At 37.3% G+C, this 121896-nt stretch overlaps 17 protein-coding genes and 1 non-coding gene across 29 annotated transcripts; 7 read left to right on the top strand and 11 right to left on the bottom strand.

Moving 5' to 3' along the window:
- Nucleotides 1–13718: 13718 nt before the first annotated feature.
- RasGAP1 (Ras GTPase activating protein 1) lies at nucleotides 13719–26618 on the top strand. The gene is made up of 18 exons (XM_090168583.1): nucleotides 13719–14036; nucleotides 14373–14695; nucleotides 14761–14843; nucleotides 14910–15063; nucleotides 16430–16626; nucleotides 16704–16857; nucleotides 16912–17060; nucleotides 17122–17236; nucleotides 17306–17380; nucleotides 17442–17750; nucleotides 17841–17924; nucleotides 17986–18056; nucleotides 18359–18548; nucleotides 18618–18778; nucleotides 19972–20017; nucleotides 20104–20209; nucleotides 24713–24941; nucleotides 25381–26618. The coding sequence occupies exons 1-18, from the start codon at nucleotides 13982–13984 to the stop codon at nucleotides 25436–25438; spliced, it is 2559 nt and encodes an 852-aa protein (XP_090024709.1). The 5' UTR covers nucleotides 13719–13981; the 3' UTR covers nucleotides 25439–26618.
- Nucleotides 26560–27959, bottom strand: LOC149952464 (GPALPP motifs-containing protein 1). Its single transcript, XM_090168584.1, has 5 exons — nucleotides 27368–27959; nucleotides 27139–27312; nucleotides 26976–27071; nucleotides 26806–26865; nucleotides 26560–26751 (listed from the first exon to the last, which is right to left on the bottom strand). Exons 1-5 carry the CDS (start codon nucleotides 27836–27838, stop codon nucleotides 26599–26601), a joined length of 954 nt encoding a protein of 317 aa, XP_090024710.1. The 5' UTR covers nucleotides 27839–27959; the 3' UTR covers nucleotides 26560–26598.
- A 183-nt stretch (nucleotides 27960–28142) lies between these two features.
- Nucleotides 28143–34303, top strand: Rab6 (RAS oncogene family member Rab6). Of its 2 annotated transcripts, none has more exons than XM_090168586.1 (7): nucleotides 28143–28352; nucleotides 29099–29157; nucleotides 29231–29390; nucleotides 29468–29579; nucleotides 29885–29978; nucleotides 30073–30136; nucleotides 32920–34303. In XM_090168586.1, the coding sequence occupies exons 1-7, from the start codon at nucleotides 28283–28285 to the stop codon at nucleotides 32985–32987; spliced, it is 627 nt and encodes a 208-aa protein (XP_090024712.1). In that variant the 5' UTR covers nucleotides 28143–28282; the 3' UTR covers nucleotides 32988–34303. The 2 variants fall into 2 exon arrangements, with proteins under 2 accessions (XP_090024712.1, XP_090024711.1); XM_090168585.1 differs by lacking the exon at nucleotides 32920–34303 and adding an exon at nucleotides 30764–32666.
- A 495-nt stretch (nucleotides 34304–34798) lies between these two features.
- LOC149952466 (pleckstrin homology domain-containing family B member 2-like) lies at nucleotides 34799–36152 on the bottom strand. Its single transcript, XM_090170171.1, has 6 exons — nucleotides 35977–36152; nucleotides 35640–35895; nucleotides 35535–35574; nucleotides 35411–35480; nucleotides 35268–35348; nucleotides 34799–35103 (listed from the first exon to the last, which is right to left on the bottom strand). Exons 1-6 carry the CDS (start codon nucleotides 36020–36022, stop codon nucleotides 34976–34978), a joined length of 621 nt encoding a protein of 206 aa, XP_090026297.1. The 5' UTR covers nucleotides 36023–36152; the 3' UTR covers nucleotides 34799–34975.
- A 448-nt stretch (nucleotides 36153–36600) lies between these two features.
- Nucleotides 36601–42069, top strand: sky (GTPase-activating protein skywalker). Of its 2 annotated transcripts, none has more exons than XM_090168588.1 (10): nucleotides 36601–36727; nucleotides 37263–37553; nucleotides 37652–37965; nucleotides 38028–38259; nucleotides 38325–38494; nucleotides 38571–38762; nucleotides 38839–38934; nucleotides 39570–39728; nucleotides 39784–40004; nucleotides 40828–42069. In XM_090168588.1, exons 2-10 carry the CDS (start codon nucleotides 37271–37273, stop codon nucleotides 40961–40963), a joined length of 1803 nt encoding a protein of 600 aa, XP_090024714.1. In that variant the 5' UTR covers nucleotides 36601–36727; nucleotides 37263–37270; the 3' UTR covers nucleotides 40964–42069. The 2 variants fall into 2 exon arrangements, with proteins under 2 accessions (XP_090024714.1, XP_090024715.1); XM_090168589.1 differs by having other exon boundaries at nucleotides 36690–36738.
- A 36-nt stretch (nucleotides 42070–42105) lies between these two features.
- Nucleotides 42106–42920, bottom strand: LOC149952468 (peptidyl-prolyl cis-trans isomerase NIMA-interacting 4). Of its 2 annotated transcripts, XM_090168591.1 has the most exons (5): nucleotides 42844–42920; nucleotides 42632–42767; nucleotides 42456–42575; nucleotides 42340–42388; nucleotides 42106–42276 (listed from the first exon to the last, which is right to left on the bottom strand). In XM_090168591.1, exons 2-5 carry the CDS (start codon nucleotides 42740–42742, stop codon nucleotides 42167–42169), a joined length of 390 nt encoding a protein of 129 aa, XP_090024717.1. In that variant the 5' UTR covers nucleotides 42743–42767; nucleotides 42844–42920; the 3' UTR covers nucleotides 42106–42166. The 2 variants fall into 2 exon arrangements, with proteins under 2 accessions (XP_090024717.1, XP_090024716.1); XM_090168590.1 differs by lacking the exon at nucleotides 42844–42920 and having other exon boundaries at nucleotides 42632–42828.
- Nucleotides 42921–43422: 502 nt separating this feature from the next.
- On the top strand, nucleotides 43423–47161 carry LOC149952469 (uncharacterized). The gene is made up of 15 exons (XM_090168587.1): nucleotides 43423–43556; nucleotides 43673–43712; nucleotides 43772–44000; nucleotides 44077–44349; nucleotides 44416–44657; nucleotides 44721–45203; nucleotides 45269–45374; nucleotides 45492–45661; nucleotides 45717–45917; nucleotides 45978–46261; nucleotides 46321–46435; nucleotides 46496–46534; nucleotides 46616–46696; nucleotides 46766–46910; nucleotides 46969–47161. The coding sequence occupies exons 2-15, from the start codon at nucleotides 43691–43693 to the stop codon at nucleotides 46970–46972; spliced, it is 2394 nt and encodes a 797-aa protein (XP_090024713.1). The 5' UTR covers nucleotides 43423–43556; nucleotides 43673–43690; the 3' UTR covers nucleotides 46973–47161.
- A 1173-nt stretch (nucleotides 47162–48334) lies between these two features.
- LOC149952470 (uncharacterized) lies at nucleotides 48335–60175 on the top strand. Of its 3 annotated transcripts, none has more exons than XM_090168593.1 (11): nucleotides 48335–51544; nucleotides 57320–57565; nucleotides 57632–57744; nucleotides 57801–57903; nucleotides 57977–58138; nucleotides 58245–58401; nucleotides 58460–58508; nucleotides 58592–58823; nucleotides 58889–59038; nucleotides 59109–59206; nucleotides 59330–59498. In XM_090168593.1, the coding sequence occupies exons 1-11, from the start codon at nucleotides 49868–49870 to the stop codon at nucleotides 59343–59345; spliced, it is 3003 nt and encodes a 1000-aa protein (XP_090024719.1). In that variant the 5' UTR covers nucleotides 48335–49867; the 3' UTR covers nucleotides 59346–59498. The 3 variants fall into 3 exon arrangements, with proteins under 3 accessions (XP_090024719.1, XP_090024720.1, XP_090024718.1); XM_090168594.1 differs by having other exon boundaries at nucleotides 59109–59216; nucleotides 59357–59494; XM_090168592.1 differs by having other exon boundaries at nucleotides 48336–51544; nucleotides 59357–60175.
- An 861-nt stretch (nucleotides 60176–61036) lies between these two features.
- Nucleotides 61037–73659, top strand: ctrip (E3 ubiquitin-protein ligase ctrip). 7 transcript variants are annotated; one of them, XM_090168601.1, is made up of 31 exons: nucleotides 61163–61415; nucleotides 63167–63298; nucleotides 63404–63606; nucleotides 63668–64021; nucleotides 64094–64222; nucleotides 64319–64484; nucleotides 64839–65180; nucleotides 65252–65559; nucleotides 65625–65777; nucleotides 65967–66250; nucleotides 66318–66695; nucleotides 66756–66867; nucleotides 66941–67005; nucleotides 67062–67111; nucleotides 67173–67483; nucleotides 67558–67905; nucleotides 67959–68186; nucleotides 68276–68684; nucleotides 68749–69448; nucleotides 69662–69853; nucleotides 69914–70294; nucleotides 70361–70748; nucleotides 70813–70964; nucleotides 71030–71172; nucleotides 71239–71392; nucleotides 71460–71667; nucleotides 71726–71883; nucleotides 71948–72277; nucleotides 72348–72461; nucleotides 72526–72724; nucleotides 72788–73659. In XM_090168601.1, exons 2-31 carry the CDS (start codon nucleotides 63207–63209, stop codon nucleotides 72982–72984), a joined length of 7248 nt encoding a protein of 2415 aa, XP_090024727.1. In that variant the 5' UTR covers nucleotides 61163–61415; nucleotides 63167–63206; the 3' UTR covers nucleotides 72985–73659. The 7 variants fall into 7 exon arrangements, with proteins under 7 accessions (XP_090024723.1, XP_090024721.1, XP_090024725.1 ...); XM_090168597.1 differs by lacking the exon at nucleotides 61163–61415 and adding an exon at nucleotides 61037–61055 and having other exon boundaries at nucleotides 64094–64484; XM_090168595.1 differs by having other exon boundaries at nucleotides 61162–61415; nucleotides 64094–64484.
- A 473-nt stretch (nucleotides 73660–74132) lies between these two features.
- Nucleotides 74133–75497, bottom strand: LOC149952472 (putative palmitoyltransferase ZDHHC24). The gene is made up of 3 exons (XM_090168602.1): nucleotides 74958–75497; nucleotides 74750–74896; nucleotides 74133–74685 (listed from the first exon to the last, which is right to left on the bottom strand). The coding sequence occupies exons 1-3, from the start codon at nucleotides 75253–75255 to the stop codon at nucleotides 74276–74278; spliced, it is 855 nt and encodes a 284-aa protein (XP_090024728.1). The 5' UTR covers nucleotides 75256–75497; the 3' UTR covers nucleotides 74133–74275.
- An 852-nt stretch (nucleotides 75498–76349) lies between these two features.
- On the bottom strand, nucleotides 76350–78908 carry LOC149952473 (uncharacterized). The gene has a single exon (XM_090169716.1). The coding sequence runs from the start codon at nucleotides 78906–78908 to the stop codon at nucleotides 76350–76352; it is 2559 nt and encodes an 852-aa protein (XP_090025842.1).
- A 288-nt stretch (nucleotides 78909–79196) lies between these two features.
- On the bottom strand, nucleotides 79197–81419 carry LOC149952474 (uncharacterized). The gene has a single exon (XM_090169717.1). The coding sequence runs from the start codon at nucleotides 81417–81419 to the stop codon at nucleotides 79197–79199; it is 2223 nt and encodes a 740-aa protein (XP_090025843.1).
- A 3957-nt stretch (nucleotides 81420–85376) lies between these two features.
- LOC149952475 (uncharacterized) lies at nucleotides 85377–87254 on the bottom strand. The gene is made up of 3 exons (XM_090169718.1): nucleotides 87239–87254; nucleotides 85595–86348; nucleotides 85377–85527 (listed from the first exon to the last, which is right to left on the bottom strand). The coding sequence occupies exons 1-3, from the start codon at nucleotides 87252–87254 to the stop codon at nucleotides 85425–85427; spliced, it is 873 nt and encodes a 290-aa protein (XP_090025844.1). The 3' UTR covers nucleotides 85377–85424.
- A 517-nt stretch (nucleotides 87255–87771) lies between these two features.
- Nucleotides 87772–100085, bottom strand: LOC149952476 (uncharacterized). Its single transcript, XM_090169719.1, has 3 exons — nucleotides 99920–100085; nucleotides 89460–90075; nucleotides 87772–88101 (listed from the first exon to the last, which is right to left on the bottom strand). The coding sequence occupies exons 1-3, from the start codon at nucleotides 100083–100085 to the stop codon at nucleotides 87987–87989; spliced, it is 897 nt and encodes a 298-aa protein (XP_090025845.1). The 3' UTR covers nucleotides 87772–87986.
- An 8598-nt stretch (nucleotides 100086–108683) lies between these two features.
- LOC149952477 (uncharacterized) lies at nucleotides 108684–110201 on the bottom strand. Its single transcript, XM_090170172.1, has 4 exons — nucleotides 109921–110201; nucleotides 109680–109849; nucleotides 108981–109175; nucleotides 108684–108922 (listed from the first exon to the last, which is right to left on the bottom strand). Exons 1-2 carry the CDS (start codon nucleotides 110113–110115, stop codon nucleotides 109700–109702), a joined length of 345 nt encoding a protein of 114 aa, XP_090026298.1. The 5' UTR covers nucleotides 110116–110201; the 3' UTR covers nucleotides 108684–108922; nucleotides 108981–109175; nucleotides 109680–109699.
- Nucleotides 110202–110452: 251 nt separating this feature from the next.
- On the top strand, nucleotides 110453–113197 carry LOC149952478 (uncharacterized). Its single transcript, XM_090170174.1, has 3 exons — nucleotides 110453–111039; nucleotides 111825–112019; nucleotides 112922–113197. The coding sequence occupies exons 1-3, from the start codon at nucleotides 110531–110533 to the stop codon at nucleotides 113094–113096; spliced, it is 879 nt and encodes a 292-aa protein (XP_090026300.1). The 5' UTR covers nucleotides 110453–110530; the 3' UTR covers nucleotides 113097–113197.
- A 1878-nt stretch (nucleotides 113198–115075) lies between these two features.
- On the bottom strand, nucleotides 115076–116036 carry LOC149952479 (uncharacterized). The gene is made up of 3 exons (XM_090170175.1): nucleotides 115876–116036; nucleotides 115384–115810; nucleotides 115076–115316 (listed from the first exon to the last, which is right to left on the bottom strand). Exons 1-3 carry the CDS (start codon nucleotides 115961–115963, stop codon nucleotides 115211–115213), a joined length of 621 nt encoding a protein of 206 aa, XP_090026301.1. The 5' UTR covers nucleotides 115964–116036; the 3' UTR covers nucleotides 115076–115210.
- Nucleotides 116037–120599: 4563 nt separating this feature from the next.
- TRNAF-GAA (transfer RNA phenylalanine (anticodon GAA)) lies at nucleotides 120600–120672 on the bottom strand. The gene has a single exon. It is a non-coding gene; the product is annotated as a tRNA-Phe (tRNA).
- Nucleotides 120673–121896: the final 1224 nt, after the last annotated feature.

A 121896-nucleotide genomic window follows, 5' to 3' on the forward strand; every position in this document is an offset into this window, starting at 1 on the left:
ATTAAAAATAATTAATAATTTCCAAAAGATCTGGCACCACTGCACCGCGCGCACCAAGATTTTCTGCAGCAGATAGCTGGGATAGGAGAGATAGAAACGAAAACGGCTTTGAAGTTGCCTCGCCTCGTATTTTGTAATAAGTACAGAAACGTATCAGCTGCATTGGCTGCATTCAGCAATAACTATTCTATTACATTTTAAAAATTCCTTTGATACAAAGATAAAATAATTTGTGATAATGGACTTAAATGCGCGTAGAAAAACCGGATTTGGGGGGGGGGATGAAATTTATGCGGTAGAGGGCTGGCTCGTTGGTTGTCTGTACGATAATGGCGGCGCCCAGCAAAAGTTTCTAAAAAGAGTGTATAGATAATAATACTAGTGAAATGGTAGTGAATTAGTACAGTATTGTTATTACTAGCGTAAATGTTTTAGTTTAATAGTATCATATGTGACATAGTTACTCATAAGTGTGCCTCTGTTTAACATATCTGTATTAAAAATTTATATGAGACCTTGTCTCACAGCCACCAAAGGCTATATAAAGCTACGCGTAACTTTATATAGTCTTTGACAGCCACCAAAGAAAATACAGCACTAACGTCGCGTAAAACTGGTTTTAACTTCCTTCCCCCCTACGTGAGAACTAGTTTTGATGACGATAAAACCGTCATCGACTGAGAAGTGACGACAATAACGTCATATCCTTGCAACAAGGTATCATTATGAAAAAATTCTTTCAGGCACACTTATGATTAAATAAGTTACATCTGATAGTATCTAACCAAAGTTACCTCTTCTTTGTTTTGGAAACAAGTTGTTCCTATTTTATTAAAATACATTCTCTTAAACATGTATTTTTTAAATGTGTTTAACAATTTAAGTTCTAGCGGTCTATTAAAAGGCTGGCGCTATTTCTGAGGGGGGGGGCAGTTTTTCCCCTTAGGCGCCGCCGCCGCCGATTTTTTTCAACGCCGCCGATTATTTTCTGAAAATCAGCGCGCCACGCCGCCGCCGAACTAATTATCGTTCCCGCCGCCGCCGTTGAAAATTGGTTCGGCGCTATGCTCTACCCCCAGGTGGGAGAATTAGAGGGGAGAAAAAAGGGGGTATCGTGGTAAAATATTTGTGAAGTAGCATAGAAAAAGAACTGTTTGGCGCCCTCTTTCTATAGGAAAAAATATATTTTCAAAATTACGGTGATATTGCTGATTGCGTTATAATTAACCAAATATTCGAATTTTTTACTCAAAATTGTTTACTTATAAAATCAGTAATATAAAAAAATTTACCTTCCCATTTTATAAACTTTATAGCTAAATTAAATTTAAAATCATCAGCAAAAACAGTTATCACCTTGCCATTGTGGAGATTTTGTGGCCGAATTTTCCCCTTCCGACGGCAGCAGGCGCTAAAGCGTCTAGCCAATGAAAAACGTACACAAGAAAATCCACGACTTTTGACGGGTTGCGTTCTCCTTGTGTGGGGTGTTGTGTTTATTGCTCCTAGGTAGAACTTCGATACTCAATTCTATTCCTTAGCTTTCTTCTTCCATGGTCGGAAGTTGCGGGGGTCCGTATACGCTGTCCAAAAAACCTCACTTAGAATTAAAATTAAGCAACGTAATTGCAAATCTAGGTTATATGGAAACCACAGCTATTCAAAAATATAACTCTTATGAAAATCGGACTTAAATTAAGGAACGTTATGTAGACTTTTAGGCGAAAATATAAAACCGCGGAAATTGGGGTCCCGTAAATTGCCCTGGAAACTATACTTAAATTTAATATTTACTGATATAACTGAAGGTGTAGATCCGCTGAATCCTAACCTAACCAAAAATATTTTTTATCGTTATCGGACTTAATTTTAAATAAAATATCTACCACACAAAGCGAAACCACCAAAAATAGTAAATTGGGCATTTTCCCAACTTCTCGGGCTCCGATCCCAAAATTTACGAAAATCCTGTTGAGGCTATAATAGTGCCTACCGATTGAGATATCAATCGCCTTTGTACCACTAACGTACCGTGAGCAATCGTGTGTACGGCGGCGGCGGCGGCTACACAGTAGGTGATCGTAATACACACAAATCCCTAAGGATTGTATGTAAAAACCGGTGATGCTAACGTCTCACCTTTAAATTTTGACCAAGGATCATTTCGTGTAGGTTTTATTATGTTATTATAATTTGAGCGAGATCTCCTTGGTTTTTAGCCAACTTTGTTAAGTTGTTATGAAGAGATATTCCTCTCTCTATAAAAGAAATGTAGTCTAAGAAATAGAACTTGCTGTATTACGTAATATTGTTGTCATGGACATCTTCCCAGATCTCCACGAACATATGTTTGATGCTGAAGTTGGAATCAAACATCATCGCATCAGTTTGATTAAGAAAGTTATTAATTTATATTGCTATAGCTCAGACTCCACTTAATTTGACAAAGCTCATTTTATTTCAAGTACAATAGCTATATACCTTTAGTAGAATCATCCATTTCATCAAAATTTCATTTACTTTTGTTTACAAAATTTAGAATATTCCCATAACAAACCATAACCACAACACCTGTAGTCCTGTGCCTGTATAGTACACGAGTTAGTTAAGCCTTTGACAAAATATCATTTCGTCAAATAGAATTTTTTTATTTTTAATTAAAAGATCATCTGCTTCTTTTTATTTGGGTTTCGAAAGAATTAATTGACTTGTTTACAAATTATAATTAATATTAACCTTATTTGAAATTCTCACAGCCGAAATATTCCCGAAACACGTCAGAGTACCTAAAAGATTACATCATTACAAACACGAACACGTGATGATTTTTTTATTTTCTCACCTAATCGACAGGCGTCGCTTAAACGTAGTACCAGAGGAATACGGAACTTTTTGAAATTTTGTCGCGGGTTCCGATTCATAGTTTGCACCGAAGGGAGGGGCCTATGGTCTCCAAGGAAACTGGGAGGGCGATCAAAAATTCAAACCATTTCGCGCGTAGCTACTAAATAGGTAGCCATTTGGTTGGTAATCTCGTCAAAGCTACAAAACGTATTAGATTTATGCTTTAAAATTTTAAATGGGCCCTAAACAAAGCCAGATAAGATTCTAAGGCCGGGTTATTTAAATAAAATATCAAATTACGACAGAAATATCTACGAAAAGAAGTTAACAAAGCTTATCAAAGTTAGGCCTTTGCGGTCATCCTTTTTACAATTACCTTCGCTATCGAATAAAATAAACAATTTTCGCTCTCCCTTGGTAATTGAACTACTCGAACAATTTTTAACCAGGCAGATAACCATTTTTAACGTGAAAATAAATCCTTAATCATTTGAAAATAATTAAAATCCGCAAACAGACGATTGAAACTGTTAACCCTCCCGTTTTACTAAGAAATCTACACCTTCAAAATGGCGGCAAAGAACCGTTCATTCTTGCTCAAATTAAATATTTATTCTTGGTTCTTATATCTATACTTGGAACTGCGTCATTGATGACGTAGGGATGCAAACTATGTATTAGAACTTTTAAAAAACCCTGCTTTTGTCCCATGCTTTTCGTTTGGCCAAAGATAATCAGGGACCCTATTCTGTAAGCTCTTCTCGATCGAGATCTCTCTCGATCTCGAATCGCTCTCACGAGATGTCGAAAAACGCTATTCTAAAAAATATTTGTCGAAAAATGCTACTCGAATTCGATGGACTTCTCGAAGTCGATCTCGTCGTGTCCGAAGCTTACGAGATCGCTTTCGACAGAGGTTTCAACCAATCATCGAGCTAGTAGTTCTTTTTAACCACCTCCCCCCCCCCCTTCTCCCGTGTTGCCAAAAAGCTACCACTACCCAAACCGTCTTTCTTAGGGGAAAAAAAGCAGTGGCGCTTGCTATAGCTCGGCTTGTATTGTTAAATATAGCCTTAGAAATCGATAATAGGCGTAATTTTCAAAGATAAAGAGTTATAAGAGACCAAACAATAAATCCTTTGGACTTAGAGCTCGGCGTTTGGATAAGAAATAATAACTTTATTCATTTTTATCCACAAACGAAAATTATCCGAAAAAAAACCCGATTATTTTACATGATAAATTGCTATATAGCCGTGGATAATATCCATGGATAAACAGTTAATCGTAATTTTAATGGTTAATCAAAACTTTAGCTGTTTTTGTGATGGTGTATTCTTATTGGTCGGAAAATAGAGAGCCTATGCGCGATTACAACCGGAAATATGTAGAACCCACGTGGTCTACTCGCTTGTCGAGAGTCGAGATGTATCACTTCGAAGTCGATTTCGATGAAGATCATGAAGTATAGAATAGCGTTTATCGAGAAATGACTTCTCGGTCGAAGTGATCGCCTTCGAGATCGACTTCGAGTCGACATCGAGAGTGAGATCGAGATAAATTAGAGAATAGCCTCCCAGTTTCTAGACTACGTTTGGCTGGCAACGAAAGTTACGCTATCGGTGCCAACTGTTGAACTAACACCCTATTTCGCCTAAAATTAAATGGCCGACTTTAGCTCGACGCTAACGCGGTTTTTTTTACATCTTTAAAGTAACTTATGTTTAATTAAAGTAATAAAATCGTGTAAGAGTACATACTCAAAAGAAAACATATCTTTTCACAGGTTAGTGTTAGAAATAGTTTTCTTTTTACCATAATTTCCAATCGCTAAGAACGCACTAGAAAACGCGTTTCTTTCAAATCATAGAAAGATAGTTTTTTAAATAAAAAATGAAGAATGGTTCAAAATTCCGTAATTAAATATTTAAGGAGTAATTACGCAAACAAAAACATATCTTTTCACAGGTTACTGTTCGAAATAGTTGTTTTACGAGCTATAGAGAGCTGCAGAGTAGCGAAAATACCACACCGTTTCCGCTCCGTTTTGTTTCCCGTTATGGTACATATATCCGTTTCCGGTCCGCTTTGTTTCTCGTCCGTTGTTTCCGTCCGTTTCCGGTCCGTTTAGTTTCTAGCCCAATATCTCCGTCGTTTTCCGCTCCGGTTTATTTCTAACCCATCTCCGTCCGTTTCCGCTACGGTTTATTTCTAGCCCATTTTTTCCGTCCGTTTCCGCACCGTTTTGTTTGTCGCCTATCATTTCGGTCCGTTCCCTCTCCGTTTCATTTATCTTCAATATTTTCCGTCCGTTTCCGCTCCGTTTGTTTCTCCGATATTATTTCTGTTCGTGTTCCGCTCCGTTTCATTAATCATCTATAAAGCCCCTTTTTCATGCTCGCTGGTAGCGGGTAAAAATCGACAAAATCCGCTTCAGCTATACACTTTATCACTTTCCGCGTCGATCTGTTTCAAACAGATATTTTAGCTTTATTTTCACGCTTGCGAGTGGCGGAAGCAAATTTTGACGAGTTTTATCCACTACCAGCGAGCATGAAAATGGGGCTTATTACTTTATGCTCAGTTTCCGCTCCCGTTTAATATTTTGCTTTCCCTCAGTATACACTCTTTTTAGAAACGTTTACTGGGCGCCGCCATTATCGTACAGACAACCAACGAGCCAGCCCTCTACCGCAGAAATTTCATCCCCCAAAACCGGTTTTCTCATCACTCTCCCCGTAGACTGTAAGGTAATGGCGGTCGATTGGGAAGGCGCGTTTAAGAGTCTATAGTCTTGAAAAATGAGGAAAAATTATTTTATTTACCTGAATACAGAAATTTACAGAAACAATTATTATTTATATTGAATTGAATGTAAAACTAAAACTTTACCGCAAGCTGGGTCACCTCGCCAATTTATTCCCCCTTTTCGCTAAACGGCCTTTGTACCTTTTGAGATTCTTCGCATTGATGTACGCAACGTTGTCGTAGAGAAAAAGGCTTCAGTTGCAGTTATGTTTCCCACGAGCCGGTGAAGAAGGGGGATTATGATCTCACTGTCTGGAAAAGTGGGAGACCCAATCAGCAGCCAAGAGAGAAATGAAAACAGTGTCCATGCTTCAATATATGACGTTTTTTTCGGGATTTTGCTCCGATCCCGTTCTATTACAAAGGTTTTGGAAAATTTTACTCCGATCCCGTTCCGCTAAAATGATTTTTCGGAAATTTGCTCCGATCCCGTTCCGTTACAACGATTTTTCGGAATTTTGCTCCGATTCCGTTCCGATACAACAAATTTTCGGAAATTTGCACCGATTACATTCCGTTCCTCTACTTTCTTATAAACGGAATAATTTCCGCTCCGTTGCAGCTCTCTATTACGAGCAATGGTTATGGGGAAACAGGGCCGTCTTTAGATGATTGGGGGCCCCAGGGCAAAGTGATAAGCGGGGCCCCTAATAATTCCAGACAATTTCTTAACCTCCAATGCGAAGCTCATCGTTGCCCTAATTTACAAATATTGGTTCAAATAAAAAATATCACGAAAAGACATGTTTTAGATAGTTAAATAATTTTAATAATTTGCCTTACAAAAGTTGAAAATGGGGCCCTCCAGAATCTTGGGGCCCTAGGGCAGTGCCCTATTTGCCCAATGGGAAAGACGGCACTGTGGGGAAAACCGGTGCACAGTAATGGTTTATCGCGAATATCTACGTTAGTATTGTATGTACGGCTATAAACCCAAGTATGAACATTAGGGTCCGGCTATTTCCTACAAAAAATGTTCTATGAACATTTTACATACGAGCAATCGTTGTGTCGTAATCGCATCCGCCGTTCTTCATGTAACCGCGTTTAAAATTTACCACCCAGCTAACTCTTGTTATTTTTGCAATAAATCGCTTGAAAATGAAGCTATTGTGAAGGGTGTGTGAGACATAATGATGGGAAAGTCGGAATAATGGGTCACTTCAATTTAAGTTCATACTTACTGCCGTAAGGATTAAATTCACAAGATCAGTATCAATGCTTTGAAAAGAAAACACGACACCGATGAGACTGTTCGACATGTAGAACGCGAGCGAATCAACCTACCAAATGATATAAGAAATATTCAACACACAAATTTTCCCGTTTATATGAACTTAAATGTAATATAAAATCGTCTTGAAAAATCGTTTATTGCTTTATAACATTCAAAAATAATATTAAAATTATTAACATTAATAATATAATAAGTTTGCGTTGTCAACGCGCGTATTTTGAAACGGAAAAACCCGATTACTATAGAGTGCTAGCAGTTGATGCGCTTTTAAAAGTTAGTGACGTCACAGCCGTAGCTTCCGTAGTGGTTGTCATGAAAACTTCGCGATTTTTCTCAATAGACGTTTAACATTGGTGACGTCGTAGGGTTTTAAGCTGCTGGCACTCTATTGTTAAATCTTGGATTAATAATATGATATTTTTAATACGAAACAAATAACGAAATACGTGGAATTTTTGGCGTTAAATAAGCTTAGAACGTATTTCGTTATTTGTTTCTTATTAACAGGAGCGTTCGCCATCATTTAACCAAGATTTAACGATAGTAATCGGGTTTTTCCGTTTCAAAATACGCAATAGATTAAGCCGAGGTTTAAGACGAATGTCGGTACAAAAATCCAGGGTAAAAAAATCCCGACGTAAAAAACCCACGGAAAAAAAAAGTCAAAAATAAAATCCAAACGTGAAAATAAGTCAATGGCAAAAAAATCCACAAAGTTTATTTTTCCTGGAAAAGGAGTATTTACATTATCATCAGATGGTTTAATTCTAGATAATTTGGCTTTCTCCTTTAGTTTGACTAGGCATTTTGTGACTTCAACTTATTTCCTATCTGCGGGATGATTGTGGTTATGAAATAATTTTGGGTCCGAGACGCGCAACGTGGTTTTTAAAATTGCTCTACATTTAAAAGAGTTCGCTTTTACACAACGCCAACGTATCTGTTCACGACCACGAACATGTATAATAGTCCATGAGCCAGGCGCCAAAACGTAGCTTGTCGGGCTCATTAGGTGGTACCAAACGAAATTTTTAGGGTTGATAGATGACACCATGAAAAAGACAAATTTCAATTATGCACTCTGAAATCCGTAGCTTTTCAAGATGGCGGCCACCCAACATCTTAAATGCGCAATATCTACGGTTTATCTTGTCCGAATTTGACGTTCTACACGTCACGTAAAAGCTCAGGTCGATAGTATGAATTCGTTAGGTGAAGTAGTTTTAAAGACATACCCAGTTTACGGTGACACCACCCGTTTCAATATGAACATTTCCGGTCGCTATTCAAAACCGAATTGAACAATAAAATTGCGAATTTTCTTATTAATACTAAACCAATTGGCTTTCTTTCAACGCATTATTCATAGAAATCAAAAAATAGAACCGGAGATATAATAAATATCATGGGATTTTTAATTAAAACAAGTTGGTTAAGACCCACATAAAAGTAATCAAATTTAAAAGAAATAATACTTTCAAAGAATCTTTTTTAGAAACCCAATTAAGTAAATCGATTTACCTAACTATACTGGCATATTAGCTTTCTTTGCGCTATCGCCGCCATTTTGAAAAATGGCTTCCGATTCCTAAGACATTTTTTAAACTATTCTCAAAGCTGAACATCACTTACTCGGTCGTATGATACTGGTAGCTTCGAGCAGAAAACTTAACACGGGGTGGGTGTTCCAACACTTTCTTGGACCATTAAAATGGTCCTTGGCCAATTATGACGGAACTATGAAGAAATCAAATAAGTCCGCGAAACACATTGAATCTGGAATCTGTCCTTCTGAAAACGATTCACGGACAAAAGCAACTATAATTGATGGAATGGCGCTAGTACAAAAATTGAAACGCGACAACTACACCTTGCTAGAGCTATTTCAATATCTTCTAAGGCAAGTGCTTTAATTAGGCTCCAAAAGTGGAAGAATCGACATTGTATTCGATGTCTACAGGGAAATCTCAATTTAAAATAGCGAAAGGCTAAAACGAGGAGCCGATTCTGGCGTTTCATTTTCAAGAATCGTAGCTGGTCACAAAATCAAAAACTGGAGGCGTCTCCTTCAAAGTTCCTCCAGTATGAATAACTTAATTACGTTCCTTGCCAAGGATTGGAGTTTAAAATTGGACACTATAGGCACAACCGTGCTGTACGTTGCCTACGGTGAAAAATGTCTTCCGATATCAAGAAGAAATACTAAAGAAGTTGAGAAACAAAACTCCACCCAGGAAGAGGCTAAGCACGCTGCTGAGCATGGCTTTGAGTCCATTACCATTAATTGTCACGGAAGACACTGACGTCTTATTTTTATGCTTAACGTTTTCATACAACATAACCGCTGAAATGAATATCAGATGTGGAACCAAAAATAGGACTCGCTTAGTAAGTGTAAGTAAAATAGCAGCGTCACTAGGATTTGAATTGTGCCAAGCTTTACCAGGACTGCGTGCCTTAACCGGATGTGACACTGTTAGCGCATTATCAGGTCAGGGCAAAATGAAAGGGCTCAAACTCCTTCGACGAAGTTACAAAAAGCGCGAGTTTCGACTTATATGAAGAATGATTCAGTGATTTACAGGAGTTTACTTGCCGATTGTATGCACCAAGAACCAACGTAATTTCGGTAAACGAGCTACGGTACCAATTGTGGCGCGCCAAAAAGTGAACCGTGGAATAAGGCTCTCCACCTTCACGCACTCAGAGCAAATTATCAAGCGGGGATATGGAGACGTCCTCTAATCGCATGTCTGGAAATACCCCAAGGACATGGATGGGAAACATAAAACGATGGTCTATTACACATCAAATGGATGTTAGGGCCCCCCGCCCCTCAAGCTATACTATAATTTATTGCTTGTAACTGCGCAAAGTCGTGTAAAAATTCTAAATGTCAATGCGTATCAAATGGCTTAAAATGTACAGACGTCTGCAAACTACAGGACGGTTCAAATATGGCCGCCCCAGTGGAAACGGTTCAAATGGACCTAAATGACGCGGATAGCGAAGACGAAATATAAATAATTAGTATTAAGTTTTGTACAAATTTTGGTTTATAACTTGAAAAAGAACATAAAATAATTTTAGCTTAAATTAGTTTTTTTCATTTATAATTAATCGTTAAGGGGCTTATTATTATTATGTTATGGTAAAAGTTAATATTGGCCTAACGTTTTTGTACCAATTCCAATAGTCTAGCGACTGAACATTCCTACTTCAAAATCCTATTTAAAAAAATTAACTCAAGTTTTAAGTTTCAAGTTGGTTTATTATTAATCATGTGGTTTTACAAAATATAATATCTTAGGAACCAGCGGCCATTTTTCAAAATGGCGGCGATAGCACAAAGAAAGTTAATATGCCAGTATAGTTAGGTAAATCGATTTTACCTAACTTGGTTTCTAAAAAATATTCTTTGAAAGTATTATTTCTTTTAAATTTGATTACTTTTATGTGGGTCTTAACCAACTTGTTTTAATTAAAAATCCCATGATATTTATTTATATCTCCGGTTCTATTGGTTTGATTTCTATGAATTATGCGTTGAAAGAAAGCCAATTTGTTTTAGTATTAACAAGAAAATTCGCAATTTTATTGTTCAATTCGGTTTTGAATAGCGACCGGAAATGTTCATATTGAAACGGGTGGTGTCACCGTAAACTGGGCGTGTCTTCCAAACTACTTCACCTAGCGAATTTATACGTTCGACCTGAAATGTAGCTCTCTCAAAGAGCTTTTACGTGACGTATAGAACGTGAAATTCGGATAATATTAACCTTAGATATTGCGCATTTAAGATGTTGCGTGGCCGCCATCTTGAAACAGCCGCCATCTTGAAAAGCTACGGATTTCAGAGTGCATAATTGAAATTTGTCTTTTTCATGACATCATCTATCAACCCTAAAAGTTTCGTTTGGTACCACCTAATGAGCCTGAAAAAGTGTCTGGCTCATGGACTATAACGTACATATGTCCTTCCCGACATAATTTGTCGTTTCCTTGGTTTGATTTAATTATTTCCATTAGCAATGAAGACCCAAAACGCTCACTAAAAGAAATCAACCGGACTAAAAGTTAAAACTGTTTAATTTTTTCCTGTGGTGTTTCTTGATTTAAAAAAAGATAACTTTGGGGTTCTTTTAGTTAGCTTTTTTTTCCGTAGATTTTTCCATAGAAATCTCATAGGTAACTAGAATGCTGCCGCCTACGGCCGAGCTTGACGCCAGTTCGCCTTGAACCTTCAGCCAATGAGAGGCCGTAGAGTGGTTCCGCTACTATAGCAGGAGATAGGTGACGTCATTCTCTCTGGTGACATTAAATTCTTGGCAGAACCACTCTTTGAGCTCTGATTGGCTGAGATCTGGCTATCGTCTGCCACGGCGTTTGGCCCATTTGCCAGTTACACGGCAGCATTCTAGTTACCTATGAAATTTCTATGGATTTTTCAACTTCTGGGTTTTAATGAAATGGATTTTTTTATTTGGATTTTTTTTCCGTGTATTTATTTAATTTGGATGCTCGGTTATCTACATGGTGCGGGAAAAATATTATTTTTGAATGTTATAAAGCGATAAACGATTTTTCAAGACGATTTTATATTACATTTAAGTTCATATAAACGGGAAAAATTTTCAGTGGAATATTTCTTATATCATTTGGTAGGTTAATTAACGTTTAATTATCGCCAACTTTACATTAATTTCAATGGGGTGGGGGAAAACCTTTAACCAAGTTACGCGCGAGCGCGCCTCTTTAGGCAGCGCAGATGGCGTTACTGTCGTTTTAGCCAAGAATCTAATCTGTGCCTTGTCAGCCATTCGATTAAGCGTTCTAGTTTGTTATCCGATTTCTATGATAAAACCATAGATATAAGAAATGTATATAAAGGTCTAGATAAATTTCGGGGCGTCTAAGCCTAACATAAAATACGGAATTGACACCTAGCAGACACCGAGGAAGGCACGTGACCAAGAGCGCGAGCTCTCTTAGCATTTTAGTACTAACGTCGCATGGACTAATTAATGTTAATTAGTCCATGAACGTCGTAAGTGCTTGACCTTTCCGCAAGCCGTAGTCTTTAGACACCATCTGTTGGTGACTTTTAGTATAATTTTTAAGCAGGAGACAATGGTTCTCGCGACGATAGCACGAGCTTTCTTACCGATAGATAGCGCCTTATAAGGATAGCCTGCAGAAATTACGCGTTTCTGCTAGCTGTCAACTCCGTATTCACTCCCTTTGAAATATTTTATCTAGACCTTTATATACGTTTCCTATTATCTATGGATAAAACCTATTAACCTATTAACCAATAGTTCGTTACCATGGTAACAATGGATCTAATTTTTTCGGAATTCCGGTAGGAAGTGGGTAAGCGCTATTGGGTAAGCGCAGTTCATGTATTTCTGGTAAGCGCTATTGACTACGCGCGAGGCTGTTTTCGAAATTATAGACAGAGAGGGTAAAGTCGCCGCTTCGCTATGAGAGGCGCCTCTTCCTATTCCCGTAATGTTAAAATTTGTAAGAGATTTTTGAAGCGCGCGCTTCATGGGGGATAGTTCAGGTCCCCAAAACGCGATGGCGCTAGTGAACGAGTTTCATACTTTCATTACAATATGTAAGGATCCGGAAAGTGTTTCTCTAAATTTTCCGATGGTCAATTTTATTATTAAAAAGACATTTCATGAAAAATATCATTAGTGAGGACAAGAAATTTTACTATTTTATTATGTTTTTTACTATGACAACCACTAACTTTTAATAAATTAAAGAAATTCATGGAAAACTGTACAAAATGACCAAGGCCTAAATTGATAACATGGAAATAATAATTGTTTACGCTTATGTATGAATGAGGATGAAATTATTTGAAAAATGGTTTTCCTGGAAATTCCTGGGTATGTATTTAGTGTTGAATTTTCATCAATTTTCTGTCTAATCTTTTCTGAGATTTCGCATATTCATGGTCGATATCTTGCTTTTTCAGTGCGCTGTGAATACAAAACTCAATGAAAAAACCTATCATGGTTTGAAATGTAGCTGCGCATGATGAATTGTCTGGAGCAACAAACCACTTTTTTTCAATACGTCGTGTTATAAATCTTTCTAAGCGGCCTCTTACATTTGTCATATGAGACAGTAATTGAAAACTGGTGTCAAAAACTTCATTGGTCTGCGTTACAAATTTCAAGAATGCTTCTGTTGGTACAATAAGGTTACCAAAAGCATAGTTTTTCTCTGTTTTATTTGCTTTGTAATAACTGAGAATGTTGGTAGGATCAATCATTGGATTTTCAATTTTAAGCTGACCAAGACAAGATAAACATTGGTGATGTGAAAAGCATCGGTGGATTAAATACCATGAAATGTAACTTAAAACCGTTTGCTTTAGTAGGTTTATGCTTTCAATTGATTTACAAATTTCCAAGTCTACTTCAGAGCAATGTCCTTGGCTTTGCAGAACTTCGCTTATTTACCGGTCTTTTTCTTTCGGAAATTTGAAAAATGATAAACGAGAGTTTTTTGTTTTCGCTGACAAACAATTCTTCGCTGAACAAACTGGCCCTGGAATATTGAAAACTTTAATAAAGTCGTCAAAATATTTTTGCGTCGTCAAAAACGCGTCTTCAAAACGCGCGCGAGCACACTGGCAATGCAAGTGGCGCCCTCTGTCAATGGGGACCTATGGACGCTATTGCGGCAAAAATATTATTACGTGTTTTTTCGAAAGAGGCGCCTCTCATAGCGACTTTACCCTCTCTGTTATAGAGTACGAGCACGGCCCACAGGCACGAGGTTTATATTATTATCTTTGATTCTTTGATGAGAGGGTTAAAGACGAATTTTGCCCGGTTTACTAATGTTCCTCATCTCCGCTGTTAGTAGACCAATTGTGTTATGATCGTTAATCTTACCAAGATATTACATTATTCTTCGACGCCGAGCCTCAATACGCCACGGTTATTTCGAGCATTATGCACAGATTTTGAGGATTATTTGCAGTATGACATTTAATAACAATGTGGTAATGTTAGTGACAGAAGCAACAGTACTGTTGGCAGTGAGGGAAAAGACTAATTTGTTTTGAGGATGGCGCTCAGCGAATGCGGGGTTCGAGTGGAAGAAAAATTACGAATCAAGATAGGTGATAATGCTTTGATTCTTTTATTTTATGAACCAATATTAGTTAATGATCAATATTTTCGTATATTATGTAACCCTACTTGTGTTGTAAGTTGTGTAGCCTTTAAATTAGTAAGACAAGATCTAAGCCTTTGCAGTATTTTTTATGTAAAATCGGGGAAAACGAAAAATGGCTTCCTGGAATCCTGTGTATGTTTGGGTTTGGCCATTTAAATGGGTAATGGTAGTCTAAAACAGGAAAGGCGTGAGAGGAAGTGAAATAATATGGAAATTCAAGTAGAAATCTACATTGAAGGTCAAATTGTTCATCGCTGAAGCCAGTGTCTTTATCCTCTAGGTGAAGCCAAGAATTTAACTCCCAGAAGTCACGGATCAGTGGGGCAGCGAGACACGTATTGCACAATCAGTCTGGATCAAGAAGAAATATTTAGAACAAGCACAGTTGAAAAGACTTTGAGCCCATTGTATTGCCAAGAGTTTCAATTTGAAGTTCCTCGAAAATTTCGCTTCCTATCCATATACCTTTATGATCGGGAACGTACTGTTAATAAGGATAAAGTTTTGGGAAAAGTCGCCATAAAGAGGGAAAATCTTCACAAGTATAATGGAAAAGACCATTGGTTTCCTATTCTTAATGTTGATGCAGATTCTGAAGTTCAAGTACCTTTTTTTTTCTGTCATAATTGTAATTGTCACTTGCTTTCTAACAAGTAACTTTCTTTAAGGGTAAAGTTCATATGGAAATCAAGCAAGATCAGTACATTAAGGCTTCCAGTAATGGGTCATATTCTCATAGATTAATAGTTAGGTAAGATTGTATGAATCCTACAGTTTAAAAAAAAATTTGATACGAGAAATAGAATCTGATTTTCAGGGTGTTAGAATGCAGTGATTTAACAATAATAAACAATGCGTGCGATCCCTATGTTGTTATTTCATTTTGTCACAATAACAAACACGAGTCGAAAAGAACAAAAATCAAGAAAAAAACTGTAGCACCTCAATTTGATGAAAGTTTTTGTTTCGAGGTAACTGATATTTTTAGTTTAATCTAGTGATGGGCTGAAACTGATATGATATTGATATGGGATACTAATTAGGGTGGTTCAAAAAAATGCAAATATCGAAATGTTTTGGTGCACATGGATTTTCCTGTTCATTTTGATGAGAACATGACCCACGAAAAATTTTAAGTAAATTCATTAATATTTAGGACTGCCTCAACGAGGTAAAGTTTTACCTCTATGAACTAGCCCATTTATAAGCAAAAATCAGTTTTGTCACTCATTTATTTTACTTGAACGAAAAATTTAATATTTATTACTTATTTAAGTTTTTACAAGGGTTATTATAGAAATAAGTACCGGTACACCATAAAATATTTGGCAGAAAGCCCCACTAAACCAGGTCATAACTGCTGAAAATCACAAGTTAGGACCTGGTTTTGTGGGGATTTCTGCCAATTATTTTATTGTGTACCGGTACTTATTACTATAATAAACCCTGTGTAAACTTAAGTAAGTAATATTATTATTATTGTTCCAAAATAAAAAAAGTATTATTATTATTATTATTATAAATAGTAAATATTTCGTTCAGTTAAAGTATTTGAGTGACATAATTATTTTTTGCTTATAAATGGGTTTGTTTATAATGGTAAAACTTTAGCTCGTTGAGGCAGTCCTAAATATTAATGAATTTACGTAAAATTTTTCCTGGGTCATTTTCCGACCAAAATGAACAAGAAAATCAATGTGCACCAAAACATTTCGATATTTGCATTTTTTTTGAAACACCCTAATACTAATACTGCGATTTTTACGATTAATTGGTTCACGTCAAGTGATAAATACCCAATAAAAGTAATAAAAAAAATTAGTTTTCACTTCTTCACTTCTAGTTTTCAAGAATTTTGTAATTTTTTAATACCAGTTGGAAATTTCAAATTAGTCATATAAATTTTATAATTAGTTAAATACATAATGAATAATTAGTTAAGATATTGTTTTCTGATTTTAAATGGTTAGGATAAAATTTAGGGCTCGAATATGACTATTACAAAATTTGGACTCTAATTGACCTTGAAAAAGTTAAAATCCATTTCCTATAGACTCCAAGACTCGAATGAGTATTGCAAAATTGAACTCTAAGGCTTGCAAGTCCAATTTTCCAAGACTAAACCTAAGAAACAGGACTCTTACACCCCTAGTAATAATCGGTTAGATAATCAGTATCGGTAATAATCAGTTTGGCATTGGTGATGATTTCCTGAATCTCCTATATCGTTCAAATAATCATTCTTAGTAAATTCTCAAAATCTGTATCAGAATCAGTTAAATAACGATATCGGCCTATATTAGTTTAATCTTATTTAAATTTTTTCATTTTTAATAGCTTCCTGTGAGGAATAGTGGTAGTGCTGTGAAAGAAGGGTTGCGCTATTCTAAATCTCCTGAAGAAGAGATAAATTCTTCGACTGAAATAAAGATCTCTGTTATGCACGACTCTAGTGGGGTTTTTGGAAATGTATTTATGGGTGAAGTCAGAATCCCTCTACAGGGTCTGGACCTATTGAAAGGTCACGATGCCTGGTGAGAGCAAATATGCGCTAAATATTTATGCTTTTAAAATCTTAAGTTAAACATTTATATTCTCTAATTTTGCTTAGGTATTTCCTTAAACCAAGGGATTTATCAATGAAAATACCAAAGACTGAGCTTGGTTCCTTGCGTCTCAAAATATTTTACACATCCGACCATGTTTTTTCTAGTCAATTTTACGATCCCTTAAGGAGGTTAATCCTTAAATCTGTAGAGTGCAAGGTAAACAGTGCTGTATTTGTATAATGTCAGTTTGATTAAATTATGAATTTACAGCCAATTACGTCAAGCGCTGCGTATATTCTCGGTGAAGTAGTTCAGAACAAAGTAGATGCTGCCCAACCATTAGTGAAAGTGTTTATGCATGAAGGGAAAATACTAGATCTGATTAAAGCTCTCGCCGAACAAGAAATTTCTAAAGTCACGTAAGTGTTTTTAGTTATTGAAATGATTTAATTAAGTTAAAAATATTTTTGTCACTTTTAGAGATCCAAACACAATTTTTCGGGGTAATACTTTGGTATCAAAATGTATGGATGAGTTTATGAAATTAGCTGGGATGCATTACTTGCATCAAACTCTCAGGTCAACCATTGAACTTGTAAGGGTGTTTTTTGGGAATTTTTTATACATTTCCTCGTTTTAATAAACTTAACTGTTCTTTATCTAGATTTTAACTGAAAGGAAACCTTGTGAAATAGATCCCTCTAAACTTAAGGAAAATGAATCTTTAGAAAACAATATGGTAAGTATAATTCATTTAATAATGCAAAGTTATATTTTAAAACTAACTCTGAAAATTCCAGAGTAATTTGAGGCTTTACGTTGACCGTCTATTCCGTGCCATAACAAATTCAGCTCTCTCCTGCCCTCCGGTCATGATGGAAGTATTTGCCGCCTTAAAACAATTAGCAATTACGTATTTTCCTCAACACATGGAAGTCAGATATTCCGTAGTCTCGGGATTTGTGTTTTTAAGGTTTTTTGCCCCTGCCATTTTGGGACCTAAATTGTTTGAGCTTAGCTCTGAACCTGTGGATGGTCAAATAAATCGTACTTTGACGCTGATCTCAAAAACCATTCAGAGTTTAGGGAATGTAGTCTGCTCAAAATCTGTAATTATCGTTTTATTATCGTAATTATTTTTATTAATGACCACAAAATGCTAGTTATCTTTTTCATTTATATTGTCTTTATTTCTTTAGCCAACACAAATTTTTAAAGAGGACTACATGGCGGCCTTATACAAAGACTTTATTACTGACAAAACAGTTGACACTGTGAGAGTTGTAAGTATCCCTGTGCAATTTTCATTTATTTTAGTATAATGTGCTATTTTATTGTTTTCAGTTCCTGGAATTAGTGTCATCAGGTTCTATGTACATGACGTCCTCCACAGTACCAATTCTTTTAAAAGAAGGGTAAATATTTTTAAATTTATTTTCAAACTCTGTTCTCTCTTCTTTCTATTGTGTGTGAATTTTAAATCATTACTAACTCTTATCGCTGCGTGAAGGTTTTTGTTATAGTAATTGGTAAGTTGTTCTTTCTGTCAGTGTGTTAATTGTTGAAAAGGCTGTTAACCTGTACACTGCAAGATTTAGTTTCATAAATCCATTTTCACTTAATAAACCTGTCCAGTAAAATTGGTTTGGCTTTAACAGACTTTTATTTTATTCTATATATTATTGCAATTTCGTTGATTTTTAAAACTTTTTTTTAGGGTAATGATCAAAAGAGCCCAAGGTCGCAAACGATTTGGCATTAAGAACTTCAAGCGTCGTTACTTTTGTTTAACAACCCAAGAGTTTTATTATTCCAAGACGAAAGAAGATTCTGCACTTTGTCGAATTCCAATCGATCAAATATTAGCTGTTGAGAAACTCCAAGAAGAGTCCTTCAAAATGAAAAATGTATTTGGCTAAACAATTTTATGCAAAGCTCGTTTCCCTTTGTGTGTTTAGGATTTTATTTTATGTTAGATGTTCCAAGTCATCCAGCCATCCCGAGCTCTCTATATTCAGGCGAATAACTGTGTGGAAGAAAAGGAATGGATTGACATCCTGACCAAAGTTTGTCAGAGCAACAACAAAAGACTGAAGGAATATCATCCCGCTGCCTATATAAATGGACATTGGCTATGGTGATTTGTTCTATTTTTATGATCTGCTTTAACAGCCTTTGGCCTGTTCCATTTTAACTATTAGTAACAAAATATATAAGTTTGACCATGAGTGGATAATAAAGATAAGTATGACACTTCCTATTCACCCAATGCAAATTTTTTAATGATAGTCTGTTTCGCCAATGACAACGTAAACCATTACGTACCAACGGACTGACAACTCTCTGCGAACTGTTCCTAGCATTTGGAGGAAGCCCAAAAAATCGCCGATGGTCCGCTGGCAGATTTTTCAATGGACCAGCCAAATTGAAATACTTTCAAAAGTGTTATTAACGCTTACTTTTTTAAAATAATTATGAATTATTGAATGGGAAGATAAAAATAACTATTTTAAACACTGACTCCATTTCAGAAGTTAGTTTTTTTTTCAAATTTCAAACCTAAACGCGTTAACTCTCGTATTTCTCGCCATCAAACTAACCAACTATTTTGCCAAAGGGATGAGTTTCCTGTTTGTAAACTTCGTATTTCGCAATCACTCCATGACAGACTATCATTAACCGAATTCATTCTGTGCCATACTTATGTTTATTATCCCCTTATGGTTTGATTTATATTCTTCCAATGCTAATTTTAAACTATTAGCCTCTTTCCACATTGACCACATATTTTGAAATGCTCTGAGAACCCTCTGTGTGTTGTTATTTGTGTCAAGAACTTCAGGTGCCCTTTTTTTTATTTTAGCAAAGGCTTTATCTATAGCCAAACTTGTTTTGGCTGAATTTCATGTTATGTTAAGTTTATAATATATCTTACGAGATAAGTACCTATCTAGGCCATTGAAATTAAACATGTACGTTTACATGCTCAATGAAGTTTCTGTTGGGCACGAATTTCCTGCCAAATTGCAAATGTGTACGCAGCATCACTGCTCAAATATACTGAGTCTTATAACACTTAAAGATGTAAAATGTAAAAATTGCACTGCATACATGTTGATAAACTATATTTAGCTGAGGCAATATTATTAAAAAATTAATATGTCTTCGTCCTACACTATTTTTTTCTTCCCCAACATTTTTTTTTAAATCAATAAGAGCCTGTACATGTTTCAAGCGAATAACATTAGCAAGATAGGTAGAGGAATAAGTCTCGCGGAAGAGGTATATTAAATACTACTGGTATCACTAAATGTTGATATTTCTCAATAGTTGTAAAAAACAGCAAGAAATTACACCTGGTTGCTGCCCTGTCACGGTAATTATAAGTATATTTTTTTTTATGTTTTAAAAAAAAAATCTTCCCCGTTTATTTATTGTTAAATTAATAACCTTCCATGATAGGCTTCTGTGCCTGCTGATATTAGAGTTTGTATTGACTCCGATAGGGAGATAGAAAGAATGCACACCATTTTTTTGTCTCACATGGATACGTTGGATAAACTTAGGGGTAAGAAGACTCTTACAATTTATATTTACCATTTTAGTTTTTCTGCATTAACTTCATTTTTATTAATAATAACTAGGGGTGTGCATAGGGATGCACCGATATCGGTACAGCCGATATATCGGGCTTATCAGCTATTCGTGGCCGATAATATTGGTGGTAATATCGGCCTATATTAACAAAGTTATCTATCATAACAGTAGTGTATAATGTTAAAATCATTGTAAAAGATGTTTCAGTACACTGTCATATAATTTTATTATAATTTTTCATGAAATTAAGTTTGCAAGAGCATATCTGAATGTTTCTTTTCATTTTACGTGATACATATTCTCTATCACAAATTGAATATCGTTGTATCGTTGTTTTTTATTTGTTTACACTCGTAAACCCCTGTCTAAAAAAAGTTTGATCTAGCTTCTGAATTCTGCCGTACGTGGCGCGGCCAATTAAATAAAATTTATCATTAGTTAGTTAATCGAGAATCTTCTTATTTTTAAATGTTTTTCTTAAAATATTTTTCCAATACTGGTATCAGCCAATATTGGCTTCACTTGAGCCCTTATTGTTCGATACTGACTTAGTCCAAAGTGAGAAGGAACGTCATACCTTTATTAGTGCATTTATAGCGTCTGCCTCCCCCACCCCCCTGCGGGTGCCCATGGGCCAATATATCGGTGCATCCCTTGGTGTGCGAATTATTTTGACCAAATATCAAATCAAAGACTCGGTCAAATCGAATACAGCTTCAAAATGTTCAGTATTTGAGAATGAGTGTAGAAAGTATTTGACAATTTGCCAAATATCAAATAGTTTGGCCAAATATCTACCAAGCATTTCTCTAAAATGGTAGCTTTCCCGCCTAAATAAGAAAAATAGATCGCATTATCCTTTAAATAAGTGACGGCACTGTATTTAGAAGCCTGACTGTGACATCTCCTTTTGACTTTATTACGGAAATGATCTGTAACTTCCAGAATTTTTTAGGGATACACTGATATATTGGCCTATTTTTCTAATATCGTTATCGGCCAATATCACCTAAAACAAAGCCAATTAAATTAAATACGTTAAATATTTTCAGGAAAAACCTTTACTTATAAGAAAATTCTCGATGAACTAACTAATGGTAATATTTTATTTGATTTGCTCCGCCACGTACGCCAGACTTCAGAAGCTAGATCGTACCTTATTTAGAAAGGGGGTTACAAGTGTAAACAAATAAAAAACAATGATATTCGATTTGTGATAGAAAATATCATATGTATCAAGTAAAATTAAAAGAAACATTCAGATATGCTCTTGAAAACTTTTTTTCATGGAAAATTAGAATAAAATGGTATTACAGTGCACTGAACTGTCTTTTACAATGATTTTATTATATGCACTACTGTTATGAGAGATAAATGAAAGTAACACCAAAATCTTAGACTACTTTTATAGCACTTTTTTTCATTTTCCAGTAGGGGTGTGCGAGCACTCGTTTTAATCGAGTGCTCGAATCGAGTTCTAGTTCGAGTACTCGGCTCGAAACTCGATAAGCCTTGCCGCGAAACTCGTGGAGCTTTGAGTTCAAAGTTTTCCAAGGTCAAACTCGGTAAAACTCGTTAGGTAATTTTAAGAGTTTTTTGTTATCGAGTTTAAGTGTTATCGAGTGTTTTTTGTTATTGAGTTTAAGTGTTATCGGGTGTTTTTTGTTATCGAGTTTAAATGACATCACAATTCCTATTGTCAATTGGCTCCTCTAAAAATGACGTCATTTTTTCTGCCCAAGCTATTGGTCCATGTGACGCATGTTTCACGTGTAGCTTTTAAACAGGTTTTAGTTTTAGTTTCAGCAAACTACAAAGACTTTTTCGACATTAACAGTCATGCATAGAGCAGCTTACAAGTGTAGTTATTAGTTAGTCAATAGTCATGGAGGAATCTGGCGATGATAAAAGTGTTAATTTCAACTCTGAAAATGAAGAAGAAACTCAATTAAATGCTAGTTCAAGTGAGCCAAAATTAAAACGAAGGAAAACCAGTCTAATATGGAAGTACTTTGAAGATCTTGAGAATGGATTTTCCCAGTGTCAATTATGCAATATCAATATTAATTACAAAAGTCAAAATACATCTAGTATGCGAACTCATTTGAAAAGCAAACACCATGACAAGTATCTAGAGCATTGTAATGAACAATCTAAAGCAAAACCTACATTGCAGCAATTTCCACTGGAAAATTTTATCCCAGCTAAAGAGAAATTTGGTAGCGATCACCCCAAGGCCCAAACAACTACAAGATTGATTGCAGAGATGATAGCACTCGACTTTCAACCGTACTCTATTGTAGAATATACTGGATTTAAAAGACTGATAGATAATCTAGAACCAAGATACCAAATACCAAGTTGTACATCATTTAGTAGGACTCACATTCCAAATCTGTATAACGAACTAGTTACGAAGATAAAAGCTCAGCTAAAAGAAGATGCCACTGCAGGGATATACGGAATTGCGTTCACTACTGATTTCTGAAAAGCCAAGACTGGAGTGTCCTACATGAGCTTGACTTGTCACTTTATTGGGAAAGAATTTAAGGCGTATTGCTTAACTCTTGCTGTAATGCCATTTCATGAAAAGCACACTGCAGTGAACATTCGTAATGCCATAAGTGGTCTAATGGATTCATTCGAAATTGACCAGCTGCAAGAAATAACACGCATTTTTGTAGTGACGGATAATGGTGCTAATGTTGTAACAGCAATAAGAAACACGAACTGGATACATGTTCCGTGTTTTTGTCATTCCCTTCAGTTGGCCATTAAAGGTTGTTGGGAAGGCTTCAAGGAACAAACTGGAACAGCACTACCAATTAATGCAGTTTTAACGAAATGTAGGAAAATCGTTGGGTACTTCCACAGAAGTTCAGTAGCATCTACGAAGTTTAATAATAAACAAATCAATTGCGGTATTGTGAGGCCCAAACAACTCATACAAGACGTGGAAACTCGCTGGAACAGCACTTATTTTATGATAGAAAGGCTATTGGAACTAAAGAAACCAGTAACACTAGCATTATCTGAACTTGATACGGATCACGATGTTTTAACAAGTATGGAGTGAAAGATTTTAAGAAATCTTATTAGAGTTCTTAAACCTTTTCAAGAGGCCACGACACATTTAAGCGCAGAAGACTACCCAACCTCATCAATGGTTTTTCCGGTTCTCCACTGTTTGCAAGCCGAACTAGAAAGACAGTCTTCATTGCCACAGGAACTTGCTCAAAATATCCCTGACATATTTCTCAAATCCCTAAAATTAAGGTTTAAAGACTTTAGAAATGACAAAAATTATATATTAAGCATGCTCGTTGATCCAAGATATAAAGCAATTCTTTTGCCAATCCACGTTAAAAAGAAAGCCATCATGCTGCTCACGAATGAAATTGAAAGACTGACACTTTTAAATGATGCAGAGGATAATGATACAGATAGTCAAGATGACTTAGACAAAGATGAAAGTCAAAGTTTGTGGAATGTTTTAGATACCAAAACGAAAAGTTCTAAAAAGAACTTGGTCTGCGATGAAATTGCTGGGTATATTGAACAAAAGCCAATTCGCAAAGAGTCAAGTGTGTATGAATGGTGGAAGGTGCATCAACATGTTGATTATCCTAATATAGCCAAGGTAGCTCGATTATTTTTAGCAGTGCCAGCTTCATCCACACCTAGCGAGAGAATCTTTTCAGCAAGTGGCTACACAGTATCCAATAGGAGAGAATCATTGTTGCCTGACCATGTTCAACAACTATGTCTAATCCATCAAAACCTTCTAAAAAATGAAAACTTAAGGAAATAAAATTCTCATGAAAGTTAAGGTTCTGTAATTAAGAAAACAAATAAATTTGTTTAATTTTTGAAGTTCCTTTAATTAGAAAATGTTTAAGACTCGTTATTATTTCAAAACTCGTTAAGAACTCGAAGCACTCGAAGCTTTGAAAAAGAGTAATTTTAAAACTCGTTAACTCGCTAGGTTTTTCAAGCTCGAACTCGAACTCGGTAAGAAAATTTTTAGAAACTCGAACTCGACTCGGTGCGAAAAAAACGAGACTCGCACACCACTATTTTCCAGCTGATATATTCTTATTTCTTAAATTAATGGCAAGTAGTGTACTAAAACTGTCTAAGAGAGTAAAAAGTATATTTAATAATAAATATACGGAATATGTTGGTTAATAAGTGCTTTTGTTTTTACCTTTATGAAACATATTAGGTATATTATAAAATCAAATAATTAATTGTAAGTTTAATAATTGGAAAAACTAATTGGTATTTTATCGAATAACCGGTCCAGATTTTAGGCCCCCAAAGAATTTGATCAAATTATTTGATGTTTGAGATACTCTATTTGGTATTCAATGAGCTTACTGAGATATATTTGATATTCGACTTGGTACCCTAAAAAATGGTATTCGCATACCGCTAATAAAAACATTGTCTTTACTTTCTTTAAAATTTGTAGAAGCTTGTGAACATCACTCGTTCTATAATGGAGAAACTCTGCAGTTGTCCCCTCATGGTTGGACTTGTCCTAGAATTATCAATGGGGGAACAACATCTGGATTTGTGATTGAAGATAGCAATTCAGTCTTTGAGACGTTGGTGGCTTTAAGGGTGTGTGTTCACGAACTCCAGCATGATCACCAACAACATTTGAGGAATATTTGTAGACAAACGAAATACGGATCTGAGTAAGTTTAGCTGATTTAAACATTTTTATGGACTTAAATGTTTCCTAAATTAATTGTAAGGGAAAAGTCATAGAATTATATATAGTTGGAAAATTCCAATTATATTTTAGAAATATACTGATTTGGGGATATCTGGCTTAGTATTGGTTTGGTTCCTGTTCCGAAAAATCCAAAAACAATCGCTTTGCAAAAAACTAATTTGTTACTTATGGACATATTCAAAAGTTAGCCTTAATAATATAGTAGCTTATTACAAAGTTACATCAAGCTGTAAGGAGTGGTTGGCTCTCATGGCTTGCCACCACCCTCCTACGCAATTTAACCCGGCCACCATTAATGGGCTTCACAAGTCACTAGTTGACTTAGGTCTGTGTGGTTCCTTGGGTATTAGCTTAGCTGATTATTATTATTATTATTACATCTACCAACTTCATTACAGGCAAGCTCCTATTGGTGATGATAACTACCTCATGATGCTTGCGCAAAATTGCAAGTGACTCCTTTTTTGTTGTGGGTTTTTTTAATTGTTGTTTTCTTTTGTCACTGGTGATTCATGGTGAAATGCCGTTAAAGAAGACCCAAATGTACTTTTTTCAACCAGTATGCAAATTTGTGTTAGATCGTAAAGAATTGTTATATACGTGTTTTGTACATATCTTGTAGATGTTTATAATAGCTAAAATAGTATATTAAGCTTCGAAAGCTATAGATAGTTTATACATTTACTTTTAACAAAAGAATAGCCTTATTTAGAGTTTAGTTGATATTCCCGCATGTTACCTATTTTCTTCACAAGTGATTTGTACAGAAATTTTAAACTTTTTATCATAATATGGGAATTATTTATATTCATTTTTTGTTGAATTATCCTTAACATTCCATTATCGTAATGTTTTCTTTCCTGAATGAAAGAATCACATAGTCTCAATTCAATGCTCGAACCGTATTGTTGCTGGGATTATTTCATTATTTAAGAGCCATGTAAAATTTCAAGTTTTATCTGTTACACATTAACCCTCTTCTTAGAGAAGAATTTAGCTAATAGTTAAAGTGCAGTAGAGTATTTTGTGTACAAAATCTTTTAGCAAGCATTCTGTCTCTTAACAAATAACATTGATTTAAATGTTTTAGAAAATCGCAGGCTCTAATGCTTACTTTTCTCTGGCATTTTGCAAAGCTTTTTATTTTTATATCCAGAGATAGAAAACATTGTTACTAGATGACAAGAAACGCTCATTGTAAGATTGCCGTACTAAATGCTGCTTCTGATTTTAACTAGTGTCACAAATCTGACCTAAATATACTTGAAAAATTTTACATTTTTCCTTTTAACATGTTTTTCTCTAAAGCTCGAGGTTATTATAACCCCAGTTTTAGTATGTTCATTTCATAGCCCTAACCATAACAATATATAATAATTACAACTAATTGAACCCTTTATATCAATGGCATTATAATTATTAACAATTGAGGAATCTTTTAATGAATATTTTACACTTGAAAGTTTTTTGTATGAAATAATTAACCTGGGTGTGTCCCTTGTTTTTAACATTGAAGGAAAAAAAGCAAAATAGTCATATAAAATTATAAAGCAATACTAATTAAAATGCATTTATTATAAAAAAAAAAGTATGATTACAGTCTAAATTATTTGATGCTATAAGAAATGATTTGACCCATGGGAAAATTTGCTGTTAAACACTTTAGACCTTGCAATGATATTATTGGCCCCATCTTTATCAATTTTCTGGATATTTAAATCTTTGTCCCGATCAAATTCTCGTCTTTTTTCTTTTTCTTTATCGTGATTCTACAAAAATTAAATAAATACACTAAAACTTGTATAGCTTCAAGTCATACTTACTGCTTTGCGTTTTAGATTTTTCTTATGAATATCCAACAAGGATTCTTTCCGTTTAGCTTCCTGTTTAAAATAAAATATCCAATTATATCAAAATGTGTTTCATTACATAGTTCTGATTTTGAGAAATTTTGAAAAAGTTCACATATGCAAGTGACAAAAATATTGCTTACATTAAATTTTTCAATCTTATTTGTTAAATTTAAATTTCTGGAGTGAGTTGCCAATTCTTCTAGTGTTGGTTTACGATAGACTTCTTCCAGTTCCTCCTTAATTGGAAGGTAATTTTATAATTTAAATACACAATTTATTTTATCTAGACCTATTAAAACTAACAGGTTGCTCTTTTTTTTCTTTTTCTTTCGGTGTTTCAGTCCATCCGGAACGATCCATCTCATTAGCAGATGGACCAGATCTTTTGCTAAATGTTCTAGCTCCAAGTCCAATTTTATTTCCCAAGACATCAGGCAACTGTGTCATCCATTCTTCACGCTTTTGTACTTCTTCTTCCTGAAAGTTTTTATTGGTAATTTATTGTACCCAAAAAAAAACAAGCAATGGTTACTTTGTAGAGTAACTTATCCTTCATTTTTTTGGCTCTATCTTCAAATGTTTTAGCAACACTAATATCAACTGATTTATCCAAATTATGAAATTCAGTTAAAGAAGGTCCAATACATTCATCATCTGTAGAATCTTCTTCAAAGTCATTTACAGGCAAACTGAAACCAGGTGGAAGGGCTGGTCCAATTACTTTTGAATGTGTTTTTTTGGTTAAATCCGGTGGTAATTGAGGTCCATATAAGCCTGGAACAGTTTCGTTAAAGTTAGGGGGTAATTGGGGTCCATATTCAGTTTTTTCCAAATTGCTAGATAGGCTTGGACTTGTTGCCACAGTATCAGATAAACTGGTTTTCAATAATGGACCAGGTGTTGGTGCAATGCCAAATTTGTCTTGGTCATCATTATTATCTGAATCTTTCTCTTTTGATTTACCCCAGCCTGGTGGAAGGGTTGGACCAATATTCCGTGACATTATTTGACCGTAATGAATAGCAAAACAAAATTAAATATCAATTACACCAGGCCCGAAGTCCGTTAACAATAACATTTAGAGCTTGAGGAAGCTACCCATCGACGCTACCTAACCTTTTACCTTTAATCCTAAAATTACTTTATTACTGTAGAAGTGGTATTTAGCGCCACGTTGTGACACTATTATACAATGAACTTTTTGAACCAATAGGATTTCAGTGATATTAAGAATGAACCAATCAAAGTGTTAAAAAAAATTCCGGAATTCCATCGTTTCAATTGGCACAGTTTCCGGAATCAGTACGTTGTTTTCGACGGAGTCGACGTTAGTAGTTTCTCTTCGTTTGCGCTGTCAAATTTTTATGGTTAAATCATTGCGGACGAAGAAAATAAGTCGCTGGATTCTTCAACAAGTCCTAGTATTTATTTAATTACTCAAACAAGAATGTCTTCTTCTGGAGATTTCGGCAATCCTTTACGGAAATTTAAATTGGTTTTCCTTGGAGAGCAGAGTGGTGAGTTAGAATTTTGTTAGACCAAGGCCTAGGTAGTCCGAATGGCTATCGCACGCCAGTCCGTAGCCCCCGGTACGCCACTCCCAATTTCCCAAGCCGAAAATATTTAAGGGGCCTTGGTCAGTTAGATCTAATCGATGGGAAAATTCGTTTACGTTTTCAAATTGAATAGGATAATTGATTAACCTTTTAGGAATTTTTTTTAAACAAGCGTATTCTTCTCAATTCTAATTTTTTTTGGGCAGGTGATAGGCTTTGGGGTCTAGCTGCTGAATCTTAGTAACTGACTGTACAGCTAAGAAATTAATAATAATTAACCAATAAATTAATGGTATTAAAAAGATTAATTCCCCAAAGCCCCATGTACCAAAATAACTTTTCTGAAAAATGTTTACACCCTACTTTGCAAATTTAAGACCAGGCATCAAAAATTAATATAAAAAATGTACCTTCAAAACAGACACTCAAAGAGTGGAATTTTGGGTATTAATTTTTGATGCGTGGTCTTAAATTTTCAAAGTAGGGTGTAAACATTATTTAGAAAAGTTATTTGGTGCATTGGGCTTTAGGGAAAATTATTATTAATTTCTTAGCTTTAGGCACATGTAGGGATCAATAATTTAAGAAGGTACATGTCAGTTTGTACTACTAAATTTAATGCCTCATTACAATTTACTTGAGTAACTTTTATTACTAAATATACAGATCACATTTGCTAAATCGAATATAATTTACATAAATTTCAGTTGGTAAAACATCTTTAATTACAAGATTTATGTATGATAGTTTTGATAACACTTATCAAGTAAGTTATTATAGATATTACCCCATATAATAAGGATCGGACCAATTTGAGTTTAAATGAAATATAAATTTAGGCAACTATTGGCATTGATTTCCTATCAAAAACAATGTACCTTGAGGATCGCACAGTTAGATTGCAATTGTGGGATACAGCGGGTCAGGAAAGGTTTCGCAGTCTCATTCCCAGTTATATCAGGGACTCAACTGTGGCTGTTGTTGTATACGATATCACGAGTAAGTTTCAGGACCTTGGAACTTTGGGTGGAATTGGCTTGTACAATGAACCTAAATACATTTACTGAATTAAATAGACGCAAACTCATTTCATCAAACCTCTAAATGGATTGATGATGTCAGAACAGAAAGGGGTAACGATGTTATAATCATGCTTGTTGGAAACAAGACAGATCTTGCTGATAAGAGGTTAGGGAAAAATTTGTATAAGTATAATGTATTTTCTTGGATCATTTAAAAAGAATAAATATAGGAACAATGAAATACCTTCAACAAGTTATTCTTTGCTTAATGAATGTCATAAAAAATACTCTATTGACCCATTTTTCTTTTTACTAGTATTGCGCTGTTAAAACAGTTGAAGAAAATGGGGAATAACTGTAATTGTTCCTAATTTTAATGGGGAAAAATGAAATTAAAAAATAATGATTCAAGAAATATGTTAGCTTTGGTTCTTTTTGAACTAAGATAAAAAATGTATTGAAATGATTTAGGCAAGTATCCGCTGAAGAAGGGGAAAGAAAAGCGAAAGAGTTAAATGTCATGTTTATAGAAACTAGCGCGAAGTCTGGATACAATGTTAAGCAGGTATAGCTTGAGTTTTGTTAGCTGTTACATTTTAATAAAAAGCCATACTTGTGCAACATACTGTATAGGCCTAATTTTACATGAAACATTATAGTTGTTCCGAAGGGTAGCTGCAGCGTTACCTGGAATGGAAAGCACAGAGCGAGCTAAAGAAGACAGTATCCTTTTCTTCATCATTCTCTATATTAATAAGTTAGGCAAATATCATATACTCCGCCACTACCATCTGGTACAGACCATTTAGGTTTTTAAATAATTGGTATGGTTAAAGGGTGTCATTGTATAGAAATGCACTTACAGAATGATTTTCATAGAAGGCATGTTTATTCCAATTTTATTTTTGCATGCTTTATAAATATTACGTAATTTTGGGTTCTTTATGATAAAAATATTTTGTTGGGTATAAAATACTGGTTATTGACTTAGGAAATATGAATCTAACAACTTTTTGAAAACCTTTTGTTAAAACTACTTTCACAGGAAAACCTATAAATTAAGTTAAAAAAAAAGTATCATTTTAAAAATTAAGTCTTATGTACTAAATTTTTAATTATTCCGTATACACTAAAAAATATGGAAATTTTTCTCTATTATAATTATTACCAGTGTACCACTAGTTTTTTGACCAACACTTTATGCCCTGCAATGTATTTTTATTGTACTTTTTATTTGGTTTTTCCCTTGAGTTATGATCCCTTTCCTTGACATTATGCCTCTCTTTGTCTTTTCTGCTGCCGCTACTTTTTGTACCTTCTCAATAAAAAATTATTCTTTGGCAACTGCAGTTGTGGATGTGGATCTCAAAGATGTTCCCAGCGAACCACCCAAACAAGAGGGGGGATGTTCGTGCTAGATCCTCACTCCTGCTCAGTTTTTACTACACCCCCGACCTTAAAATCCCTTGTGTTAAGAGAACTGCGACCTTTTGCCTCCCTGTAAATTATTTGATTATCCTTTATGATAAAAAACGTCCCATAAAATGCATTTCCATCCATTTTGGGCTTAAGAATTTTAAATTAAATTTAGTTAAAAAGAAAAATTTATTTAGTCTCCCTCGAATACCAGTACCATCAGATTTTGTAATTTCACAGGCATATAATCATTTGCAAAATTACTTCAAAAGCATTATAAATCTACGCCTGTAACTCTAATCTCGGTTCACCTTAAGTTCTTAACAAGTAAAATTGATCTATGCGAAACGTTTTGATATTGTAATATTGGTGTGGTGCCTTTCTCACAACTTCACAAAAAATCTGATTGTACTGGATTATAGTTTGATATTTTTAAATTTTCTAAATTGGAACCCGAGTTTTGTATATTTTATTATCTTCTAAAAAGTCACAATAATTTCAGAACTCGTACAGAAGTGGATGATAATATTTATCGATTTGTGTTTGAGATAAGAATCTCCGTGGTGGTGTCGAGAATTTTTGAAATTATAAGTAATATGGAGACCTAGTGATATGTTTTTCAAATTCATATTGAAAATTATCTATTCTTTATAATATTTACAAAATCTATTTAATTTTTATTTCGTTGATGAGTGAAAGTGGTGTAGTTGGGTAGCTTTTTTTCCTAAATATAAATTATGTTTTAATAGGTATTTTTATAATTTCTTAGAATTAAATAGAGGCAATACAAAAATCTATATGTGTTTTAAATAAGCACTATTCAGATCTCCACTTGATCACAGAATTTTAGTATAAACATTTTAAGCTTACGGGATATAATAAACGCTTGAAAAAACCATCATGCCGCGCTTGAATTTGCCTACATTTCTGGCTGCCTCAACTTTTAGTCAAATTTATTTTAAAATTATCACTACCTCAAAGCTGTAATTTGTGTAAAAGGTTTTTGGGGGAAAATCAATATTATGTTGAGGTATAATTCACATTTTTGTTGATTCCTTGTTAGACACTTGGAAATATTGATTTGCAAAATATCTGCCTACCTGATGTTTCTGATAAATACCAGCTTTGATGATAGCATTTTGATAAGAAAGGAAGCAAATATAGTAATGGTAAATGGCGTCAACAAATTATTGATGTACCAGTACGAATTTAAGAAACTTAAAAAATACCCTCCAATATAATAAGCAAAAAGAGTTTATCAATGTACGTTCCGCCCATTTTTTATTGAGATTCGCTTAAAGATGGAGACATCTCTTTTTTAAGTCTATGGTTGTTTACATTGGAGGTTGTACAATTATGGAGGGAAGAAAATGCCGCATTTATAAATCTAAATTTGTTGTATAGGTCCTATTGCTAAAGAAAATGGTTCTTACGATCTTCTAGCTCTGTTTATATGAAAAGTTTTAAATTTAAAAAAAAAACTGAAATCAGAAAAATACGTTCAAATGGCTCAATACTTAAAACTTAAAAAAAATGTTACTTTTTGTAACATATAAATCTTGTAGTTGATGCTTGTATAGTAACTTGTTACAACTTTTTCGGGGAATTTTTGACTACATTTAATATGGCTTAATTCTAACTATCTGTATTACAGCCATTGGGACCATTTTTTTTGCATGACAAATATTTTTCCGCTGCCTTTTGCGTTTTCTAATGTTATATTGTTATTGTAACAAAGGCATTTGGAATTCTGTGTTTATGATGATAAAGACAAATTAAGTTTCGTGTGCCATGTACAGAAAATAATACAATAAAATGTGTTTTTGTCTCTTTATAATACGAATCAACTTTGATATGTAATTTTCAGCGTGTTTTTCTTTATCTGGGCTTTCAAATCCCTTCCTTTAGTTTTTTCTTTATAGTTTTGGCTTGGTATTCTATCTTGTAAGTTCTTGATTTGTGAATTTTCATTTTCTTCCTTCCTCTGTTGCATGTTGATTTTGGGTGTCTATGTGGGTACATTGCTTTAGGCATACATATTTCTTATTCCGAGTTCTGGATTGTTTTGCAACCCTTAACTCTGATATTAGCCATTCCTTTGAAGCCTCAAGAACCACCAACAGAAATGAAAGATGAAGATGGGAGTTGCATGTGTTAAGAAGAATGACATTACGCAAGCTGCTATTGGTTGATAATGAGAGAAAAGACTAATAGAATTTGAAAAAAAAATATTCAAAATGTTGAGAACTTGAGACAACTTTAAAACGAAATGGGGGGTATGGTTTTTCTTAAGCAATTTATGGCTATTTATACAACTGCCCTTTATTAAGAATTGACTAAAAGAATACGTAAAAAATTCACGAAAATGCAGTGTTATTGTGATAATATAGGGAACTTTTTGCACAAAAGGTAAAACCCCTGTGTTTTGTAAAGCTTATGATTGTCAGAAGCCCATTTTCCATATATGACCAATAAGAAACCCATTCCCGCTTGAAATATCTTTCATTTAGAACAAACACTTTTTGTTGGAGAATGGTACTAAATATCATTTAAGTTTGTGGCAGGACATGAATTTTAGAACACACCAAATATTATCAAACGTAAACAATTTAAGCTATACCATTTTTTTGTGGTTCAAAGTAGCATTTGTAACATAATCATTGTTATTTAGTGGAAGCTTAAGTTGTAAATATGTCTGGGATTGCATTGTTTAATGATTAAGGCATTTTTGGTTCAATACATCAAACTCCTAACTATGGTTGTTATTTTAATTTTCAACTAATTGGCCATTTTTGAGGTGCTAATTATCATTGCAAAAGCCTTCTTACGTTTTTATTTAATTGTGTTTAATACGAAAAGTGAATTAATAATCCCAGTCACTGTATAGAATAATGGCTTTAGCATAAATTTTTACAATATAGTCACTAAAAGTACGCTACTTTTGGGTTTTTGTAAGATTTTCGCTCAAAGTGTTTTTGCAAGCAGACAAAAATTGTCGTTGATATAAACAACTTAAGATCTCCCTCCTATTGGTATATTATCGTTGGCTTATTTAAGGGTGTTAAATCAAACCATTTAAAATACCCTTGCATAAATTTAAATTAAATGTTATAGTATTCTAAAAAAACGCCTGTCAACTTTGACTATTATAATATGAACAAAATGTTTTAGTATTTTTATAATAATTTAAAAAAAGCCAAAGATTTTTTTAAAGTGCAATATTTCTTATTGCTTCAATAATCCGAACCTAGCTAGCAAACATGTTTTTTTTGGTCTAAATGTAGTCATTAGGCGAAAAATGTTTTCACCAAGCTAGATTTTTTAATTTTTTTAATGATTAATAATTTATTTCTGACTTTTGATATGTGCGAGTTTAATCATTCCATTAATTTATTATTTGCAGTGTTATTTGCTAGCATACAAAAACCTTTAATTTATTTTCTAGATGAAAACTAATTGAAATCAGCGAAATAAACCAAAAATATTACAAAATTTGACTTGTTTAAAATCATACTTTTATTAACACAATACAAATGACTAGAACAACTTCAGACTGGCAAAAAAGTTATAAATTGGTACTAAGAAGATTCTTTTAAATATTTACTATTTACAATTAGTGGTTGATACTTTCGTATACAGTGTGGAAGGTATAACTATACACTAACTTCAATGAAAAACAAATTTATTTGAATTGTTTTGAGTAGCGTTAACCTATATCGTAAACTATTTTGATAATTTACCATAAGATTATTTAACCAATATTTGAGATTCAGAAAATGTAATCATTACATAGCTTACTGAATTTGTGAAATAATCGGAGCTGTGGTAGCCGAATTAGAAAAGTGAAAGGGCAAGATATGCAGCACCATCTGCCTTGTTTTGGAGAAAATTATTTTTTAAAATATAGATATCATTAATTTATACATTCGATTAATCGGGAAAATTGCAATATCAGTTAGGGCCCATCACTAGTTTCTCACCATGAATAGCTTAGGACCATACTTTATTATAATTAATAATTTTTCTCTAAATCAAAACAAATCGAGATATAAAAAATAACTGCTTTTTTTTTTAAACAAATTTTTCAATTTGGCATCATGAGATTTTTTCTATAAAACCAATTTCAGCACGCTTTGACCAATTTGTTTACCACCATAGAAGTGGTGCCCACATCATGGAACCCAACGCAGCTCCTGCCAACATTCCAACTCCAAAGTCTGCACCTTCATGGCGATAATAACGATTTGGATTTTGATTATATATGATGGTTTGGCCTATAAAAAAAATGTTCAAGTGTTCTTTTTTCGTTATTTGTGTTTCTATTTTTGGAGTTTTAGCGAGCGACTTTGGAGACCGACAAAGGATAGTCAATGGTTTGTGAAAGACTAGGTACAAAGGGTTGAAGAGTCCTAATCACTCGCCATTATATTTTTTTTACCATAAGGAGTTTGTGGATAACCATAATAGCCAAGTTGAGGGTTGTACGGAAAACCTGGAGCTGCGTATGTTACACTAGTATCTGAACACCAATAGTATTAGTTTATTTTTTAGCTTAGTATATAATAGTAAAAATTTAAATACCTTGATAAGTCGGAGGTGGACCATATTGCATGTAAGTGTGTGGAACTTGCCCAGTAATATTCTGTTCATACTATCGAAAAATAGTTTTAATTCAACATTTTTATTCCTTAGTATATTAATTTACCCCAAGTAAACGAGCTTGCTCTAAAGCCAACTGCCAAGCCCTATAAATAACCTTGTATCAGTTAAAAACTATTTCCTAATATCTTTAAAAATTTGTAAGTGTAACCTCATATCATCTAATGATTCACCACAAAAAATCCACATTTTTCCATTTGTGGAAGAAACTGAAAAAAGAGATTGGGCACTTTGGTGCTGTGGTGGTTGAACACCATTTACTTGAGCACCAGTTTTAATGGAAAGACATTCTGAAGGCATCATAATCACATCCTCTGCGTTTGGGCTTTGATCATTTTCGTAATATTTCAAGTGCCCATCTCTGTATAGTTCAACCCAATTTTTCTTCCATTTCTTCATTATGGTAGCTGTCAATGTAAATGCGTCATTTCAATTACGTATGAGGCTATAATATTCTCTAAACATTTTAACCTAGAATAAATTATTACTTTGACGAGAAAGCCAACCACTCTTTGCAATAACCGAATTATCCATTTTTAATAAAGTTTAGAACTACCTCTATATATTTAAATCGAAATTTCTTTCCACGGAAACAAGGCCTTTATTTCGTAAGATAAGTGTGCCTTCTAGCAGCTTGTTTGCCAGGCCAGACCATAGTGTCTATGGGCCGGACAGTAAAATAATCATCACCTAACAAGTCCCATAATTTAAAAAAAAATGTGGAAAATTAAAAGGATAATTATGTTCCCTAAAATAGTGGTTGCGAAGAGTGGAGGAATCATATTTGTTATCAAAAAGACACCAGCTATTCCTCTACGAAAAATAACCATACTGTAAAGTCGGTAGCTGAGCAGCCTGCCTCCAAAAATAGAATCAAGGAGAGTTTAATAGTCAATACCAAGCCCTTCTTACAAAATCTTTTACTCTTTTGTGTTTCTTTTTCTATATTATCATTTATATTTTTTCCCCTATCGGATTTCTCCCCGTCTCATACAGAGATATTTCACGTCGTCTGCTTTCCCTAGCTTTGGCAGTGTAATGGTCGCCATTTTGAGCGGATTTCTCAATACGAAAAAGCATTGGTGAGTGACGTAGACCCCTATACAAGTCCCGTTGCAGTGGAACTTTTTTAACGCGTTCCCGTGGTCACGTGCCCTCTCTTAAGCCTTCTTTTGACAGTTCTTCGTGACCTTTGGAAGTATACAACTATACATAAAGGGAGTGGATGAAAGAATTTGGGTAAAAAGCTTTTGTCTTATTTTCAAATTCGTTACCATCGGCGATTAATGCACTTCAATTTTAAGATAGATATATGTTTAAGTTACAACACTTAGAAGTTATAATTAACTTAAGTACACCAGTTTTATCGCGCTGATTTCGTTTTGGAATGCTAGCCTTGGTCTTTCATTTTTAAATGTTCGTCACTGTGCCGGGCCCCCTCGTTTAGGTTTTCTTTGGTATGAAACTCAAAAGTTTTCAGAATCATAAATATTTCAAGTACCCCTTTCAATTGGCAATTAGGTGTGAGCTATAGTGCCATAATAATTTATGACTGATGCGTTTTTAATTAGAAACCCAAGGACATTTCCTCACAGGGTGGGAAAACAACCCCCATTTCTTATATAGTAAAGTACCTTTTTATCTTATGTATCATACTGAAAAACCACTTATCAATATAGTTTTATCTGTCCCCAAAACACAATATTTCTAATCTCAACTTGAAATTTTAATATAATTCTTATTAGTTTAATAATAAGTAACTTTTATTTCACAGGTTTGATAATGAGTCGGCTGTTGGAAGATAGTTTTTTCAAGGAACATGTTGATTTGGCAAATTTTGCTGATTTTTCATCACCGCCTTCCAGTCCTCAGACAAACACATTTGAAGTTATAGAACGCCTTTTACTTGGTGGACAAACTAGTCAAGTAAAGGAATTGCTTAGGAATGAAAATTGGCCTGTAGACCATCCAATCCGGAAAAATCTTTGGATTGGGCTCTGTCGTTTTATTGGAAAAGATAAACATGTACCTGGTTACTACGAAACTACTGTAAAAGATTTACTGGGTATATTAGAGTTTTTATAGAATTTATTTTAATCTGGAATTTCTTTAGTATAATAATAGAGCGCTTTAGGTTTTACCCTTTTTCTTTGTATGTTTTAGGTAGTCGTGCCATATCTCCAGGTTTACCAATCTTCTGCGATCCTATTTATATCACTCAGTACTTCCTCAATACAAAAGGTCAACAAGCTGTCATCCGTGTTTTGTGCGTTGTGGCGTATTCCCATCCCAGTATCACCTATTGTCCCATACTCTACCCGTTGGCAGCTATTTTACTGCATTATTTATCTGAAGAAGAGTGCTACTCGTGCTTATGCGACATTTTGTCGGCTAGTAAAGATGATTATGTTGCTCAAACGAAGGGTGCGCATGAGGCCAGGGCCTTGGTAGCAATGAAAATGTCAAAAAAATATGCTGTATGTTGCCTTAAAGTTAAAACATCCAATACATTTATAAATATAAATCCGCTTTGTTACAGAAACAAGGTTTTTTAATGTTACAAGATCTTAAGATGAAACATGGAAATCATCTTAACCTTACCCCGGATGATGCCATGCAAAAAGCATTTGACCGTTGGTTGTGTTGGCTGTTCCTGGGGCTACCTTTCAATTACCTAGTTCGTATTGTTGACTGCTTTCTTCTTGAAGGGAGCAAGGTTTTGATTCGTACCATTATCAGTTTGTTGATTGGTTATGCGAAACATACCTATGGTAAGATGATTATGTTTTGGTGGCTTTTTTTGTTAAAGATTTGTAACATTTAGTTCAAAACCTAGGTAGTGGTCGTAGTGGTTCTGTAGCAACGAGCTATAGAAGAGCTTCTCTTCCTGCTATTCTTATCAAGTCAAATATCAGCGTAACTAGAGATAGGCCATTTGTTGGCATTTCTGAAGAAGTTGTTTACTTTTGCCAAAATAATTTGATTCCAGTGGATAGATTTTTAAAGGTTGGAATTTTTCTTATCTCAATTAATTTAATCTCATTACTATTTTAAGTGCACTTATAAAAATTCCTTTTTACAGCTGGCATTTGGAATTCGAGCTTTGAGTAGAAAAGAAGTCCGCAAGCGCCTTGTTCAGGCTGATATGTTGATCAAAAGCCACACTCTTAATCAACATAGAAGGGTTTCTGACATGGGCACTATGAGCATTCCAACTACCGATTCGCTTTATGAAATTCACATGACAGCTTCTGGATCATTGGCTGTTAAAGAGGTTAGTTTTTATCTTAGCTAGTAATGTTTAGAAATGTTTACGGTTATAAGACAACTAATTTTGTTTATCTCCATAGATGAAACACAATAAAAGTGATTTACATTTAAGAACGCATTCCTTGGGAATGATTCCACTGAAGGATTTTCACACTGGGATTTTGACAGCTGAACAGGTTAATTTAGCTTTGAATAACTCACTTATTTAACAGTAAATTAGGCACGAAATCGAGTACTTGGCTTGAAGCTCGTAAAGCCTTAGTTAAAAAGTTCAAATGGTTGGAGCTCCAAATCGAGGCTTAACTTTCGATTAGTCATAACTATTATTAATTCCAAGGCACTAGTTGCGAGAGTTTAAAAATGGAGGGGAAAAGCTACTAAACAATTCCCTTTGGTCCCGCCTTAAGATCTCTTATTGGTTGAGGTAAAAGTCTTAGTTGTTTCTGATGGGTCACTGATTTTAAATGTAGGAAACCAAAACCATCAGTTACATAACATGGGGTGCCCTAACTGTTTATTGTCAGTTGTTTGGCGGTTTAGCAGTCCACAATTTTTTTGTTGTAATTTCTCATATGGCCAGTTGAAATTTAGACTTCACAAATATGGCTACAAATAAACGTAAAAGCTCTGGCTTTAAATATTCTTTTATTAATAAAAAAAGTAGAACAAAGCCTGAAAGCTTGATCAAATTTTAAAGCTCATTTGGATACTCGAAAAGTGAAATTTTTCATACTCGAAGCTCTGCTCGAAACCCAAAAATCAAGGCTTGCACATGCCTACTGGAAAATTAATTTTTTCAATTCTTTCACAGATTGCTCTGCTTTTCAATTGGATTCCTACCAGGATAACTATGTTACAACCTCATTTAGTTTATTCTACCAATGAACATGGAAGTAGTCAAACAGCTTTCTTTATGCGTGTAGATGAATGGGAACCGACGGTTATTGTTGTTAAAGCCTCCAACGATCAGGTATTTGCCCTTTTAAAGCTTTCCCTTATACTTGTATTGATTCTTTATTACGCAGGTGTTTGGTGCTTACTGTTCCGCATCGTGGCAAGAACGAAATACACTTGATGAAACTGGAAATCATCGAATATATTTTGGTACTGGGGAGACTTTCTTGTTCAAGATGTCACCAAAGGTCAAGAAATATCCTTGGGTTGGAATGGAAGCTACCAAGAGTGTGCTACATAGTCAAGAATTGTTTATGGCAGCGGATCGTCATTGGATTTGCGTTGGTTCTGGGTGAGTGATGTTTTTTAAATTGCGTGTGTAGTTCTAAAGTTTAGGGATGCACCGGTATGGGTACAGTCGATATATCGGCCAATATTAACGGTAGTGTATATGATAAAATCATTGTAAACGACGGTTCAGTACACTGTCATACCATTTCATTCTAACTTTTCATAAAGAACAGTTTGCAAGAGCATATCTGAATGTTTCTTTTCATTTTACGTGGTACATATTTTCTATCACAAATTGAATAACGTTTTTTTATTTGTTTACACTAATAACCCCCTGTCAAAAAAAAGGTATGATGTAGCTTCTGAAGTCTGGTGTACGTGGCGTGGCCAATCAAATCAAATATTATCATTAGTTAATTAATCGAGAATTTTCTTATTTTTAAAGGTTTTTTTTAAATATTTCTCTAATACTAGTATTGGCCAATATCGGTCTTAACTTTTTAAGCCAAACTGATATTGGCCGATACCAGTATTAGAAAATTAAGCCAATATATCGGTGCATCTCTAATAAAGTTGCTCTGGGGCAGCTCAGTTGGTATTAATTGTAATAAGTTTCAAATGGTTTTACTCTGAAAAAGTTTACCACTTTGCTCAAATCAGTGGCGTAGCCAGGGGGGTCACATGCCCCCCCAAACATATGGTCGTAGGTACAAATATTTTTATTTTATTTTTCCTTTTTTTCAATGGTGTGCCCCCCCCCCGAAACTAAATCCTGGCTACGCCACTGGCTCAAATGTTTCGTATTTGGTGTTAGTTTGTATTCATTTTTTTTTAGCTTTTGCATATAGAGAGTAGTTTTAAGATGTAGGGAATTTAATTTTTAGGAATGGCAATGGGCTGTGGTTGGACGAATCATTTTCATTTGGGAAAACTGAACATTGCGACACTTTTAACAATGATCCACTTTGTAGTGACAGTGATTTTAGTGTCAAAGTTGTTGAAGTCATTGCATTTCAGTGACTAAATTTATACTGCAACTATTTTTTACATTCTATATACTCGTAAATATCCTATATAGGATTGTGTTATATATATATATATATATATATATATATATATGTTGAAAGTTGTATATAGTACGCAAATAAGTGTTTACTCAATCGTGTATACCAGCTAATAAGACTGCTGAAAACCCCGTCACTATTACATTATCTGGTCACAATATATAAATAGGGGAAGTGGTAGTTGGGTATGGCCATGTTTTGGGTTTGTATCTAGTTCCTATGGAAATCCCTAGCTCTGTGAAATGATAAAGGAGTAGGTGATATATGCTCGAAAACCCTCATTTCTACCATTTGAGCCACCCTATTAAAAAAAAACTTTTGATACGATATATTTTTAAGGTATTTGTTTATATTTTTCTCCAAATGTTTTATAATATTTTTAAAGCTTTTGATGCCATATGAGTCACTTTAATATACTTTAAAACCCGTTTCTTGTGGAAGCTAAGATCTGTCTGTGTATAATTTAGGCCTTCGTTTGTTAGCTTATTTCTGAATTATTCTGCCATTTAAAAATGACCTAATCAAAGTTTTATAATTAAGACAGTCTTTTTTAATTCTGGTCTTTTATTTATTTAATAGTTGTTATTATTATATAAATGTATAATTCCACAAATTTGTAAAGGTATTTTGGGGGTTTGTAGTGAGAGACCTTAGAAGTGCTGTTGTGTAGCTAGCTAAAATACACGTACCTTTATGGCTTGTCCATAACAAAATCAAAAACCCGAGTGAACGAAATTGCATACATGCGATGATCTGTTTAGTTTAAACAGTATTAAAAAGCTTTAAAAGACGAGTAAGCCATATTGAGGTTTTGCTGTGTGAATATCAGTACATTCCATAGTGTAAAAGTTTCCAATTACCCTTTAATTTAAGCCCTGGTATTTGATTATTGGTAATGGAAATTTTTCCCACAAATTTATTAGGTAGCTGGTCTATCTATAAAATTTAAAAAAAAGTGCAATGTAGTTGAAAGGGGTCAGCAATTAGATTAAAACGTTAATTTGTACAATTTTTTTTAATTTTTGTGAAGTTTACTTATATTAAAAGCAAAAGTATAAAATTAATCTGTAGTAGTGTCTTTAAATTCACAGATTTAACTAAAGTTTATATAATTTAATCAAAAATTAAAGAAATGTACATAATTGTGTAAAGAAAAAGCTTATTTCTTTCCTTCAACCATTATAATATGATAACCAAATTTAGTTTTTACGGGAGGATCTGTATATACAGGATTCGCCAAGTTGCTGATGGGCAAAGCAAAAGCAGCATCTATTTAGTTGTAAAAAAAAGTTTTCAGTCTCCATCAAGTAATGGTCTTTTATCTATTTATACCTTGGAATGGTCCCACCATTGATCCTCTTGTCATCCAACCCAAGTCTCCCTAAATTTAAAAATTTAGCTGATTGATCAGAATTACAAACCTAGTTGTAAATGTGCTCCAAACATACTCCTTGGCGAGCTTTATCTTCACTGTATTGTGCTGCAACTTCATTGAATTTCATGCCCCCTTTTATTTTCTCCATAGCTTCAAGTACCTTAGATTGTTTTTCACAAAGAATATGTCGAACCTAATGTAAACATTCAAAATGGTACTAATATCCTTGAAAAACTTGAATTTTGTTACTTTAACTGTAGTGCCTCCTTTACTTTGTTTTCCGCCACTCTTCTCCTCAGAATCGCTCTTTTTACCCGCTTTGGCTCCTTTAGAATCTCCTCCTTTTGATTTAGGTGGCATGTTTGGAAGAAGAAGCTTCAAGCTTCTATAGTTAAAATTGACAGAGGATTCTTTTTATAAGCCTTTCTTTTTGACCTTTTTCTATTTTAAAAAATACCAACCGAAAGGGGGCGCCAAATGATAGTGTATGAATTTTGGCGCAATATTTAAACTACTTATAACAATGCATTTTTATTTAGCATTTAACTGCTGAAAAAATGTTCCACCAATCAAAAATAATTTAATATTTAAATATTTTGTGGTACGATCTCAAGCGTTGCATAGTTTTAAGATAATATTTTTGATTCCGGTGTTTCATGTATGACAATTAACTGATATATTTATATCTGTAAATTACTTATTGCATTACATTGTATGCTTGGATATTTGTAAGATGATTTAATATTTCCGTTCTCAGGCCTTTTTGCAATCATAAATTCTTATAGTCATAAGTGGCTTATAGGTTGGGTAGATGTTACATTTTTGTAAAGCTGTTAATATTTTTGATAAAAATCATATCTAACGTTTTTCGGAACAAGAAGAAAAGAATAAACCTTAGCTTTTTCAAAGCTTATCTAATCAAATTGCGCATTCTGGGTGGAGATAAACCAAAGTTCACCTTGCAGACCCGGTACTTTTTCTACTAACGGCTGAAGATAACCAAAAGGCTCTTAGCGGGCAGGGTTTCTGTGGCTTTGACGTACTTTTTAGTCCGAAACTTAATTTTGTTCAGTAAATTTTAACTGTATTGTAAAATACGGTTTAAAATCAATTTAACTTTGTTTTCTTTTATATTTCACCTAAGTTATTGTCAAACAATTTTTTTACAATAAAGGTAAGTTATTAAATATCTTTATCTTTTTTCTCTGACGCCATTTTAAATTTTTGGGCGTTGGTTGATTTGAATACGCAGTCAAAAATCTCATTTGAAGTCTACATTTTTATTAATAGTAAACTCAAGTAAAAGATATGAAGATCATTTCCGCTTTAGGTACACATTTTTTAAATAAATTTCTATGAAATATGTTTTTATAATGTTTTTATTTTTAGCTCTAGTTGGGGCGTTTTTAGCTTTAGCTAATGCAATAGATTTAACAATTGTCAAAAATGAAATTGTTCCAAATTGTTTAAATCGCTTATACGACCCACTACGACCAAATGTGGCCACTCTTAGACCCTTAGCAAACAGCATAGAAAATTTTATATCATTGGTCGAAATAGTTGAGCGTAACCACACCAACTGGGATATCTACAAAGTTGCAAAAGTGCTTCTGAAAAGGTTCTTATTTTATTTAGTCTCCCACCTATTGATTGGAGTTTACTGTCTAATAATGAAGTTTTATATACCTATACAGATTTGCCTTTGACGGTATAATATTCACTCTGGCAGGTCAAGATAGAACGCCTCAACAAGACCAACATACAGCTATTCGTTCAGACATCATTGATGCAGTTTTACCCTTCCGTAAAGAGGAACAGGATATTTTTGATGAGAAAGATCTATCTGAGGAAGAGAAATGTTCCATGTTTTTAATGCTGAGCCATTTGATGAATGATACGTACATTGAAGGAGTTGATGAAGAATTAATTCAGGTCAAACAAAGCAGCGATTCTCCATCTCATTCATAGTATGTTATTATCTCTGGTTAAACTGAGTAAACCCATACATTGTGCATTGTTTTCTTCTAATTTAGTCGTGCCATTTCGGGTAGTAATGCCAAGAAATCAAAATCCCCCCGAGAACAAGGTGTGGTCAGTCTTAATGGTCACCAACATCACGCCATTGCACTAGGAAGAGTACTCTTGGGTATTGTTGCCGCACAGAAACAGACTGAATACCTTGAAATTGGAAACCTTTTTGGCTATTTGAATGAAAAGATTGAAAATTTTGATAGTAAATTGAAGATTAACCCTCTTTTTGGAGTAACTCTTGGAGGTAAGTTTGTAAAATGAGCCATATGTGTAATTCAACTAATTGGTTTAATCTTTATGGAAAAAGATGTTGTGGCTCATGCGGCTTTAAGTGCTGGCCATGATACTACCGAATATGGCATTGGTGGACATTGGAACAACTCCGCCTGTACTTTGGTTTACAAAATGAGCCAGCATACTTATGGAACAACCAGAGCACTCGTAGCTGGAGCCATCGATGGTGTCTTGATTGGGAAACGTTTAACCTCCATGAATGGCAATTCCAGAACTTTAACGTTGAGCAAAGTCTTGAGGATGTATTACAGCCGGGATGGTATTCCGGTTGAAAACAGCGGAACCCCCATTAGTTTTTGCCGCAGAAACGATTTCCGAACAGTCACTGGAAGCAATGAATTGGTGGAATCAATTAAAGCTTTTTATCATGTATATTATGCTAGGGAATTTCAAACCGCTTCTTCGGACCATGACCAGAAGGTTCCTGACAGTCTTAGTAAATTGGAAAATATTGTTGGGGTGCAAATGAACATTGATGAACAATTCTGTCGCATGCGTGAGTTTGGTTTGTAATTTTTATTTTATTATAGCTTAGTGTTTTATGGTTAATTTTGCTTTTAGAATCCTCTGAAAAGGAAAAATGTGAAACCAGATCTAACATTTTCTTTGTTCTCGATGACTCAGAGGCCAGAACTGAAGGATTTCATCTCCAAGAGCAAACCATTGGGTTAGATTTTATTTCAAACGTTATCTTATCTATGAATTGCCTTATCATAAGTAGCTTATTAGTCGCCTACACCAAATTACCTGTACTTTGTACCTAAACTAGTGCATTTCTTAACAGTTTCTTGAGTAATTACTTTGATATTGGTTATGGAGGAAGTACTTTGAGTGTGCTAACTAATTCTCGCGATGGAAATAACAACTTGCGCCCAATATCCATCCGTTCCTTTAATGCAACCAACAAAGCTGCTGCCACATGTGCTATTTCCAGATTGGAGGGAAATGGAAATGGTCAGTTTGAGGGTTTGCATGTGTTTTTCAAATGATTAATTTCGCATTCATTTAGGGTTTAGTTTTGGTCAGTCTCTTGATGAGGAGGGCCTAATGAACGCTTTGAATGGAACCCTTCAAGATTTTGAACTGAAGGTTGCCGAAGAATCTTATGCACCATCGAAAGTTGTTGTGGTTTTCAAGTATTCACCATTGCAGATGACAGATGTAGCCAGAATTCAAAGGGCTTCTGATTTTGTGAGATACGGACACAGAGGTGGATATTTTTTTTTAAATGGCAAATTGTGTTTTTTTATTTAATTTTTTATTATTATAGATACAAGAGTTATAACTGTGGGTAACAACGCTGACGATTTAAAGAAACTTGCGACTGATGTTCGAGATGTCATTACTGGCATTGAAAAACCAGAAGACATTGCTGCTAAATTAGCATCGATGATTTGCGAAGTTCCCTCAGTTTTGCAATATGACCAATGTTACAACCATCGTACTCGCAATGAAGAAAACCACATTCATGTTGGCTACGTAACCCCAGAATATACTCAGTATATTGCCATGTACCCTGAATACTTTTTGAAAAGTCGTCACGTTCAATTCAAAGTATGGTGCTTTTTTCGTAAACTTTAAGAAAATATTTAATCATCCTCGTTGTTCCTTAGTTCAACACTGAAGGTTCTACCGGTGATGTAGTGGTTTGCTTCTCTAGAGATGATATAACACCTAAGGAAAATGACCAAAGTAAACCGGATTGTAGAACTTCTGGAACTGAAGGAAGTAAGATTATAATTGTCTTACAGTTATTTATAAATTGATGTAAATCTTTTAATTTTACAGTCCGCGAGCTTATTTTTGAAATGAGAAATCCTTGCCACAGTACGTGTAATTTTTAATTTCTTTCACAATTAACTTTTAATTTAACACATAACCATTTTGTTTATCCTTTTCCCACTTTAGAATACCAAGTGACTAATTGCCGCCCTGCATATTTCTCAATTACTGGAAAGAGGAAATCAACTGATAGGGCACGTTGTACTGGTAAGCTGACTACAAACCTTCTTTAAACCACTTTTAAGCTTGTGGACTAAATTGTATTAAATTTCGTAGATGAAGCTTGCCGAAGATTAGACCAGATTAAGTACACCTTTAGCCATCAAGGAGTGTACTGCAGCGGATGCATCAGCCTTTTGTCCTCGCCGTACACTGTGTTTGTTTTATTTGCCACATTTCTCTTCAAACTTCTTAAAAATTGGTAATTTCAGCCTAAACCTTTCACTAATTTCCTACTAATATCTTCATTTTTTTTAAAGTTAATTTGCATGTGAAACTGTTTTCATCATCTAACACATTTTAACTTTTGTGACAATATTTTTAGACTTTTTTCATTAATTTTCAATTTTCTGCTACAAATAATGTCCTTTGCTAATCATTTTTTGAGGTTTCTGTAAAGAGTTGGTGGTATAAGAGTATCTTTGCATGTAATAAAAACAAGTTTTATATATTTCTAATTTTAATAATAACTTCCTACGGGCTAGAAACCTAACAAATGTGTACAGGGAGTTTCCATTTAGTTGTATATGGTTTTAGCTACTTTCCCTCATTATACACATTTATTTGCACGTCTTATACGCACATCTGCTACAGGATCATACTAACAAGGAGAGTACACGAGGTGTTTATTGCCGATTTTGTTCAAAGTCAGCCGTAATGTAGACCTATATGAGATATCAAATTTCCCAAAAGGAGACATTGCACTACCCATTGTATTTGCCTTGGCAACCGAAAATGTTTTTGACCACTTAAAACAAAAATAAGATTTTTACCTTATTTTACCTAAAAATTGTTACAATTTTACCCCAAAAATGTTCCAATTTACCCAAACTTGATGAAATTTACTTAAATGTGGTCCAAATTAGTGAAATTACCCATTTCGTGATTTTCAATTTTTTTTTTTAAACTTTTCGTGGAACCGAGAAAATCCCATGCTTTTTTAAATGGTGATTTATTTGTTTTAAGTGGTCAAAAACATTTTCGGTTGCCATGGAAAATCGAATGGGTAGTGCAACGTCTCCTTTTGGGAAATTTCATACCTCATATAGGTTTACATTATGCCTGACTTTGAACAAAATCAGCAATAAACACCTCCAGTACTCTCCTTGTAAAAAGTAGGGAAAAGACCTGATTAAATAATTTAAAAACCTTTTTTTAGAGTTTATATATAAATAAGCTTTCCTAATCATAATTTTTTAAGTCACATTTTTCAACAAAATTTATCATCGAATTGACAGTCCCTAGTTAAGCTAGTTCTAAATTCTTCACCCTGCAATTTTTATATTATAATTTTTATTGGCCCATTTTATAGGAATCATCCTGTACATGTTGTATAGTATTTTATGAAATACGCTTATGATTTGAAACGTTTTGTGTTTGTTCTTAGCATTAATACGAAGTTGTGGAGTAACGTTTAAGATGAAATGGTGAGTTTAAACCTAAAGCATGTTTTAATATTTTTTTGGGAAGAGAAAAAATATTTATTAAGTTCATTCCTTTGAAATATGAAATTTAACCTCTCCCACGCGTTTTTAAGGGTGCAAAGTTCTTTAAAGATTTTTTCATCGCCCATTTAGAGGGTTTTATTAATTTTGAAGTTCTATTTTTTTTTTTATAATTTTATATTACAAATTTGATTAATTAGGTGGGTGGGACTATATTACTGTTAAATAGAGGCGGGGGTCAACCATAAATCCGCAAACTAAATTAAACAAGACACGCTCTTGTTAGTAACGCATTTAGTTTGATTAGTGTAGGCGATGTTTCATTGACGGGGAAGTTCAGGAGAGATCAGAGAAACCCTACTTCCTTGAGTCGTCTCGCGTTTTTTTCCGTCGATTTTGTTTAGGGAACCTCGCTCATTTTTGGCTGATTTTCTGGGGACGATCCCTACAGAATGTCCTTAAATATTTGGACTCGTGGATACGAGTACCCAATTTATGACAAGGAAGGGTAAAGTCGCTTTTATAACGAAGAATGATTTTCCGTATTCCGTTTTAGCCCCGTGGCGTACAAACATAACGTAACTTTGAAGCTAATTGAAAAAAAAATTATCGCTGATTGTTTTAGAACCATTATAATCCGCCTCTGGTGTTTTCCACCAAAATTTCTAATTATTGTCCACAGTTTGAAACCAGTTTATTTCGAAGGAGTTGGAAGGTAGGCGTACTGGAGACATAAATGCCCACACTTTTGTTTTCGGTAAATGCGTGTATAAATACACATTTGGCGTGTTTTTAAGAGTTGGTTAAAGGGATAGCTGAAAAACGCGCAATTATTCCCCGAGGAAGGAAACATTTCGGGATTAAAAAGTCCCCTTCAGTCGGAATCTTTTAATATAGGAGGAAGTGGGGTTGATGTAAAATTAAACCTTCCGCAGTCGTCGAAGATAGAAAAGTCGGAAAGAAAAAACTTTTAGCAGAGAGAGAGAGAGGGAAAACGCCTCCAAGTTTTCTTGGGAAAGTTTCTCTAGCTCAGGCGGTACCCGATGGCTGCTGGAAGTATCCCGCGCGCGCCTTTGAGCTTTTGGCATTCGGGTTGTCAGCATCGTAGCAGCTATCTTGCGCGCAGTTCCCGCTTGCAGCGGTAGGCCGTACCCCTTGGAACATGTGCGGCGCGCTTTCCCTTATATGGGGGGCGGCTGAGGAACTCACCATTATGGCGGGGTAGGCGGGAAAAAAACACTACGTTGTCGTATCAGCGGCCCGAGCTCTAGGGTGAGTGCTAAAAAACCTAGCGCTTTAGCCAAAAAAATATCGCGCGTTAAAACAGTTTAGTAAAAGTTTCTAGGCAGCTTGTCTAATAGTAAATAATTTATACAACGCGCTAAAAATTAAGTTTCGCGTATTTATATTTTTTTTCGTTCTCTCTCTCTCTCTCTGTGGCTGTTGGGCGACCCGGTTTCACTTTGACGGTTTGCACTCGGCTTTCGGGAGCCTCTAGGAATTTGCAAATATATAACAATCTGCCAGGACGGAAAGTGCCAATATGAATTTAAATCGCGAATAACATTGTCTGCAAATAGAGTAGAAATACTTTCAGGGGTGCGGTTGCCCCGTAAGTGATTTTCGGGGGTGTAACCGTCTCGGTTAACCTTATCCGAGATTATCGCTCGTTTCGGTATTGTTTTAGTCCCCGGTGAAATTCGCCGCTTGTATTATGCTCGGTAACTATGTCAGTTGCACGCACGTGGTTAGCTCGGTGACCCTGTATCGAAGCGCCGTGGTGGACTTGTCCCGAAGCCGAGCCGTTCACGCCGTCGAGCACGATCCCTGCTGCCCTGATCCGGTTCGTCTGCAAGGAGCTACTTGCGAAGCCGTCCACTACGGTTTGTGTTCTCCTTTACTCAAGCTACCGCCCTTCGTAATTCCCGCGGCTCCGTCAATCGCCAAGAACTTAGTCGCCGTCGCCGCCAACAAGACTCCCACCCCACCCTCGACTCCCACTTCACCTTCCGTTTCCGGTCCAAACGCTAATCCGTCTCTCATCGGCGTCTCCAAGGAGAACCGCCCCGCTCGATCGTCCGAGTCGCCCACCTCTCCGGTTTCCTCGGCCGTTACCGGACCAATCTTCCCCAAAGTACCGGCCACGGTATCCGCCGCAACCGGCAGCGAAGACCAACTGCCAGCGTCGGCCAACCTTATATCCGCCTTTGACCCGGTGACTTTATTGGCCGCCGCTGACCTCGAAGGTCAGCTCGAGGCCCTCGTGACGTCGTTCGTAGCCAGAGATAAGGTGCGACTGGCCGCGCGCAGGTCGCAAGGTCCGTCATCCCCTGGATTAGACGCTCCGGCCAATGGCCTCATTAACGCGAACGCGGGGGCTTCGTCGCCCGCCGTTGGCGGCGATTCCAAGACCGGCGAACGAAGAATTATACGTCGACCGGGCGTCGAAGTCGTGGGTGGTAAATTGGTGTCCGTCTCTAGCGCCCCTCCCGCCACCCAGACCAGCCCGATCGTCTCGAGAGGCTCCGTGGTCAGCCCGTCTCCCGAGTACCGACGAGACGGCGGCGGCGTGAAGGCTCAAATCGATCGCTTCGCTCCGAGAATCAACAAGCAAACCGACGACCAGGCTCGAGCGAGTCAACCGGCGACGGTCGTCGACAGTTCGCCCGTAGCCCAACAACAATCGCCTCAGCCGCGAAGGACCGAACCAGGCAAGGAACCGTCGACCCACGAAATTCGGGACGTTGGTAGCAAAAGTCCCGATAGTGGCGGCGGTGGTAAACGCGTCATACACGTTCGTCATCCGGAAAGGATTCTTCAAGCCAATCAATCTGCCTACGTTGGCCTGGGCGTTTCGCCAACTTCACCGGCGGATCGAGTGACCGTTCGCAATGGACACGCGCTTAAGAGCGAAGAGTACGAGCGCGACTGTGACGACGGAACCGGTGGCTGGAGCCGAGATGAGGATGAGAAATCGCGCGGGTCGCTGCAAAGAGCCGGAGTGCCCAAAGCCGGGTCCCCGGAAAGAACTAGCGGCGCGGATTCGCCCACGATCCCCCACCCCAAATTGACCACGGCGCAACGTCAACACATGAAGGAACGATCCATGTCGCCCACGGAACGCTCTCACCCGCACGTGTCTTGCATTCGACCTTTCCTCGCCAAAGGCTCCGTCGCCGAGCGCGTCTTACTCTTCGAGAGGTGTCCCTCTTTGGAGAGATCGCACCAGGCCATCCACCCGGGTCTTTCTTCCCAGTTTCCCGGTACGACCCCAGCGGGACTCGGGTCGCCAGGGACTCAAATCAACCAGGGGACGGCTGGTCCGGCTAAGGCTGCTTCCTTTTACGGCGTTCTCAAGGGGGCGTCCACCGATTTCCACTCCAAAAGTCAGGTAAATGAGCCTCAGTTTCAAATACCTTATCCCATATTCGCTCACTCCAAACTTTCTAGTATAACCCCGAATTAGTTAGAATGAAAAAAAAATCAGACAGTTTGCTTTCCTCAGTTTTATTTGATGACTTTATCTTATCGTAAATCGTAAATCCATCGTATTAATTTATTGGTTGTCTTTCGGCCTACAAATAGCCCTTACTTAAGGAACGTGCTAAGGTAGGTAGCTTAGTCCCTTGATATCCTGATCACCAAATATGGTGAGGCCTCCACTATCTTTACACTCCCGCAAGCGAAAGCTCAAGATCGCTAAACGCGTTCAGCCCGAGCTCAGAATGGAAACGACCTTTTCTATGTCTTTCAACAATACTTTTTTATTATTTCCTGTAGAGCGCGGTTCTTTGTTTATCACCAACCTTGGGTCCTAGAATCAGTTATCAATTTAGTAGCGTATTGCTGAAATTAACGTTCAGTGTATCTCAAAAGGGAACTTGAAAGAATTCTTTCAGCCATTTATACCATTTACGGTGTCATTTCAATTTGTATAAATCCATGTAAGGGTACATACAGTGGGTAATAAAGGAGGTCGACGTAATTGGTGTCAAAACCCAGAGGCTGCAACGCCTCCACCCCTAGCGTCAATATTGAGCACCATTTTTACCCCGTTATTTCCTGCCTTGGCTGTTTTAAATAAAATTGATTTAAGTCACGCGTTAAAGCAACTCTTAAATTAAGTGATTTTAAATCTTTGATTTAAATGACGTTGGGTTTCAATAGAGGAACGAAAATGGCAAAAAAATTGATCTAAAAGAATTCGAATACAAAGGAAATTTGAGTAAATTAAAATATTAACTAGTCATTACATTTAATTATATAAGTGATAGCAGTAAAGTATACATTAATTAGCCTGGAAAAAAGCCATTAATGTTTAAAAATCAATAAATTCCGCAAAATGAAAAAATCTCTAGATTGGTTTTATTTTTATAAAAAAATAAAAAAGTCCTAACTTTGGTTATTTTTCCCCTCTAAACTTTAAAACTGCAATGGGTGGTCCGTTATTTTATTACGACCCTGTCTTTTTTGTAAGAACTTCTAAACAACATGGCGATGTTAAAGGTCATCTTTTTATTTGTACAGTAGCTGGCCATATGCTCTCGTAAACATTCCCCAGTTTTATATCCTCCCCCAGCCCCCTCAATTTTTGGTGAAAATAGCTACGTCACACATGTACTGAATGTATTTTGGTCCACTAATTAGGGACGAAGAAATCTGTGGTAGTATTCGTTCATTGTTGAATAAAGTGTAGACAGGGTGAAGTTGTTTTAAACGACTGTCAGTACAATCCTTGGAAATTCTGTTAGATTACGCATCTTTAGAAGTGGAGCCATGTTTTACGCTCCCCTAGAAAACCTAGCCAAATTATGCGATCGCAGGACGCGTTTTAAAAGCCGGCATACGCGACTACGCGTTTAAATTATGTCTGTCCGTTCCTTGGTTAAAGGGAGTATAACCCCTCTTGTTTGGTAGGGTGCGCTTAGACTATATCGAGTAGCTTCCACAAGCCTTCCTAGCGAGGGGCGGTAAGGAGTTAGTTTAGTTAGGGTGTACAAACGTTTTCGGAATCTGCCGCCCGTCGCTAGGAAGGCTTGTGGAAGCTACTCGATATAATCTAAGCGCACCCTACCAAACAAGTGAGGTTATACTTCCTTTAAAGGGGATTTACATATTAATGGTGAATTTCATCATTTATGCTACGTGACCTAACACTAAACGGAAGCTAGGGGAAACTAGTTAACGTTAAACAGTTGTCGTAGGCTCGTAGCTGACGATTTTTCGCGCCATCTACTATCAGAAAAGATAAATTCTTAGTATATAATTTCATTATATACAGTTTGTACAAAACTTAGATAATCTTTTTCCGAATAACTATCGTGTTGGCGCTAAAATAAATACTGAAGTGATGTATTAACCGTCTCACTAATTTAGGTGTAAATACCGCCGTAATAGTACAATCTCGGTAAACCTGTATTTTTTTGAGTACCTTTAGATAATTTTTGGTGTTTTACAAATGACAATGGTTTACTTTTATCAGTATAATTGTATTCGCAATAATGCCCTAAGCAAACTAAAATGAAACCCATTTTTTTGGGGCGAAGTTGCGAATTACCATTTTCAACAATTTATCGCAATATAAAGGCTTATATAAATAATTTCTGTAGTGATTATCAAATTCCCTCGAAGTAATATATACATAAAGCATCGATTGCCATGACTGTCGATTTAGAAGTATCAATATATTGTTTTGTTTATAAATGGCGTTATCTTTAAGCCAACGCACGTACTTTTTGGAAGGGAAAAAGTTTAATATTTCCGAAAATGTCAACTCATTGCGTAACGCTCTACAAAAAAAAAGAATTATTATTATACCCATTTTGTTAATAATCATTGAGATAATTTGTACGTTACTTAAAATTCGTATCTCGAATTTTACGCGAGAGTAGAGTAGGACGGGCCCGGAAAGTACAATATTATATTTGTAATTAACCAATTGTCGACGGCGATGCGAGATCGAGGCTAGTCCTAATTGCATTTTTATGTTAATTAGACGCGTATCTCCATTGTTTTTAAATTTCTCCGAAACTATATATCATCCCGTAATATATTAATTAAGCGGACTCATTAGCACCTTCTTAAGAGAATGTACAACGGCGAAAGTTAAACTTAAAATCCAGTTGTGTAGTTAATTAATTATATGCTTAAATGATGTAGCCCAAAGAAAAAACTTAATATAATTGTCTCTAATTCGAAGGAATTTTGCATTTCATTGGAATAAAAAAATATTTCTCAGAAAATTGCTATATTTCGATATATTAATCCTATAAATCTCCAACAATTATCGTGTATTTTTGGATGTTTATCCTATGATTCCTCTAAATTTTCGGGTCTCTTGGCTGGAAGCCCTGACAGTGGCTTAAGCCTATTTTTAAGTTCAAGAAACTCAAGTTATTTAAGGCAGAGGTGAACTGATGTAGTAGCTTCGTCGAAGTTTTTGTCTTTTCGAAATATGGATTTTTAGCTTCTTTAGACAACTTCGGGTACCTTCTAAAGGGAATAATTAATTTAATAGTCTTTGTGTTTTCTCTTACGCGACCTTAGATTAAATGTCACTTCCCCCGAGTATGCCGCAGCCATGGCGGCGGCTTTCTTAATCTTGACATCCTCTTTGGAGACTCAATCTCTCGCGGGCATTGGAAAGTTGCCTTCCATCGGCAAACGTTATCTTTCTTCGGAGTTTTCCAACTTTCAAAGTTTCTTTTTCATTGTCAATGCTGGCTCTTAGCCGCGATAACATTAAACTTTTAGGCTCCATTAAGCCTTTGCGTCAGTGCTTTTCGGTTTCAGTTGCCGTGAACCAAAAAACGCGTCTTGTGGGTTTTTCCCCCCGAAATAAAGCGCCCCACTGCGAGTGTCACTGTCGTCGCATTAGCTCAAACTATGTTGACTTAATTTCGAATTAGAACGCTCTACGGGTGTTCGTAAAACTTAAGGAAATCTCTTCAAATTTAACCTTGAAAAAGTTGAATACGTAAATTTTTCTTTCTTGCGAAATTATGGAAAGACTTGGAAACGAAATTGCCGGTTCAGTTGTACGCGGTTTGCTCTGAACGAGAAAACCCCGAATTTCGCGCCATTTTTACATGTTGATATTTAGTTTGGTAATTTTAGTCCGGATATTTCGATTATTAGTGTCGCGCTTCAGTCGCGAAGATAATCCAAAACATAACGGCTCCACCACCACTACTACTACTACTACTACTACTACTACTAGCTACAACAATGGATTTTTTGGATCACAGAGTAAATGTACTAGCAAAACGGTTTCCAAGTCCACATCGGAGGCAACCGAAGAAGACAGAACTCCTGACGACGGGGTAAGGCCCTCCAAAACACTTGGCCAACCTCCAGATTTTCGCGATGGATTTGGTAGAATGGTAGAATCAACCTAAAGTTGTAGAAATGAGTCCCGGGGAAAAATAATGTACCTTTCCTTTGAAGCCCTATAAACCTCGTTGGCACTTAAAAAATATCATTCTGATTGTGAATAATAATAATAATCAGATAGGCTAATACCCAAGGCAACACCTGGGTCCAAGTCAGCTAGTGACTTGTGTGTATTTCGCAATAGAGTAATGGCAGTGCTACATCACACGACGTCACGAATTGCTTTTACCTATTCATAAAAAATTCGTGCCCACAATGGCGGCCATGGCCAAACCTACGGAGTGCCACTACTCTACACACGCGTACACCGCAAGCGAACTTAGCATTGAGTGTAATTTCCAGGTATCGATGGCTAAGAATCTCCTTCTCCAACTCATTTTTGCTCGAGACCGAGTCGTATTAAAAATTAAAACTCTTTCATCACTTCGACGAAATAATGTAAAATTATTGAATCGGAACATAAAATTAACTATTATAAACACTCGCTTCGTTTTTGAAGCTACTTATTTTGAAATTTAGGACAAAACGCGTTTTCACTGTTATTTATCGCCATCAACGTAACAATCATGGTAGTCATTCTGACCACAAAAAGAGATAAACTAGGAGCTTGTTCCTCGAAGCTGAACTATATTATTTCGTCTATGTAAAAGAGGTTTATAAGGCCTTTTAAGTAATCTCGAATGTGTTTAATTAATGCTATTTGTAAAATGTAGAATTTTTTTTATTTCGGCGTCTTTATAATTTTGTTTCTAACTTTCGCCTCATTTTTGCGATAACGGGACCCTTTATCTCGTGTACGTTTTAATCACCTTATCTTTATAGGCATAGTACGATTTTCATTGGAAAAAATCCCTTTAATAGCTTTCGAGAAGTTGCGTAAATGTAGCGCGAGGCAGTTTTATTTTTTTGCATGAAAGATGCTGAACTCCGTTCTTCTTTTCGGTTATTTCTGGGTTCGCGTCAGGATTAAGCAGCTGATGGTCGGTAGCCCTTCTCTGAACGCTTATTTTTAGCATCTTGAGCTTCTCCTTGTATTCTGTTCCCTATCTCACAGCCATTTTACCCCTCTTCATCTCCCCTCCTTTCGAAGTTCCGTATGCGCTAAAATTCTTCCGAAAACATCATAAACCCGGTTTTTATTGTACCATATCTTTTTCGAATATAAATATAAATTTTATTAAGCGTTAAAGAAACGGTGAAATATAATATGAATCTATATGAATAATTTTGACATAAGTAAAATAAAACCAACCCCAAAGTAAAAGTCAAAAATAGTAAATTTTCATTCCATACTAGCTCTCCTGGCGTTTTGATAGATTTCGATCAGTATTAACTAACAAGTAGGCGTTTAAAGTAATGTCTGTTCGCCAAATGTTGGCATTTTTTCTCCAATAAGTATATCCCCCGCATTTTTTTCTCGCAAAAATGACGTGGGAAGATGACCCCCTGAAGTTCCTGAACCAAGAGTAGGGGCGATGAGGAACAAGACGCCACGGGACTATACTTTAGATACCCGCCCGAGATTAGTACGAAATGTCCAGTGTGAAATGTTTATTATTGTTGATAAATTTAATAGGTATTACCCTAGTTTCACAAAGACGACTCGCGAAACTTCTTAAAATGTTAGAAATTTTGAAATACCACCAATTTATATGTTCCCAACTAAATGGAAATATAGAATTGTTTTGATTATATTTCCCATTAAATTATTAAACAATACATTGTGTTTGGATATCATTATTTTTTAATATGTTTATTTCTTTATTAAACATAGGGGCATTTACTTAACAACAGAGACAAAGAAAATCAAGAACCTGGTCTTAAAACTGGTTCCTTGAGACGATTACCCAAGACTGCTACCCGAGCCACACACAATATTCCTAGGTTTTACTACCCGCAAGGAAAACCTTTAGACACAGCCACCATCGAAGAGTCTCTTAAGAAAATTGCCAATGTCTTTGTATCATTAGGAAATAATAGGAGAGTAGCTAATTTTGATCAATTCGGACTTATTACCAAGGTGCGTCTTTCTTCTTTCAGTTTTTGCCATAATTGAATAATATCATAATTGAATTTTTATTTATAGGCTTGCAACTTACCACTATATTGTAAAGGACCTCTGTTTCAAGCCTGTGGGGGTGGGTCTATAAAAAATGCGGGATGCGTACCCTGTGATTCTTTTCTTGATTACTGGAGGAGGTACGTGTGTTTTAAGTGATTTGAAAAATTACAAAGCTAAAAGAACCATCTTTTAGAATTTTAACTACTTGTCACGAAGAGGCAGCTAGGTTTATACGAATCCTAACACGTAGCCAAAGAAATTTCCTTATACCAGAAGATTTTCAAACCATGATTCAAGTACTATCTTTTTTATTTACTTAATGAGCTATGATTGACATGTTTCAATTTCTTAAGTTAATTTTGCATTTAGGATATGATTGATACGCATCCAGGCTTGACCTTTCTTAAAGAAGCCCCTGAATTTCATTCTCGTTATGTCCATACTGTTATAGCCAGAGTGTTTTATTGTGTTAATAGGTCTTGGACTGGAAAAATAACAGTAGCTGAACTACGGAAAAGTAACTTTTTACAGGTGAAAATGTTTTTAATTGAAGCAAATTTAACTGTAATTCATGGGCCTTTAAAATATAGTTTTTGACGTGCCTTTAACGTCTCGTTTAACACTTAAATTGTCTTAGGTGTTGAAAATATTGGAGGATGAAGAAGATATAAACCAGATTACAGAATATTTTTCTTATGAACATTTCTACGTTATTTATTGTAAATTTTGGGAATTAGATAAAGATCACGACCTTTTCATAGATAAATCTGATCTTAGTAGGCATAATGATGGAGGTAAGCCATAAGTCTTATAAATTATGGGTAAAATAAAGGAAATTAATATTGTTTACAGCCATATCTTCACGTATGATTGAAAGAATTTTCTCAGGAGCTGTTACGAGGTATAGATGATGTAACAAATTTTATTCGCAATAATAATATTGCTGTTTTAGGTTTATCTAATACTTTGATTTATATCGTTTAGGGGCCCTGTTTTAAAGCAGGGAAAGATGAGCTATTCAGAATTTGTTTGGTTTCTTATATCAGAGGAGGACAAACGGCATCCACGTAGCATTGAGTATTGGTTTCGTTGCATGGATATTGATGGAGATGGTTTTCTGTCTATGTATGAGCTAGAATATTTTTACGACGAACAACTGCATAGGATGGAGGCTTTGGGTATAGAAACGCTTCCTTTTAAAGATTGCTTATGTCAGGTAATACTTTTATATTATTTTATAACATAATTCGTTATAATTATTAATTTATTTACTGCGCCTAGATGCTGGATATGATAAGGCCAAAAGTGCCGGGAAAAATTTCTCTCTCAGATTTGAAGAAGTGTAAAATGACGCCTGTGTTCTTTGATACTTTCTTTAATCTGGAAAAATATTTGGATCATGAGCAAAGGGATCCGTTTGCATCTCAAAGGGTCAGTATATCTTTTTCTCAAGTTTTTATGCATTTAGAGTTATATTTAATTACTTAATTTAAATTAACAGGATCATGAAGATGGACTGGACATTTCAGACTGGGATCGATACGCGGCTGAAGAATATGAACTTCTTGTATCAGAGGAGAGTGAACAACAAGAAGATTTGTAAGAGAGAGTAATTATTTAATCTTTGATTATTTCTTGTAAAAGTTTTTTTTGGGCAATAATGCATGTTTGTCAACTTGCATGCTAAATTCTACGCTTTTCCACGCTGTTTGCTGATAAAAGGATGTTTCTAATTTAATATCCTTAAAGAATGTACGACGAATATGATGAAGGGGATTTGCCTGTCTCCTTAAACTTTGACCCCATGATGCAACAAGGTATATCGGACTCTAGGGTCTCCAAAATGTCCAACAACATTAGGCCTATGCAACAAATTCACGATGATATGGATGACGAAGACTACGATTACGCAGATTCTGATGCAGATTATCATTACTAAAAACTTATAATCCAACTATATTTATTAAATTGAGTAAGGTGTGGAGGAGCTTTATTAACTAGTCCTTAGCTGAAAGATACTGTACATTATGCAGATTTTTATATTATTCTATAGGTGCTATTTTATACAAATGTTTTTTAATCAGTTTGTCCAATTTTGTGCCTTAAATTATCCCTATTTCTTACTAAGAGTGGTAAAGAGTTGCCCTGAAAAATTTGTGCCTTACTTTCTAAGGAGTTGGTGATTGGCTAGGTAGTACAAGAGTTCTAAAAGCCGCGTTAACCTTATAAGAATAACAATAATACAGTCCGTCCCCTGGTATGAACTTACCACTCTAGTCAAGCAGATATACTTTAAAAGCCAGCAATCTTTTAAAATATGAAATAATCATGTTGCCCTAATATTTTCAAATAATTATATTTAGGTACACAATAGGCTGTCATTTTGATAGGAAACATTGATTGGTTGACAGAGACAAGGTACTAGAATAAGTTACTCTAGTCAAGTAATTTCATTATTTATTTGGGTTTATATCAAGATTGTGATAACCAAAATACTCATCCATATAATTATTTTGAATGCATTTGCGTTTAAAGCTTTCAAATAAAACAAAATTTTTATAAAAAGAACACCTTAAATTTATTCAATTTTAATGAATTTAACAGACCATTCCTGAAATAGGAACATCGACTCTTCAAGAATAATTTTGACCTATCACATTTTTTTACAATTTCCAAAACAAGTTTGAATATTTTTCTTCTTCTTAAAATCTTTTTATACTTTACAAAATATTTTGTTGGTACGTGTGGCTATAGAATTATCATTATTAGGTGGTTTGATTTTTAGTTAAAATGTAATCAGAATTACATTTCACATCTGAACAAACCTTTTTCTTGTCTATTGGAAAAACTCAGTATTTTTGTTGAGTTTACAATTTTTAATGTGTAATTAACTTTTCTTTCGAAATAAAATGAAAATGTAAAAGTTTAGTATTAATGTAAATAAATTCTTGCGATGTTAGTTGATTTTATTGTTTTCACCGGTTTGAATTTGGCGCTGAAAAGAAATCAGCTGCTACAAGGTCACGTGGCATGGTAAAAGCTAGGTTGCTGAAAGCGATCGTTTTTGCGTCTGTAGAGTTTTAACTGAAGAATTTTTGTAATTTATTTTTAGTCTTCTTTTCTAGAAAGATTAAAATATTATCTTACAAGCGTTATTGTAATCAGAGTTGTAATAGAGGTTGTTTGGTAAGAGTAGACGTAAGTTCAAAACACTTGTTCAGCTATAGTTGCTAATCAACAGTCTAAATGTTTATTGTAAACGAAGAATTAATTGGATGTAGTTATGTAAATCTGTTCCTTAGTTCTTGGAAAAAGCAAATCGTTTAGAAAATGAGAAAAAAAAAATATTTGCGGATCCAAACAAAACAGTTTCCATGAGCATGCTAGAGTAACGCATGCGCGAAGCAAAATTTAAAGAATTCTTTTAAGACTAAAATATTTATTCTTGGTAAGTTCCCCCAAGGAGGGCGCTGAAATCTCTATAGTCTATTTCGTGATAACCCCATTTTCATGGATTTTGCGGAAGCTTTGACAAACCTTTTGTAGCTTTAATAGCGTTGCGAAGTGCGTATGTATTGCACCACCGTACCACGTAGTCTACGAAGATAATTTTCACAAAAATGTTGCCAGACGTTTCTCATTCGTAGGTTAGTTAGCGAAACATCAGCGCGTTCTTTCAGTCATTTTATAATCTATTTTGAAAGTGGCCGTAATGGTAGGAAATAAACAGTAATAACGCCAAAAAACCTTCGAAGAAACCCGAGCCAAATGGTTCAGAACGAATAATGAATGTGTACCAGAATGAAAGGTAACAAAACGAAACTGCCATTGTGTCAAAAAATGGGTTTTTAGGTCTACTAAGCCTAGTGTAGGCCAGACTGTAACTAGGGGGTCTATGGCCAAAAGCAAAAGCTTCGTCGTAGGCTTTCCAACTTGCAAGTTGTAATAATTCTATGAAGATCTCCAAGGCCAATGCTCCTTTTTTAAATTGACGGATGTAGGTAGATCTTTTGTAAGGGCTTTTAATTACCTCGCTAAATATTAGAGCTAGCCTGATTTTTTTTGCGTTTCGGAATTTAGCTACGCAATATCAATTACCTAAAAATCTATTATTTAAATGCCCAAACATAAAGATAAAGAAAGGATAAATAACGTTTTGATGTGCTGTATTAGCCTACAATTTTTTATGAGAGAGATCAGATGGGTATATTGTTATCTATATCTGTAGACCTTTTTGGCCTACTCCTTTGTTTTATGTACACAAAAAATGCAACTCCCCTAAGCATAACGTCACAGTAATACAGAAGTAGAATGAGGGGTTCAGCTGCAAAGCATTCTTGCCTCCTGCTGCATTAGTTTACATTCTGCTACTCCTACATTTGTTGGGGAAGAGATTTGGTTATCACTCTTGATTTCTTCAAGCATTTCAGTCTCATGCTAAGTGAGATTATCATATTTAATATAATTATTGAGGTAAATAATAATCAGCTTATTCTATCTATATCAGTTAAAAATTATAAACAAGGTAGATTTCTTATAATAATTTTGGGTGTGAAGCCTCAGTTCTAAACACTTTAGTTTCAAATTACCAACCTGGTTAAAATCCTTTTAAAGTTCTATGTTGAAAAACTATTTTTGGGGACTTGGTCTACTTTGTGTGAAAAAATATCTTCTTTAAAGCTAAATGGTAATGCTTATTTTAATTCCCACTTAGATAATTTGATAGTAGTTACACCCTAAACAAGCAAGTTTATCGCTCATTTTACCATTTCGGCTAATGCGAGATTTCGGTTTTTAACCAATATCAAGTTATTACTCAATATTATTTTATTTTATGCCATGTTACTTGTATATAGACGAGGAAACAAACTTGACGTTCTATCATCAAACAGCACTTAATAGAATGTTTCACATTACAGCTTTAGGTTGTTGCATTTTATTACAACCAACCTTTGTTTACAATTGGTTAATTATTTTGAGTGGTATGTTAATTTACTGAAAAAAAACCTACTCAATAAAAAACTAGGAACTGGGCTTCTTTTTGAACACAATGAATTCAAGTAGTAAAAGTTGTCAGGTTTACAATAATAGATAAGTTCGATTGTATTCTATTAGTAATTGGCATTTTGTTTTTTATGGTTCATAATTCAACCGTACCTCTAGTACATTTTTTATTCTTTAAATGTACTTATTTACCATTTATTTAATGGTATGAGTATATAAGTATTTCTTGAAAGATAGGAATGCTACAAATATGTTGATAAGTATAAGAAAATAGTACAGTTAGATACTTAGATAAGTTGAAATTTTGTTAGACATTTTCTGAGAAAATAGGCCTTTGGCAAAATTTTATTACATTACGAAAAAAACTTATTTTTTTTTTCACAAATTGTACTATTATAAAGCATCAAATTATCGATGAAATGCGGTTATGGTTAAAAATATCATATTCTTTACAAAGGTTAAGAAATTAATAATCTTGTGTATATGATGTCAATTAGCAATTTTGTGATGAAATGTAGGCCATTGATTTAACTTATTTCTTTTGTTTCAACCAAGGGCCATGTGGATGTGGCATAAATACTGGTAAGATTTGTCTATGGACGACCAACCTACCAGTCAGCTAGGGGGGTCCTGCAACACTTCTCTGGAAACAACCTTGAAGGGAGCTAGGTCACCGATCAGGACTAGGTATGTCCAAATATTCCAGTTCTAAATTATTCTCATAATATTTAGCCCTTGTCTTTTTGCATATCATTTGGGTGATATAATACGTCTAATTGGGGTAATCTTTAGGTCTCTTTCAAGACGCTTAGCTAGGGAAGAGCAATATCTTCAAGAACAAAAAGCCAAGAATTCTACCAATAATCAAACATCCACCACCCACAATAGTTCCCTTGATCTTCGAACCAAGAAAGTGAATGCGAATAAGGGTGTAAAAAGAGCTTCTAGCGCCGATAGTGAAGAAGCTCCCATAGAGAAAAAGAGACAGAAATCAAGTAAGGCTAGAAATCATGTTTAAAATATTCTGGTGTTTCATGAAAAAAATTTCTGTCAAAGGAAAACAATTGGAACAACCTACTGCAAAAGTCAATTTGAAAGACCATTTGACAGAATCAGCCCAGAATTTTTTGCAAGACTTCCCACTAAACCAGAGCAAATTTGTCGTTGAAGAAGGTGGCACTAGCTACCCAATTTCTTCTTCGTCGCTCCCCACAGTAGCTTGCGCTGTGGCGCAAAATTACCCTGAAGATCTGAGCACTGCTTCTGCAGAGCTACAGAATTTCAACGCAGAAACTTTGGCTCCAGAAGAAGATAAGGAACAACCCATTAAGCACAAAAGTGGAAAGAAAGATCAAAATTTATCCCGAGGTCATTTTGCAAACAACTACAATTTACATCCTCAATATCCCGGTAAGTTCATTAATTTCCTACAGTTTCTAACAGTAGGAAATTCTTTATTTATTTTGAAACCTCTAAAATAAGGTGGAAGCTCCAGACCAACCCGATATCACGATCAAAACAACGCCCTATTGCATTCTGCCCCATCTTCAAGTAGCTCCTGTAAAGATAGCAATATAGGTGGTAAAAGTAACAGACGCGGTCATAAAAGTGGTAAATCTTACGTCAACCAAAATCATCAAGATTGGTCCTTGATTGGACACCAAAGTGTTGGTTTTAACAAAACTAATCCTTCACATAACTCCAAAGGAGAAGATTTGACTGTAAATAGTTCTTCCTCAATATCTACCGACGTTTCTGCATCGTACTTGGGTTACACTAGACAAGGGTGCAAAAAGAGTGGATTAAGCAGTTGGGCTGCTGGAGATTCAGCCTCGACTAATTCTGTGAGCTCCAGTGGTGCTAGACATTCCAGGTTAGAAAGTTCTTTTTGTTATATAACATAAAGAAAGAAATCCACATGTATTGGTAGGCCTTGGTAAGCAGTTATGAAGTGTAAAAATACATGTACAACTGTCAAGTTTATGGGCTTCAGTTTATCTCCGAAATGCATAGATAATACGGCGTACACTTCACTTTACATGTACTTTGCCTTAGTTATCTTTTAAGTTTGCTGACTCTTGTTTACATATATTAGGCCTTAATTTGAGTTTTCTTTCAAGCTGTTTCTTTCTTTAAAGATCAAATGTTGTAGAATATTTTTTTCCATTTAAATTACCTTTTCCGTTAAACTGACTATTCATAGTCATTACATTTTTCACTTTGACAGATACTCGAAAGTTGGAAGCTTCGCTGAGAGTGTCATAACTCATACCAATTGCGCCTCTTCAGTGCCCGGTCCTTCAGTTCCTTTACCACCTACTGGTAACGCGATAAGCTCCTCAAGTCGCGGTTTTAATAAGAAACACGCTTCTTCCGAACCATCTAAAGCATCAGCCACCCAAGGACTTGATTTAAAAACTAATAATAATAACAGTGGAACCAGTACCGCTCTACACTCTTCGCAAAATAGTACTTCCTCATCACACCAGAATCGAGAGCCTGGTAATTCAAATCAACTGGAAAGCAAGAAAAGCAAAAGCAAGACCACGGGGTCCTGTGCTAGTAGCCGGTAAATTTTTGTCCATAATATTTTGAATTCTTAAGTAGTTTTTTTCCATGTTTATTCATTTCTTTTCGTAGTAGCCGGCGTTCCTCGAGAGTAAGTAAACTCTCTTCCGTGGCGGGTGGTTCGACCAGTGTTGACGGAGGATCTGGAACTGCAGCCGCATCTAGTGGAGGAGTAGGGGGACGTCAGGTGACTTTGAGAAGTCGTAGTGGTGGAATGTCAGGATTGGACACTGGACAAGACGGAGGGGGAACATCCTTTTCCATAAATGGTAATAATTCAGAGTCTTCTGGTGTAATGGGAAGCAATAATGCCACTGCCCACGATGGTTCGGGTAGTGGACGAAATAATTTAACTTCCGGCCTAAGTAGTGGAACCTCGAGTGAGTATCTCCTTTTTGCATTGTATTCTTATTTTGTTTGTTCTGGAATGTATATGTTTTTTTAGGCCTTGGCGCAACTGTAGACAGTGAATCCGATGATAGTGAAATGGGCCGCTTACAGGCTCTCTTAGAAGCTCGTGGTTTACCACCACACCTTTTTGGGGCTTTAGGGCCTCGTATGCAACACTTACTTCATAGATCTATGGGAGCTTCCGCCAGTGAGTTATTTTTTATTTTGTAAAATAGTTATTGCTTTTCCTATTGTGTTATATTTCTTAGTTAATATAATTGAAAATGGTAAATGAAACTTTGTAATTTTTTATTGTGAAGTTAGAGTTCAACATAAAATTAACTAATTGTAATTAGTTTTTGAAACTTCAAAATTTTTTATTATTACATTATTTTAGGTACCAAAGCTCATCAACTTCTTCAAGGGCTACAAGCTGCTGGTGACGAAGGGCAACAACTTCAAGCTGTGATGGAAATGTGCCAGTTGTTGGTAATGGGCAATGAAGATACCCTAACTGGGTTCCCGGTTAAGCAGGTTGTCCCTGCGTTAGTTGCTCTTTTATCCATGGAGCACAACTTCGACATGATGAATCATGCCTGCAGGGCCTTAACTTACATGATGGAAGCCCTACCTCGCTCCTCAGCTGTTGTTGTGGAAGCCATTCCTGTATTTTTAGAGAAAGTAAATTATCAGCCATCATCTTAAATTACCGTCAAATTTCTTGTGTTCTTATTTTAATTTTTATCAGCTACAAGTTATCCAATGCATGGATGTAGCTGAGCAAAGCTTAACCGCTTTGGAGATGTTATCACGACGTCATAGCAAAGCAATATTGCACGCCAGAGGTGTAGCAGCCTGTTTGATGTATCTGGACTTCTTTTCAATAAATGCGCAAAGAGCGGCGTTAGCTATCACGGCTAATTGCTGCCAAAACTTGACTTCCGAAGAATTCCACCTCACTCAGGACTCATTACCTCTACTTAGTGGTCGTTTAACTCATCAAGACAAAAAATCAGTGGAAAGTGTTTGCTTAGCTTTTTCGCGCTTGGTGGATTGTTTCCAAAATGATCCAAAAATTCTACTAGAAATTGCTAATCACGGTTTGCTAACAAATGTACAAAGATTGGTAAGTATCTCTTTTTCTTTTTTTATTTGACAAAAAAGAAATACTTATTTGTTTTCACAGCTGATGGTTAGCCCACCGATAATTAGCTCTGGCACGTTTGTGACCGTTATTCGAATGTTGGCTGTCATGTGCTGTAGCTGTCCCGAGCTAGCGGGTCAACTATTAAAACAAAGTAATTTATATGGAATTCCCTTCGATGACTACACTTTGACCATTTTATTTATAATCCTGCAATTTCTTTTTAGATATAGCAGAAACTCTCCGTTATTTATTATTAGGAACGTCTGACTCTCACTTGGAAGATATCGAAGTAATTTTTTATACTTATTTATTTTTGGTTGGTGAACTAACATAACCTATTTGTAGTTATTACCTCGAAGTCCTCAGGAATTGTTCGAAATTACGTCCCTTATTGGGTAAGTATTGCATTAAACATATTTTGTGAAATAATACACGATGTGGTCTTCGTTTCTTTAGGGAATTAATGCCTCGACTCCCTACTGATGGAATATTCAGTGTTGATCAACTTCTGTCCAAACCTTTGACCACTCAGGCAGATGCTGTTGTCTGGCAGTGGCGCGATGACCGTGGCTTGTGGCACCCGTACGCTGCCATTGACAATAAAATTGTAGAAGCTGCTTATCAATCTGGTGAAGATGAAATCAGTTTATCAACTATGGGTCGCACTTACACGGTTGACTTCAACTCCATGCAACAAATCAATGAAGATACTGGAACAGCCAGGCCAGTTCAGAGAAGGGTCAATAGTATGGCATCTGCCACTTCTGGCAAGTTTTTTACTATTGCTATTGTTTATTGGAGAAACATATGCTTATCATGGTTAAAAATATATATTTTACAGGCTCTACGACAAGCTTAGAAAGCTCGGATTCCCGCGTCAATTGTCTACAAGATAATATAGATATGGCTGCTGCTTGTATCAAATCACTCTTTGCTGTATTGTACGAAGTATACAGCAGTTCAGCTGGGCCAGCGGTTAGGCACAAGTGTCTTCACGCTCTTCTGCGAATGGTTTACTTTGGACCACCTGATCTCTTGAAGAAAGTATTAAAAATTCAAGTTGTTTCCAGTCATGTGGCAGCCATGCTGTCATCTCAAGATCTCCGTATCGTAGTTGGTGCATTACAGATGGCAAACATTCTTATGCAAAAACTACCCGACGTCTTTGGCGTTTATTTTAGCAGAGAAGGTATTTTATCATTATACTTACAATGATTTTCTTTTTAACTTTGTGTCTTTTAGGGGTAATTCATCAGATTATGAACTTGGCAAAGACGGAAACTGAAGCAGAATCTTCAAGTAGTGCCAAACAAATGGTCACTTCTCCAATCACCAGTCTAGAATCTAATGTGATAGTTAGTCCCCAAAGTAATCCTGACCAGAAACTGCCTCAACATCATCGACACAGTGCCACTTCCCAACACTTAACCACCGCATTATCAGTTGCATTAACTGATGTATCTCCATTGTGTAAGTGTTTGTTCTATTATTTACGTTACTAACATGACGCGTTGGGATGACCAAAATTTGGTTCCGGTATTTTCCTTTTAACTGCAAAGGCGCTAACTATTTTGTGTCCTTCGAAAACCACCTTCAACCATTGACAACTGCAGTTGGAAGTCATCATGCTGCTCACTTACCAAATCCAACACAACCTACACCACCCCATCATCAGTATCAGAGTGTTATACAGTCTCCTACACCTTCTGTCATATCCAACCACTCCAGTCACACTCCTCATTCCTCAGCCACGGCGGATCCTTCTTCCATGCAATTTGTTAATAACACAATCTTCTGGGGCTCATCCCCCACCCTTCTGCCCACGGCTGTGGCTCCTTGCAATTCTGTCGGAACATCTGGAACTGGATTGAATCCATTGGCCAATGTAACACCTTCACCGGCTGCAACTGCTGTCTTGGCAGCGTCCTCTTCAGGGGAGGAAGATCATTGCTCAACACTTACTCACATGTAAGTACTTGCCCATTGTAATTCGTAAAATTTTGATATTATGACACAAATTTTGTCTCTATAGGAGGCTTAGTGATGTTTTAAAAAGAAAACGCACACCCAAAAGGAGTAATGCGACTAGTCGTAAAGTTAGAACTGATGAAACCTCCCGCCACCACAATTTCTCCAGCTCTTCAGCAGCTGGATCGGGAAGTGGAGGAGGCCATCACCACCATCATGGCCATCATTCAAGCAACAACAAGAAAATTCTTGATAATGTTAGTCCTGTCTTGGGAAATTCAGTTTTGTCCGTGTCAGCCTCACCAGTAATAACTCATCATTCACTGACTGTCAATTCCGGTGCTAGTTTAATTGTGGGTAGTGGTCCTTCTGCTACTAGTGTCGGTTGGGGAACTCCAAACTCAGTTGGTGCATCTGGAAGTGGAGCCACTTCGCTCTCCGCTGCTGGTAGAGGGAAATTGAGCTCCGCTGCCGCTAAGACTTCAGCCTTCTTGGCTAATTTAAATCCAGCTAGATGGGGCCGTTGGAGTTGTAATTCCCCGTTATCAACCCGCTCTGTTTCTCAGAATTCTATGGGGATTCAAAAATCATCAAGTTGCTCCAATTTGGCTGGAAATAAAATCAAAATCAAATCGTGGATTAAAGATCAAGCCCAAAAGTTTGCTGAAGACTACTTTCCCGATGATAGCCAAGGCAATACAACTCATTCTACGAAGAGCATTTTGAACCGTTTGACTAATGCCTTGGATCAACTGGAGAATGTGGTGATGATTCTGAATTTGATTAGCCTTTTCAGTTAACATCTCGCATTGGCTGCTTCAATAATGCTTTCTTTTAAAATTGAAAATTATCTGCTTGGCAGACTGAAATGCAGCAGCCAATGATCTTCTCATGTTGGCTATTACATGTTAACTGAAAAGACAAATTATTAGTAGCTTAGAATATTTTTAAATGAGTTTTGTTAATTGTTTCTATAGTCCGATGGTGGTCTGAAGGCCTTGGAAGAAGTGAGAATGGTTGTAGTTCACAGTGATATTTCTTCATTTGAAGTTATACACAGTGGATTAGTCAAGAAAGTCTTGCATTTCTTGACCGCTGGTAACAGCCCTGAATGTACAATGAGAGCTGACAGACTTCGTACTTTTCTGCATGTTTTCCTTGGCTCTCCGGTATGTTATTGCAGTTGTTATCTGTTAAATTGTAAACGCTTAAATGTGCTTCTTTTGCAGCTATTCAAAATGTGTCCGTGTGAGCTAGAAAACTTGAATGGCCGTCCTTTCTCAGCGCTTGTTTCTAAGTTGAACTCCTGCGTCAGTCAGTTGGAACAATTTCCAGTCAAAGTTCACGATTTGGGCGCTAATGGTGGTGGCGTTAGAGGCACCAGCGCTCTTAAGTTCCTTAATACTCATCAGCTCAAGTGCAATCTTCAGAGACACCCTTCGTGTTCCAACCTCAAACATTGGAGAGGGGGTCCTGTCATGATAGACCCCCTAGCCCAAGTACAAGCTATTGAAAAGTACCTCGTTATCAGAGGTTATGGAAGAATTAAAGAGGAAGATGATGATGCTAGTGATGAAGAAAATTCCGATGATGATATAGATGATACTATGGTATTTTTTACTGTTTTTTTTACAAAACATCAAACCCAGTTACTTACGCTCTTTTTTGTGTTTTAGGCTGCCATGATGATCAATCATGGTCAAGGACGTCATAAGTTACAATTTATGATTGGCAGTCACGTATTGCCTTACAATATGACAGTTTATCAAGCTGTTAGACAATATAGTTACTCGAGTGGTGGTGGAGCATCCGGTCAAGATGGACATGAAACTGATACAGATTCAGAAAGCCCTGTTGGATATGCTAATATCTGGGTTCAAACGCACACAATCTGGTATCGTCCCGTTGCGGATAATGAGGAGAGTGCTTCGGTCACTGGCAGTACTAGCAGTGCCGTTTCACATCGTAATCAGAGTTCAGCTAGTTTGTCCAATTCCGGAAACACAAGACATGGCAAAGGCGCCAACAGGTCTTCAGCGAAAAAGAAGGATGAATTGTGGAATGGTTCGTTAACAATTTTGTGGGCTTATTTGTTGAGAATGAAGGCTTATATATTTAAAACTTTTAGAAGGCTTAGTTCCTGAAGTTGTGAGCCCATTATCATTATTTCTGAAATCTTCCTTACCTGAAAATGTTACTGTACATGACCCATCTAATGAAGTTATTGCGTTATTACGGGTGTTACATGCCCTAAACAAATATTGGGGATCATTATATGAGGTAATTATATTTTTAGAAAAATTTTGTTTTAATTCTAACAATTTTTTTTTAATGCAAATTATTAGCTTCATGCTTGGAATACTGCAGTTCCACAAACCGAATTTTTGAACAACAAGCTTACAGCTAAAGCTAATAGGCAGTTGCAGGATCCATTGGCTATTGTAACGGGAAATTTACCAGCTTGGCTTTCTCAGATTGCATATGCCTGGTAAATATTTTATATATTAAAATCTGGAAAATTCAGTGTTCATTGCTAATCTCCTCCTACTTTTAGCCCCTTCTTGTTTCCTTTTGAAACGCGTCATTTGTTGTTCTATATAACTTCATTTGACCGAGATAGAGCTTTACAAAGATTATTAGATATGGCTCCTGAGTTAAACAACTCTGACTCAAGTGAAAGAGTGACTCCGAGATTAGACAGAAGAAAAGTATGCTTGCATATTTATTAATTTTTGTAATTGGTAGCCAATATGTTAACAAATTTAATTATTTTAGCGGACTGTATCTAGAGACGATCTGTTAAAACAAGCCGAAATTGTGATGCAAGACTTGGGAAGCTCCAGAGCGCTTTTAGAAATTCAATATGAAAACGAAGTTGGTACTGGTCTTGGCCCAACATTGGAATTTTACGCTCTGGTTTCGCATGAATTGCAAAGAGCTGATCTTGAAATGTGGAGAGGTGAAAAAGTGAATCACAATGAGGGTACGTTTTTCAACCTAGTTCTAAATGGTATTTTTACTTAAATACTTTATCATTATAGGAAGCAATCTACCTCCTGTACAATATGTGCATTCGAAATCCGGGCTATTTCCAATGCCTTTAGGTCGCAGTGCCAAAGTTGGACAGGTCACTAAGATTCGTAGCAAGTTCAAGCTTCTGGGAAAATTCATGGCCAAAGCCTTAATGGATTCCAGGATGGTATTACCTTTTACAATACAATCTTTCCCAAGTTATTTTTATTAATGGTCTCTTTTCAAACTAGTTGGATATTCCGTTAAGTTTACCATTCTACAAATGGCTGTTGGGTCAAGAGCTCAGTCTCAGTTTAACTGATTTGCAACACGTGGATCCTGATTTAGCCAGTTCCATTCGCCAGCTGCAGAAAGTGGCTATTCAAAAGCAAAAACTGGAGCTGGACACTTCTCAAACTCCGTCTAGTCTTAAAGCGGCATTGGAAATTTTAACCCTCGATGGTTGCCCCATTGAAGATCTTAACTTGGATTTTACATTGCCTGGACATGCAAATATTGATCTCAAAAAAGGTGGAAGGGACATCACCGTAAACATTCATAATCTTGAAGAGTATCTCAAAGTACGAAAGACCCAGGAAGAGTTTGTCAAAGCGGGGGCTTATATTTGGTCTTGCTTTATAATTTGTTTAGTTGAGCAGTCACTGGACCTTGAACGAAGGTGTAAGACGTCAAATGGAAATGTTCCGTGAAGGATTTGAATCTGTGTTTCCCCTGACGCGTCTACAACTGTTCTATCCTGAAGAAGTAAGTACCATCTGTAGTGGATCTTATATCCCACTGAAATTAATTTGATCTTAAACTTCTTCAGATGGAGCAACTCTTTTGCGGAAGTAGCCAAAGTCAATGGGATATGAAAACATTGATTGAATGCTGTCGTTCTGATCATGGCTATAATCATGATAGTCGTGCAATCAAATTTCTCTTCGAAGTGCTTTCTAGTTACAAAACTGAAGAGCAAAGACTCTTTTTGCAGTTTGTTACTGGCTCGCCTCGTTTGCCAGTTGGGGGTAAGTAAATATTTGTTTTTAACTCTTTTCTTTGGGAGGAAAGCTTAATTTCTTTATGTTTAGGTTTCAAGAGTTTGTCTCCTCCCTTAACTATTGTGCGCAAAACTTTTGACCCAAGTGAAAATCCAGACATGTATTTACCGTCAGTAATGACTTGCGTGAACTATCTAAAATTACCAGACTATTCAACTGTCGATTCCATGCGCTTAAAGTTGCGCATGGCTGCTAACGAAGGCCAGCATTCTTTCCATTTATCCTAGTTTCAAAGATAATTCTAATTTAATGGCAATTTAGGTAATTATTAACTTCTAAGTAGATAGTTCTTTTTAAGGGGTGAGCTTTTTACAGTGTAGCTTCAATTATCTTGAAAGCGATTAAACCCTTGAAATATTTTTTTTATATATATTCCACTCTCGTATAAGTTAAGAATAGAAATCGTAATTATTTACATTATAATACTGGCGATTCTTTCGATAATATTCTTTGTGTCTAAATAAAAAAACCAAGTTACGCGTAGTGTATTCTTTGTACCATGTTATGGTGGAATAATTTTCAAATATTTCTATATACGTGGGAAAGTCAGAAACTTGTAAAAAGGGTTTTTCATGGCTGTTTAAAGTTTGGTTTTCATCCGTACTCGTAACACAAAGTAAATAGCTGGATTTTTTCCCAAAAATCTAGCGCTTAAAAATTATCTTCAATATCTATTAAGTGTTTATTAGGAATACAAAATATTGCGAGTGATTTATGTGCGCGTAACATTTAAAGTGAAAACTTCTCGGGAAGTTTGAAACTGGTACTTTGAGGAAAAAAACTTAGTGAATATTACTTTTGCGTACAGAATTATCAGTTCTCATAAAAGTGATGTTTGATAAACATGAACATTGAAAGACATAGGTGAAAACACAATACAAAAGAAGTATTTGTAAAATGTGCATTTTGTGTTTTTTATTCGTCGAGTGGTCCATAACTGGTTGCTCAAAACATTTTCTTCTCTCCCCTTTATTATAATCACTGGGTATTATTGCCAGTGGTTTTTAAGTTTATCCCCGCCAAATCATTAAATAATACGTGAATTTGTTTTACATTTATATTGTACGAATGTTAAAAGAAAAGTCATTTTGCAGATAATTTTTCCCAATAGTTTAATTTTTTTTTTTTTTCAATTTGTGTAAAATTACATTAAGAAAGTGAAAAGCAACATTTGCTGATCCTCCCCAATAATATCCCGATTAATACATTTATGGAACTGTGAATTGCAAAATTTGTGCCTTTGGGATTAATTTTGCAAGTTCAAAGCTCCTTAGTTTTATGAGAGGTTTTTATACGAGGTGTAAAATAAAAAAAATTGATAGGAGCCATTATTACAACGGTATCCACCAAAGTTTTGTTCTCCCCAATATGTAGGAAAGAATGTTACTATTGTTTTGAAAATTTAAATAAAAATCCCATCTTTAATAATTAGTAAATTAAGTGAAACAGGCACATTTACATTGTCCAAGATTTTTAATAGAGAATACTGATTTATAAATAACAACTTGGATGAATTAATCACATTTGTTTTATTTCCTGTTTAGTAAGGCAAGTTTGATAGGAAATACCATCCCCTGTTAAAACAGACTCTGACCATGCCCAAAAAAGAGCTTTTTTCCAAGAATAACCAAATATATTGAGAAAGTTATCCTGGAAACCAATATTGTAAATTGTTATACCCTCTCTACGTTCAAACATGGTTTGTCCATTTTTAATTCCTAGAAATTGTCGGCTCAGCATGTAACTAGTCATAATCACTGTTACAATTGATAACGTATTTATACTAATAACAAAGAAACCTATCAAATTTAGAGTGCCCGAGAGAAGGGCAAAATGTGGGGCAATGAACGCTAATACAGCCCACCAGCCAGAACCATTGACAAAGTTCAAGCAATATTCCCAATGATAGAAAACGCAATAGAGAGCACCTTTATCAAATGGAATAAAATTATCAGCCAAGTTGGTTTTTTATGTTACATAAATATCTCTTACCAATTAAAAGGTAAGCTAGAGTCAGAATATAATATCTATGATTAGAATAACCAACGCAGCAACCAGTAAACATGCAATGATGGTCTCTCCTAAGAATGCAAGCATTACACAAAGTACAATGATGAGTTCTCGGTGGAGCATTCAATTCTACAAGAATAATTAAAACGTTACTGGTACCAAGTGGTTTTTTGATGTTTATCTATATTACCGCATATATAACAGTATGTCCATCCTTCTAACAGGACAACTGGAAGATGAAGTTGTTTTCCAGTAACATCAACTCTTTTTAAGTAATAAATATTACCAAAAATATTTAGGAGTATAAATAGGCCAGTAACACAATGAACTACAACTGTGAAGTTTATTTCTTTGTGATAATTGGGTAAAACAATCAAGAGCTCGAAGAAAAAAAAGAAAACAATCGCTCCTGTCATAAATAGGAACAGGCTAAAGTCCCTTTTCGTTTTTGGCAATAAATCTTTCGAATGAAGCGGTAAAGTGTTCATTTTTAATTGAATTTCGTAAATTTCGAGTAATTTAGTACTTAAAAATTTATAATATGATAACGATCAAAAAATTTGCATTGATTTTCTCTATAAAAGTTAAAAAGATATATACGATACCACCTGCCCATCAACATCCATTTTAAATTACTTCGCGTACTACTGAAAAAATAGGCTGGCGGCTCGCCGCTGGACTAATGAATTAGTCCATGGTTCCCAGCGGAAGTCGGAAAAAACTGCCTCCATCGAGCTGGCAGGGCTACCGACATCTAGTTAAAACGTGAAGTTTTAGTGAAAATTGCGCTGTGGTTTTTGACTTGTGGTTTTCAAGATACCAGATATTTTTGCATTATATTGTTTTAAAACAATAATGGATCATGCCTGTAGCTCTAAAAATGTTTCTAAACGAAAGAAAACTAAAGGTGAGCAATATAATCTTGGGATATCTATTGAAATTCCTTATTTCTCACCCTGCCTATGGAGCCGATTTTTCCGACTTCCGGCGCGAACTCAATAAAGGCCGTGATTTCGAATCTTGGGTACGTACCATAGATAATAGGAAACGTATATAAAGGTCTAGATAAAATATTTCAAAGGGAGTGAATACGGAGTTGACAGCTAGCAGAAACGCGTAATTTCTGCAGGCTATCCTTATAAGGCGCTATCTATCGGTAAGAAAGCTCGTGCAATCATCGCGAAAGCCATTGTCTCCTGCTTAAAAATGATACTAAAAGTCACCAACAGATGGTGTCTAAAGACTACGGCCTGCGGAAAGGTCAAGCGCTTAGTACTAAAATGCTAAGAGAGCTCGCGCTCTTGGTCACGTGCCTTCTGTTCGTGACAGTAGCGACGAGGCAATGAGCCAGACATAAACTCAACATTAGATTTATTTAAATGAACATCTTTCAACGGAGTTACATTAGAAGACCATAAACTTTCAAATCTCGCATTCGCTTATATACAATAATAAAAAACAGTTTAGATTACGTAAAAAACAAAACATGTAAACACAGTAAAAAACGTTAACAAGAACCGGTGCTTGAACATTCCGGCCACCTTAAACTATACCGGGTTTAACTAAACCAAGATACGACGCCTCAAGTGTCCAACGGTAGAAGACATAACTTCACCACGGGTCGTTTGAACTCCTTCTCTGCCGTCTTCACCGTTACCACTCGAACTAGCTGATCCTCGCCTGGATGGACCTGCGTGACCCGAGCCATCCACCATTTTGTCGGTGGTAGATCTTCCTTCAGCAGGACCAAGTCCCCAACTTGCAGATTTCTCTTAGGATTAGCCCACTTCGGTCGTTGTTGCAATCGAGATATGTACTCCGCTTGCCAACGTCGCCAGAAATGCTGCAGTAGCTGTTGGCTTAGCTGCCATCTAGACAACCGACTCATCTGGACTGAAGTTAAGTCCGGTTCCGGAATGGCTGTCAGGGCGTCCCCGATTAGAAAGTGACCGGGCGTGAGGGCTGATAGATCGGCAGGGTCTGACGTCATTGGCGTAAGCGGCCTCGAATTTAGACAGGCCTCTATCTGGCAAAGGAGCGTCTGCATCTCCTCGAAGGTTAGCTTGGTTTCGCCGATAACCCTCTTCAGATGGTGCTTCACAGACTTCACGCCCGCCTCCCAGAGGCCGCCGAAATGAGGTGCAGCTGGCGGATTGAATTTCCACGTTATGCTCTCGTCACCCATCCATCTTGCTATTGTCGGATGATTCGTAGCGGTAGATACGGAGATGACGAAGTCCTTTATTTCTCGGCTGGCTCCAACAAAGTTCGAGCCGCAGTCGCTATAGATTTCTGCGCACTTTCTCCGACGGGAAACGAATCTCTTCAAGGCTGCCAGGAACGCCTGAGCCGACATGTCGCTTACAAGCTCCAAATGCAAGGCTCGGGTAGCGAAACATGCAAAAACGCAGATGTACCCCTTGAACGCCTTGCATCCTCGACCCTTCAGGACCCTGAGATTGAAAGGCCCTGCGTAGTCGACGCCGCAACTGAGAAATGGCCTTCCTGGGTTCACTCGGCTAGCTGGTAAGTTACCCATCAATTGTTGGACGGTTTTGGCTTGCTGTCGGACACACCGCATACATCGCCTGACATGGAATCGTATGGCGTCCCGAAGGCTAAAGATCCAGTACCTCGCTCGAAGAGACGCCATCATCAGCTGCGCTCCGCCATGTAACGTCTTGTTATGCTCATGGCTAATAATTAAGTCAGTCAATTTGCTCTTACGAGGAAGGATTATTGGATGACTCTGGCTTTCTGGTACTCGAGCGTGGCGAAGACGTCCTCCGACTCTCAGAATCCCCTCCATGTCCAGGAACGGCGTGAGCGGGAGCAGCTGACTCTTAGAGGACAAGCTCTCTCGCTTTCGTAGACGTTGAATCTCTTCTCCAAATGCGCTCAGCTGCGTGGCTCGTATCCAATGGCTTAGCACTCCGTCATTCTCAGTCTTAGTCAACGGTCCTTTTTCTCGTTTGTCAGCGGGATTTCGCGTGTTCCGTACGAAACGTTGGACATACGCCGTGACATGAATCAGCGTTGTAAAAGATGAATAATTCGTGAGCAGAGGCCAATCGACAGCGCCATGTGCCACGACCGCCAATGTTCTCCTTTCCTCTACGGTACATTCGGTCGGCTCCGCTACTGACGTCTGACCTTCACCGGGATGCCCGGTTGCCAACCAAGCCAGACCATTCCACCAGAGCGGATGATGGCAAAATTCTGCTACAGTGATCCCGCGGGACGCACAGTCCGCTGGGTTGCATATCCCGGGAACATGCTGCCATTTGATTGCTGGTTGCGCTTCTTGAACCTCGGATACCCGATTCGCAACGAACGTTTTCCAACGCTGAGGAGGTGAGGACAACCATGCCAATACGATTCTACTGTCGCTCCAGCAATGGACTTCGGAAATCATGGTGCTCAGTGACCGTTGAATCAGGGACATCAAGCGTACCAGAAGTACCGCAGCGCAAAGCTCCAGCCGTGGTAAGGTCGCTTGTTTGAGAGGAGCCACCTTCGTCTTTGCTGCAACGAGCCGAACGGTTGCTACCTCGGTGCCGGTTGAAGTTCGTAGGTATACTGCCGCCGCATAGCCATTCTCCGATGCATCGCAGAAGCCGTGCAAAGACAAGTCTTTCTCCTGACTATGACCGACGTAGCGATGAATCCTCAGCCTCTCTATCCCGTTCATTTCGTCTCGTAGTACATTCCATTTTGCGACGACCGCCTCAGGCAACTCTTTGTCCCAGCTAATCTTGACTTTCCACATCTCTTGTAATAGTATCTTCGCTCGTATGACGACTGGTGACAACAAGCCCAGTGGGTCGAAAATCTTTGCCGTATCTGATAGTATAGTGCGTTTGGTGACGAGAGACCTGTTCGTTGGGGACTTGACGGAGAACGATAGGTAGTCGGAAGCTGGGGTCCATTGAAGTCCCAGGGTTCGGATCGATTCTGCATCGTCGATTTTTAAAGGAATCGTGATCTCCCTCAGCTCCAACGGCAATGACTCCAACAGCGCTGGTTTATTCGACGCCCATTTGCGCAGTCTGAACCCTCCTTCTGTAGCCGCCAAGTTCAATTCATTTTGTAGTTCCAGGGCTGCAGGGACATCCTCGGCACCGGACAGCAAATCATCCATGTAGAAGTCCTCGGATAATGATCGAGCCGCTAATGGATACTTGAATTGAACATCATGAGAGAGCTGTTGCAGTACCTTCGTAGCTAGGTAGGGCGCGGATGCCGTGCCGTACGTCACCGTCAGTAGTTTGTAGTCTTGAATTGGATCCTGTTTCCTACGTCTCCAGACGATTCGCTGGTATTCTGCGTCTTCCGGCTTTACACGAACCTGGCGATATATTTTATCAATGTCAGCAGTAACCGCTACGGCGTGGCATCGGAACCGAATCAGAAGATTCACGAGGTCACCTTACAGCCTCGGCCCAATGAGCAACGTATCATTGAGTGACTTGCCGTTCGATGTCTTTGCGGACGCATCAAAAACGACCCTGAGCTTGGTAGTGGTGCTGGATTCCTTGACCACAGCGTGATGCGGAAGGTAACAAGAATTTCCTTGCTCAAGAGGACGTTTGGTTACAAGTTCCATGTGACGCAGAGCAAGAAACTCGTCCATAAATCCCCGGTACTTCGTATATAGCTCCGGGTTGGCTTGTAGACGCCGTTCGAGGTATCCAAATCTCCGTACTGCTATGTCTCGAGAGTTCCCAAGTTGCTGGAACTCATCTTTGAAGGGTAGCTTCACGATGAACCTTCCCGTAGTATCGCGGCAGTGAGTTTCCTCAAAGATATGTTCGCATTTCTTCTCAGCCGTTGTTAGGATCGGTTTTAGTCCAATTTCTTCCAGCTCCCAAAACCTGGCAAGTTGGTTATCCAGGCTGCAATGATTAACTCGAACTTGAGGTACGACGAAGTTCGAATCCGAGGGTCCCAACCTCCCAGCTACCGCCCAGCCGAAGACAGTGTTAAACATTCCAGGAACACCAGCCTTACCCAACAGTTTCCCGTCTCGTACGATTTCTAAGTACGCATCCGATCCCAGCAAAACGTCTATGGACCCTGGGACATGGAATGTTGGGTCAGCCAGCTTCACGCCTTTGATATGAGTCCAGGTTTGTGGATCGAATGCCAGATTAGGAAGCTTTCTGGTGACCTGCCTGAGAATCAGCGCTTGTACCTTGATGTTGAAGTAAGAATTTTCACTGGACTGGATATCCAATAACGTAGCTCCAAGTGTATGGCCAACTCCGCTCTCCCCGATCCCTCCAACGGTAGCATTCAGACGAACCCTCTTCAGCTGCAACTTCTGGGTAAGCTGGTCCGATATAAAACTGGCCTGTGATCCGCAATCGAGTAACGCACGGCAGGACCAGATGTCTCCATTCCTCGCCCGAACCTGAATGACCACCGTCGGCAGTACTACTTGTGAAATGTCCAGGAGCTGACAGGAAACATGAACGACCACGTCCGTATTCGATCTGCCTTGGGGTTTGGGACCATCCTCCCTCGAATCTCGGTGTAGAAGCGAATTATGTTTCGCGTCGCATCTCCGGCAACATCCAGACTTGCAACTGGTACTGACATGATCTTTTCTAAGACCGTTGAAACAAAGGGACCGTTTCTTCACCATGTCCCACCGTTCCTCGACGGACGCTTTCAGCAACGATGGACATTTGTAAGCGTGATGTGTCTCCGAACAGATAGGGCAGGAGTTATCCCGCACAGCTCCGTGATTCGAGCTGACAGATCTCCTGTGGCCCGTTGGTAGGTTCGACTTGACCGTATCGTTTACCGTTTCCGAAGCGGCTAACGCCCGTGCTCTCTGCTCCAGGAACGTGGTCAACTCTTTATATGTTGGCCTTGAGGTGCCTTTTAGCGACAACTCCCATTGACGACGTGATTTTTGGTCAAGCTTTTCCCCAACGTCGTGAATCAGCACTGCATCCCAATACTGGACAGGTTCCTTTAATACCTTAAGCGACCGGATGCATTCCGCTGAAGTATCTACTAGGTGTCTCAGGGCTATGGCTGAGCCGTTCTTCACGCTGGGTTGACTAAACAGCCGCTTGACGTGCGCGTTGATTATTTCTCTAGTATTGTTGAAGCGATTGAGTAGTATGCTCCAAGCCTCGGGATAGTTGGCGTCGGTCACCGGAATTGACTGTATGAGCAAGGCAGCTTCATCTTTCAGCGAGGCTTTTAGGTACTGGAATTTCTGCGCCCCAGATAACGATGCATTGCTATGGACGGTAGCGGTAAAGAGGTCATGGAATGGAAACCAATCAACATAGGTACCTCTGAATACGGGCAGTTCCAATTTAGGTAATTTGATGTCCGCCGTTGACTGTACCGCTGGTATGTTGCTGGTAAGCGTGTTAAAGAATATGACCAAGGCTTCCGCTCGTGCGGCAAGCTGCTCGTACTCCTCCTCATGAGCATCGAAACTTGCGGGTGCGCATGTGGCAGCAATGTCTCGTTGTACCCTCTCAAGCTCCTGCGATGTCTCGTCGGCTCGACCCTTGTACATCGTGACTGCGACTGAAGTTAAAGGTGTAGTGGCATGATTAAGTACAATTGATTCGAACCTGGTGATTCTCCCCTTGATGGTCTTCCTTTTGTTAAGAAGACTGTCCATGTCTTGTAGTTGACAAGCTGTTGACGAATTACGACCTCACCGGACGACTGCTTCCCACGAGAAGGAGATAGATACTAGTTCCTCGCTGTCAAGCAGACTAATGCGCGACTAATATCCGGCTCGACGGACCAAAATATGTTCGTGACAGTAGCGACGAGGCAATGAGCCAGACATAAACTCAACATTAGATTTATTTAAATGAACATCTTTCAACGGAGTTACATTAGAAGACCATAAACTTTCAAATCTCGCATTCGCTTATATACAATAATAAAAAACAGTTTAGATTACGTAAAAAACAAAACATGTAAACACAGTAAAAAACGTTAACAAGAACCGGTGCTTGAACACCTTCCTCGGTGTCTGCTAGGTGTCAATTCCGTATTTTATGTTAGGCTTAGACGCCCCGAAATTTATCTAGACCTTTATATACATTTCTTATATCTATGGTACGTAGTACGTAGTTATATTATCATTGACTGTACCACGGCCAACTTTGATCTCTCGCACATCTCTCGCGCTACAGCGGCCATCTCATTCGTTGACGTTTCTGTGTTAACCTATGAGCATATGTAACATAATTACTCATAAGTATGCCACTACACCTTTATTCCATTCAAAAATCTTCACTAACAGTTTGTTTCACCACGAACCAGTAAAAAGGTGGACTACGTTAGATTTTAACCTTTTTAATCATCCTAGTAAATTTGGGAGTCACACTATTGGCTACTAATATATTTATTTAAGCCAATGGAAAACCTCTAAATTGAGAAGGAATTTTTTGCGTCGGAATTTTCTATTTTAGTTAGCCCAAGGCAACGGGGTCTCGATCGAGAAACGGTTTGAAATAATTTTTGGATTGCCTCCAAAATTCGTCTGTTGCTGACGTCACCCAGATGAGATCCCATTGATTTTCAATAGGATCTCATCTCAGTGACATCACGATGTTCGTTAGCAACGAAGTTACCAACCTTAGCCCTTAGCAACCACAGCATATCGAGGCAACCTTTTATAGCCTAAAATTTACTAACCTTGAGCCCAAGGTAGCTTTATTGAAATTTATAAACTCGCTCGGTTAAATAATGAGTAATTTAGAAAAATAAAAGGTTGGTGAAAATGACCAATAAATGATCGCTTTCCGAAAATGGAACAAGTCGTCGAAGTGGGATATTCCACCAGCGCTATTAAAACCCATATCAAGTCTAGAAGAATTAGGCCTAGGCTCAAAAGAATCTTCAAAGACTCCAACCTTGTAGAATCACTAGAATGTAGATGCGCCAGAAAAGCTCAACCGGAATTTCAACTACTTTTTCCAATAAACCTGCTTCTTTTATTTGACAATGCAAAATTATTTTAGAACGTGAATCTCCGATAAGTTCATTAATTTGCAAATTAATTACATTGACAGAACTTGACACTATATTGTAGTACATTTTAGCTCCTAAGCCTTGGTTGTTCAAACCGGATTGTTTACTAAAATAATGGCCGTTGGTTTATCAGACGTAGAGCTAATTGGGCGACGGCATGATCGGCATTTGAGATTCGATGACGTCAAATATTACATCAAATATGACTTCAAATATTACGTAGGGTACGGATGACGCAATATCTGTGAAACAAACCGTTAGTGAAGAAATAGAGATAGTGGCATACTTATGAGTAATTATGTTACATATGCTATGGGCAAAAGATGTGTATGACGTCAGCGCCCCTAGCGGATTATTATTTTTAGAATAGCTTTTATATTGAAGCCAATATAAAAACCGAGCGTGGCGCTGACCTTCTACACATTATAGTACAGTTTATTGGGGGAAAATCCTTGCTCGCGGAATTTCGACGAATGTGTTGGCCGCTGTAGCGCGAACAGCGCGTGATCAAAGTTGGCCTTGACTGTACTAATGAGATTACGCGTAATCTTTAGAGTCTCTACCTTTATCAGTGTTGAGTACGCGTAACGTAATCGGCGTACAGGCCATCTGACAGTGGTTAGCCCCTCGTAGAAAAGTAATCATTTGCTACAATGAAAACTACCCAAGTGCGTCTTTTTATTTTTTCCAGCAAAATTAATTAAAATACGTGATTATTAAAAATCACAGTGCCGAAAAATAGCGGATAATACCACACATTGGCAACGCTGCTTAGTATATCAGGAACTCGTGAGATTACATAAATGTGAACGTCGACGCATGAACGCTGAATTGTCCATAGTTCCACGTTTCATGACTTGCTGAAACCTAGGAGCAACAAACACAACACCCCACACAAGGAGAACGCAACCCGTCAAAAGTCGTGGATTTTCTTGTGTACGTTTTTCATTGGCTAGACGCTTTAGCGCCTGCTGCCGTAGGAAGGGGAAAATTCGGAAATTGTTTTCCCCCCCCCCCCCCGCCCGTAAAACGTTCAGCGTAAAGTCTCGTGACGCTCGTCCAATGAAATTCGTACACAACCCTTCATTAGCGTGTTTAAAGGCTAGCTGCGTTCTCCTTGTGTTTGTTGCTCCTAGCTGAAACCTTCCACAGCGTCTCGATAATTGGCTACAATTATTTGGGATTGTGCATAAATATAGTTGTAAGTGGTGGCAGGATAGACGAATAGCTGTCACTGTCACCTTAATATCTCGGTGATGCTTTAGGCAGGGTTGTTCAATATTAGGAGGCTGGATTACACAAGATTTCGGATAACGCCCATAAGTTTGACCATTCATAGTTTGACTTGCTTCACCAAATTCCCCTTCCTTTATCGTTACTGTACGGTGCTACTACGGTTTTATTATTTTTACACAAGTTCTGTTTGTCTGCGAGTTAACAAATCGACATGACTGTCGGACTGGTATGACACCTTAAACCGACCTTCTAAACCTACTCTGGGCTTGAACGAGGTAGAAATAGGTGAGTCTTCTCCAGACTGTTCGAATGACCTTGGAATCTAATCTTTTTGCAGCACGGCCGTCCACTGGTGGGTAGCATCGCTCATGTGGTGGTGGCTTAAACACTCTTGGGAAAATAAAGCCCCCATCAAAAATGGTTATTAACAAATGTATTGCTTTTGAATTTAAGAGACGTTTATCGTTGGCACATTTTAATTAAATATGTTATACATCATGATAAATATGCCTCATAAGAGAAGGTTACCGCTAGCCCGCTAGCTGGAACAATAAGCTAGTTTCAATAATCAAACCCCCATATATTAAATGGGACATCATAGGTCACGGTTGTCAAGGGGCGCGTCAATTTGGTAAGACATTTTGAGGCTTCTTGAAAATTTCATACCTTTTGGCTCTGCTTGAAAAATAATGCTTGATTATTACCAAATTTAACGTAGGACTCGAGCCGCATGTTGAGTTATGACGACAAAGAACCATTCTAATCATTATTGAAACTCACTTATTAGAGGTCACAAAAGTGGCGTTCGGGAAATGGATAAAATTACGCAGGATTTAGCTCAAAGCAGTGGCACATGCCCCGCCGCCCCGAAACGTATGGTTGTATGTACAAATCTATTTAATTTTTTACTTTTTTTTCCAATGGTGCCCCCCCGAACCCAAATTCTGGCTACGACACTGGTTCAAAGTCAGTTCACCCATGCTGCGAATCAATTTTAACGCGTCAGTGTTGAATAAGAGACCCGTTACCTCTCCCTCTTTGTCCAGAAACCATTCTCCCTCTGGCATCACAGTGAAGCTTAAAATTGTCTATCAGCACGGCTCCTTACATTTTCTCCGTGAAGGTATGAGTTTCAGGTTCAGTTTTCGGAATTTCCACAGCGTAGTTTCCCCCACGCCACTTTTGTTGGCCTTTTAAATAACTATAATTTAATCGTCCAATCTTAAATTTGACTTCTACGTATTTAAAATAATTGATAACAGTGGTAAACATAGTACAGGTACAATTCCCATGTCACCTAGTATTAATAAATAATACTGTACACTTGAAAGTCTTATAATATGGTCTTGGTTTTTGTAACTTAAATATAATATGGCAGTAAATATTTTGTGTAAAAGATTGTCTATCCACGCTTTTTCAAACTAAGAAGGCAGTCTTTAAACTCGTTCGAAAGCACGTCAAACTTTTCACATTCGGCGTAGTTAAATTTCCCCAGTAAAGATTCTCTGCAAATTTAATGATTATAAATTAGTACTACCGTACAACGTCCGTGTAAAATGTTGAGATCGTTACCCCAATGATTTGATAAGTTGTCCGATGGCTTCGCTCCAGGTTAGAGGTTGAGAGGCTACTTCCGGTCCTTGCACCGTTTGGGGATCACTTACGGGTACCTTTCTGGTTTCTCTGTGATGTCCCCCCGCTCTTTTTCGCTCTACGCCATTGTGGTCGTCGTAGAATCTCGCTGCTCCAATACCATCGAGGATAGCCATCAACTTATCGGCCCAGGAGATAATCCAGTTTACTTTGTGTCCCTCGGTCTTCTTGTTTGAGCCCACTATGTCCCTTTTGTCCCTGGGTCTGGCCGGCTGACCCAAGTCGTTATTGTCGTCGTGGTTCTTGGTCGATGAGATATGGTTTATTCCCACCAAGTCGAATATCCTCAAAATCCTGTTGGCCAGTAAAGAAAATGGTCCGGTGCCAGGCTTGCTGGCGTTCCTGACGTGGCGGTTTTTCGTTTGTTTATTGTTGTCCAGGCCATTGTAATCTTCGTAAAATTTGGAAGATTTCACTTGGTCCAACTCCAGCATGTCGATAATTCTCAAGACGCGGTCCGCGATCAGGTACCAAGGACTGATGTGTTTCTTCGTACCGTTCTTTGGCAAATGACCCGACCCGTCTCGAACCGCCGGCGGGAATTGGTCCAGATTGAATTGGTGGGAGGGTGGTTCGAAGTAATATGTAGTCAGGAACATGGCCGTCACAAGGCCCATCATGTAAAGAGTGTTGGTGAAACTTTGGACATTGAGCTGTCTCGCCTCTCGATCACCTGTAAATATACCAAATTATTGGGGTTTTAAATCTCGACACATTGCCGAGAATTTACACTTTAGGCGAGAATGCAATCGGGTACCTATACTTTGTAGAGAAAGGGCCTGTTGCAAAAGCCCTAGCCAAAGTGCTAGCCCATAGAATTAAACATTTGCGATTCTAGCAAAGCAGACTTTTGCAAAGGGCTCTAAGTTCGTCGGCTTTTTAACCCCAAAGCTTACACGTAGATGGCGATAGTTAGTCACAAGGAAATCGAAAGCAGACGAGCTCTAGCTACAAAGTACGCGAGGATGGGGATTAAGGCTGGTTCACAAAGGCAGTGTTTCCTGATTTTCGCGGCGGTAAAACCCTACAAATTATGTTCGTGTGTACAGCCGTTTTCCTATGCGCTAGAGCAACGGGAAAATAGAGAAAACCAGGAAAAGACTGCCCGTGTGAACCAGCCTTGAAGCTGCTTTCCCATTGTCTTGGTACTTGAATCCATTCTTGCTTTGGGTCTTGTCGAAGAATTTAAAGAAAATTGTTTTAAACTCCCAGTTTTTATGATATTAGTAGAAACCCACCAAGTTTTCTACAGTCAACACATGGACTAAAACGAAGGTTTTTGTCAACGGCCGCAATTTAAATAGATTGAATGTGTAAAATTTCCACTTTGGAAAAGTGTTTAGTTGATTTAAAAATATATTACCGCTTGTTTATAATTTAAAATAAATCGTTGTGTTCAGTCTAAAGCTAGATTTGTCCTGTCGCGTAGTTCACTTTACCAATTCCATAGTCGAACTGTTACATGGGTAAAAAGTGAGGTAGTAGTTTTGTTTTAACGCGTCAAAGTGGTGTCGACCGGAGAAAAGGAGCGTAATAAAATTGGTCGACACCGGGTCTTTTTACTCGCATGTTGCGGCATGTTGTCGTCAAAGCCTCTGAAAAGTTCTTTTTATAAAGTAACGTGGCCTTCTTGTTTAAATGTTGCTCTTACGTCACAGTCTCTTGCTTTTACAAGCCTACGAGCGCGCGCTACAGTCGCCATAGGAATATAGCTTTTTCTAGCGCTCGTGCGAATAGCTCGTGCGAAGAATATACTAATAAAGCGGGGTCGTGTGACGTAACAGCAACATTTTAACAAGTTGGGCAAGATCACTTTTTATTTTATAAAATCAACTATAGAGTGCTAGCAGTAGATGCGTTTTTAAAGGTTAGTGACGTCACAGCCGTAGCTTCCGTAATGGTTGTCATGAAAACTCGCGTTTTTTCTCAATAGACGTTTAACATTGGTGACGTCGCAGGGTTTCAAGCTGCTGGCACTCTATTGTCCAGCTGCTTGTATAAAATCCTCCGAAAAATAAGAAAATAATAACTTTATGAGCGTTTAATGGTACATAAATATGTTACATATTTACAAAAATCATTTTATAGGAGGTTATACAGGTTTTTCCATTTAATTTAACGGATAGGCTTGATAAAGTACGTTAATAAATTAATTATCCCTTCGCTATCGATTCGCTATGACAAGAAAATGTTATTATTCTTTGGCATGATTGTGAACTGACTCGTTTTTCGTGACGTTATTTGTGTAATGAGAAATTGCTTTCGTTTAAGATAAGTTCGTTTTCCCCGAAGTTTTTTGTGCAGGCTAAAATCACGTTAAATGGTTGCTGCATTGAGCGTTAACTTCGTCGGTGCATATTTCGGTTGTGTTTTTCTTCTCCTTGTACAGTTCGTTGTGCGATTTCTCCAATTCCAATAAAAATTGTCTACGTGAAAGACGTAAAATGTTTAGAGTCAATAATAACCACTGAATTTTGCGTTTTAAAAGGAATATAACCTATATTAATAATCAGCTAAGCTAAAACCCAAGACACCACCATATGACCAGTGGCGTCACCAGGATTTCAAAACTGGTGGCGCTTAAGCCATTAGCACTGGTCAGGGGCGTCCTATAGTGAGTGATATGGGGGAGGGGGGAGCTCCCAAAAAGGTTATTAAAGTTGAAATATTGAGGCCGACTATGAAAAATTAAATTTTTGATGTCCATTTTTAAGGTCGAAGAAACTTTTCGACAAGTGAATTGGAAAAATTGGGAATTTTAGGTGGCGCTTCTCGGAAATTTTAGGTGGCGCTTCAGAAATTTGACAGGTGGCTCAAGCGCCGCCTAAAACACCCTAGCGACGCCACTGCATATGACTAACAAGTGAACTAGTGATTTGTAATATTTCCGAGAGCCAGGACCCGCAAGTCACTGTTTATATAGTATTTGTTGAAATAATGGAAACCATTCAGCTGTAAACAGAACGTCTTTGGTTAAAAGGGAATGATTGTTGCTGCCGTAAAGGTGAAAATTTTCCATTATTTTAACAAGCACTATATAAACAGTGACTTGCGGGTTCTGGCTCTCGGAAATATTACTTCCGGGAGATTTCCTGGGAGGATGGTTTATGCATAGAAGAGTGGTGGTAAGCCCTTCACGCCATGCGAGCCAACAGCTCCCTACACTCACTATTACCGTTAACCCCAGCAGCGCGTTCTATTTAAATTCAAATTCAATTTATTTTTGATTATTTAAGAAGATAATATTGCTAAAAAGGGATAAGTTATCTTGCGACTTATCTTTAGAGAAAAGCCCAGCAATTTAAAGAGCCACAGAATCATTTGAATCATTTTGAGTGTTTGGGAAGGGAGGAGCCACTTGGAACTCGACAAGAATTTTTGAAACGGTTCGGCGCACCTTAAAGGGATTATACCAAACCAAAATGTCAAAACCTTCGTTGGCGGAGTGGTTAGCATTGACGCCTCGCAGTAAGAGGAGCCGGGTTCGATTTCAGCTTGGAGCACTGGGATAAAACTCGGAATAACTCCCGCGTTGAGTTTACAAGTTCTCTCCCCACTGCGGTTTCCCCCCGAGCTTTTCATAAAAACTTGAAGAGGCTAACGGTAGCTGTTGGCATGAAGGGCTTGCCACCACTCTCCTACGCATTGTAACCCGGCAATAAAAGTCGCTGGATGACTTAGGCCTAAGGTGGTGCCTTGGGTATTAGCCTAGCTGATTATTATTATTATTATAGAGCTGTCTTTAGAGGGGTTATATTCCTTTTAACCGTAGTTTGAAACCTACCCCAGCGCTCTCAAAGCACCCTGGAACCATTCCGCGAATCCGGACTGCTTGTCGTCCTCGTCGGGAGCTGTTTTGCTTTGGGCTTTCAAATCGGTATTACTAATAGCTTTATAGTTCTCGTGGGCCTTCATGAATTCTTGAAACTTGGTGGTGTCCAGACCGCCGTTGTCCCTGCGTCCGTCATCACGTAACTCTTCCAACTTAGCGCTCCGTCCGTACGGGTTGGCCATGCCGTTGCTTTGGTGTCGTCTCGAGTGGAGATGGTTGTTGTTGCCGAAATGGTTGTAGCTGGTCACCGGTTGTTTTTCCAGCATCATTCCGGGGTTGGGAGACAATCTGTGTTGGGGTCTTCCGACTGGGAAGGTGACCGGATGGGGTTTGTATCGATGGTAGGCGTCCCGATGCGTCGAAGGCACCATGTGAACGGGAATGGCCACCTCGGAGGGCGGCAGCCTTCCGACGGGCGGATAGGGCAGTGGCGGCACCGGCAGCGGGGACAGCGGCGAGCTGAGCATGAAGGTGGTGATGAGGGCCCCGACGAGGGCGGACCCCAGAAGCAGGACGGGAGAGGAGGCTCGGAAGCTCGAGAACAGGCCCGACACCAAGGCGGGAATTTCTATATCAGAGAAAGGGAAATGGGAAGGGAGATAAAGAAAAAATCCCGAAAAGAATTGGGTTAGATTGGTTTCGGAATGGTTAATAGTATCGAAATCGTTTCGTGCTGTTAGTTATTATTCGGGTGTATAAGCTCGTAGCTTTGACCACGCTAAAGTTATTACTATCAAAAGCGACATAAGACCCATAAATGTGTCAGAAAGGTAAATCGTTCAGTGGGAGCTTGTTTCACTGACAAGGAGAGTACCCGAGGTGTTTATTGCCGATTTTGTTCAAAGTTGGGCGTAATGTAGACGTATATGAGATATGAAATTTCCCAAATGGAGACGTTGCACTACCCATTCGATGGCAACCGAAAATGTTTTTGACCAAAAGTTGTTACAATTTTACCTAAAAAATGTTCCAATTTACCAAACTTGATGAAAATTTACCTAAATATGGTCCAAATTACCCATTTCGTGATTTTCAAATTTAAAAAAAAATCCCATGCTTTTTTAAGCGGAGATTTTTTTGTTTTAAGTGGTCAAAACATTTTAATCAAGTTAATGGCTAGTGCAACGTCTCCTTTTGGGAAATTTCATATCTCATATAGGTCTATCAAGGATTCTATATCATATAGGATCCTTGGGTCTACATTACGCTCGATTTTGAACGAAATCGGCAATAAACACCTCGGGTACTGTCCTTGTGAGGGGAATGAACTAGGACCGGAGGTAAGAGTGACGTACGAGCTACGTCATCAAATTCCGAAATATTTCGCGACTGCAGCGCTACCGAGTGAGGCGTTTTAGAACGTATGTCTATGGGAAAGTTAATGGAAGAGAGATAATCGCGTCAGACAATAGACTAAATATAAAGCTGCTAGTACTATGCCAACTAGTAGGTTATGTAGTTTATAGTGAGACTAGCTCTCACTAGATGATTTAGCAGGCGCGAAGGTAGAATTGACACACTTTTGGGTCTTATGTCGCTTTTGTTACTATGTATAATCAAGAATGTATTTATTTATACTCAGGGAGAATGAATATGTCGAGACTATCGACGGACACGTTGAGGCCCTAATCCCGTCACGCTAAGGAGGGGGGGGAGGAAAAAGGAGGCGGTCTTATTTTTTGCGTCCTCGCAGCAGCGTTAATCGCGTCGAAAAACGTAATTTTTAAGAATTAATGAGATTGCAGTATTATTTGATTTTATTAAAGCGGAGGAGCATACCGGGGGGCCCAACGGGTGGAATTGGAGAAACGCTAAAATTAATCTCGACATATTCATTATCCCTGAGTATAAATAAATAAATACATTCTTGGTATAATTACGAATTTAGCATTGCCAAAAAAATACTCCATTATACATTTAGTTGAAATTATTGTACAGATTTGTAGGAAGTGGTTAGCCTATCAAGTCAAACATAGAGTTTACGCTACCGCGACTACCATTGGTTTTCCGAAGAATTTGCAATCCACGAACGAAACTTAAAATTGTTTGTATTTAGTCAATAAATGTAGATTGAGTTGCAAATAAGTCCGGTTAGACCGATAAGATTCATCTTTCCATTTCTGAGAGTTTTTTCTCAGCAAGATTCTGGCAGCGGACGTGTTTGCGAGGGGTGGGCTATGTTTATCGAATCATTTATGTAATTTAAGCTTCATTTCCCCGTAGTATCAATCAATTCCAAAGAGGTGACATTTTCTCTAAACTTTCGCGTTTTATTGACAACGGCGGACGTAGCGGGGGAAACATTCCGATCCAGGTCAAGTTTCTCGTGGAAACCCCAGTCCTGTATAATTAGGGATATAATCATCCATTGGAGAACAACCCGCCGTTCAGTAGCCAACTCGAGAGGAAGAGAGGAATCCGGTTCCAGTGGAAAATCCGCGCCTCTTCGTAACGCTTCCGGGTGGAGATAAGAGCGTTTTCCCCAAAATCACGTCTGATCGAGGAAACTTTTTCGCAAGTCCCAATATACTCCTCGAGGTCCTTTCGTATAACCAGCGAATCCTACGTAGGGCCCCGAGGCTATCACTCGATAAGGACTGCGTTACAATATTTGGATACGTTAAACACCCCTTCTTTTCAGATCCGGAACGTGTCAAAAAATTAAGATCATCTTAAAGGAGATAAAAAAAGGGGCGCCTCCAGTTTTACGAGGAAAATCTTTGTTGTTTTTCTTTCCAAAGTTACGAAGAAAACTCATTTGAAAATAAAATAAAAAATAAAAATAGTATTTTTTACCCCGCAAGTTATTTTTTTCGTTGTGTAGGCAGATACACTTACCCTCCTTAATTCGCGTTTAGCGATTTCCCAGTATCCTGCTAGATCCGTTGCGTGCTAATCTGGGTTGATTGTGGGCCCGGGGGTCACGGCTATATTTGGGGTGTTCCGAATAAACAAAGATGTTGTTGGTGTCCCACTCCTTCCAGGATATCAGCTTTTATCAGAAGGATATAGTTTATAGTCTAATCTCTTACTGGGATAAGTAATCATATAGGCTCGAACTTATAATTTCACCCCGAATCACTCAGCCTAACGTTGTAAAATTCCCCGCACACACTTTTTAGTCTAAACTAGTGTTGTTAATTTTCCGGAAAAATAAAATGCGAAAAATTTTCCAGAAAATTTTCCGCAAATCGGAAAAAGAAAAAATTTAAACATAAATTACTTTTTAAGGGTTTTTAATGTTTTTAACTTTTTACCGATATAAAATGTCTAATATCAGTAAACATTAATAGTTTTACATTGTTAATCAGTTTAAACTAGTCTAGAGGTTTAGTTTTACTTTTAGATTCGAAACAATTAGGTGAAAATGTCGCTTTATTTCAATTTGCAAACAATATTAGACTAAAGCCTGGTTTTCACTTGGCGGTTTTTGGGCGAAAAAGCCCGGCGTCGACGGAAAATGGGCGAAAATTTCCGTCGACGCCGGGCGGAAATTCCGTCGGTTTTCGGTTTTGTGTGGCGATTTTTATTTCTATTTTTTTCGCTCAGTTGGGCGATTTCGCTCTTTTTCAACCAATCAAAAACCATTTTCGAAAGGTGACTGTGACGTCAGGGGGATGGTTAATTTCCCGCTTCTTGCATCCGGAACTCGGCCACGTGCTTTTCTGTGTTTTGGAACGTGTTTTTTTTGATACCCTTGTTGCCTTCTTTTCCAGTATGTTTCTTTCACACAAACCGATCTTTCATAACTCATATTTCTTTGAACACGATAGATCATGTAAAATAACATTAAATTTAAAATGCTTACATGAGCTTTAATCAATAGTTCACTATTATGATCAGATAAATCATCCATTTTTAGGCCTAGGCTTAAATCTCCACTATCAGACGAAAACCGACGAACTCGCTGCCTGAAAGAAATCGCTTTATTTCCGCCCTAAAAAAACGCCAAGTGAAAATGCTAAAACGCCGACAGTGAGCGAAACGTCGAAAACCATATCGCCGACGTCAAACTTTCTGTCGGTGATTTTCCGCCAAGTGAAAACCAGGCTTTATCATGGAATTAAATTTTTTTTAATTTTTTTTCGGAAAAATACAGAAAAAAGGCCTCGGTCATTTTCCGGAATATTTTCCAACTTACAACACTAGTCTAAACGTATTTTGGAAAAGAGTACATTTTCGGAAATACTGCAGATATCATATTTAGGTTTCCACAAGAAATATAGTTCGCTAGATAAAGCTATCGAAAATGAAATGATGGGAACAATGTCTAATTTTTATAGACATATTTTCGAACTTAAAATTTTAATTTTAACTAACACAATGGGGTATTAATATATATCGTAGTCTAAGGGACAGATCACCCAGTTGCAGGATATCCTAATAATCAAGATTAAAACTTTAATAATGATTTTATCATTTTTAATCATACAGTCAAAGCTACAGATTTTATTTTAATCAGATTGAATCATGATTTAGTCATATGATAATTTGTGTGCTAAGTAGATTTTAATACATATTTCAAAAAGTGTTACCTTGCCATTTTTTATATTAACTTGGAATACACCAAAATCATTCATTGAAGTTGTATATTTTAAGAACTCTTATTTGAAAGCGATTCTATCATTCGTAATATTTTCTTTCTCTGGGTGGTGTTTGCCCTGGTTTTACATTTACAATTATCAGGATATTACAAGATAAAATATTTTATCAGAAGTATAAGGTGAAACAATATAAACATACAAACTCGATCGGATCTAATTTCCCGACAAACCGCGGAAGCATACACCGCATAATGGGTAAAAATCTACCACTTGTATTACTCCGCGTAAAAATGTAAAATGTAATAATTACAGGTTAGCCAGCCTATCATAAAACCACCGCCCAAGTCAAAAATATATACGCTACCACGACTACCAACGGTTCTCCAAAGAATTTGCAGCTCAGGAACGAAAACTGAATATGGTTTGTATTTAGTCAATAAAGGCAGATTGAGTGGTTAAAAATCCGGTTAATTTGATTTTTTATACAACCGCGACCAATAAGATTCATCTTTTCCATTTCTGGGGTGTTTTTCTGAGTTTCAGAATGGTTAATAATATCGAAATCGTTTCGTACTGTTAGTTTTTTCGGGTGTAGAGAGCAGTGGTTCCCAAAAGGTGTTCCGCGGAAGGGACAGAAGACTATGTATTTGTACCCCGCCGTTCCGCTGAGCACTACGGCGGCCTACAAGATTAACCAGGCCGCGACAAAAGTGCGCGTTGCGAAACAAACGTTTGGCCAGTAAGACAGCTATAATAACAGGCTCTCATATGGCAAACAAATGTCCTCATCATGGCCCAACAAAAGGCGACACCATGGGTCTGCCCGAGAAACCACCCTCGCGCGGCTGAGGGCTAGAGTGACCTTTTTCTTCCACCGCAACTACCATCCCCGATAAGGTTATCAAATGACAGGTATGGAGCGAAGCATCGCGCGAACCCAAAATCCGGGCCCAGCAATCACGGACAACACCCGTCACCCCAAGAGAGGACCAAGCGAAGGGACCGATGCGACCTGTCGCCCAAACCCAGAAATCAGGCCCGGCAGCCGCGAACGACACCAGTGACCCCATTAAAGACCACACTGAGAGAAAAAACCGTAGTTTTAACAGAACATTTTTACATGGAAATATGATGCAACACGTTGACAGAATAGACCTGTAAATATTACCGGGTTTTGGTATTTTTTAAATTGAATATTTACAGGAATAACGTGTATTCTTTAAGAAAGGTATTTACCGTAAAAAGTACCGAAGAGGTACGTAAAAACCTTTAGCACACTTTAAATCTGTATAAATTACTGGGTAAATGTCTGTGAAATTGTCAGTGCACTTTGCAAAATTAACATAAATATAATGCTTTCGCTAAGTAAGTTAGCTTACGTTAAAAGTACAGTTTGATGTCGTAAATACGTTTTATGGTATTGAAAACTGTAAGTTTTACATATATGGGAAGCTAAAATATACATGTTTGAAGGGAAAAATTCACAAGTTCATAACGAGAACTTTTAATGAAAAATCAATTTTAAATATTTTAGATCACATTTATTACATAACACCATAAGTTTATTTTCGCAACGCTATTTTTAATGACAGTATGTTTTTCTAATAAAAATATATTTTAAAGGTAAAAGTATACTCTTACTTTTACCAAATAATAATAAACTATTCAGTTGGAACCAGTGGAGTAGTTAGGGGGGCACAGGTGGCACGTGTATATACAATTTATGTATTTTATTTGTTTCCATTGTGTGCCCCCTCCGAAATTAAATCCCGGCTACGCTACTGGGTGGAACGTTACATTTATTATTATAAGCGCTCACTTAAAACCCAAAATCGTCTGCTAAAACTCGTTTTTAGGTAACTAGCACCAAACACTCCTAGCTTTGTTAAACCTGGTGGTAGAAATGCGGAACTCGTTTATCCACCATAAACATGGAACTACGTACTCCCTTTATCGTACTAATTTTTATCTCTCCAAAGGTACATTCTTGTTACGCAGTATAAAAAAATCTCTAATATTTTATTCAATGACGTTTTCGTCACTCTTTAATCATCAATATTTGAATTATTGCTGTGATACGCTAATGTTTTAAGTTGCTGAATTCCAGGCAAAAGAAGGAACTTATTGTACTTTTGTTGACCTTTTTGTACTGATCGACATAACTATTAATTTTCTTTTATTTTCGGCGTCGGACTCTACCGCATACAATGGTCGACGTTTGTTCTGCACTTCAGCAGTGCTACTACTGGCCCCTCTAACGGCTGGTCAGAAGCTTCTCCCGTGTTTCTAATGGGGTAACAATTTTTTTGTAGGGCGACATCTGTCTAGTTTGCGAAGCGTATTAATAGTCTTTGCAGGAAATGTAGATTCTTAGATCGTAGAACTTCGTTTCTTCAAACTCTCGAACAATGTTGCCACTCCTTGGAATTTATCCAGGATCTTGGAATTTGGAGGTCGATCTTGCCATCAGGGTATATATTTTCAACACTTTGGCATTTCACCTAGGGGTTTTTTTTGGCCCAAAGATCTTATATTATCCGTAGGATTTTCCTTTCGAAAACGTTACAAATTGGGATTTTACTATAATTTATCTTATTTAAGTTGGGCTTCTAGGTCACTACGAGGCCGTGCGAACAGGGTTGGCAACCTTGCGTACGAAGTATAAGTCAAACTATAACCATAGAAATCAAAAAGTAACTTCATGTAGAACGATTTTTGCAAAGGCGGAATGCCCACCGATAAGAACCGTAGCTTTGTCTTTAATAAAACAGCACGTCCAACTGTATATTTTACACATTCTTCAATATAAAAAACATGAGTACCCGTAAATTATACAATACTTCCAACTGTATATGTCACACATTCTTCAATATAATAAACATGAGTACCCGTAAATTATACAATACTTCCAACTGTATATTTTACACATTCTTCAATATAATAAACATGAGTACCCGTAAATTATACAATACTTAAAACTGTATATTTCACACATTCTGCAATGTAATGAACATGACTACCCGTCAAATATGCGGTACTTCAAACTGTATATTTTATATATTCTTCAATGTAATACACATACGTACCCGTAAAATATACAGTACCTCAGACTGTATATTTCACATATTCCTCGATATATTAAATATATCTTACTGTACAATATACGGTAATTTGAGCTGTATATTTTACAAATTCTTCAATATAATAAACATAACTTACGGTAAAATATACAGTACTTCAGACTGTATATTTCACATATTTTTCCATAAAATACAAATAACTGTAAAATATACTGAGGGGCGAACTGTAGTTTAAGCATTTTTAGCTAGAAACTGTACTATAGTGTATGTAAAATTTATAGAGTAACCTACTGTTATGTTTACATATTGTCCTGTAACAACAAAAACCTCTACCGTAAACTTTTAAATGTAAAATCTACATTTTGTTTATGCACATAAATTTCACGAAAAGATCCAGTTCAATCTACAGTAACGACATGGACACCCGTGGGTCCAAAACATACCTGTAAATTCGACAGCATATTTTTCTCTCAGTGCATCCGGATAGGGACAGTGGGAAGGGACACAGGGTTTCTGAGAATTCGCAGCGCGGCCATCTTTGTTTGTGTCAAAAATCTTTTAAGATAAGTCCAAAAATGAGTTGGGGTTCCGCCAGAATTAGGTGGATAATTTAGGGTTCCATAGAAAAAACAAAAATTGGGAAACACTGGTATAGAGAACTAACACTCCGTAGCTTTGGCTGTGGCCGCGCTATGTTGCGTAGAATTTTTTTCAATAGGAAAAAGCATGGGTGACGTCGTGTGACGTAGAACTGTTAGCTCCCTATAAGCCCGTAGCTTTGACCGCGCTAAAATCAATACCATGTAATTACGGATTTAGCATTGCCAAAAAAAGATACTCAATTTCTAATTTAATGATGTAAAATGTAATAATAACACTGCCCAGGGGTATGTACCTATAGTCTTAGTCGATAATTCAAAATAACGGTCAAAAACGCCGCCGATCAGTTTAGTAAATGTTTACGGCGGCGTAATCGTCGGCCATTTTCGGTATGGAGATACCGGCCGGAAGGCAGGCAAGGCTGCCAGATTTCGATAGACCGAAAACGGCCAACTCTCTCAAATAAAGCCAATTTCGGTATATTTACTAATTTCAGGAATGGAAGTTAAAACTTTTAGTATCAAGGCATTGGCGCTCCACAAATTGTTTAGCGCCCCCGAGTTTTGGCGTCTGGTTACTGGCCTGCTTTCGAAAGGTATTTTGAAAAATCGACTTAACAAATTAAGTAAATGGCTCGCCACCAGCCTCCTACGCAATCTAACCCGGCCATCGGTAATAGGTGCTTCCATAAAATCCCCATCAAAGTCCAATATAGAGTTTGTGCTACCGCGACTGGACTTACAACATATTCTTCGTTATACTGCCTAAGCTGTCATCAAAGTTCTGGCAGCAGTGTTCGGCGGGGGGCAAGACAGTTGGAGATGATTTTATATAAAGATCTATTGACTTCGCGAGTCACTATAGTTGACTTAGGCCTGTCTGGCTTCTTGGGTATTAGATAAGATGACACTTCTCCCGTAAAAGATAAATTATATACTTCTGCAATTATCGATAGCTTTGCATTGTTTCATAAGTATCATCGCGATAAATAAAGGTCTGAAATGGAACAAAAGGCGGTTGATCTCGGAGATCCTTGCTAGCGCGGGTCAGGCCCTGTTTGGGATGAGCAGGGCTGCCCTTTGTGTTGTCCACACTCTTCAGCCGAGAAGTAGACCGCGGACAAGCGATCTCGCATTGTGGCGTCCATCCTATGGACAATGATTGCCACAGCGATCATCAGCGGCGGCGATACAATGGGAGCGGCTATCCTTATAAACGAGCAAAGGACTTTTGTCTCCGTCAATTTTAAAAAGCGAAAAGGGTTCATTCTTTTTCCGCTTTGTGCTCAAATTCCTTTCATTTCGACTTTAATATTTTACGCCAAATCAGTTTTTAAAGTTGACGTGATTTATATTCGTGATAATAGAGAAATTGTACCATCTACACTTTTTGACGTTTCTCTTTACACGTATTTAGCGGGGGTTTAACCTCTCTAACTTAATAAATACAGTTATTACACACGAATCGTAAACTTAGTTGTAGGTTAAACAACGAAACAACTATATATTGTATTAGAAACGATAAACCATCGCTAAAAACGGCAAATTGGGTGTTTTGACCTGGGCGCCAAATATCCTCGCTACGCCGCTGTGTCGAGTGTACCCATTCTCCCTACACGTGCTTAATGTCTCTCTAATATTTTGATTGATTTATTAGCCTTTTTACAAGTCTTAGGTTGACTTTAATTACTTTGTAAGAAACCTACTCTTATTGGCAAGATTATTAACTATAATTAGGCATTAAAATTTTTAACTAGGAATACTTGGAAGAGTATTTCGCGTTCTGTTCAGAGGCATTATTTGAGTGTTTTTACTTGAAATATAACATAATAATAATATTATAATAATATTAATAGTATTTATTAATAAGAGTTCATTGTTCTAATCTTAACACTAGTATAATATAAACTAAAACATAGAAACACGAAAATTATTGCGTAACTAATTTTACTCACGCAATAATTTTCGTGTCGGTAATTTTAGTTTATATTAATAGTATTATTGGGCACATTAAAAAGTGGGTATCAAAAAGCTTGCGGTTTGCGGTTGGTCCCATACCAGGATCATTAATCGTAGTTTTTTTTTAACACTTTTTCTAATGTTTACTTCGTTAAAGCCATCCCAATTAATGGTAATTACCTACTCAGCCCTCCATAACAATATCCCGTCCAACTAATAAAGCGACTTACGCTTAGTCAGATCCTCCTTGATGTTTTTCAGATCGAGTTCTTTGTCCGTCGTCTTTACATCTTCGACGACCACTCCGTCTTCGTCGTCTTTGCAAAGAATGCTAGCCACCAGAAAAGCGGCGGCGATTACCAAGTAAAACGCTAATTTGCGACTAAATTTGGCCATTTACCGTGGTTTCTAATTTAATTAAGATTAATAAATACGTTTTAAATTAATAAAAAATACACGTCGTCCGAGAATGACGTTCTTATTCAGAGTAAATTTGTATATTTGTACGACTTCTCTCCGTGACGATACCTAGCTGTCTTCTAATTTCGATGACACTAACTCGGCCGGTAAACTTGAACGGAGGCAGACGAGGAAATATAGGCAGAAAACGCGTCGCCGAGAATTTAGCAGCGCGGAAAAAAAGCAGTTTTTTCTTTCTTTGAGGTCTTCCTATTCCCCTAGCCCAAGATCAAGTTCACGGGCTTAATTATATGAAACAAGGAAATGACTTTCGTTGGGCTCGCCGCCCTTCCTACCCCTCCTCAAATGAGCGGAGGATATATTTTTACCTTAACGGTACCCACCCGCCCATTTCCACATAATACGTGTTCGGTCTTCTACAAAGTTCATTGACAGGACTAATCCTAATTCTCAATGGTCTTCTGTCATTGATTTTTTTCACTGTTTATTTTGGGATTTTAAAGGGACTCGTTTTAAATTTTGAAGGTGGTGCTATATAATCCCGAGTCACGTGACCTGGAAATCAGCCATAATTTTTCAAACGTATCTGCACCCATTTAATTGGTTAATACTTTTCGTCTAATCCCTACCCCGAAATTTCCATTCGCTTAAGGGGGAAGAATACAGTAAAAGCCTCTTTTTCGTTCAAGCTGAACGTTTCCGTTTTAAAAATTACATTATTGAATTATATTTTTCTTATTAGGCTGAACCTTCCTCTAGTGCTTAAAATAATTTTGATGATTATAATATTAATAGTTAACGAGATATAAGGTCCTAACTAAAGGGTAGTTTGGGCGCTTGCCCAACTTGTTTAGCTCCGGGGGTCCGAATTAAAACGTAATAACTTAATTACTTTTAAATTTAAAATTGTCCAAATTATTTTAGGCACTAAACAAGAGGCTGTTCTACATATAAATATTAATTTTATAAGTGAAAATACAAAATTAAAAGAGTTCAGCTTGAAATAGCGCGAAAATAGACAATGGCCACAGTAGTCTTCCCCCTTAACACTAAAAGTGTTACTCCAATCTTTTGAGTTCTATGGAAAAATATATTTGGGAATTTCAATTTTCTTTATCTTCGTTTCAACAGAAGTATATAAAATATTTCTTACGAGAGAAAGATCCATGTGAAACATGAACCTTCAGGTACTTTTGAAAGGGAATACGCAACTCACAGTTCAAAATTTACCGCGTGTATTATTTTGTCTAGTAAGGTAAAATGTTAAAATTACACCACGAAGGGATTAAGTAATATTATTAGAAAATCATATTATGTATTTGGTTCTTCCGAAATGTGGTTGAAAAATAAGCTAGACTCTAGAGCCAGCTAAAGCAGTAGTTTTCAACCAGTCTACCTACATTTCAAAAATTATATAAAAAGGATAAAAACCCAAATAACAAATTTATAATATCGCCTATTCTACTTATTTGTGTTGTTTTTATTAATAAATTGATAATTCTGCAGTTTTATTTAAAAAATATTATAAATAATAATTTTTTTTAGTAAAAAAATCATATATTTGAAATCTGAAGCATTTTGGACTGTGCTAGAGATAGGAATAACGTTAGAAGTATAGAGTGATGGTAAGAAATAGATGATATTCTTCTGGTTTCATGCATATATACTGAAACGCTTTGTTGTCATGGTAGTGATTAAACTAAACACTATATATATACACACACACATATATATATATATATATTATTATTATACATTATTATTTCGGAGTAGGGTAAGCAGAGTAACCCCATATGACGTCATTTTACTCCCATTCTGTGCTGGCGAAAAGCACGTGTCCGGGTAAAAATGTTTTCCCAAAATGGCTGCCATGGCCATTTTGGTAGATAAATTCTGTATAAGCGGAGGAGGTGTAAAAGTTTTAAAGGTGCAACCCCAATACTTACTTTGACGAATAGTTCACGGCGTCGAGTAATTCTCCTTCACCGGAACAAGCGAATAGTTTAATTTAGCGTAAAAGGGGTACACCTTTGGTTCCAGAATAATCGAAAAGCAGCATTAAAAAGTGTTTACCGAAATTCTACGAATAGTTTAAACTGTGTAGTGTAGTTAGTGTAAAGCTTGGAAGGGTATTATAATTTGAAAAAAGTGCTAAGCTTTCGTCTCGGTGTAATCGAATAATATGAAAATTAAATGTTGTACAAACTATAAGATTTCTAGTGACATATTCGGTGTTGGTCCATTTGATCATTATATGTTGCAATTGATCGAAATTCCATTTGATCGAATCCCATTTGTCATTTGTTTCGTAAGATCGAACCTTCAAATGATCGAATACTATTTGATCGAATTCAAAAGTATTTATAGTACCAGTTGGTACGTTTTTATTTTACCGAATGTCAATATGAAGTGCAGAAGGAATAATGATGGAATAATTCATTGCTTTAACTGTATTAAGCCACAAAGATGAAGAGATTTTTACTTTATACACTATATGATGGAATTTTTATGACATCGACGATAACGGCCCGTTGTTTTTGATATATATAAATAGGGTCAGGTTAGGTTAGGTTAGGTTAGGTTGATGTACGCGCGCCGTAGGCACGTATGCACCGTTGCCTTTTCGATTTACTCCCAAAAACTAGTAGTTTTACCCTACAGTAGCTTTCGATCAAATTTCGTTCGATCAAATGCCATTCGATCAAATTTCGTTCGATCAAATGCCATTCGATCAAATGCCATTCGATCAAATGGGACCCGTTCGATCATTTGGGAATCGATCAAATAGACTCAAACCACATATTCATTGTACTCTTTGGAAAACAACAAAAATAGAAAAGTCTTTTTTAGCTGCGGAAATAACGCGGATCATTGACATTTGTAAAAGTATTGCGGGTAAAACGAGTTGAAGCCGTTTTTCGCGAGATGGGCAGTTTTTAGGAGAAGGGGTTGAAGTAATTACCTTGTCATCTTTCGCCGTTAGCCCGGGGCGACCTGCGTTGAGTTTCACTCCGTAATTCTGAGAGGGAAAAAATGAGAAATATCAAATATGAAATTCACTTCCGAAAGCGAATTGGCGGAAACCCTTCGTCATGGTCGCTCGGTGCTGCGTGTCTGGGAACTCGAAAAAATCTTTGTTTTAAGATATACGCGAAATCTTTTGAAGCCTATCCTTTATTTTCAAACTACCTATTTTCGTATTACTTTATTCGCCTTTGAGTAAACTTGCAATCTTAATTCCGCATCCTAAATTGATAACCACGACTTAATAATAAGCCTTTTCATATTACATAGCGCCACGTAGCGGCCAAAGTGAGAAGTTCATCAACTGCTTTTTTTTTCGGCTGCTAAGCACGCGATAAATCACAAAGCGTCTGCTTAGCCACGGACAACTGCAGCCAGCCCATTCGTTACAAACAAAAGTATAATAATAATAATAATAATAATAATAAGCTAGGCTAATACCCAAGGCACCACCCTAGGCCTAAGTCATCGAGCGACTTTTAAAGCCTTTAATTCAGGTGGCCGGGTTACAATGCGTAGGAGGGTGGTGGCAAGCCACGCGAGCCAACAGCTCCAGCTACACTAACTATTTCCATTAACCTCAACAAGTTTTTATGGAAGTGGAAACCGAAGATCTTGGGGGAAAACCCCTTAAACCAGTGGGGAGAGAACTTGCAAACTCAACGCAGAAGGAGTTGTTCCGAGTTTTCACCCAGTGCGACAAGTTGGGATCGAACCCGGCTCCTCTTACTGCGAGGCGAAAGTGCTAACCACTCCGCCACCGTATCTCTCAGCTCTGAGCGCCCCTACACCCTAGCGGAAAATTATTTTTAGAATAGTTTTTGCTAGTGTTGTTAATTTTCCAGAAAATTTTCCGAATTGCGGAAAAATAAAAAATTGAAACATATAAATTACTTTTTAAGGGTTTTTAATGTTTTTAACTTTTTATCGCTATAAAATGTCTAATAACAGTAAACATACTACAAAACATTAATAGTGTTACATTATTAATCAGTTTAAACTAGTCTAGAGGTTTAGTTTTACTTTTAGATTCGAAAAAATGAGGCGAAAATGCCGCTTTATTTAAATTTGCAAACAATATATTAGACTAATCATGGAATGAAAACATTTTTTATTTTTGGCGGAAAAATACGGAAATTTCCGGAAAAAAGGCCTCGGTCATTTTCCGGGAAGTTTCCCGACTTACAACACTTGTTTTTGCATTGAAGCCAATATAAAAACGAGCGTGGCGCTGAACGCCGATAGTTTATAGCATGGTTTATAGCGGGAAAATCTTTGTTCATGGAATTTCGGCGAATGGGTTGGCCGCTATCGCGCGAGTGTCAAAAAGTATTAGCAGACGACAAATCCGCAGTTTATAAGCTTCTCGCGCTGGCCGCTACGTGGGTCTATGAAAACTGAAAAGGCTAATTGGATCGATTACTATCGAATTTTCCATGTTAATTAAAATATAAGTTTTTACTAACGAAGCGAGTTTCAATAACTGCTCAAGTAAAATCTTCAATCCCCCAATTAGTTTCGTTTCACTACGCATGCGCCAAACATGATTGAAATTCGCTTATAGGTCCATGAGGAAACCAAATAATAAAATTTTAGGTCGTGAAATGCTTTCAGCAAAAGATAAATAGTATCTGCTTTCGAAAAACTGATGTAGGTGGCGCCACATTAAATACTAAAAAAGGACTATGGCATCACTATGCTCATTAATAACGGTGTGATATAAAATAAACTATAATAAACAGTAAGCTTAACTTATTTAAACTTATGCTAATAAAAAATTATATACTATTTATATTGCGCTCTATCGTACCACAGTTTTGAATATTATTTCTACAAAAATAAAAAAAATTGAGGGGGTTTCGTGAAATTTGGGGTGGCAGATTTTAAATTTTGGGGTTAAGGGGGAAGACCACAGTGGCCATTGTCTACTTTCGCGCCATTTCAAGCTGAACTCTTTTAATTTTGTATTTTAACTTTTAAAATTAATGTAGAACAGCCTCTTGTTTAGTGCCTAAAATAATTTTTACAATTTAAAATTTAAAATTAATTAAGTTATTACGTTTTAATTCGGACCCCCGGAGCTAAACAAGTTGGGCAAGCGCCCAAACTACCCTTTAGTTAGGACCTTATATCTCGTTAACTATTAATATTATAATTATCAAAATGATTTTAAGCACTAGAGGAAGGTTCAGCCTAATAAAAAAGATATAATTCAATTATGTAATTGTTAAAACAGAAACGTTCAGCTTGAATGAAAAAGAGGCATTTTACGGTATTATTCCCCCTCCGATACTGAAAAGGGTATTGTCAAAACAAGAATGTTTTTGTGTCAATATTTAGCAGATGACAGATTTTAGAATCCGCCGAGAGCTTTGGTAATTAATATTTCAACAGGCCGGGGCCGTTGGTGTTTAAGGCTCTAGCCGACACCATATCGTGGGACTCTAAAAAAAAACAAAAAAAAACAGGCTGGGGCTAGTGCATAGAAATAGAAATTAGACTAGAAGCACTGCCCTTTCCGCCAATCCCAAGGGAAACAGGCGAGCTAGAAGGCTGACATTAGGGTGGAATCGCGATGTACGCGCCATCTGACAAACGCATTAAACATTGTCGCCATGGCTACGACGCGAATTTCGAAGAGGGAAAAAAAGGCGATCCACTGCGCATCACGTCGTGCGCAGCGGTGGTCTTTTCGTGTTTAAATTTTTGCGTCTAAAGCATATCCGCAAAAATGGTCAAAAACTGCGCTTTTTCACATTGTAAAGAGAGATCTGGGAAAGAAATAAAATTATCATTTCATAAGTATTTAATATTATAGTAAATATTTTATAATAATCTCGGAATAAGAGATTTTTTAACACTAAGATTTCCTCTCAGAAATGCTGAATTACTAGGAAAATGGGTTTTAGCGGTAAATCGCGAAAATTGGACTTCAATTACTTCATATGACTTTGTGTGTAGTAAACATTTTCTGCCGGATGAAATTTACTTTCAAAATGGAAGGCACCATTTGAAAGCAACTGCTGTCTGTACCTACACAAGTAAAACTTACCCTATACATTCTGAAATAAAAAACTAACTGAAATATGAATAATTTCTTTATTAAAACAAGAATTTGAAAGAGCTCACAAAAATATCTATTCCAGAACAAAGCATATTTACATCTTCTAGAGTATGCCAATTTATTGATTTTAGTATTTGTTATTTAGTTTCCCTATTTATCAGAGGTTATTTCAGAAAACTTACGGAAAAAGTGAACTACCGGAAACCACTCAATTTGACTTGACTAATACTGACGATAGTTTAAAAGACACTGAAACTAAGATTTTGGAATCTCATGTAGGCATATTTTAAACCACACTGAAATAATTAAAATTTAGTTAAACTGTGATGATTTGTGGTATTTCAGACTTACAATGATTGCGCAAAGTTAACGTGTGACTTTAAGGGTGACACGGTAGATATAGTAGATTCTTGAGATTTTTATGATTTTAATAAAGCATTTTAAATAACTTAATATAATGTCAGATGAATAAAAAAAAGTTTTTAATACGTTGCCTACGATCTGATTTTATGTTATTCCACGTGACCATATTTCCTTATTGAGATTTTTATGATTTTAATAAAGCATTTTAAATAACTTAATATAATGTCAGATGAATAAAAAAAAGTTTTTAATACGTTGCCTACGATCTGATTTTATGTTATTCCACGTGACCATATTTCCTTATTTAGTTTAAATTGTTTCTATGAGATGGCACGACTATCGCGATTCCACTCTGATGGCAGCCTTCTAGCTGGTACGTCCGCGCCCAATTCAATCGTGCTTCTAGTCTAATTTCTATTTCTATGGGCTAGTGGCTTAGTCCTGTAATCCCATTCGTCAGCGAGGCAGATAATCCCCCAATGGGTGGTTGTCATACTTCCGCCTCGGGCGTCCCATCCCTATCCCAAAGTATCACCCGTTGGCGTGGGCTTGACACATATTTAACCCCTAGTCACTAAAAATATATAATATTTCAGCAGTGAATCTACGACTAGCGCTTGTTTAATCACTGCTCACATAATTATTACATCAATTTTAAAAACCACTTTATACAGCCTTTACATAAAATAAAAAAATACAAAATTGAGTGAAAATTTTATCAATGACGCGACTCGCAATTTTAACGATAATATCCAAAAACTAGTACAGAACCTTTTAGTTAAGTCAAATGCGTTACAGAGTTTGGTGGTTCAGTTTGTTAGAGTATCATTAATTAGGGATTTTAAGTCTGGCGTATTTTTAAGGTACAATTGGCACTCTAAAGGGCAGGTCCAACATGAGAAAAAAATCTAGTCTAAAATCGTCATACTCGACGCTAAAACCGCGACCGTCCGCATTTGCGCGTTGAGTGTCACTTCTCAAAACTGGCATGGATAATCCCAGGGACCGCGCGAATGGATTAACCACGTTAAAAAATGCGTCGAAAAACTCGTAGTACTTTTCCTCGATTAAGAAATATATTTGAAATTGATAATATACGATAGTATCCTCGTAAAATATCGCTCTTTTACCCCGACGTAGCCTGCTTGTAGCGTTTTTATCAATATTACCCGACATTTTCCCGGTGACGTCAATACCGTCGTCGTAATCGATTTCGTCTACGTATTCGTCACTGGTATTTTCCTTCCACTCTGACGGGGTCAAAGAACCGAGTTTGTCCTCCAAATCACCCGAAATATAGTGGTTTACTTCCAAAGCGGCACCTCTTAATTTACCGATTAGTTCAGAATCTTCCGCTTTGTGGTTGTTCGAAGTTCCCATTCCGATGTAATGCAGGAACCATTTCTCCGTAACTTCCGCCATTCGAATGACGTCATATTCGTCCAATGGTTCCCAAGTGACGGGCTGCTCGCGCCCCGTTATGACGTCATGCGTCATCCGGAGGTAGTCGTACAAGGGACTCCATTCGTCGTACTTCCGGACCATTATCGGCCGCTCTTTGACCAATTCTCCCGGAAGAATACTATTTTCCTCAACATTTGGTTCGAAGTAATCGAATAGGGGAGCCATAATGTCGAACTTAGGGTACTGCTCTTCATTCTCATTCGCCCAGGTCAGTGTTCTGGACTCGACCAGGCTCGGGTACCAACTGGGAATCCATAGCTCGGGATAGAAGATTGGGACTACGAATGGTACTTGAAAGTACATGAAGATGTCCACAAGTACATCATCGTAGACCAGTTTTAGTCTCGGTGATTCGAAATTGTCATTGTCGTTACTCGTCAAGGTCGGAGGCTCTCCAGCGTCGATGTCATCCAACTGACCAGCGTATTTCAAATGATCACCGTCTAGTAGATAAAACTGAGTGCAAAGGTAAAATTGCGTTTCCAAGTCTTCGTAGAAAATGTAACTTTGCACTATTTGTTGCACTATACTTAAGACGAACACACGGTTTAATATATTTACCATATTTTTTATTCCACCCTTTCTAGTGGAAGGTCAATATTATACTGCTATTATACAGCATGATTAAACAAAAAACAAATTCTTCTGAACAAAATTAATCCAAAATATAAAAATATCTTTATTCGGGCTAAAACGTCAAATTAATATTAAAAATTGTGAATTTTTTTTGGGTATACAAATTTGATTATAGTAATAAATATTTGGGGTAAATATCCTTTAAATTGTGGATTTTCGCCGGTCTGAATGGGAAGGTTATTTGAAAGCCAACGTTGACTGTTTGGTCTTGGTAAAACGGTGACAGGGACCACCTCCGTCTAGATTTGGAACGCGGATTTCTCTGTAAGGCGAAATTGTTGGTTATCAAAATTGCGTAAGTCTTCAAAGTCTTAACTTACAAGCAAAGCGCCGGAGCCTTTCCACGTATTGGGATCGACAATGGGAATGGTGAACGGAAAATGAAACTTAAGTAGGAACAAGATGAGCTGGTGGTCGTACACTATTTTGGGTGGTCCTTTCGAGAACATTTCGGTTATTTGCGCTATTAACATCAGTACATATTTCCAGTTTAGGCCGTCCAACAATGCGATCATCTAAAAGAGACGTGTGACAGGTTTTATCAATTTACTACAGAATTTATAAGCTTGTCAGTTAGTCGGAACATCAAATTTGGAGTACTGATCTATCTTACTATATGTAATGGAACAGTAAGAGTGGTGCCGATCTTTAATACTCTACTACGTTAACGTGAATTCTTATTTTCTAAAAGTAACGGCAATAGTAAGTGTAGGGAGCCGTTGGCTTGCCACCACCCCGAGGGGTAAGAAACTCTGCGAACTCGGTGTACACTGCCGTACCTTTGACAGTGCTATATGGAACTCGCGAACTCTTGAAAATATGTACCTTTAACAGTGCTAAATGCACGAACTCGGTGTACAGATTATCTGAGACTGTCTTACCCCTCGCACCACCCTCCTACGCATTGTAACCCGGCCACCTAAATTAAAGTCTCTAGATGACTTGGGCCTAGGGTGGTGCCATGGGTATTTGCCTAACTGATTATTATTGATTATTATTATTAAAGTTTGGTTGATTACCATTTGGTGTATTGAACAAATTAGAAGAACCCGCTGAAGTACGACCCGAAGATACTAGAGCCGCCACTGATCGGGATCGGGTCCTGGAACAAGAAGAAATTGATCTGCAGGATGAAATTGACGTGTTGGTCTTCGTAGAACAACCCGCGAGCTTGGCTACGACGCTTGTCCTAGAAAGAAGCGGAACGTACTTGTAGGAAACGCGAACAAAATGTAGTCGATTAGAAGGCGAGTGACTCACTTGGGTGTAGGCCAAGTCCTGCCACTTGTGTTTTCCTTTGGACTCCTTGTCCCTGACGATAGGCACTCGGTGAGGAAAGACTATCATCAAGATGAAATTAAAGGTTATATCATCGTATATGATCCCGCTGCTTTCGCAAAATTGGACGCGATTGAACGTCAACAACGCTGACATCAACCAAAGAGTAATTCTCATGGTCTCGCGTTGACTCTGGCACTACTACAGCCGCTCTTCCACTCGAAATTCATTGAACACGACGTAACTACCTATGGTGATCGGTTTGATTCCTAAAAGAACGGAATTCGAGCTTCTATCTACATTCAAATATTTTTAGGTCGGTTCCAAAGGTGTGGGGTATTTTAAATTTTATGAAATGCCTTTTTAAAAAATAATTTTATTTTGAGTTTGTATGCCTAGGATACTATTGGTTTCCGTTTGTTACAAAAATGTTTTAATCTCGTTCGCTAGTTAAAAAATATGTATAAATATCGAAAAATTGTATTGATACTCTGCTTAAAATTCACCGCGAGTATAAATGCCATTATTATCGAATCTTTTATCATAGATATAGCGTAATTTGCCATTTATCACGAATTCTCAAAATTAAATCATGAAGTTTCGTTATTTCACTCTAATGTGTTTCGTATTGGCTACGTCGTTACCACCCTTAATTCTAAGTCAAAACAACGGTCAGGGTCAGTTCGTTGCCGATCAACAAGTACCTCCGAATTTCCAGTCGAATTCCGTCTCGGATGGTGGCCAACAGATGCGAGCCAACAACCAACTTAACTCTGTGTCCGGTAATCAACAAGTACCGTTCAATCCCCAATTTAACTCTGGATTTGGTGGTCAACAAATGCCGCCAAACGGTCAGTTCTTCCCTCAACAACAGCCATCGCCCATGTCAGCCCTGTCCGGGTTATTGTCGCAAATACCAATTGCCAGCGTAGTGCAGATGGTCATGTCCTTCGTTCAAAACTCGCCCTTCATGTACGTTCTCAACAGCATCTTCGGAAAGTCTGTCGTGACTTTCCAGGTATTGAGTCTAGCCTACTCATTTTTCGCCGTCGTGTCCTTTTTCTTCCCGCAATTTGGTACACTTTTGCAACAACAAATTGGGTAAAAAATTCCTTTTTAAGTTGATGAAAATATAATAGAAATTTAACCTACTGTAAAGGACGGATTAACTTCGTAAAATCCCCCCCCCCAACGTTTTTTGATAAAATTTTGCGCAGATGCTTAATATATCAATGTAAGAATTAATGCAAAGTTTTAGATCTGACAAAATTTGTTTTCAAGAGATACAGGTTCGAGTAATGTTCCTTATATTTTCAATGGGAATATAGGAACAATCACACATCCGGTGATATATCTCATGATATTTGGAGGCAGTGTTTGTAATTTAGTCAAAATCTTTGAGGTCGTTTTCGATATATCACCGGATGTGTGATTGTTATAAGGAAAATGCAAATTAATTCTTACATTGATATATTAAGCATCTGTGCCAAATTTCATCAAAATCGTTGGGGGGGGGGGGGATTTTTCATGTTAATCCGCCCGTGTCCTTTGTTTCAGTAGACGAAATTTTGTCATTACCGCCATGTCTAGATACGTTGCTGAACCACAGGAGGCGACAGTTTCTAGAATTTAGAGAGTTGTCCTAATTTGTAGTACAGTAATGAATCGAGGGACGGCACCTCGTTTTCGACAGTCAGCGTTAGGCTAGGCGCCCACTGGCTCTGTTTCGTATCCGTCCTGGCTTCCACAAGGCATTGTCTCCGTTACGAAGCAAAGGCTTGTGGAAGCTAGGACGGAGATGTTACGAAGAATAGTGGGCGCCTGGCCTTAGTCGCCATCACAGGACTTGGTGGAATCTGCTATTTATCGTCGTATTACCGTTACAGGTCCATTACCAACGTGCTGGCTCCCTTTTCACCGTCTAACCTACCCGGTACCATTCAGTCCATGCAGCCAATGGCGACCACGATGAACTTGGTTGGTATCAACAACCCCAATTGCCAAGTACGGGCCGCTTGCGAGAGTGGACAGATACTCGCCCGGAACTTCCCCGCTGCTGCTCAGGTTTTTAACGTTCTGGGGTAAGATTATTTCTGTTAGTACAGTCAAGAATGTATTGAAGTTATTAAGAATATTGGACTACAGATTCTGATACCCATCCTCGCAGCCGTTGTAGCTTAAATTCGTCTGATTTCCCATTCAAGATGGCTATATGGTATAACCTTGAATGCCCCTTAAATGCAGACGAACTTTCTCCACAAAAGCTGTGAGGATTATTATTATTGAGAGGGGGCGGGGAGGCATAAATGCCCACCCATGCACTTCGACCCTAGGTCCATTGTGCACCCCTGACCCATGACTTAGAAAAGTCCTATCTCCGACACAAACCTTAAAATATTTTTGGCCGGCATATTAAAGAAGTCGTTAGTTTCTAATTGATGCATCCCAAGATGCTCTAGCCTTTGAGCCGCATAAAAATCGCAGCTACAGAGAACGTGAGAGGCAGTCTCCTCCTCGGCCTTGCAGGCCCTACATAGTGGGTCATCACTGATACCAATAATATTTAAATGTCTATTGAGCTGGCAGTGACCTGTAAGCAGGCCAGTAACCAACCTTATACTAGATTTCGAGAGCGAAAGCAGTTCTTTCGCCCTTTGCCTAGAGGGGCCAGGGATAAACTCCTTAGCCTGTCTTTGGCCATGCATCTCGAGCCAAAGCTCGAGTTGACGGTTAGTCATGTATTTGGAGACCAGGCTGCGTATCAAGCCACGGGGGATAGGGACAGCGGGTTCTGGTCCACAGAACCCAGCCGTCACACCCTCCCTGGCCAAGACGTCAGCCTTTTCATTCCCATGATAGCCCTCATGTCCAGGATGGTACCAGGGGTTAGTGCTATGCTGAAATATTCTTAGTAACTTCAATACATTCTTGGTACAGTGCCGTTGCGCAGACTCCATATTTAATCGTAATTTTCCCCGCGTAGTAACGTGCTTCCCATCGAGGCTGCTTACCAACAACCATTTTTAAGTGGGACCAACAACGTGAACTGCGCGGCGGCCTATAATTCGTGTCCTCAGTCGCCCATTAAAGCCCTTTTTAATTTAAATCCACCGTCATCTTCTCAAAATTCGCAAAATTCTCAAAATAGAAAGAAATAGGCTTTATTTTGAGTTTTTGCGTGTGTTTTAATTTAATTTTATTAAGAATGTATTTTATATAAATTAAAAGTGATAATAAAATAAATATTTCAATAAAGATATTTGTTTTGGTTTATTTAATCTGTTTTGCACGATTTGTAATCGTATAGCGGCGCTATACTTAACGGGAATATGATATTTTACAGGAATCCATACCTCTACTGGGAATGCTTATCTTGCCGTATCGCTTATGGTAAGATCACTCTGACGGCTTTGGCACCCCTACGAGAGGAAAAATCCCCTCTGCGCGCTCCCCTCTTACGTAGTTGTTTGTTAAGTTAACATAGTGACGTCAAAAAAAACCGTCAGCCACATCGAGACGAAAATCTGCCGCGATAAGCATTCCAAGTAGAGGTTTGAATTCCTGTCTTCCAATATTAATGGTGGACAAACGAATTTCACAGTTCTGACACTAGGTTTAACAAGCTACTGTAATTGGCGCTGGTTACGTTAAATACAAGTTAGTGTAGGGAGCTGTTAGCTCGCGTAGCAGGAAGGGCTTGCCCCCCCCCCCCCCGTCCTACGCATTGTAACCCGGCCACCTGAGTTAATGGCTTGAAAGGTCGCTTGATGACATACATGTAGGCCTAAGGTGATGCCAAGGGTATTAGCCTAGCTGTTTACAAGTTAGAGCTTGTTAACAGACGATGTCTAAAAGTAGTTTCTTCTCCCTTTAATTTAATTATAAGGTTAATCATAATAGCCGTATATCTTATTAACATTAGATGTAAACCGCTCAAAGATTTTTCCAAATGCCCCTCAAACATTTAGAGTATAAACAATGGTAACTTTTTTACTTAGCAGCAGCAGCAGCAGCAGTAGTAGTAGTAGTAGTAGAAGAATTCAAACAAATTTTAATATCAGTCTGATATATAATGGTTTTTACACAAGGGATTTGTGTGAACTAATTCTACATAACTTTTTAAAATTTGGTCTAGAAGGGTCAATGATATGTCAATCGATAACCCAGAATGCATTTTGGTGATCGGGGACCTATAGATTCGCAAGGGCGGCGTTAGGGGTAGGTGAGACGATTGTAGGCCCCATAAAGTCGATTTATACATAAAAATTTGCAACATTTAATTTTTAAGTCAATGTATAGGGGGACACACAATTGAGAATAATTTCCTGGCGAAAATACGTAAGTTCGATTTCGTTGAAAAATATAATCATTAGTAATGATTAAATTAATTTTGTGATCAATTCGCGTGACACCTCAACCCAATATACGCAATTGTGATATTTGAATTTAGTACCAATTTAAGGTTCAGAATGTATAAATAAATATTTAATCTTCGACCTTGTAAACCTCTACGAACTTTGTTAATTTTCTTCTACAGGACGTTGTCTACTTCCGGCGTGCTTTTTAGGTCATCCGACATTTGTTATACAGGGTGTTGGCTATGCTAGGTTACGCTGTCTTGGCTATTGATTGACAAGGTGTTGGCTATGCTAGGTTATGCTATCTTGGCTATTGATTGACAAGGTGTTGGCTATGCTATGTTGTGATATCTTGGGTATGGCTATACAGGGTGTTGGCAACTCTGAGTTTATTTTTATGGCACCCATTTTCTTATACAGGGTGTTTCATATTTTATCAATGATAAAATTGATTTTACACTGTATGAATGACAAGATGATTTAACAGGGCGTTTTAAATATTGTTCCTAATGAACAGGGCGTTTTAAATATTGTTCCTAATGAACAGGGCGTTTTAAATATTGTTCCTAATTAAACTGTTAAGCTATGGTACATTTCAGGAATTGCATCTAATCATATTTTTCAAACATTTTGTAACGAGTTAGTGCTGCTAACACAGCTTTGGTCTTGTTGACCATGATTAAAAAAGTCGTATTTACATTCGTTGAAATGAAGAAGAAAGTAATTGTGCATTAAAATCAAAATATCGATTTTTATTTGGCTACTAGAAAGATTACTGATTATAAATATTGTATAAATATTCAATAGTTATTTTACAAATCGCGTAATAGTCATATTATAAAAACAAGGGTATATATAGAAAACAACGCGGCTATTTTTTATCAAAAATAACTCAAAATAAATCGTCTTTTTCTTCAATACAGGTGCAAAGAGACTGGACATTTCGGATGGGTAATCTTGCAGTCCAACAGTCGGGCACCTTGAGTCACTTGCTCGGCGTACTGTTTCGTCACTTGTCCACTAAAAGAAAATTAAGTCATTGTAAAAAAAGCTGGGAAATGGTTTAAACCTAAGACAAATGTTTTACCCAAATAGTCTCATCGCCCTGGCGACATTGGGGTACTCTTTGGCCATGTAATGTCCGATTTCGCAAGCTGATTTCTCTCTACATTCTCTTTCTCGAATTCTCAAGAAGTCAAAGAGTAAGTCAGCGGGGTCCATCGACGACCAGGACGGGTAATTGACTTGGTCCAAAAGAGATGTCTCCAAGGATCTCATGGTGGCAACGATGGCCGAGTTAGGAAACAGTGCCGCCAGGAAGACAGCAGTCATGTAGATCGCTCCCAGGACAACTAAGAGCGGTTTTATCTTCAACAGCACAGCCGATCCCAAAGCCGCTAACTTGGCCGTCGTGATGGAAGCAGCCAATTTCGCCATGGAGTTCTTGGTCAAGAAACTCGTGAAAAAGGTGAAGAGACTGGTTACCGTCAGCGATCTTTCGAATGGCCATAGATCTGCGAAGAATCGAAAGATGGTTAAACTTTTCGATGATTTGAGGCGATGAATGGTGAATACTAACCTTCTTGATGCGAGACTTCCATGGCGCGGACGAAGTTGAAGGACACGAAGAGAACAATCGTGATTCGGAACAAAGTGGAGATGTGCATTATAAATTTTAGAAACACCTTGTCAAGAATTGTCGAATCGGTAAGCGCTGATTTCGGATACTTTAAAATTAACTATAGTACTAGGGTTTATATACTATTGGCCGTAGGCGTACAGACCGCAGATCCCCCCTGTTGATTGGCCAAAGGTTATTTTTTAAGCTTCGTTAGCTTGGTCGTCATTTTGTTGTCGGGGTGTAGCGAAGGCATTTGGCGGATTGTATTTTACGCGTTATTTTATATTTTCGTCTTAGAAAAAGTTACAAATATGGTTGATATTTTAACCCGTATCTAATTTAAGGTTTTTAAACCTTTAAAAATTTGTTTCGCAAAAAATATATAATTTTAGGTTTGCTTATTCGTTAAATAAAAAACGACATTGAGTGAGTGCCCAAAAACGAATTGGATTTTTGTAGAATCAGAAGTTTATGTGATTTATTTCTGCTTGAACTGTAGCGAATTTGGTTAGAATATAAATCGTGGTCAACTTCTGTCGAAGAATGTTCGAAGCTTAAAGGGAGTCTGTTCTAAATTGACAAATAAGAGTGTTTCAATAACCGTACCGCCATCTATCGGCTTCAAAAGTAACTAATAGGATGGTACTTATCACAACAAAGAGAAGTCTAAGCTGACGTCACGCCAAATTATCGACTAAGACTATTAGTCTTAGTCGATAATTCAAAATCACGGTCAAAACCGCCGCCAATCAGTTTAGTAAAATATTTTCGGCGGCGTAATCGTCGGCCATTTTCGGTATGTAGATACAGGTTGGAAGGCAGGCAAGGCTGCCAGATTTCGATAGACCGAAAACGGCCAACTCTCTCAAATGTTTTCGTTTTCAAAACGAAAATTTTGCGGCGTAGCTATCGACTAAGACTATGGCCAGTTTTTTAATTAAACTACCTAGGCAAAGATAAGTGATAATTTTAAGTTTGAAAGCGATAAAATTTCCAATAAGCCTTGGCTACGGTGCTAAGGGCTCGCGGCGGAAATTCCTCCATGGACGAATTTCCATGATTCCTCTATAAGTTTAAAAGCCTTCGCGCACGGCTTGTGCGCATTCATAATACATTACGCGAAATTTATTTCAGAAATGCATAGTTGAGGACGTAGCCACTAGGAGGGGCAGATTTTGAATACCAACCTCGTAATAACGGGTATGTGATCGTAAAAAATTTGGCCCAGACCTTTGCTTATGGGGACCTTATGATAGGCTTATGGTTTTATCAGGGAAAATGACTATGTGGTCAGTAGAAATAAACAGGTATTATGTAAAAACAGTGAATAGCTTGGTTGTTAATTAGTTTTTAAAGGGTAGACATCCAGGATATAGATTGTTCCACTATTAAATGGAATATAACATCCTTAACTTCCTTAACCGAAGTAAATGTCAAAAGCTAAAGGTGGGAGCGGCTGCCAGCGTTGCCAGATCGAAAATCTTAAATTATCGTATCTAGGTCTAAAAATTAACGCACATTTATTTTTGGCGCTAAATTTGAATTCATACATAAATGCGTTGAATTTAGAGGTTTTTTGAAAGCACTACAGGAGTTTTATTTCGGGGAAATAAACAAAATGCCTATTATCATTACTGAACTTAATATGTTTAAAAATGTATTAAAAATGCGGTAACAGCTAGGAGTAATAAACCCTCACTCGGGATTAGGCAGCACGTGCGGCAGAAAATGTATATCATTCGTTTTTGAGTAGAAGTTAATTTATAATAAAATTTAAATAATTCGTAAGTTTTTTAAAAAATCTAAAAATTATCGTTGAGGCAGCATTATCGAAATAATGGTACGATATCGTACGCCATGAAAATTATAGTACGCCCTAAAAATTTCGATGAAGTTATTGCACTGTGCGATAGTAATAAAGGTCGTTTACTCGATAACAAATAGAAATAGTTTTAAATTTAATCTAAATTATATTACTTTAATCGAATTTTCGTGAATTATTTTATACAAAATACAATTTTTTAAACACTTTCTCGATCGAAGTAAAATAGCTTGACTACAGTTTGAGGGTTTTTCCTATGCAAATGAGGTGATTATTCAATTAACATATAAATTAAAACGATAGTAAAAATATCTTATAAATAGTATAAATAATATAAACAGCTGTCTTGTCAAGTGGCTTTGGCCTTTTTGGGTCTTGAGCAGTCTAGTCGCTTGTTTTTTGTTAAATGCTGTATATAAAAAGAATTAAAAACAAGAAAAATTAAGAACTCGTAAATTTGTTTATTTTGCATATAAGGTTATTTTAAGGGTGTAAAGCCATAATTCGAGCGTTAACCCGAGGGGGAGCCATTAGTACTGGGTAGGAAACCGTGGAATTGTGTCTAAGGTACGCGGAAACCTCTGACATAACCTCAAGATGACGTTTTGAATAAAATTAGAGGCCCACGTGGAAGTCACGCCGTTATATTCTTAATTAGCGCAAAAGGGCGTATCAAAGTTGATATTTATTATTGATTAATTCATTAATTTATTACGAAAATAAGCATATTTTATATGCAAATTAACTTCAAGGGCCTCTCGTCTTTTTGTGTATGTGTTTTTTTTAACTTTATCAAATTCTTTTGGTGTTTGCCTAATTAAAGAGTATATTTTTAAGCCTTGGTCTCCTATATACTTTAAGTTGAACACGTAATAGTATTACTTTAATTAATTTATAGCTTATAATGGAATTCCACTTTAATTCATTTATACATGTAGATAATAATAGTAAAATTTGATCAATTATATTGGCAGGCGAGCCGACTACCAGGCTATTTGGATTCTTAAAGGGCTAATGATACCGTATTTGAAAAAAGAGTAACAATACCTTTTTGAAGCATTTAGGGAGCATTTCTGGGCGACCTTTTGGCGTACCTTTCCAGCATAGTCTCTACCAAACACAACACGGGGTATCGCGATTGATCACATTCGATCAAGCTCCTACCGGAACCGGGTTGGTTAGACACTTTTAGGGATACGTTTGATGCGGTTCTTTTGGTCCGTCCGGCTAAATTTGTTTCATTGTTTATATTCGTTAAAAGTCGCAAATTAGGGAACAAATGTTTGGCGTTTTCTCCCCGCGTCACGGGCAACATGGCGTCGCTGTCCAAGGACCGTTTTGACCCGTCACTACCGAACATTTCTTTCAGGGACAGTTTCATAAAGTACTCCATGATCAAACGCGTCATCTTGACGAACAGAACGTCCCATTCGGCTTTTTGAAATAGCCTGTTGATCAGCCCCATCGTGTTGATCAACATTATTTGCCTACTTTGCCTCCTTACCGTCGTAGAGCCTTTGTTTTCCAAGGGAAAAGCGTTGACCATCGTGGCTAGGACGCAAAACAGGACGAGCGCTCGCCCGACGTTGCTGAGCCCGTACCAATACATAACGGAAGTTTCTTCGCGTTCCTAAGCAGACGACGTTTTTCGGCAAACCCGCGAAAAAAGGACGCGTTCTTTTAAGATATTCAAATTTCTTTCGCTGCTTGTCACTGACACTTTAGTCGAAGTATTGTTATCCTACGCATGGAGCTTCGAGGATAGGTCGAAAAAGTTGTAGGGAAACACTCGTAGAAAACGCGTTCTCGGAATCTTATTGAATGAATAATGATTAAATTCGATTTAGGCTTAGCGAGAACGGGAAAATCCCCGCTTCCGAATAACCCGGATAGCTAGATCGTGAACACAAGACGCCATTGATTTCGGTAACTCGGAATTCATTATAATTTTATTTCGGCAAAAAGTTTCCTCCTTTTTCAATATATGTCTCCCTCTCCGACGCGTAAGATGATCTTTTTAACGGTTTTTTTTTGGAAGGATTATTAGCGATGTATCCCTTTTGGCGATTAAAGCAAAGTAGAACAAAATTTTATAGTCATCTTTGAAACCGTTACGGGAAACGTGACTGGTCACGAAATGCGCGCAAACTGTACCCGCTTTATTAAATTTCACCAAACCATCCGGTTATGATAGAATCTCATTTTAGAACTTTTGTTTTTCCGTCGTGCCTCGCGGTATTTCACAACATTGCGTCTAGTTGTTCGACAGCTCACTGAGAACTAGTTTTGCCGTGTCCTAACACTCGAGGCCAAGTAGAATTTTAAAACAAGCTAGTTAATATGGGATTTGGGTCTGATCCTTGATTATCACGACGTTTTGATTGATCTTGTCAGTGTTACAAAGACTTTTCCACCCCATTTAATAATACTTTATCCCCTACGTACCGCACGATTATAACACTTATTTAAGATTCTTAAACTGATCAAGTTAAATTGGCTATTTCTTTAGGCGTTTGCGTCGAAAATCTAGGCCCATTTCGCGTTGAGAGCCAAAGGGTTGATGAACACCCCAAATGATTCGAATTTAGAATTTTGGGATATCTATTTGTTCTGTGTCTGTTTGCATATAATGTATGATATTACCTCGTCCGATTTACATAGTCGCTTATTAGGTACTCTTAATAGATTTTCCCGAACTGTTTACGTCAGATTTGCTAGAAGGAATATTATTGTCAAAGTTTCTACTTTTTTATATAATAGGGTTTATTTCCGGGTATGTCAAAAAAATATTTATTACACGTCTGATGATTTGAAAATAAGTTCAAATTTCATTATTGGTATTAACGGGCGAAAAAAAAAATGCCGAAACCCGGGATCGAACCAGGGACCTTTAGATCTTCAGTCTAACGCTCTCCCAACTGAGCTATTTCGGCTGACATTGATGCGCCTACACGCTCATCTGCTACTAAAAACCGCTTTTTATCGATAGCTATATTTATTATTTCTTAATTATAATTAAATTTTCAATTTTCAATAATTGGTAAATAGATTTAATTTAATTTTCCATTTATTATAAATAATAAATTCGACCCGATAATTTTATGATTATGTTCTCTAGGTGAGCGGTAGATGGCGCCAAAACGTGTTCTCATTTGTTATTCTTTGAGCTTGGCGCCGTTTTCAATTTTCGATTTGGGATGTTTTCAACGATTTTCAAGCTAATATTCCAAATTTAAATTTGGCAATATTTTATTAAAAAACAAAGTTGCTAGGCTATAAAAATGAAACATGTGTCTTTGCAAGCTCGAGGCAGTTTCCAATAAGAGCGTTTCCCGCTCAACCATGAATGTGTACATTTCATTGCGGCTTCACAACTATTTATTAAATAGAAGCGGGAAAGCCTTAAGCCACCTAATGTTGGGTAGCGCCATCTTCATTGTAAAAATCTTCCTCTTTATGATAGCGACGTTTCAATCAGGGCTGGACATAAGGGTATTTTTTTTAGTAGTCAGCCTGACTAGTGAGCCTCCTATCTTAATTTATTTTAGTAGTCACTAACTAGTGGGGGTAAAAAGGGGGATATATAAGCCAACATTTTACTTTACCCGTCAGAATTAAAATAAGAGTTTATTATCACTTGAGTTACATGATGGGATTAAAAAAAATGGGATTAATGAGTCAGAACATTTATTTTAGTAGCTAAATGCCGTGATTAGTGCCTTATGTCTCGCCTTATATCCAACCTTGGTTTCGATGCGCGAAAAACAGTAGACGCTAATTCTAATTTTTAAACATGGCCGCTACCAGTTCTACCTTTGCGCATGCGCCGAGTGAGCTAAGCTTTTAAAATTTTGACTTTTGATATAACTATCTTAACGTTGGATTTCAACGGAAGCCCGAGCGTAAAAGATGTCTGCTGAATAGCGACCGCCATGCAATAATTGGTGAAGAATTTCACTATAAATTGCACTGGACTGCTCACATATAGGGCACTCTGATTGTTTATTAGTTTTACTGATATCGGAAGATTTCCGAGGATATCCGAGTTCCTACACAGTACTGATGAGCCCCAAAAGGGCGAAACCGGTCTACTGTTTGAATCTCTGGCTGAAATTTTGACTTTTGATATAACTATCTTAACGTTGGATTTCAACGGA

The sequence above is a fragment of the Leiobunum rupestre genome, chromosome 3 (assembly GCF_980474605.1).
Source record: "Leiobunum rupestre chromosome 3, qqLeiRupe1.1.hap1, whole genome shotgun sequence".
Taxonomy (NCBI): domain Eukaryota; kingdom Metazoa; phylum Arthropoda; class Arachnida; order Opiliones; family Sclerosomatidae; genus Leiobunum; species Leiobunum rupestre.

What these genes read in the sequence shown, in the direction of transcription:
- LOC149952474 (XM_090169717.1), bottom strand. Translation starts at nt 81,419, where the DNA reads ATGGACAGTCTTCTTAACAAAAGGAAGACCATCAAGGGGAGAATCACC.
- LOC149952475 (XM_090169718.1), bottom strand. An exon ending in CAACTTATCAAATCATTGGG is followed by an intron (nt 85,528 to 85,594) that starts GTAACGATCTCA and finishes TTAAATTTGCAG; the next exon opens with AGAATCTTTACTGGGGAAAT.
- sky (XM_090168588.1), top strand. Translation starts at nt 37,271, where the DNA reads ATGAGTCGGCTGTTGGAAGATAGTTTTTTCAAGGAACATGTTGATTTG. An exon ending in CAGTGGATAGATTTTTAAAG is followed by an intron (nt 38,495 to 38,570) that starts GTTGGAATTTTT and finishes TCCTTTTTACAG; the next exon opens with CTGGCATTTGGAATTCGAGC. An exon ending in TTAAAGCCTCCAACGATCAG is followed by an intron (nt 39,729 to 39,783) that starts GTATTTGCCCTT and finishes TTTATTACGCAG; the next exon opens with GTGTTTGGTGCTTACTGTTC.
- LOC149952479 (XM_090170175.1), bottom strand. Translation starts at nt 115,963, where the DNA reads ATGCACATCTCCACTTTGTTCCGAATCACGATTGTTCTCTTCGTGTCC. An exon ending in GGAAGTCTCGCATCAAGAAG is followed by an intron (nt 115,811 to 115,875) that starts GTTAGTATTCAC and finishes GATTCTTCGCAG; the next exon opens with ATCTATGGCCATTCGAAAGA. An exon ending in AGGGCGATGAGACTATTTGG is followed by an intron (nt 115,317 to 115,383) that starts GTAAAACATTTG and finishes ATTTTCTTTTAG; the next exon opens with TGGACAAGTGACGAAACAGT.
- LOC149952470 (XM_090168592.1), top strand. Translation starts at nt 49,868, where the DNA reads ATGCTCGGTAACTATGTCAGTTGCACGCACGTGGTTAGCTCGGTGACC. An exon ending in ATTTCCACTCCAAAAGTCAG is followed by an intron (nt 51,545 to 57,319) that starts GTAAATGAGCCT and finishes TATTAAACATAG; the next exon opens with GGGCATTTACTTAACAACAG. An exon ending in AGTGAACAACAAGAAGATTT is followed by an intron (nt 59,207 to 59,356) that starts GTAAGAGAGAGT and finishes ATATCCTTAAAG; the next exon opens with AATGTACGACGAATATGATG.
- LOC149952468 (XM_090168591.1), bottom strand. Translation starts at nt 42,742, where the DNA reads ATGCCACCTAAATCAAAAGGAGGAGATTCTAAAGGAGCCAAAGCGGGT. An exon ending in AAGATAAAGCTCGCCAAGGA is followed by an intron (nt 42,389 to 42,455) that starts GTATGTTTGGAG and finishes TTTTAAATTTAG; the next exon opens with GGAGACTTGGGTTGGATGAC. An exon ending in AATGGTGGGACCATTCCAAG is followed by an intron (nt 42,277 to 42,339) that starts GTATAAATAGAT and finishes ACAACTAAATAG; the next exon opens with ATGCTGCTTTTGCTTTGCCC.
- LOC149952476 (XM_090169719.1), bottom strand. Translation starts at nt 100,085, where the DNA reads ATGGCCAAATTTAGTCGCAAATTAGCGTTTTACTTGGTAATCGCCGCC. An exon ending in CAAGGAGGATCTGACTAAGC is followed by an intron (nt 90,076 to 99,919) that starts GTAAGTCGCTTT and finishes TCTCTGATATAG; the next exon opens with AAATTCCCGCCTTGGTGTCG. An exon ending in GGTGCTTTGAGAGCGCTGGG is followed by an intron (nt 88,102 to 89,459) that starts GTAGGTTTCAAA and finishes TCTTTCACGTAG; the next exon opens with ACAATTTTTATTGGAATTGG.
- LOC149952477 (XM_090170172.1), bottom strand. Translation starts at nt 110,115, where the DNA reads ATGAGAATTACTCTTTGGTTGATGTCAGCGTTGTTGACGTTCAATCGC. An exon ending in AGGACTTGGCCTACACCCAA is followed by an intron (nt 109,850 to 109,920) that starts GTGAGTCACTCG and finishes GCTTCTTTCTAG; the next exon opens with GACAAGCGTCGTAGCCAAGC.
- LOC149952469 (XM_090168587.1), top strand. Translation starts at nt 43,691, where the DNA reads ATGAAGATCATTTCCGCTTTAG. An exon ending in TGAACAATTCTGTCGCATGC is followed by an intron (nt 45,204 to 45,268) that starts GTGAGTTTGGTT and finishes TTTTGCTTTTAG; the next exon opens with AATCCTCTGAAAAGGAAAAA. An exon ending in GTCGTCACGTTCAATTCAAA is followed by an intron (nt 46,262 to 46,320) that starts GTATGGTGCTTT and finishes GTTGTTCCTTAG; the next exon opens with TTCAACACTGAAGGTTCTAC.
- ctrip (XM_090168597.1), top strand. Translation starts at nt 63,207, where the DNA reads ATGGACGACCAACCTACCAGTCAGCTAGGGGGGTCCTGCAACACTTCT. An exon ending in CTCACTTGGAAGATATCGAA is followed by an intron (nt 67,006 to 67,061) that starts GTAATTTTTTAT and finishes ACCTATTTGTAG; the next exon opens with TTATTACCTCGAAGTCCTCA. An exon ending in TCTCAGATTGCATATGCCTG is followed by an intron (nt 71,173 to 71,238) that starts GTAAATATTTTA and finishes TCCTACTTTTAG; the next exon opens with CCCCTTCTTGTTTCCTTTTG.
- LOC149952473 (XM_090169716.1), bottom strand. Translation starts at nt 78,908, where the DNA reads ATGGATGATTTGCTGTCCGGTGCCGAGGATGTCCCTGCAGCCCTGGAA.
- LOC149952478 (XM_090170174.1), top strand. Translation starts at nt 110,531, where the DNA reads ATGAAGTTTCGTTATTTCACTCTAATGTGTTTCGTATTGGCTACGTCG. An exon ending in CTTTTGCAACAACAAATTGG is followed by an intron (nt 111,040 to 111,824) that starts GTAAAAAATTCC and finishes TTACCGTTACAG; the next exon opens with GTCCATTACCAACGTGCTGG. An exon ending in CAGGTTTTTAACGTTCTGGG is followed by an intron (nt 112,020 to 112,921) that starts GTAAGATTATTT and finishes TTCCCCGCGTAG; the next exon opens with TAACGTGCTTCCCATCGAGG.
- LOC149952464 (XM_090168584.1), bottom strand. Translation starts at nt 27,838, where the DNA reads ATGTCACGGAATATTGGTCCAACCCTTCCACCAGGCTGGGGTAAATCA. An exon ending in ATAAGATTGAAAAATTTAAT is followed by an intron (nt 26,866 to 26,975) that starts GTAAGCAATATT and finishes TATTTTAAACAG; the next exon opens with GAAGCTAAACGGAAAGAATC. An exon ending in AAAATCTAAAACGCAAAGCA is followed by an intron (nt 26,752 to 26,805) that starts GTAAGTATGACT and finishes TAATTTTTGTAG; the next exon opens with AATCACGATAAAGAAAAAGA.
- Rab6 (XM_090168586.1), top strand. Translation starts at nt 28,283, where the DNA reads ATGTCTTCTTCTGGAGATTTCGGCAATCCTTTACGGAAATTTAAATTG. An exon ending in TTTCCTTGGAGAGCAGAGTG is followed by an intron (nt 28,353 to 29,098) that starts GTGAGTTAGAAT and finishes CATAAATTTCAG; the next exon opens with TTGGTAAAACATCTTTAATT. An exon ending in TGTTGTATACGATATCACGA is followed by an intron (nt 29,391 to 29,467) that starts GTAAGTTTCAGG and finishes TGAATTAAATAG; the next exon opens with ACGCAAACTCATTTCATCAA.
- LOC149952466 (XM_090170171.1), bottom strand. Translation starts at nt 36,022, where the DNA reads ATGGATAATTCGGTTATTGCAAAGAGTGGTTGGCTTTCTCGTCAAA. An exon ending in TGGTTGGCTTTCTCGTCAAA is followed by an intron (nt 35,896 to 35,976) that starts GTAATAATTTAT and finishes TTACATTGACAG; the next exon opens with CTACCATAATGAAGAAATGG. An exon ending in GAATCATTAGATGATATGAG is followed by an intron (nt 35,575 to 35,639) that starts GTTACACTTACA and finishes GGTTATTTATAG; the next exon opens with GGCTTGGCAGTTGGCTTTAG.
- LOC149952472 (XM_090168602.1), bottom strand. Translation starts at nt 75,255, where the DNA reads ATGAACACTTTACCGCTTCATTCGAAAGATTTATTGCCAAAAACGAAA. An exon ending in GACATACTGTTATATATGCG is followed by an intron (nt 74,897 to 74,957) that starts GTAATATAGATA and finishes TTATTCTTGTAG; the next exon opens with AATTGAATGCTCCACCGAGA. An exon ending in TCTAGCTTACCTTTTAATTG is followed by an intron (nt 74,686 to 74,749) that starts GTAAGAGATATT and finishes CATTTGATAAAG; the next exon opens with GTGCTCTCTATTGCGTTTTC.
- RasGAP1 (XM_090168583.1), top strand. Translation starts at nt 13,982, where the DNA reads ATGGCGCTCAGCGAATGCGGGGTTCGAGTGGAAGAAAAATTACGAATC. An exon ending in TTGAAAGGTCACGATGCCTG is followed by an intron (nt 16,627 to 16,703) that starts GTGAGAGCAAAT and finishes AATTTTGCTTAG; the next exon opens with GTATTTCCTTAAACCAAGGG. An exon ending in TACGTTGGATAAACTTAGGG is followed by an intron (nt 20,210 to 24,712) that starts GTAAGAAGACTC and finishes TAAAATTTGTAG; the next exon opens with AAGCTTGTGAACATCACTCG.